The sequence below is a fragment of the Schistocerca americana genome, chromosome 7, assembly GCF_021461395.2.
Source record: "Schistocerca americana isolate TAMUIC-IGC-003095 chromosome 7, iqSchAmer2.1, whole genome shotgun sequence".
NCBI classification, from domain to species: Eukaryota; Metazoa; Arthropoda; class Insecta; order Orthoptera; family Acrididae; genus Schistocerca; species Schistocerca americana.
Genome location: NC_060125.1, coordinates 443,823,336 through 443,967,514, shown reverse-complemented (window position 1 = coordinate 443,967,514; position 144,179 = coordinate 443,823,336). Strand labels below are relative to the sequence as shown.

The 144,179-nt window shown below is 43.4% G+C and overlaps 1 protein-coding gene across 1 annotated transcript; it reads right to left on the bottom strand.

The window, feature by feature from the left end:
- Positions 1–31,246: 31,246 nt before the first annotated feature.
- Positions 31,247–116,984, bottom strand: LOC124622411 (endochitinase). The gene is made up of 11 exons (XM_047148099.1): positions 116,927–116,984; positions 87,666–87,748; positions 81,668–81,837; positions 70,050–70,215; positions 66,147–66,369; positions 62,698–62,821; positions 54,949–55,146; positions 43,416–43,494; positions 40,160–40,371; positions 34,773–35,066; positions 31,247–31,481 (listed from the first exon to the last, which is right to left on the bottom strand). Exons 2-11 carry the CDS (start codon positions 87,742–87,744, stop codon positions 31,344–31,346), a joined length of 1,683 nt encoding a protein of 560 aa, XP_047004055.1. The 5' UTR covers positions 87,745–87,748; positions 116,927–116,984; the 3' UTR covers positions 31,247–31,343.
- Positions 116,985–144,179: the final 27,195 nt, after the last annotated feature.

Below are 144,179 nucleotides of genomic sequence, written 5' to 3'. Positions count from 1 at the left end.
ACTTTCTGTCATAAATATAAATTATCCTTAATATATTATGAATAAGGACGTTTTTGTTCCAAATTTAGTTTTTAGTAGATAACTTGAAAACTGATAGAGGTAGCTGCATGTAGTCACATAGTTAATGTTCTTATGCCAAACTAAGACCATATATGAATTTTCATCTTTCTGAGCCTAATATTTAGCGCATTTAATTTTTCGTAAGAACGCCGATTTGGACCAAAATACTGTTCCGATCAAGTTGAGACTTGTAAGTTTTCATTGTGACATACGTTTGCACATTCTGAACAATTTTTAGCTTTCTAGCTGCATTCTTTAGCGCCACTTATTTTTTTCTTAAAATAATGTATTTAGCAAAGCTTATTCATTTGATCATTCGGCTGGTCCCGGCGGAGGTTAGAGTCCTCCCTCGGGCATGGGTGTGTGTGTTTGTCTTTAGGATAATTTGAGTTAGGTAGTGTGTAAGCTTAGGGACTGATGACCTTAGCAGTTAAGTCCCATAAGATTTCACACACATTTGAAAATTTGATCATTCTGAGATCGAACAATTTTAACATTGATGTACTGAAACATACACTGGCAAAGTTTGGAAAAGCTATTTCCGGTTTTTAATTTCACTCTTTGATTACGGTGCAATACTTTGTATGCTATGCACAGGCACATTATGATGACGTGGCGCTGGTAGTAGTGAACTGGGGCAAGTCCCGACACCCTCGCTCGCATCTGTGCCTCTCACAATGATACAGCGCTTCCTTCGCCACAACCGTACCCTTACAGGTATCACTGAAGGCACAGCAGAAGGGAAGAATACAAAATGCAGATCGAGAACAGAATACACCAACCAGATCTTGGAGGATACTCGCTTTACCACCTATACCGCTCTCAAGAGGAAGGGCAAGGAAAGAAATGCATGGGGAACTGCTGCTAACCAACCTGATGATTGAAGATATAAGAAGAAGAAGAAAATCAAATGGTTGAAACGGCTCTGAGCACTATGGGACTTAACATCTGTCATCAGTCCCCTAGAACTTAGAACTACTCAAACCTAACTAACCTAACAAACCTAACTATCCATGTCCGAGGCAGGCTTCGAACCTGCGACCGTAGCGGTCGCGCGGTTCCAGACTGAAGCGCCTAGAACCGCTCGGCTACACCGGCCGGCGAAGAAGAATAAGATCAGAATGCACAGCAGATATATCTAAAGTTTTTAATCACTTTACAAGTAGTCAGTGTGCACACCATTTGTGACGTTGCGAACATCAGTATGTGTGTGCAGTTAATGGCGTCTGGAAAGGTGCCAAAGCAGCCTGCTTTGGAAACTGTTCATTGGTTAGCCAATCTGCGGACACGGAATATGCATTCAGTCACAATATGTGACCACCTGCCAAAAGCATGAATGACCACCCTTTGCGATGCGGACCTCTGCAAGAGGTGCGGGAAGGGAGTCAGTGAGGTCCTCGAAAGTGGCAACAGGGATGTGGAGCCACGCTGATTGCACTATCGCGGTCAGCTCTGCTAGGTTTCGCTGCGGAGTATACGTGGCGCGAACGGTCCGCACAACGTGGTCTCACAGATTCTAGGTTGGGTTATATCTGGAGACTCTGGTGGCCACGGCAACTGGAGTGCGGTAAATTCGTGCTGGTGCTCTTCTAACCACACACACACACACACACACACACACACACACACACACACAACCACACTGCATTCTCCTACTGGTAGATGCCATTGTGTTGAGAAAAAATGAAGAGCATCTATTGGTGGACATGGTCCCCAAGGTTACACGCATACTTGCGTTGATCCGTTCTGCTTTTCAGAACGACTAAATCACCCAGGGAATGTCCTCCACGCTGGACCCTTGTTGCTGGCTGTTTCCTTTCATACACTTCTGGCCATTAAAATTGCTACACCACGAAGATGACGTGCTACAGACGCGAAATATAACCGACAGGAATAAGGTACTGTGATATGCAAATGAGTAGCTTTTCAGAGCGTTCACACTAGGTTGACGCCGGTGGCGACACCTACAACGTGCTGACATGAGAAAAGTTTCCAACGGATTTCTCGTACACAAACAACAGTTGACAGGCGTTGCCTGGTGAAACGTTGTTGTGATGCCTCGTGTAAGGAGGAGAAATGCGTACCACCACGTTTCCGACTTTGATAAAGGTCGGATTGTAGCTTATCGCGATTGCGGTTTATCGTATCGCGACAGTGCTGCTCGCGTTGGTCGAGATCCAATTACTGTTAGCAGAATATGGAATCGGTGGGTTCAGGATGGTAATACGGAACGCAGTGCTGGATCCCAACGGCCTCGTATCACTAGCAGTCGAGATGACAGGCATCTTATCCGCATGGCTGTAACGGATCGTGCAGCCACGTCTCGATCCCCGAGTCAACAGATGGGGGCGTTTGCAAGACAACAACCATCTGCACGAACACTTCGACGACGTTTGCAGCGGCATGGACTGTCAGCTCAGAGACCATGGCTGCGGTTACCCTTGACGCTGCATTACAGACATGAGCACCTGCGGTGGTGTACTCCATGACGAACTTGAGTGCACGAATGGCAAAAGGTAATTTTTTCGGATGAATGCAGGTTCTGTTTATAGCATCATGATGGTCGCATCCGTGTTTGGCGACATCGCGGTGAACGCACATTGAAAGCGTGTATTCGTCATCGCCATACTGGCGTATCACCCGCCGTGATGGCATGGGGTGCCATTGGTTACACGTCTCGGTCACCTCTTGTTCGCATTGACGGCACTTTGAACAGTGGACGTTACATTTCAGATGTGTTACGACCCGTGGCTCTACCCTTCATTCGATCCCTGCGAAACCCCACATTTCAGCAGGATAATGCTCGACTGCCTGTACGGGCCTTTCTGGATACAGAAAATGTTCGACTGCTGCCCTGGCCACCACATTCTCCAGATCTCTCACCAACTGAAAACTTCTGGTCAATGGTAGCCGAGCAACTGGCTCGTCACAATACGCCAGTCACTACTCTTGATGAAGTCTGGTATCGTGTTGAAGCTGCATGGGCAGCTGTACCTGTACACGCCATCCAAGCTCTGTTTGACTCAATGCCCAGGCTTATCAAGGCCGTTATTACGGCCAGCTGTGGTTGTTCTGGGTACTGATTTCTCAGGATCTATGCACCCAAATTGCGTGAAAATGTAATCACATGTCAGTTCTAGTATAATATATCTGTCCAATGAATACCCGTTTATAATATGCATTTCTTCTTGGTGTAGCAATTTTAATGGCCAGTAGTGTACAGTTCACGCAGCACACGCCAACGCCTGTCTGTTCGATGGAGCATAAAACACGATTCATCTGAAAAGACGACCTGTCGCCGATCTGTACTGGCGTTCACATTCCACCCTTAATTGGTGAACAGCGGCCAGCATGGATGTATGAACCAGGCGCCTGCTGTGGATGCCCACACGCAGCAACGTTCGCTGAACGGTGATGAGGAGACACCGTTGGTAGCCCCTTGGTTCATCTGGGCGGTCACCTGCTCAACAGTTGCACGTTCATTCGCCAGTGCGCATCTTCACAGCTATCGTTCAGCCCTATCATATATGGCCCGTGGTGCACCACAGTTGACTCGATGCCTGTTTCGGACAGCACCATTTTGTCATACACGTTATATTTTGGTGAAAGGGCTCTAAGCACTATGGGACTTAACGTCTGAGGTCATCAGTCCCCTGGACTTAGAACTACTTAAACCTAACTAACCTAAGGACATCACACACATCCATGCCCGAAACAGGATTCGAAACTGCGACTGTAGCAGCAGCGCGGTTCCGGATTGATGCGGTTAGAACCGCTCGGCCACAGCGGCCGGCACCGTATATTTTAACCACCGTGGCACGTGAGCAGTTTACAAACTTAGTCGTTTCGGAAATGATTACACCCATTGCCTTAAAGCCATGGACGTCAGATAAATCGCTCCGTTTCCGTACCACGACAACGACTGTACTTGTTTTCCGTGTTCCCCCGGCTGCATCCTGCCGTCTGTGAGTGGTTATTGGGCGTTGACGTCGAACATAGCTGGCGGCCACATTAATGTGACTGTACCGCGTAATTCGATGCGACGGCAGAGAGCGGATGATGTAGCTACATGTTCTGACACATCTGCCCCCTAGTGCAACTACGCCACGGCACGTGTTACGAATTGAAACTTAGAGAGCTGATGTATATCATTTCTCTGTATGTCTCTATAGTTTTTGCGCAGTGGTCTTCCGAGGCCCCAGAGACATTTACGAAAAACCATGTGTATTGTTAGCAGCAGTAGTCCTATACCCCTTCATTACAGTACACCCGAAGCTTAGATTGGTACATAAGCTCGCAACATTTGCGTTTTGCATGTTGGTATTATGGTTGCTATTGGTTTATTTATCGACTGCTGTTTTTTATTTGTGGTTTACTGTTTCTATCTGAGTTTGCACGTTGTCACTGTCATTTGTAGATAGGGAGTGGAGCTGTGCACACTAGGAAATGGAGTGCCATATGGAGAAATCGGAGCTATTCCGGTTTATCCCTCTGTTTGATTTCATTGGAGTGGAGACAGTAGCGGAGGCAACCAGAAACATTTGCACCGTGTATGGGAAGAATAACATTGAACAAATCACGGCAAGAAAATGACTTTCTCGGTTTAAGAAGGACCGTTTTGACGTTAGTGACTCTCTGCGTTCAGGAAGATTTTCGGGAATTGACGAAGATCGTTTAAATGCATTTCATTATACTCAAGAACCGGCAAACTATGATCATTCCACCATAGTCCGATCTTTGCATGCAGTGGGGAAGATTCAGCAAGCAGCTTTATTGGTACCGTATGACCTACCTCAAGATCACAAAAATCAGCTGATGGCCACACGTGCATCTCTGCTTGTTCGTCATCAATTAGCTCGTGAATAACATCGACCATTACTGTCCTGCATCATTGATGGTGAAGAGAAATGGTGTATTTATGCTAACATATGGAAAAGAAAGGAATGGTTGTGCCAAAATAAAGCAGCAACTCGTTATACTAAGACCTACGCGCATCCACTAAAGATAATTTTATGCATCTAATGGAACAGTGACTGTGTGGTGTACTTCGAATTGCTTCCCCAAGATGTAACCATCACTGCTGGCACTTGTTGTCAACAACATCCTGCTGGACTGACAATAAACACTATACAGGAGCTGGGTTGGGATGTCATTCCCCACGCAACTTATTCAGATGACCTTGGGCCCTCAGATTTTCACCGTTTACGCTTGTAATAAAACTGGTTATGGTGAGATAAAACGCATTAACCGATCTTGAATAATATGAAATGACTGATTCCCAAGTTCAGACTCAAAACCCAGAAATTAACTACCAAATAACTATACGAAAATGTATAACATATATACTTTATGTAATTACAATGATTATTATGAACTTCTGAAAAAGATAGTCGATGATAAACAATTATTTGTACTTTGTTTTCGTAATGGGTGTTCCAAAGATTATTTTGCATGAATCGATCAAATGGTTCAAATGGCTCTGAGCACTATGGGACGTAACTGCTGAGGTCATCAGTCCCCTAGAACTTAGAACTACTTAAACCTAACTAACCTAAGGACATCACCCACATCCATGCCCGAGGCAGGATTCAAACGTGCGACCGTAGCGGTCGCGCTGTTCCAGACTGTAGTGCCTAGAACCGCTCGGCCACCCTGGCCGGCCTGAATGGATCTATATATTATAGTATTTTCTTAGCTATATATTGTCATATGTAAATCTTTGTTCTTGTTCAGTACGAATATGGCGTACGCATATGTGTGTTGAATTAGCATCGAGGTTGAACTTAATTGTATTGTGAAGTGAAACAACTAAAAATATATCTATTCGACAACAGAAACTCAACCAGTGTTCATATCTTTTAAGAAAATGGATCCGAGCATCCCCTAGACCTGTAAATGAAGTTGCATCTCAGAATTTAGAATGGACATGGATTATGAGCCTACAACTTTCGACAACAACGAAGAACAATAACAGATGAGTATTATGAAAACTGTTTCTTTAAATTCTACAGTTGCTACCTGTCTCAGTAGCGTGTCACTATCTCAGCGTGGCAATTGCTGTGAAATTATGACCAGCCGCTCAAATTTGAATTAATTTAAAAATAAAATTAATGAATCGACTGTGGGTTATAAGAGGATGGTGGAGGTTAGACGCCCTCTAACGAACAATCTTCAAGGAACTTCGTTTCCGTATGAATATACGCTCCGAACATACACTATGTGATCAAAAGTATCCGGAAATCCCCCAAAACATACGTTTTTTTATATTAGGTGCATTGTGCTGCCATCTACTGCCAGGTAATCCATATCAGCGACCTCAGTAGTCATTGGACAGCATGAGAGAGCAGAATGGGGCACTCTGCGCAACTCACGGACTTCGAACGAGGTCAGGTGATTGGGTGTCACTTGTGTCATACGTCTGTACGCGAGATTTCCACACTACTAGACATCCATAACTCCACTGTTTCCGATGTTATAGTAAAGTGGAAACGGAAAGGGACACGTACAGCACAAAAGCATACAGGCCAACCTCGTCTGTTGACTGACAGAGACCGCCGACAGTTGAGGAGGGTCATAATGTGTAATAGGCAGACATCTATCCAGGCCATCACACAGGAATTCCAAAGTGCATAACGATCCACTGCAAGTACTATGACAGTTGGGGAGAAGGTGAGAGAACTTGGATTTCATGCTCGAGCTGCTGCTCATAAACCAACACATCACGCCGGTAAATGCCAAACGACGCCTCGCTTGGTGCAAGGAGTGTAAACATTGGACAATTAGACAGTGGAAAAACGTTGTGTGGAGTGACGAATCACGGTACACAATGTGGCGATCCCATGGCAGGCTGTGGGTATGCGAATGCCCGGTGAACGTCATCTACCAGAGTGTGTAGTGCCAACAGTAAAATTTGGAGGCGGTGGTGTTATGGTGTGCTCGTGATTTCATGTAGGGGGCTTGCACCCATTGTTGTTTTGTGTGACACTATCACAGAATAGGCCTACATTGATGTTTTAAGCACCTTCTTGCTTCCTACTGTTGATGAGCAATTCGGGGATGGCGATTGCATCTTTCAACACGATCGAGCACCTGTTCATAATGCACGGCCTGTGGCGGAGTGGTTACACGCCAATAACATCTCTATAATGGACTGGCCTGCACCGAGTCCTGACCTGAATCCTACAGAAAACTTTTGAGATGTTTTGGAACTCCAACTTCGTGCCAGCCAGGCCTCACCGACCGACATCTATACCTCTCGTCAATGCAGCACTCCGTGAAGAATGGGCTGCCATTCCCCAAGACGGAGGAGATAGAGAAGATCCAAAGAAGAGCGGCGCGTTTCGTCACTGGGTTATTTGGTAACCGTGATAGCGTTACGGAGATGTTTAATAAACTCAAGTGGCAGACTCTGCAAGAGAGGCGCTCTGCATCGCGGTGTAGCTTGCTCGCCAGGTTTCGAGAGGGTGCGTTTCTGGATGAGGTATCGAATATATTGCTTCCCCCTACTTATACTTCCCGAGGAGATCACGAATGTAAAATTAGAGAGATTAGAGCGCGCACGGAGGCTTTCAGACAGTCGTTCTTCCCGCGAACCATACGCGACTGGAACAGGAAAGGGAGGTAATGACAGTGGCACGTAAAGTGCCCTCCGCCACACACCGTTGGGTGGCTTGCGGAGTATCAATGTAGATGTAGATGTAGATGTAGAAGAAACCTTCCAGCACCTGACTGAACCGTATGCCTGCGAGAGTGGAAGCTGTCATCAAGGCCAACACCACATTGAATTCCAGCATTATCGATGGAGCGCGCCACGAACTTGTAAGTCATTTTCAGCCAGGTGTCCGGATACTTTTGATCTCATAGTATAGGTCGGCGAGTTCTTCACTTCAAAACCACGTGATTTCTGCAGTCGTGGATGGAAAAGTTACCCCAGCGCTGGCAGACTTTTTTAAATAGTGAAGGGGAATATATTATTGATGACTTAAGTCTCAGTTATGTGTATCTGTTGTGTTTATTAAACGTAAGGAATGACGCTGCGAACTTATGGACAAACCCAATACTTCTAGGTCTAAAGATTTCTCGTTATTAAGATCGACCTGATATGTTCCTTTTGCTAGAAGCACTCCAGTTCAATCGCAAATCTGTTTAGATTTACAGTGCACCCTTTATTTTTTAATGGAGCAACAGTGGCTAAGCTACACCTAACGCCTCCCAGTAACCAAGGGACACGATACCAACTAGGGCACCGGTATCTGCTATCTTCTGGATTTGGCGAAAACACTGAGCAAGGTGAGTTTCACAAAGTCGTTGTTTGCGGGTTCGACGGAGATTTCTAAAGAGGAGAAATACACGAAATTTAAAAAGAGATTGACGTCAGCGATGTAAGCCTGTTCCTTTCGACAACCCTACTTGAAAACGAGAGTGACCTGTCATTTTTCCAGAAATTTTCGTCTTCCAACATACAATAACCTGCTGCTAGAAGAGAAACAAATTCGTTACCAAACTCTGTACAGAATCGTTTACGTATCACATCATGTCCAGTAGCTTCTTCTTTATTGAGATTTTTTAGCGGATTTTCTATACAGCTGTCACTTTCATGTTTGTAAGAGTGTTGAGTGAAGAAATCGTAGTGCAATCTTTCTCATTGTATCAACCGCTGAAAACTTAATTTAGTATCGTGACCTTGTCACTCTCCTCTTAGATTTCGGGACCAACAGGATCACTGAGTGATTGGATAAATGGTTTCATTGGTATACTAACAAAACGTAAACTACTTTTTGTCAGATCAGTAGGTACAACTTTATTTTCAAATTCGTAGAACGCTTTACTCACAGCTCTTCTTATTCCCATTTTACCTTTGTTAAATTTTCGATCCTCAACAAAGCTTTGCCTACGTTTTAATGTATAGTATACTTTTCGTTGCTTTCGGGGGACCTTTCTAACAGAGCTATTGAACCAGGGCGGGCCCTTCTCATCCTTCAGAACTTTATTTGACACATGCAAAAGTCCTGAATTTTATTAGTGATCTTCAGGTGTGCCTTAGAAGACTAAACGAGGCTTTCCGTACTGCAATGTTTGTCAGTGTGCTGTACGCATTTTGGACATATCTCTCAAAATCGGCAGTAACGAGATTGTAACTCTACCCGGTAAGCGCCTTTGATGGTGAAACTGCGGAACTCAGCTGTCGGATGGGTTGCCGTTCGTAGTGTCTTTAGGCGCATTATGCCGGCCTCGCTGAGAGTGGAAATGACGGTATTTCAAGCGTTATCTAACTGTTAGCCGTTACCGCGGTTAACGAAGTTTTTCGCCGTACATACCATAACATATTCTATAATAATAGAACCCCACAAAGGTGTTGCTGTTGCTGTCTTATACCATTCTCTACTGAATGCCCCTTGGTGCTATATTTCTCGGCAATAGTTATTTTGGTGGTTGCATACAGTGACTGCGACAAAGTTATGGATTTTGCCGGCATACTTCTCTCCCCCTCCACCCCCCTCCCTTCCCCATTGGCTAGCTACTGACTTCCGCTGACAGTTGTCTGTTATTCTCTCGAGTAAAATATTGGTTTTCCCTGAACACAGATTTTAGGTGGACGAGATCCATGAGCAAACTATCCACTTATGCCTTTACTTCAGTTACAGACCACACAATTAAAGGGGCATTTTTTCGCTGTCAGTTATCTGTTACTCTCTCGAGTAAAATATTGGTTTTCCCTGAACACAGATTTTACGTGGAAGAGATCCATGAGCAAACTATCCAGTTGTGCCTTTACTTCAGTTACAGACCACACAATTAAAGGGTCATATTTCGAAATGACGCAGTTGTCTCCCATTGCAATGCAGAAGTTTGAAATTTGGCTCGAAGTGCCTACAACCTTCCAGTGTGGCGCCCAGTTCGGCAAAGCCCTCTTTACCACCTACACGTCTTTGTTGGCCATTTTAAAAGTGTACATGTGCCCGCGCGACATGCATCCTTTCCGACACCCCTTAGATTTCGCATGCAGCCAACAGGCGCTAGTTCAGCGACTTGGGACCACTAAGACCAGGGGCATCGAAATGGTTGCCTGTCGCATCGGCGCCTAGGAATCAATAAAGTAATCATGTAACAGACGTACGGGTGGTAGCGAGGGTGTTGCCGAACGGGGGGATCGTAGAGGAACCCTTTGCCGTTTTAGTCACGCACCTGTCAATGTCACCATCATTGCTCCACTTACGCAGAACGTCAGGGTATGGCAAGCAACCATCGTTTCTTGTTACCAAAGCGAAATGGATATTCTTATCTACATCTACATCTACACGGATACTCTGAAAATCACACTTAAGTGCCTGACAGAGAGTTCATCGAACCACCCTCACAATAATTCTCTGTTATTGCACTCTCGAACAGCGCACGGACAAAACGAACACCTATATGTTCGCTTTCGAGCTCTGATTTCACTTATTTGATTATGATGATAGTTTCCCCATACGTAGGTCGGTGCCAACAAAATTTGGAGGAGAAAGTTGATGACTGAAATTTCGCAAGAAGATTCCGCCGCAACGAAAAACGCCGTTATTTTAGTGGTGTCCATCCCAAATTCTGTAACATGATATCATGTCAGTGACACTCTCTTCTCTATTTCGTGATAACACAAAACGTGCTGCTCTTCTTTGAACTTTCTCGTTGTACTTCGTCAAGGATCCCAGACCGCGCAGCCGTACTCCAAAAGAAGACGAACAAGCGTAGCGTAGGTAGTCTCTTTAGTAGATCTGTTACATTTTCCAACTGTTCTGCCAATAAAACAATGTCTTTGGTTTACCTTCCACAGAACATTTTCTACGTGTTTCTTCCAATTTAAGTTGTTCGTAATTGTAATTCCTAGGTATTTAGTTGAATTTACGGCTTTTAGATTAGACTGATTCATCGTGTAACGGGAGTTTAACGGGATCCTTTTACCACTCTTGTGGATAACATCACACTTTTTATTATTTAGAGTCAATTTCCAATTTTCGCACCATTCAGATATCTTTTCTAAATCGTTTTAAAATTTGTTCTCAAGTTCTGATGAGTTTACTAGACGATAAACGGCAGCATCATCAGCAAACAACCTAAGACGGCTACTTAGATTGTCTCCTAACTCGTTGCCGGCAGCAGTGGCCGAGCGGTTCTAGGCGCTTCAGTCCGGAAATGCGCAACTGTTACGGTCGCAGGTTCGAATACTGCCTCGGGCATCGATGTGTGTGATGTCCTTAGGTTAGTTAGGTTTAGGTAGTTCCAAGTTCTAGGGGACTGATGACCTCAGATGTTAAGTCCCATAGTGCTGAGAGCCAACCTAACTCGTTTATATAGATATGGAACAACGAGGGCCAATAAATACGTTGAGAAACGCCAGAAATCACTTCTGTTTTGCTCGATGACTTTCCGTCAATTACCATGAACTGTGACCTCTCTCGCAGGAAATCACAAATCCAGACACATAAATGAGACGATATCCCATAAGTACGCAATTTCACTGCAAGCCGCTTGTAAGAGAGTGTCAAAAGCCTTTTGGAAATCTGGAAATACAGAATCAATTGGAGATCCCTTGTCAATAGCACTCAACACTTCGTTTGTGTAAAGAGCTAGTTGCGTTTGACAAGAACGATGTTTTCTAAATCCGTGTTGACTGTGTGTCAATAGACCGTTCTCTTCGAGGTAATTCAGGATGTTCAAACACAATCTACGTTCCAACATCCTGCTGCATATCGACGTTTATGAAACGAGCCAGTAGTTTATTGGTTTTCTCCTACTACCTTTCTTAAATGCTGGCGTGACCTGTACAATTTTTGAGTCTTTGGGTACGGATCTTTCGTCGAGCGATCGGTTGTATATGATTGTTAAGTACGAATCTATTGCATCAGCATACTCTGAAATGAACCAAATTGCTATACAGTCTGGGCCAGAAGACTTGCTTTTGTTAAGTGATTTAAGTTGCTTCACTACACCGAGGTTATGAGTGAAGCTGAAATGTTGCTACAGTTATTTTAATTTATATTCACTGTGAGGCTACACATTCGAAGTATCGTCAATTTACCAAACAGTAGAGGACTTTTGGGTTGCTGTTTTCGAGGCTCTCTTCTCAAAGTCCTCCATTAAAATTGTTGACCGCCGACGTAGAGACAGGGTTTCATATGGCGACCGCTTCACTCTGTTCGGAATATTTGTGGTTAAACAAAAGGAAAGTATAGGAAAGTCCATGTCAGAGTGCCAGTTGAGTTCACGCGAAATACCAAAAGGTAGGGTTTGGCAAGTACGAAGAGAAACAGTAGAAACTCTCGTAGGGTGCAGGCGGGCATTATCTTGCTAAAATGTAAGCCTAGGATGGCTTGTCATGAAGGGCAACAAAACAGTGTGTAGAAAATCGTCGACGAACCGTTCTGCTGTAAAGGTGCCACGAATTCCAGCCAAATAGGTCCTGATACGAAAAGAAACGGTGCCCAAGACCATTGCTCTTGGTACTCGGGCAGTATGCGCGGCGACAGTCAAGTTGGTATCCCACTGCTGTCTGGGGCTTCTCCAGACACGTCATCGCTGGTCATCGGGGTTCAGTACCAAGCGGGACTCATCAGTGAAGACAATTCTAGTTAATGAGATTCCAGGCCGAATGTGCGCGACGCCATGCAGATCGGCTTAGTATAGACGTGAGTGATAGTCAGCGTAAGGGGCGCCATGAGCTCAGCCCACTATCTGTAAGCCGCCTATAAATTATCCTTGTGGTCACTGAAACAGCACTTGCAAGTCAGATCGATAACAGTGATGAACCAGGTCTCTTAGTGTCTGTCTGATGATTACTGGGTATTCACTTTCTGTTGTCTCTCTAGATCTACCGCTTCCTTCTTGACGCAGTATTCGGTCATGGTTCACCCAACATCGTCGAATAATGTAATGGCATCGCATCTATTCAAATGTCGAGCGACTCGCTGATTACTGCAACCAGCTTATTTGAGCCCAACTACACGTCCACTCTCAAATGCTGACATTTGAGTAAATATATACAAAAAACACCTCCTCATCTTACATGAAAACTACCACATTCAAAAAAGCACAACAGAAAGGGAACAACTCATAAATGATCAGACCAACTTGGTAAAGCATACACTCTTTAAACTGATTGCCCACTTAATATCACATTAAATTTACACCTATAACCACAGGCTTCGTTTAGCACAACCACCTCTTCCTCTCAGATTCTGTCCTACAATCACCTTGCAGGCCCATCCCCCCCCCCCCCCCCTCCTAAAAAAAATTTGCAATTGAAGCCCCCTCCCCGTCTCCTCTCACAAATCTACCAAACATATAAGAAAATTTCACTAATTTGCACTAACCCACACGCACACACACACACACACACACACACACAGAAAAGTAGTTTCACAGGTTGGCAACACTCGTAACGTGAACGAAAACAACGAACAGAAATATACACTGTTACTGTGCAGAGTTAGAAACACAGGTAACTTCAGTTCAGTTTACACAAGTGAAGTGTAAATAGTGCAGCGCAAGAAAACCTGCCAAGTACATACGTGAATCGAAGTCTTTCGACGTCAACTGCTGCTAGCAAAGAGGCAAACGGCAGAATATGTAAATAAACACTGTAAGTAATTTGCACACCAACTTCATAAACAAAACGCTGTTTTTAGCCTAAAACAACCAAAAATTAGCAACGTATGTATCTAATTTGCAGAATAACGACGGACAATTAACTTGCAGTAAGCCCAAGACGGATAATCAATAGCATCTGATTCTAACAGCTGCTGCAGGAAATGGCCATGCAAATAAACGTATTAATAATTCGGGACTGCGCGTCTAAATGCATGCAAGCTCTTGATAAGATCTTCAATGGGTACCTTTTCAGTTGAATAATGCTTTCTCGTGGGCCTTGCACAGAGCTGAGCGTTCGCGAAATGTGGCGGACAAGCCGGCTAATGTGACGTCACAAGTTCTTTACGAAGCACGTATTTCTCGTGGGGCCCGATTTTCGTAAAGAAACTGTGTGGTTTGCGACCCAGATAAAACCGACAACGACCGCTGGAGAGCGCTGAGAGTGCAAATCGCGTTAACCATTTCGTCCTGTGTGTCGACGGTGCTACACTATGTGATCAAAAGTATCCGGACACCCCAAAAACATACGTTTTTGATATTAGGTGCATTTTGCTGCCATCTACTGCCAGGTACTCTACATCAGCGACCTCATTAGTCGTTAGAAATCGTGAGAAAGCAGAATGGGGCGCTCTGTGCAACTCACGGACATCGAAAGTGCTCAGGTGATTGGGTGTTACTTGTGTCATACGTCTGTACGCGAGATTTAGATACTCCTAAACATACCTAGGTCCACTGTTTCCGATGTAATAGTGAAGTGGAAACGTGAAGGAACATGTACAGCACAAAAGCGTACAGGCCGACCTCGTCTGTTGACTGACAGAGACTGCCGACAGTTGAAGAGGGTCGTAATGTGTAATAGGCAGACATCTATCCAGACCAGCACACAGGAATTCCACACTGCACCGGGATCCACTGCAAGTACTGTGATAGTTAGGCGGGAGGCGACAAAACTTGGATTTCATGGTCGAGCGGCTGCTCATAAGCCATACATCACGTCGGTAAATGGCAAACGACGCCTCGATTGGTGTAAGGAGCGTAAACATTGGACGATTGAACAGTGGAAAAACGTTGTGTGGAGTGACAAATCACGGTACACAATGTGGCGATCCGATGGCAGGATGTGGATGTGGCGAATGCCCGGTGAACGTCATCTGACAGCGTGTCTAGTGCCAACAGTAAAATTCGGAGGCGGTGGTGTTACGGTGTGGTCGTGTTTGTCATGGAGGGGGCTTGCACCCCTTGTTGTTTTGCGTGGCACAGCATAGGCCTATATTGATATTTTAAGCTTCTTCCTACCCACTGTCGAAGAGCATTTCGGGGCTGACATGTTTCAACACGATCGAGCACCTGTTTATAATGCACGGCCTATGGCGGAGTGGTTACAAAATAACGTTCCTGTAATGGACTAGCCTGCACAGAGTCCTGACCTGAATCCTATAGAAAACTTTTGGGATGTTTGGAACGCTGACTTCGTGCCAGGCCTCACCGACCGACATCGATACCTCTCCTCAGTGCAGCACTCCGTGAAGAATGGGCTACCATTCCCCAAGAAACCTTCCAGCACCTGATTGAACGTATGCCTGCGAGAGTGGAAGCTGTCATCAAGGCTAAGGGTGGGCCTACTCCATACTGAATTCCAGCATTACCGATGGAGGGCGCCACGAACTTGTAAGTCATATTCAGCCTGGTGTCCGGATTCTTTTGACCACATAGTGTACCTCGTGAGATGTCGCATTTCCTTTCCGCGTAGATGTCGACGTTAGCTGCCTTGTCCAATGCGAGGACGGCTTAAAGGAAGAAACGAGACTGAGGCGGGTAGGGTCAATTGATGGCAGACTTTCAGCTCGTGCTGCGACGCGAGCAGGCGGTCAGAACGTGTTGCCGCGGCGCCGGCCGACCAGAGCGCGGAGGTTGGTGACCGCCGACCGTCGACCGCCGAATGCCCGCGACCGTCGCCAGGGTCAGTGCCGGACAACTAGTTCTGCGGGAGCAGGTCAGCGGCCTCGGCCCGCATACCGGCTACCGGTTTCTCTCGTGGCTGGCCGCGCGTCTTCTGCGCTGCAGCATCTGCATCTACTTGAAGTCTCCTCATTCCATCCTACACTGACTTAGCAAATGCCATGGGATAGTGGGGCACAGATGGCGCAGGTGTTATTGTGTCGCACCACACTCCCCCTGTGCCAGCTGCAGTTTTATGGGAAATATTCTGAGAAGTGGCTGTGCAAGTGATTTGTGTAACATGAAAAGTCGTCGTGAGCTGAAGCCGTTCGAACGGGATATGTCGGTCGTTCCCCGACGGGTGGGAATTTCGGTTTCGGCAGTGGTGCAGGAATTTGGCTTCACACGTTCAGCAGTGTTCAGGGCGTATCGTGGATAGTTGAATGAGAGCGTCACAGTCCACAACAGACGAACTACCGGCCGTCCACCCACCCTCGATGACCGTGGCTGATGACATTTTAGATAGACCGTCAGTAGCACCAACGGCTTTCATTTGTCGCCAATAACCAGGAATGGACATTGGAACAATGACGTAACGTGATATGGTAGGACGAGCCACGATTTCAACTGCACCATTCCAATGGGAGGAACATGAATCGATGGATCCCGCCTGCCAAGAAGGTCAAGGCAGTGCTGTCTCTGCTACGGTCTGGGATGCATTTTCCTGGTACAGATTGGGCCCCCTAGATGTTCTGGAAGGGACTTTGAATAGTTCACGGCGGGACCATCTGTATCCTTTTTTGTCTTTCCAACATTCTGACTGTACTGCCGAGATTCAAGATGATGACGCGCCACCACACCGCTCCCACGTCGCCCGGGAATAGTTCCAGGAACATGCAAGGGAGGTACATAGACTGAAATGACCACCCCAGAGCCCAGATTTGAACAGACGATAATTGCCTACTACACTGCAAACGAATTGATGTCAGCTGCTTCCAGAGGAGTACCAGGGACTTGTAGACTCACTTCCATGGCGAATCACTGCAGTTTGCAGGACCAGATATTCCAAGCGATATTATGTCTATATCCCAGTGAGTAACGGAGGGTACATCGCACCAATATTTTCGATTGTCTTTCCTATTCCATTCGCGTACTGATCGACGGAAAAGTGAGCGTCTGAATACCTGTGTAGACACGTTAATGTCCCTTATTTTTCTCATAATCCCACACTGCCTGATAAAAGTATCCAGACACCTATAAGCCATTTCGCTGCTACATATGTGCTCTCTGCATTCGCCGGCCGCTGTGACCGAGCGGTTCTAGGCGCTTCAGTCCGGAAGCGCGCGGCTGGTACGGTCGCAGGTTCGAATCCTGCCTCGGGAATGGCTGTCTGTGATGTCCTTAGGTTAGTTAGGTTTAAGCAGTTCTAAGTCTAGGGCGCTGATGACCTCAGATGTTAAGTCCCATAGTGCTCAGAGCAATTTGAACCATTTTCTCTGCATTCCGTGCGGAGGGCGGCTTTTATTATGATTGTACTGCTCGCCAAATGCTGGTGCCTGTGTTGAGAGACGGGGCTCTGGCTGCTATGAAATACTTATGATCTGACTTTAAGAAAACAATTTGCTGAAAAAATTAGATTTCTCCACGTCTGACAGTCTCATATCTTCGCTCGATAACACACTGAATTTGTTTTCGTTATTCATCGTAGTTACTGTTCTGCATAAAATTAAGTAAATCATCGCACAAGAATTTTAAAAGACTTTGGAGAGGTAAAAACGCGTTGCGTAAACATTGCAAATTTTGGAAATTGGTGGTAAGATCTTATGGGACCAAACTGCTGAGGTCATCGGTCCCTAAGCTTACACACTACCTAATCTAAACCTAAGTTACGCTAAGTACAACACACATACCCATGCACGAGGGAGGACTCGAACCATCGACGGAAGGAGCCGCGCGAATCGTGACGGGACCCCGCGCGGCTAAACTTTGCGTATGATTGATTTTATCTGATACATTGCAGTGAATAAAATGTAAATAAGATATCGAAATTTTATTCAAAATTAAGAGCAGGACATTATCTCATTTTTTTCTCGAGTTATTGGGTTATACATCCAACGGACGACCCAGTGCGACGTGCCCAGTTCCGTTCAAATGGTTCAAATGGCTCTGAGCACTATGGGACTTAACTTCTAAGATCATCACTCCCCTAGAACTTAGAACTACCTAAACCTAACTAACCTAAGGTCATCACACACATCCATGCCCGAGGCAGGATTAGAACCTGCACCGTAGCGGTCACGCGGTTCCAGACTGTAGCGCCTAGAACCGCTCGGCCACCCCAGCTCCGTCCATGCAGACTTACTAACTGCTATGAAATACTTACCATCCGATTTTAACAAAACTATTGGGCGAAAAAAATTTGAGTTTTACACATCTGACAGTCTGTTATATTTACAAGATAAAGAATTGAATTTCTTTTCGTTATCCATCATACTTTCTGCGCTGCATCAAATTAAGTAAGATACTGCATGACATTTTAAAGAGTTTACAGAGGTGAAAACGCATTGCGAAAACTTTGTGTGTATTTCATTTAACTTATACACTGCAGTGAATGAAATGTGGATCAGATGTCGGAATTTTATTTAAAATTTGCAGCAGAACGCTATCTCATTTCGTTCTCGAGTTATTGTGTTTTACTTCCGACAGACCGTCGCGAGCTACGTACCCATTCACACGCTTGCACATCGCGAATCATATGGTCAAAACAGTCGTCATATCTCATAAACGACTGAAGATTCGAAACGAGTTTTTTGAAAATGATAGCACGCAGTGAGGCACATATGTTGTATGAAAATTACTGGAAACATTTTTATTCATCGAGATATTGGAGTAACTAGTACGCAGCAGTGAGAAGTCGCCAGCTCACGATGCATACAGACGTCCAGAACAATGTAGGCAAACCCAGTGGCTCCCTCAGCACCCGGGGAACGGCATAAAAGGACGTGTATACACGTCCACAGCATCAAAGGGTTAAAGTAGTTACTAGGCAGTAGCACGGGGCGTATCAACCCTTCACCTTTATTACAGCTTGAACTCTGCTCGGGACACTTTCAGTAGTGTGTCTCAATTTTTGTGGAGGAACAGAAGCACATTCTTCAACCAGAACCGATACCAGAAAAGATAGTAATGTTGGACGGTAGAGTATGGAGCGAAGCTGATGTTCTACCTGATGTCAAAGGTCTTCCAGTGGCTTCTGGCCTGGGCTCTGTGTAGCCCAGCCCATTTCAGGAATGTCACTGTCCAGAAAGCATTGCCTCACAGATGCTGCTTTACTACAGAGATCATTGTCCTGCTGATACCATCACTGTCTCCGAACTATTCCTCTATTGTACGCAGTACAGAACGCTGAAAATGTGTTCATTTGGCGTTTTTATAAGCGCAGTAATGGGACCATGCCCTAGCCACTGAAGACACTCTCATACCACAACACCATCACATTTATGCTTCACTATTGGCACAGCACACAATGGCAGGTAACATTCACCAGGCTTTCGTCAGACTCAAACCCTTCCATCGGATAGCCGAATCAGTCATTTCCAGTCATTCACTATCTGGTGACGTGGCTCTTTGTACCACGTCAAGCGCCGCTTAGCACAAGGATGTGTGGTTTACTGTTGCTGCTCGCCCATTGTACCCCTTCCTTTTAACTCCCTACACACAGTCATTGTGCTAGCTTGACTGCTGATAGCACTTTGGAACTCACTACTAATTTCTTCAGCTGGTTACACGCCACTTTCTACAACCACACTCCACAATGCTTGACGGGACATGTCCGTCATCACATGAGGTCTTCCTGATCTTGAAACCAAGATCAGGTTCCTTCACGTTTCCATTACACAACCAACCTACCAACAGTCGACTTTGGCAACTTTAGAAGGGCTGAAGGGTCGCTGATGTATTTGTCACTGAGGTGAAGTCTGATGACAAGTCCATGTTCGAAGTCACTTCTATCTCCTAACGGATCTGTTCTGCTATTACTGCTTCACTTCTGACAACACAATACTCCCCAGCTCATTTTATACTGGCGGATCTGCCTCTTGTGACATCTAGTGGTCAATTCCGCACTGAATGTGGGTGTCCGATACTTTTGGTTGCATAGTGTACTTAAATTATTCGCAAGCCGCTACACAGTGGACGGTGGAGAGTACACTGTAGATTTTCTGACTTATTCCGTTTGCATATGTAGCCAGACAAAAATGAGTAGGTGTCCTAATCTCGTGAGCGCTACGCAATATGTAAGGTGTATTGTGTATTAAACTGGGGACCTAGAAACGATGGAGAGGCTTCGTCCCGCCGTAGCCCTCAGTGGTTCACAACCCCACAACAGGCCACAGCAGTCAACCCAGCACACCGAACCCAGGGTTATTGTGCAGTTCGGCACCCAGTGGACCTTCCCCCCCCCCCCCCCCCCCCCCCTCCCACTCCGGGAACGTCTCATAGCAGACGAATGCAACCCCAAATGATTGCGTGGTGGAGTAATTATGTGTACATGTACGTGGAACCGGTGTTTGTGCAGAAATCGCCGACATAATGTAACTGAGGCGAAATAAGGGGAACCAGTCTGTATTCGCCGAGGTAGACGAAAAACCGCCTTAAAAACCATCCACAGGCTGGCCGGCACACCAGACCTCGACACTAATCCGCAGGGCGGAGTCGTGCCGGGGACCGGCAAGCCTTCCCGCTCGGGAAGTAGCGCGTTATGCTCGGTTTACACAAGCAAGTTATTGCAACAATTTACTTGCGTGGATGAACTTGCCGCACGATTTGCGAGTGTAAACATATCGCCAAGTCGACTTGCGACCGTAGCAATTTATTGCGGAAGTGACTTGCTGCACGTTTTCCGCTTCCAGAGTGAACACCACGCAAGAAGTATCTCAAGTAACTTGCAGCTTTAAGGATTTATTTCTATTTCCTGCAAGTAGGAAGCGCAAGTTATAGTAAATATGTCGTCTGCATAACACTCATGTTGAACATTTTACTTAATGTGGTGACTTAATTTTATACAACCATCTTACTATTATATGCAAACAAATTTCAGAAATGGAGGAGAAACGGGAATGGATGAAGCAGGATACAGAACATTTTATTGAAGCCGTGGAGAGTTACCCCGAAATATGGGACGTGCAAACCCGGGACTTAAAGGATGGAGTGAAGAAGATGAGTGCATTAAATAAAATCTCGTCGATATTCGACACATCTGTGAAAGAAGTACACAGAAAAAGTAGCATAACTTGAAGACACAACCCCTTTGCCACCTGCGTCCACTCGCTTGTAGTTTTAGGAGTCTAGAAAAAGAAGATGTGTAATTATTACATGTTCTATTTAATTAGCTTGTCACTTTCTATTTTATGAGAATCAGAAAAAAAAACATTTTTATAAGCATTTCGTTCTGTAAAATACAGTTTATTTCAATAAAAATTTAATTTCATTGTCGTGTTTTCACATACCTTCAAATAATTTTCCCTTTTCAAGACGTCAAAAATGGCTCTACATACATGGGGTACGATCAGAGAAATCGTGCTGACGGTAATATGAAACAAGTACGTTAGGGACTTGTATGAGTCTCCTACAAAGAAAAGATTACAGAATTCAAACTTTTTTTGGTTGTATGTTTCGCATAAATAAATGAAATGCCTATTTTATTCGTAGCTCACCTGCAGCTATAAATCGTAGAGTGACTAGCAAACGTTCCTTTGCTGAAATAGCAGTACGGAAATTTGTGTCTCGTTTTGACATGACGGGCGCTATTAACGTCAACAAACACTCCAGATGATTTGAGAACATTCTGCAGAAGTTTTCAAAAGTATCCATGCTCTCGATACTAAGTTCTTGCAAAAGGTTATTAGAGGCATCATTCTGCGATCTTCTCATTATCCACTGTCTAACCCAAATACTTTTGTTTTTCTTTTTCACGTTTTTCATTACAATTACAAGAGCTGCAGCGTATCCCACCCGCCTACTTGTCATTTTATACTTCGGCTGACACTCGTAGTACTACTGAAAGCATATGTATTATGTAAACAGTATCAGCAAGTCGTTGACGCAAGTTTCTTGCCAAAGAACTTGCGGAAGAATCTTGCCTAATTCTTGCGCTGCTGTGTAAACAAAGCTGCAAGCCGCTCGCAGTAACTTGCAGCAATAACTTCTGCAAGCGATTTGCTAGTGTAAACCCAGCTTTAGACCGCGCGGCTAGCCCGCCGGGCAAATGTAGGGTAGTGGCAGCAGAATGTGGTACGCAATCTGGTGCGAACACAGGTCCTCTAAATAATGCAAAATGGTTTCCCAAGAACCACGTCGTCTTTGTTCCGAGCGTTCTGTATATGTTCTCCTAGAACTTCTATTACACTTATTTACATCCTATACGATCCTGTCAGCGCATCTCTGACTTCGATGTTTCTTGGCAAGCATGTATGTAGCAAGAGTCTACATGGTAAGACTTCCAAACTCTGGAACAATGTTCTAGAACTGGTTCCACCTTTATCTTGTATACGATTTTTTAGAGGTGCGTCGTGCTTTCGCAGAACCCTTCTCGCAATTCTTTGTCTTCCATGCGCCTTCTCTAGTACTGATTATATGTGATCATCCCATTTTATCCTTTCGCTGCTACAGATGTGCTCTCTGCATTATGTGCCGAGCGCGGCTTTGTCGTGGCAGTGAGTGAATTGCTCTGAGCACTATGGGACTTAACAGCTGAGGTCATCAGTCCCCTAGAACTTAGGACTACTTAAACCTAACTAAGCTAAGGACATCACACACATCCATGCCCGAGGCAGGATTCGAACCTGCGACTGTAGCGGTCACGCGGTTCCAGACTGAAGCGCCTAGAACCGCTCGGCCACAACGGCCGGCTGTCGTGGCAATATCGCTCTCCAAATTCTGATACCAGTGCTCAGGGAATACTTATCATACGATTTTAAAAGAACTATTCGCTGAAAAAAAAAATGATTTTTGCACATCCTCCAGTCTAATATCCTTGCACATTTTCGATCGATGAAGGACTCAATTTAGTTTCGTTATTCGTCATAGTTACTGCGCTGGGTTAAATTAAGTAAAACATTGCCCACTATTTTAAAGAGTTTGCACAGGTAAAAATATATTCCGTAAACTTTGCGTATGGCCGATTTTAGTTCATACATTGCAGTGTATGAAATGTAGATAAGATATAAATATTTTATTTAAAATTAAGAGCAGAACAATATCTCATTTCGTTCTCGAGTTATTTATTTTTATAAACAACTGACAGTGGCGTGCAGTGTGCCCAGTTCTGTCCATGAAGAATTGCTGGTTGCTATGAAATACTTAGCATTCGATTTCAAGAAAACTATTCCCTCAAAGATTTTGGTTTTTGCACATCTTACAGTCTAATATCTTTGCTCAATAAAGGACTGAATTTCTTATCGTTATACGTCATAATTACTGCACGGCATCAAATGAAGAAGAACACTGCACGACGCGCTGAATTCCGTCACTGCGAATCTGGGGAATTTTATGGTGATGATGATGTTGGTTTGTGGGGCGCTCAACATTGTGGTCATCAGCGCCCGTCTAAGTTCCAAATTTTTCCATTTCCAGTCTCGGCACTTCCCGAATGATGATGAGGTAATAAGGACAACACAAACACCTACAGCCTAGGCAGAGAAAATCCCCGACCGGACCGGAATCGAATGCGGGACCCCATAATCCAGACAGCAACGCTAGCTACTAGACCACGAGACGGACGGGCGGAATTGTATTGTCTTAACAATCGTCATATTTCATGAGCGGTTCAAGATATCAACACTTCTTTTTTTTCTTTCTTTTTTTCAAATGACAGACCGCAAAGAGGGCATATGTTGTTCGATAAATACTCGAAACTCTTTTATTCCCCGAGATAATGAAGTAACTCGTCCAGAGCAGTGAGAATTCGGCGGGCCAGGCCGCATACAGACGTCATTAGGCACTGTAGGAAAACGCAAGCGCCTTACACTGTAGCTGTCATGCCTGAAACTTGTGTATCTATATTTTGTTTATTGACTTATTATGTTTTTATATATTTTTCGTTATACAAACGTTTTTCAGAACGTTGTATCCTCCACAATAACAAAGCAACTGAATGCAGCATGGATACCTCATATATATAGTTATTTAATGAATATTTTACTATTTTGCCAGTAACTTCATATATGATTACTATCGATATTAAAAAACTGTGGTAATTTAAGAAGTGGTCAGTTGCAAGCATTAGCTGACACCACTATTGAAAAGAGTGCCAGAAGACGGTGCCATCAAGCAGACATAAATAGTTATTTAAATAATATGTAATATTTTATTCTCATTTAATCTGAGTGCACTTGTGTAAGAATGTTAAATTATTTATTAATGAACAGACATTTTTTTATATTTATTGTAAGTCGTCTGAGTGTGACCGAATGTTAATTTCTTTCTTTCAAAATGGTTCTGAGCACTTTGGGACTTAACTTCTAAGGTCATCAGTCCCTTAGAACTACTTAAACCTAACTAACCTAAGGACATCACACACATCCATGCCCGAGGCAGGATTCGAACCTGCGACCGTAGCGGTCGCGCGGTTCCAGACTGTAGCGCCTAGAACCGCTCGGCCACCCCGGCCGGCTATTTCTTTCTTTGAATATTGTTATAATATATTAGGTCAGTCCATAAAGGGAGAAAGCTGAGTCAAAATCATCTCTGTAGATCCTCTGAACGAAGTGTTTTTGGTGCGGATGATGTTCAGCCAATGAGAATTAGACAGTGGCGGAACACTGCTGGAGACAAGTGGAGACAGGTAATTTTTGAATGGTCCACTCAGAGGAAAAATTCTGGACACTTTTACGTTTAATCTTGAAGAAGGCAGACCCGTCTTTGGTAACGTGTGTTATTTGGTCGAAGGGCAATGAAGATCCGCTACAGTATTTTAACTCGTGAGATCCGAATGTACATTAGTGCAGAGGTTTCTTTCCGCTTGCGTTACGCAACTAACAATAGACAGAGTATGAATTCTTGTTCGGTATCTCTCGTATGTTAACGTGTAAATTTGAATTATTTTGAGATGGTGAATATCTCCTTTCTGCCCCCATTCTTTCAACGTGCTTCTTCCATTTTGTTATCCCGTATTCTATTCTTTCATTCATTGACAACGTATTTAATTTTTGATTGAAAACAGTCTCAATTCCAAAATTGTTTTTATTAATAACATTCACGGGTGTTGCCCTTGTGAGTCATCATTAGATTACGTAAAAATATTGTAGGATAAGCTTTATCCGTCAATTGCCGTTGAAGGGCATTAAATAAGAAAAAGAATAAGAAGCGTGTGTATACAACACGCGATCGTCAAATGTCTTATCAGACTCGTGAAAGAGCTTTACATGTACTAAAGCAGGTTCAGCAACCGCGTCGGTTTTCATTCAAAAATATTCATAACCGGTTGCTGCATTAAGTAGCTAAAATGGGGTACAACCGATATGCATTTAATTCGTTCCTTATTTCTGAATCCTTTACTTGATCTCTCAGAGAACATTCCTTTACTTTTCTTAAAAATTTCATTTCAGCTGACCGCATCTTTTTTTTTGGTATTTCTTATTTACTGTCCTGTTCTCACTTAGGTATGTGAACATAAATCTTTCCATTACTTTATAGAATTTTATCTCTGTTTCTTTTCTGATTTTATTGGCTAATGTTCTATGTATCATTTGAAACTTGTTTCGCTGGTTGGAGATGTCATTATCATATTGATCAAATGGATTCCAATCCATCTAAAATACTATTAACTTATATAACATGTTAATCGCTGAGAGTGAGATAGCTGTTTAACTGATTTACCTCTCAACATTATTTTAGAATGTACTGTATATTTTCCTTTAAAGGACATAACTTTCGTTTTATTTTCTGCTACTTTGGAGTTAAAAACTTTGCCTATTAAGTCTGAGTGATGTGGAGCAAATTTAGATCATTCTCTTCCTTTTGTAAAATTGTTTGGTCATCAGCAAAGAGGAGTATTTACACGTGTGGTTCTTGGAATTAATTTTATTCCTAGCCGAACTTCTTGTTTCCAGTGTCTAACAATGTCATTAAATAAACTGCGTGAGGGACTGGACCCTTGTCACCCTCCTCTGTCAAATGCTATTGGTCCTGTTCTCTTTTTGCCTGTATTAATCAAAATTTCGTAATACAAATACATATTTCTTATCAGCTGTATTAAATGTTTAGGATAACCCCGTCGTTCCATTACATTCCACAGCATATACTTTTTCACTCTATCGATGGCTTTCTCATAATTTGCAAATGCAATGTAAGTCTCCAGATTACGATCTCGTCGCTTTTCAGTTATCTGCCGCACTAGTGTAATATTGCGACAGCGTGATCATCCTATCTGAACCCACTTTGTTCCTTCAGTAAGAAAGCACCAGCTATTCTTTTCAGTTTGTTATTGATTATTCTATAGAGTAGCACGAAAATATTAAGCCACGTTTACGCTAGTGAATGAACACTCACAGAATAATTCACTAGTGTTCAACACCATTTGTTTATGCTTGCGTAGACTGGTGGAAACGGTAGACAATACGAGAGAATGAGCATCTCAGCACACTATGAAGGGTATATTAGATTTTTTTGGGGGGGGTGGGGGTGGGGGTGGGGGCGACTACAGTCGTCAGTCAGTGCAACACTAACTATAGTCGCGATGCACAACGGTGATATTCAAAAAGGACTTCTCTGCATGGTGAGCGCATTGTTGATAATGATGCCAGCAAATTAGCGTGTCCAAATTTTTACGCGACCGTGAAATTCGTGGTGGTTGTGAACTTACCACTGAGTTGCCAGTCTACCCTTCCTTAACGTTGCTCCAAAACTTTACATCTGTTTCTATGGGCGGTTTTTGGTGGCTGCTCCCAGCAGTTGTGGTAAAATTGCTCTTTTTGACCCAACAAGCAGTTGTGATGTCCATGTCCTTCCATTAGCAGCTTTCAGGCAGAAGACAGCCGAGCCATGCAATAGATTGAGGTACATCAATATTCACTTGTACACCAAATCAAGAAGAACGCATTCTGCAGGCTGTCAAAGCTATATCGGTGTAGTATATGATACGTCGTGCAGGACCACATGGGAAGTAATGCATAAGCTGATCCTGTAAGTATGTCACCAGCGCTTGGAATGCCTTTTGCCACCAGTCACAATCACAGAAGAATTTTTACTCTATTTTACAAGCTGCAAATCCTTGTTTGTATATTCACTTCTGTTTACTCACAATGCACCATTTGGAAGACATGAAATAGCAAGTATTTGCAAACTGCGTGTCTAGAGCCATTAACATTTTCATTGCACAGTTTTGTATAACAGAAAATTATTCAGAATACTCTCGTGGATTTCTTACAATTTCTACCTCTGCAATTAAGAGAAGACGAATAGTTTATGCATGATACGATCGACGTTCGCCAGATCTCAATCATTTCGATCGCTGTCGTATGGATATGCTAATACAACTGGTTAATGCAGTGGATATTCTTCATGCAGAGTGCTTCGTCAACCTGACATGGGTATCTCCGAAGCTGTTTAATAACGTCGGTGGTTGTTTGAAAGTGTGTGGTAGTCCATACTCCGTCGACATCATGCGAAGTAGGAGACAAGTTTCCAGTTTCACTGTAAGTCAATCGAAAATAGTGTGCACCAGTCGTCTAAGAAGTCTGCTGTGTCTATTCTTAACATTACACTAGATTCTGAGTTGTTTAAGTAGTGCAACATTTATCTAATTGTTTGTATACATTCTCCTAAAAACAATTTGAATATATTAAGTAACTGATAGAGGTATATCAGAAGATATTTTCTGCCTTAAACAATTCTCAGACCATCATTTATCCACAACAAAATTATATTGACAGTTCATTAGTCATAACGTAAAATACAGATAGAACTATATTATTGATGCTAATATTTGTGTAGATTTCAACAAATGCAGACTGCACTGAGGAATGACATCTATGAAGAATGATTCGTTACTGTAATAATGTTATTATACAGGGTGGTTCAGCTGCCCCTACCACAGGGTTTTATGCAACTCGCAACACTTCCAAATACCAGGTGCAATGTTGTCATATTCACTCACTTGCTATATGCAAACTATTAGTCCTACAGAAAAAATGTACAGTACCTTTATCTAGGAAATTTAATGTAGTTAAATTTTGCACTGAGACATGTTTTTAGTAGAGGCCGTAGTTTTCCAATTATTCAAGGAAAACTCACAAAAATGACCTGCAAACTCGCTTTTGTACTCAAACTTTATTATTACGGTATGTTTTTTAATGTTTAAGTACCTCTACCTACATTTTCTTTCTTTTACAAGAGTTTACCAGCAGTTTTGTAGGTTTGTGGCTAATAAAAGGGCAAAATGAAGTACATCTGCATTTATTTATCACATTTCCTTAAAATACTATCGTAAAAGGTGGATATATATTGTGATTTACGCCTTGCATATGTAAGATGCAACGACAGAAATGACGCAAATTTTTTGAAGATAGCACTCGAGTGTCAAATGTCTATGTGAGATGTTCTCGGGGATGGTACTCCATCGTGTGTGAAGCACATCTCCAGCCGTTGTTGGAATGGTACCTCCTCTAGCAGGACAGACATCTCGTTTGATAGGACCTGACAAATCCTTTCACCAGTCGACTTGTTTGGAAGCATGTAATCTTGTGTTAGTCTGTCGCCAATAATTCCTGCCCATACATTAACTGAAAATCGGCTCTGACGCCTTGATTCTTCATTGCCTGTGGTTTTACATCAACCCACACTTTTTGGTCATGAGAAGTGACACTCCCATCTCGCTTGAAACCATGAAAAGTGACACTCCCACTCGCGTGAAACCAGCCTCGTCTATGAGTAGTATCCTCGTTGTGAAAAGTGGATCTTGACCACATCTTTGGAACAGCCATTGGCATAACTCTATTCCGGCATGCTGATATTGTGGCTCGCACGTTGTACATGATATGGATGTAGCAACTGTTCAAGCACGATTTCCCATACTAGAGGATGAGTAACCTCGATAGACGCCGAAATTCTACGCACACAAGCTCCATAATCTTGTCTCACTCGTTTCAACACTCCTGCCTCGACAACAGGAGTACAGATGGTGCGAGGTCTGCCACGATCCGCCGCTGTTGGAGCTATGGAACCGAGTCTGCTAGTCGCTAGAAAAGATGGCTGAATAATTATGCAGATGGTACCCTACATTCTGGGTATTTTTCAGCGTAATTAACACGGGCTCGACGGTTGCTTCCAATCGCCAGAACATCACAGAAGAATATCGCTGCCATTTCCCTCGTGGAATAATAGGTTTCCACTATCCTGGTAAGCGCAAAGATAAAACTACAACGTAAAAGCTTTTCAAAAACGTATCAAAACACAGACTGGTTCGATTAGAGCTAATGTGCGCGCTGTACTTATCCAGAACTATGAATATGGGTTGCAGTAACAACACCAACAGATGTTTACTGCATGCTGTATCCACGGACAATAAAAGAACTGCACTACTGGCCATTAAAATTGCTACATCACGAAGATGACGTGCTACAGACGCGAAATTTAACCGACAGGAAGAAGATGTTGTGATATGCAAATGATTAGCTTCTCAGAGCATTCATACAAGGTTGGCGCCGGTGGCGACACCTACAACGTGCTGACACGAAAAAAGTTTCCAACCGATTTCTCGTACACAAACAGCAGTTGACCGGCGTTGCCTGGTGAAACGTTGTTGTGATGCCTCGTGTAAGGAGGAGAAATGCGTACCATCACGTTTCCGACTTTGATAAAGGTCGGATTGCATTCTATCGCGATTGCGGTTTATCGTATCGCGACATTACTGCTCGCGATGGTCGACATCCAATGACTGTTAGCAGAATGTGGAATCGGTGGGTTCGGGAGGGTAATACGGAAAGCCGTTCTGCATCCCAACGGCCTCGTATCACTAGCAGTCGAGATGACAGGGATTTTATCCGCATGGCTGTAACGGATCGTGCAGCCACGTCTCGATCCCTGAGTCAACAGATGGGGACGTTTGCAAGACAACAACCATCTGCACGAACAGTTCGACGACGTTTGCAGCAGCATAGCCTATCAGCTCGGAGACCATGGCTGCGGTTACGCTTGACGCTGCATCACAGACAGGAGCACATGCGATGGTAAACTCAACGACGAACCTGGGTGCACGAATGGCAAAACGTCATTTTTTCGTATGAATCCAGGTTCTGTTTACAGCATCATGATGGTCGCTTCCGAGTTTGGCGACATCGCGGTGAACGCACATTGGAAGCGTGTATTCGTCATCGCCATACTGGCGTATCACCAGGCGTGATGGTATGGGGTGCCATTGGTTACACGTCTCGGTCAGCTCTTGTTCGCATTGACGGCACCTTGAACAGTGGACGTTACAGTTCAGATTTGTTACGACCCGTGGCTCTACCCTTCATTCGATCCCTGCGAAACCCTACATTTCAGCAGGATAATGCACGACCGCATGTTGCAGGCCCTGTACGTGCCTTTCTGGATACAGATAATGTTCGACTGCTGCCCTGGCCAGCACATTGTTCAGATCTCTCACCAATTGAAAACGTCTGGTCAATGGTGGCCGAACAACTGGCTCGTCTCAATACGCCAGTCGCTACTCTTGATGAACTGTGGTATCGTGGTGAAGCTGCATGGGCAGCTGTACCTGTACACGCTATCCAAGCTCTGTTTGACTCAATGCCCAGGCGTATCGAGGGCGTTATTACGGCCAGAGGTGGTTGTTCTGGGTACTGATTTCTCAGGATCTATGCACCCAAATTGCGTGAAAATGTAATCACATGTCAGTTCTAGTATAATATATTTGTGCAATGACTACCCGTTTATCATCTGCATTTCTTCTTGGTGTAGCAATTTTAATTGCCAGTAGTGTATTTGTCCTTATTTGTTTACTCCATTCTGTAAGTCTTTTGCAAACACCAAAGAGCTTGCAGTGGAAGAGATGTGTCTCACAGTAATAAAGTTGAACAAATGCTCATAGCTCTTACGGTATGCATTTTAGAGCCCACGTTTACTAGACTTCCTGTCTTGTTTCCGGTGTGTACTACCACTCCCCAAAATATAGAATCATTTATCTAACACTGAGTGTAAAGTGAACCAGAAGTAGTTGCCTATCATATTAATACTACTCATTATTTACTGTTAGTACACTTTACAAAGGAAGGCTACAGGGGCTACTTCCACACGTTAATCTATATCCTGATTCGTTACACACACAGCAAGGCTCTCTTTCACCATGAGCTTTGTGGAATAGGATGTGGGACTCGACTGAATTAATGAGTAAGCGCTCACAAAAAAGGAAGAAGAAAAAGAGTGCCAGCACATTGCCTAGCGGTCAGAATTCAGCCTCCTTCCGTCCGCAACGTTCATCACGCCACTCTTAAATCCTGGCTACAGTGTCTTCTCTCAGTTCGCACCACATACCTCTGAAAGCGACACAGAAACCTCGGTGTTAGTTACCTTTCTTGCCTTTGAGATGGCTGTTCTGGAAGTCTGATTAATAGAAAAAAACAAGGCATTTGAAAAAGAAATGGTTTATTTGAGAGTGGTTTGGATGTGATACAGAAACTAGGGAGTAATAAGTTAGAGGTGAAGCTGTGACAGGTGCTGGTGAACTAGGAGTGCAGTTTGGCCATGGAGCAGTCTGTCCGGTGGACATCGTTGGGCCGGTCGCAGACGCGCAGCTGCGGGTTCCAGACGGTGCCCTCGTAGCAGCTGAACTCCACCGGCTTCCCGTACACGCACCGGTAGTACTGCAACACACACACACATACAGTGTCACACATACCAACGAAGTAAGCGGACAATTTACTAGCGTTCACGCAGAGTTCTCTGAGCGCTCAGAATTGAGGACCGAGGTACGAAAGAGAGTTTTTCCCATAAACAACCAAAAAATGAGTTTTTTTTATTGAACAGCTCATGCCGTTTACAGTTGTTAAAAATCTCTGTTAATTAATATCTCACACCTAGCATCTTCGGCCATTATATTAAACCCCTAATGTTGAATTGCCGACACTCCAGTGCCAGATGAAGCCGTCCCACATCGAAAGATGGGTGGACTAGACACACTAGGCGATACATGGAAATGTGTCCTATCTCCATGTCACAATGAATCGATCTTCGCTGTCCAACACCATTCTCTCAGAATGAACATGTAAACTTCTACATGCCACATCGGAAGATGAGCCTGAAATGGCTCTATAAGCAGTTCATGAAAAAGAAGTAACTCGTCGCAGCTAGCTATAGATAAATTTCATTTATTATACAGTCATCGCAATTTACAGAATCCATGATGGATAAGATTAATTAGATACAAAAATCAGAAGGAGAATTTGAAAACTGCAATAATTCTTCGGCTTATGATCCATAGAAGGAAGCATAAGCGGCCAAAGCCTCTATTAGATAGGACATAACCACCTGTGGCTAGCTAACGTACACCCACAAGCGACAACATCGACAAGCCCCTGCAAATCAACAATATTGACTGGATATACAAGCTGCTATTAAAGCCGATCAACAAGCTACAGCAGGGAAGTCTACAAGCTCGCACACTAACGCATAAACAAACCATCAACACTACCCTACACGGTGAATCCGATATATGACCTGTCGGACACAAGATGATGATGAACCTAAATTTTACAGGTATGCTGACGCCGACCGAGAAATCGACACCGGCACCCAGTATCACCCGCTGAGCAACACCAGCCCACAACATCAAATGTATCAACCTGCATGATACCCACTACTAACTAAGCCTACTCTTGCATGACCTGTCGCAAGCAGTAAGAAAACCGCTTCTGCTCTTACGACCCGACCCAACTATCGAAGAGGTTTTTTTCCCTTGGCACTTTTTTTCCGTGTCCGTAACAGACTGGAAGCGTGTATTTCCGCTCCCGATGGTCATCTTGAACACAACCTGTGATGATCAGTTGTCTCGTCACTGGTCAGCAATCCACATAACTAGTGTATGTACTTATGTTTTTGTCGAATGTGCGCTACCACAAGTATTGTGCAAGTGTTGGTGTAGGAATTTTTCAAAAATGATATCTCGTAAACGTCTCGCACTAGCATCCTGCAAGAAACACCACTGATATTCTAATTAATCCTACGTTTAGTTTGTTAATGTCAATAGGCAATTTTCATTTAAACAGTGTATGTTTGCGCAAAAACACATTTTATAAGTGTTATTACAATCTGTTGATTGGCTAACAGTACGTGCCCCTGACTACCAGTCCGTTCTGTGAAAACCGCATATCAGCAGCACTTTCCATTTCCGAAATGTTTGCGGGGCAAGTTTTAGGTGATTCACCCTGTATAGGTTGAATTTGGTAAATGGGGACAAACTGCAGGAAACGGTCGCTGAAGGAATAAAAAGCAAAAAGGTCATACGGACATCTGGCAGGAAATTCCTTCCAATGGAGATACACCCTCTTGTAGGTTCAGGTAAAGGATCTGTGACAGTGACTTCGATATCAGCACCTGACAGGTGACCCGTCAGATGACCGTGTGGAACATTCTTCGTGACAACTGCCACTATCCGTATCACAAAAAATTAGTCATTCCCTTAAAGGAGCACCGGCAATGACCGGTCGTGTTTGTTCGAGGCGCTGACCGCACCGTGAAATGAGTTTCGCAGTTTGTTCGGTGTATACGACATCTCTACAAGGAAAGGTGTCCACTCGCATGCACGTAACATGGCACAAGATCAGGGGTCGTATAAAGGTCCCAAATGAGAAGGGCCGAGCACAAGTGTCACGCTTTGCAATGGCAGTCGGTTTTAATTTCTGACATCGGTGAATGGAGGTCCATCTCAAACAGTTTCCGAGCAAACGTTGCAAAGAGAACTAAGTTAAATGTACATATGGAGTACGGGTACCTCGCAAAGCGCCAGTTTTCACAGCCGCGCGTGTAGGTCTTAAACTTGACTCTACGGCGACGGCGTTGTCGCTGATTCGTCGCATAGGCCATGGGATTTCTGTCATCCATGGTGTTCACAGATGATGCTACATTCATGAGCGGCGGGACCGTCATCCTTCGCAGCACTCATCTGCGCCTGTGGAGAATCCCCATGGTACAGTGGCAGCGAACCATCAGCACCAGTTCAGCCTATTTATTGGGCGGGGATTATTGGCGACTTCCTCGTAGGGCCAGTCATCCGTCCACAGCGCATTACGGACGAGGCATAACTGCACTTCCTGCGGCTGATCCTGCCTCCCCTGATAGAAGGTGTATTCTTCCTGGTACGAAGAGTAATATGGCTAGTACTCGATAGTGCTCCAACTTATTGCTCTCTTGAGTGGGGGCTAAAACACTAACACATACGCAGCGCTCCCACTTGTATGGTGTGTTCTCATGTGTGGTTTCAATCACCGAAACCTATGCCGTCAAAGATCTTATCTACACCTTCAGGTGAGTGTAACTGCCTTGGAACACATTTCCAGCCATATGGCAATATGATCTTTTTCGATCCCTGCCCTCTCAGGGACGGTTTCCTTCAGTTTGTACCCACTGAGCAAATTCACCCTGTAGAAAACTAGAGGCCAGTTGGCGTAGTACAGTTGATTCTGGCCATCTTGCCTTTCAAATTTAGCACATTTATCAGATGAACTTCCGAAAAGTTTCTACGCCAAAAATAACAAGCGTTATACCATGGCACTCATCTTATCAAGATCTTTTGAATGCCGTAACGAAGCTGTATCGTTCATTTAGAAAGCCATATTTGCTTCAATTACTCGTTGATGCGTGAGCTAAGAGGATTAAACATTCAACAAAATCTCGTGCTCCCATACATACTATCGCTCGCCAAAGAGCGCGTTTCGATACCTTGAATCCATCATGAGGTAAAACTGTTATTCCATCTTATTTGACTCATTCTCCATACAACCACTGTCAGAGGACGTTGGGTGCAGGTTCTACTTTGAAATGAAGAGACTGGTACAGGAACAGAAATTTGGCTGGCTGCTCCGTGCCAGGCAGAACACCGATGACGGAAGCAAGTGTAAGAAGACAAGACAGCTGGTGGAGGGAATGGGATGACGCACCTTGCTGCAATCGTGGTGCGGCACGAAGTCGCCGTCGCTGCAGTCGATGGCGGCCGGCGGCAGCTCATTGTCGTCGGGGGCAGCCGGAGGCGGCTGCGTGGACGGTCGGGAGGCGGTAGTGGTTCTCCTCGTCGTGGTCGTGCTGCTCGAGGAGGAGGGGGCGGCGGTGGTGGTCGGCGCGGGTCGGCGTGTGGTGCTCTGCGTGGAGGCGGCGGTCGGGCGGCGCGTCGTGGTGCTAGCGGGGGCGGCACCGGGCTTCTTGCCGTCGCAGGGGGGCGGCCGGTCCCAGTCGGGCTGCAAAAGGGGACTCGCTTAGAAGCGCGGAACGTGAGTTTCGCAACAACGATCCGTCGGCAGACTACAAATTCATGTGCCTTCAGCTACCGCAACGATAACACAGCTCGACATGGGTTCTGTCGTTTGGAAAGTAAGTCGTGTTCTTCACTAACTTGCCAATCCTGAAAATGAAAATGATTTCAATTTTTTTCCCACCATCCTCAGTTGTCTCTGCACAGATACCCCTCCTTACAACTTACTACTGGCTTCGAACTCTACGTTATGCAGTGTAATTTAAATTCCAATCACATACTTGCAAGGTATAAGCGGCTCAGAGCTTTTAGCAGTGATCCGCTACTGCTTCTCCAATATCACACAAATCTGAAGTCTTTAAATTCAACTAAATACTTAGGGATTACTATTACAATTAACCTAAATTGGAACGGTCACTCAGATAATGTTGTGGGTAGAGCAAACCAAAGACTGCGATTCATTGGCAGAACACTTAGAAGGTGCAACAGGTCTCCTAAAGAGACTGCTTACACCACTCTTGTCCGCCCTATTCTGCAGTATTGCTGTGCGTTGTGGGATCCGCATCAGGTGGAACTGACGGATGACATCAAAAAAGTTCAAAGAAGGGCGGCTCGTTTTGTATTATCGCAAAATAGGGGAGATAGTGCCACAGGCATGATACGTGAATTGGAATGGCAATCATTAAAACAAAGGAATTTTTCTTTGCGACGGGATATTCTTATGAAATTTAAATCACCAGTTTTCTCCTCCGATTGCGGTAAAATTCTGTTGTTACCCAACTACATAGAGAGAAATGATCATCACGATAAAATAAGAGAAATCAAGGCTCGGAAAGAAAAATTTAAGTGCTCTTTTTTCCCGCGCGCCCTTTGAGAATGAAACGGTAGAGACACAGCATGAAGGTGGTTCATTGAATCCTCTGCCAGGCATAGTAGAGTAATCACGTAGATGTAGACGTAGATCTGGTTCCGCCTGAAGCCACACTAATTTTCATATAGCTTATCCTCAACCACTACTCGCACCCTACTTTCAGTAACACCTGGGAAGATTTTGTCCAGAACTACAGAAATGTGGCAACATTACGTTGTCTGTAGGTCAGTGAAATAGAGGGGGATAGTGAGATTCTAGGCTGACGTTCCGTTATCCCAGCAGAAATCGTCTAGTTAGTGTTACAGCTGGAAGAAGGTGCTTACATGCATTGTTGTGAGTGGTTTTATTTCATTGAAGCCATGTTAAGAATATCAGGAAGGCAGCGTGTGAACAGCCCAGATACGTTTCGTTGTATCTATGGAACCTACATGATAAATACAAGACGTCCACAAATAACACAGTTTGTGCAGGAATCATATTTTGCTTATTTCGGCATGGATCTCGGAGATCAGAACAAGCCATTTGTTTGTCGATGATTTTTATTTCTTTATGACAAAACTGACGGGAAAACAAGAAGAAAAATGAACAAAATCTTGTATCCGAACTTAGATTCGGCTATTAGACCTGTCCCTCATGGTCCAGGTCTGCCAATCTCTCTCCACCAACACCAACGATACTTTTGAATTCTCTGAACCAGAGGTCAGTCAAGAAAGTAGTGAATATGATTATTCCGAGTGTGGTACCGATAGCAACCCATAACCTCTTACTCAGACAGAGCTTAACAATTTGGTGAAAGACTTGGGACTCTCAAAAGAGGGACCTCAACCCCTCGGATCACGTCTCAGTGAAAATAATTTACTTGCGCACGGTACATCACATTCAATGTACAGAAATGGTGATAAAGAGTTTAGGGAATTTTTTTGATGAAGGTGATTTAATGCTGTTTTCCAAAGACGCCGCCGGCTTAGTGACGAAAGTGGGATCTCAGAAGTATGAGAGTAAGCAATAGAGATTATTTATAGAGTCTTCAAAGCGAAGTCTGAAAGCAGTATTGTTACCTATTGGAGATGAGCTAGGATCCATTCCAATAGCGTACCACGAAAGTACTCCTTCAAAATGTAAAGTATGAAGAACCTCAATATCTTGTTGGGTCATTAGCATTGGAGTAGGAGAGAGTGTTTAGGCAAAACCTATCGGGCGATCAAAGAACATTGTGAATGAACATTTGGTTGATCCAGAACGCATTTTCCTGCCTCCACTGTGCATCAAATGAGGACTGATGAAGCATCCTGTGAAAGCTCTGGACAGCACAGGAAACTGTTAGCCAATTCCCAAATATTTCGGCTGCAAAATTGAGGGAAGGGATATTTATTGGACCAGGTGTACGTGAGTTGATGTCTGATAAGCACTTTGAAAATAAGAGACAGAAACAAAATAACAAGCTTGGAGAAGTTTAAAAAATGTTGTGCGTCGTTTCCTTGACCAGAATAACAGCATGATTACAAGGAAATAGTGGAATATATGCTACAGTCATTTTCTAATGTCAGAACATTTGGCTGACACACCAGAGGAACATGGTGAACGTTTCCATCAGGAACTTAAAACTCTGGAACATCGCTATCAAGGTCATTGGAGAATAAAAATGATGTCTGGCTACGCTTGTGTATGATACGTGAAGATGAACTGACACACAAAAGGAAGGATATCGAGCGTTCATTCGTGGGCAAACGTCCAACATAATGTATGCTTCTTCTAATTCATATGCCTTTCAAGAGTATGTAGTTGCATTCCAATTTCATTTGGTACAGACTTCGACGACGACGTTGATGAGGGTGGTGGTGCAAAGGCTGACGTACTGTGGAGAAACTGGCTTTAGATTCATGATGAACGGAGTCGATTTAGTCAGAAGTTCATATTTTCGTGGAAACCACACACAATAAGTCAACACTTGTCGACCTAGGTAATTAACTGCGCTATAGTTGCGAAGTCTAGAGACTGCGTGAAATAATTTTGACAGACTGCTACCAGTTGCATTTACATTTATTTCGTGTTTAATTTAACATAACGTTAAAAGTTTATAGTATGATCTGCTCATCTTCAGACGTGTATACGTACATACACACGCACACACACACACACACACACACACACACACACACACACACACACACACACACATACATAAGTTTCACTTCTCATTTTGTTTTTACATGAGGTTTACTACACTGTACTAGTACCTAACATCTCAATGTATATGTGATTCTTATAGAAGGTTTGTGCATGATACTCGCACAAAAATTATAACGAGCTCGTTATCTTGTATTTATATAGTGATGTTTGTATCCGCAATAATTTATCAATCACCGAAAGAAGAATACTTTCCAAATGCTCTAAGGTAATTTGAAGTAAAACTCTTCCCAATCACAACAATTGTGTTTGATAAATTGTTGCAATTCAGATTCAGAATTTCACACAGAAATACAAAATGATCACAATAAAATTGCAGATAATAGCACGATATGCACTGTCACTAAATTTGTAGAAAATAACTAATTTAACCATGGACAGGTCCCCGAAGGACACGAGGGTTTTCTGTGATTGGACGTAGCACTTCCTTCTGCTCTGTGATTGGAAAGATAGGAAATCAGAGGTAATGTATTTATGTAGCTCATACAAAAAAAGGGAGAGTGAGAAAGCAAAGGCCAGTGTAACATCAGATACAGGTTATTATTTCTTAGACTAAAGAATAATTTTGTAGCGAACCCCAATGTTGGCATTATTTTATGTAAATAATTTATCCCCAAAAATAAATTTGTACTCATCTTTGTTTTCAGATGCCACATCTGAAACCACACATGAAACAACAGAACAAATTATTTAAAGTATCAGACATGTGCCACACAATGTAGAATGTTCGTCTGATTCAAACTGATTGAAATTAAACGCGACAAAGATTCAACTAACGCGGTGTGTGAAATTCTGAAGTCGTATTCAAATAAATTAGAAATTACTTGTAAAATTTAGACTCTTCACGAAAGTAATTCTGTCAGACTTTTGGGATTACGTTTGGGAAGTAAATATCTATCATGGTCCACATACATTCACACTCCCTGGCAAATAAATCAGATAAGGTTGCATCTGCAGTGACAATACTGTATTTGGTTACTGACAGGGATACTTTCAGTGCACTACCACAGATATTTTGTATCTATTGTAGGGCATAGAATTATTGTTTGGAGGTAGCAGGCAGTCTAAATAGAATTCTGTCACTACAAAAAAGCTGTGAAAAATATGTGTTGTGACCACTGTATGGAAAGCTAAATATTTCGCATACTTGTATTCCATTATTAATTGTTTCTCTTCATAAAAAAAGCATATTTCGTTGCAGGAAACAATTTTCAATATTTGCAACATATTTACAAAGAGAGACTCTTGTCACTTCCACACAAACAGGTAGTCAGACTTCACATTACTTCCCCATGAAAATCTATAAAGAACTAAAAGGCAAAATATTTCGTAGTATGAAATTAGTAGTTCCAAATGTCAAAGTTATTCTCAATCCTTTTGTAGAAATGTTATTATTCTGTGAAATGTTTTAGTTCTTCGTTGAAAAATGTAGAAAATTTTCGCTGGGGGCTGTAATCAATTAGTAATTTATGGTTTTAAGATTATACATAATTTGTTTCAGTTGTATTTCTGGTCTTTAAGAAAATTTTGATGAGTCTCCTGTACATTAGTTCACTGATTTAAATTTGTGTGGAAATATGATAGCAAAACTGACTTTGGTGCTGAAGTCTCTGAAGTGTTTTACTCCTTCAGGTTTTTTTTTTCTTTTTACTGTCCAGTACTATTGCTGCTACGATATTATCAGGCATAGCTGTAGAGAAAAATATAATTAATTTAAAATAAAATCTTCTGGGTAATCAAGCCTCTTTAAGCAACCTCTTGAAACAACCTCTTTAATATTAGACGTTTCCAACCCTCTGCTGGGATATTGTTCAGGAGCGTTTCGCTGTCCCCAGTTGATTCAACAAGCTGGGAACATCAGAAGACTCCTTACGAATATCCCAATAGTGGGATCAAGACGCCTAGTACTGAAGAAGAACTTTGACGCAGAAAATGACGCTTCGTGGTCACCCGCAAGATTCTACCTTCAATGACAACGCCTTGTAAGCCTGCAGTTACATGTAAAAATCTGAACGACTTACCCGCTTGGTGGTGGAGTACTGAATGTCCGGCACGATGTAGTCCTTCATGTTGTTGTACATGAGGGAGATGAGGGCGTCCTTTGGGCCACATACTCCACGGAAGTCGTCCATATCGATAGCCCACGTCATGGCGCCACCGTAGCCCTTCGCCTTGATGAAGTCCATCTTGATCTGTACACTCTTTGGATTCTCGAAGCCCACCCACTGAGTACCTGTGGCCAGGATACAGGTATAAAATCAGTGTCTCATAGTCCATCCAGATCGTTATAAACCTCTACTACCTATACAGTGGTGGATGCACCACTCACGCATTTATTTGCTTATTCTCTTTCTCCCTCACATATACACACACGCGCGCACACACATGCACACACTAACAGACACACACACACACACACACACACACACACACACACACACACACACAGTCACTTTAGAAGTGAATGAGCCGAGTGAGTAGCATTACAAAGTAACAATATCTTGTAAGTTTTTTTCTCATTGCAAGTGTGATGTGTTGTTCCATGAATGGTCGCTAGATGATATCATAATCAAGATGGAGCTGAGAAGGCTTTCTATGTGCTAGAATTTGTCAAAAGAAAGAGTGCAACGAATGTCCAACGAAAATTTGGGATGAAGTGCGGGAAAGCAGCACCAACCAGAAAGGCAATCTACAGTTGGCCTGTAATGTCGTTGAAACTGGTTTTTTCTGTGACAAGAAGAGAAGCAGTCGGCCAGATGTGAATTCAAATGACATTAAACGAGTGAGAGAAGCTTTCACAAGGAACCCGGCATAATCTCTACGTAGAGCTTCACGCGTGTTGGAAATGTCAACAACGACTGTGTGGTGTGTTACGCGTAAAAAATTAAACAGGAAACCATTTAGACTACAGCTAGTGCAGAAGTTATACCCTAAAGACAAGGACCAGAAATTCAAATTTTGCTGTATATTGAAGGTTGAACACGATGGTTTTGTGACATCGATAATTTTTTCGGACGAGGCAACATTTCATACAAATGGGAAAGTAAACGGACACAATTGTAGGATTTGGGGATTAGAAAAACCGCATAACATTGTTGAGCACGAGTCGGATCCTCCGAATATCAATGTTTTTGCACCATGTCTCACAAGAAACTTTATGGGTCTTTCTTCTTTGAAGAATTGTTACTGGAGAGTGCTTCCTTCAGATGTTGCAGAACTGATTAACGCCATTGTTGCAAACAGAATCAGAGAACTTTGTGCTTCAGTTAGATGGTGCACCCGCATATTTTCACTGTGATGTTAGGGCATATCTGAACACAGTGCTACCCAATCGTTGGCTTGCTCGTTGTGGGAACAACAGATGTATGCTAAAATGGCCTCCTACGTCCCGGGTATTACCCCTTGTGATTTCTTTTTATTAGGTTATGTAAAGGACCTTGTTTATGTCACTCCTCTTCCAGATGATGTTGCGGAATTGAAATGGAGAACTGGACAAGCAACAGCCACAGTCTCAAAATACATATTGGCCCCGTGTGTGGCAAGAGTTAGATTATCGCATCGACGTTTGTAGGAGCATACATGGTTCCCACATGGAGTGCATGTGAAGCGAATGTTGTCAAAAGCCGCCCGGAGTGGCCGAGCGCTTCTAGGCGCTTCAGTCCGGAACCGCGCAACCGCTACGGTCGCAGGTTCGAATCCTGCTTCGGGCATGGATGCGTGTGATGTCCTTAGGTTAGTTAGGTTTAAGTAGTTCTAAGTTCTAGGGGACTGATGACCTCAGAACTTAAGTCCCATAGTGCTCAGAGCCATTTTGTTGTTGTCAAAAACAACTTACAAGTTTACTCTTTCAAATTATGTGTAATATTACTTTGTAATGCTATTCATTCGGATACAATAAAGTTTTTAAAATGTTCCTGGATTTTTGAAAAACACACACACACACACAAAATCATACATTCACTTTTAGAAAAAATAAAGCAGTACGCCTTGAACAACTAGAGATAGCACGTTCATATTCACAGGGCATGTACGTTAATATGTTCTGCAGAAATGATCAGCATGTATCCTGTTGCCATAGACTCTGATAATTTGTTCCATGCGTCATGTTATCGACGCGAATAAGGCGCGAATGGCGAAGAGGACGCAGATCTGTCCTGCAATGCCATTCGCACGAGGTGTCGATCTTCTCAGGGGGTGTCTGGGTGATGCGACCTGACCCACCTCGTCGTGTTCTACGGCCTTCAGAGAACCATTCTGTACACACACCCCTTGCACTGCCGAAACACTTCGCCCCAGGCGTGCAGCAATTTCCCGAATGGATGCACCATAATCTCTCATGCCAATAATGCACCTTCTTTCAAATTCACTGATTTGATGGTATGACTCGCGCATAAGTGTGCGGGGCATCCTGCACTTCTGCACAAGTCACACTGACCCATTGCCTTCGGTTTGTAGCGACATCGAGAACCGCAGGCGGCACATTCTACCGATAGGTGGACTTATGCAGCGATATCGATGTTGACCTTGAACCCTCAGCTCGACATGATACAAATACTAACAATTTCTGCAGAACACACTAGATACACTTCCTGTGAATATGAATGTCCTACTCTAGTCGTTCAAGATGTTCTGTTTCTTCTAAACATGAGCGTATTTTCATTACAGTAATAATAATTGGTAATAATTGTTTGTGTTCAACAGTAATTTTTGTCCTACACACAATTGCGACTGAATGCCATCAAATATTACTATAAAAACATAACAACCGCCTACCTTACGTGCATAATGGATAATATTAAATTTAATATTTTCTGGGCGAGCTGTTCTGGGCGCTACAGTCTGGAACCGAGCGACCGCTACGGTCGCAGGTTCGAATCCTCCCTCGGGCATGGATGTGTGTGATGTCCTTAGGGTAGTTATGTTTAATTAGTGCTAAGTTCTAGGGGACTGATGACCTCAGAAGTTAAGTCCCATAGTGCTCAGAGCCATTTGAACCATTTTTTAATATTTTCATTAGTTTAAAGACATTAATTCTGTTATGAATCGTGAGCACATTGCCTTCTCCCCTGCGTCAATTAATCAACTTGTGGTTTCCCAGGTGTAGGTAAACTATTCTGCGTGATTTCGAACCGGACATTTCGAAGCACCATTTTTCGGTGAGCGCTGAAGTGATACTGAATTTTGACGCAAACATACAACTGGTAAACGCGTAATTCGTGATTAATGTTTGAATAAGACTTAAGCATTCCACTTGGTTGGTATGGAATCTATACTTACCTTTGTATGCGTATGGAACTTTCCCCGCTTCATCCCATTTCTCCGTCCATCCACCCACTTCTTGGATCTCGAGACATATCTGCAAGTCGCAAATCAGTCATTGAATTAACAACCGAGTTCCTCCCCTCCAGTAAAGTAAAAATTATTATTAAATGCATAAAACAAAAAACTTCCTTTTCTTTACTCTGAGGCCTCTAAGCCAGGATGTAGTTTTCCCAATTACATTGGTTATACTCCTACATAAACTAATCATTTTCAGATCCGTCATTTAGTATAGATCGTGAAGCTAGAATGTGTCATTAAATTTCATCCCGAGAAAGTTAAGCTGTTAGTTCATATGCAAGTCTTCCTTCTGTCTGAATGTTCCTCGGCACTCCCCATGCGCCTCAAGCGCCATGCCTGCTACTCCTGCGCCTTAGTATCTCCCGGTATCCTTAGTGGCGTCCCACTATACTCCATAGCACTACCGCTCTTTCTTTACTTATTGTTGTGTCCTCACTAACCATAATAGCATTCGCTATGAAAACATTCCCATTATTCTTAATATGTGGGAGGAATTTCGAAGGTAACACCGTCCTAAGAAACATTCGCTACTGCTAAAAATGGGTAACATCTTCTGGTCAGCTATGTGTAAATGGAGCAAAATAAATGTGAACAGCCATCTGAAGATGAACCAATAAGTGCTCTGTTTTCTAAAAAATGAAACAATTAACGTTGGCTGGTTGTTACCTTCACTTTTGGAAAGAAACGGCCTTTATTTAAATCGTTATTATTGCTACTACTGTGCTTATTGTAGCCAGTTTTTGGATTTAACAAAAAAAATATTGGAGATATTGACTAAAAGCAGTGGAGATTGTTCTATTGCCCAACAAATATTCCGATGAGTCACAGCAAGGTAGCAAAATTATAAAGTAAGTGTTTAATTTTACATGGATACTATTTTTCTACAAGGTCCATGAGTAACATTTATTTCTTCAGTTCAGTTGGATAACAACGACAGTGACAATTCCAATCTAAATCTGTCTTCCTTCCAATCTAAATTTTACACTGCAACACCAGTTACGAGTTTCATACAATAAGGTTAAAAGTGTCTAGTGCTAATAAAAGCAAATGAAAATACTCGTAGACGCATATAGAGGTTATTTTGTAACACATTCGGTCTAAGAAAAACTCCAGAGGGCATAAGTAGAATCATTTATCTTTAATATCATTTACAGTATGTATTCGGATATGTGTTTTTTGTTATAAAAAGTTTATTCATTCTACTAGCACCTATGATTACAAAACGCCCCTAATCGTTTTACTCTATTCTCCTCTACCTCTACGTAAATCTGCAGGAATATTCTTCTTCTATGTCATTGATGGACATATCCCATGCGTTCAAATATTGTGGTGCCCCACATTTTTATTCATCTGGTATGTGTTTTGGAAGTATTTCTTAACGAATGCTCTTAACATACCTATACCATTATATGGGCTTAAGAATGTTGAAAATCGTTTCTGTCGCGTATCGTTTCGTTTCTTTTTTTTCTGATATTGATATTCTTGCCGAAAGTCTACATAAATCTATCTCCATTTTACGGTACAAACTCCCAAACCATTTGTGATAATGGTTCTAAAACTGTGTTAATTCTTATGCGTTTATCAGAGACAAATCCCGTTGATAAATAAGTATTCTTCTTTCCAAAATTTACAATTTGATCTATTTTCTTGGTGTTACGTCCTATAATTTGCAATTTTCAGCTCTTTGATTACATAGCTTCAGTAGCTGCTACTGTTCCTATCCATCTTCCAAGGTATCTTCGCTTTTTGCACCAATTACCACATCATTATTTCGTTATGATCTTGTTTGCATTTACCTCACAATTTCTATATTTCTGGAGCAAAGATTTATCTTCAACGAATTGGTCAGTAGCGCACTGTAACGAGTAAGTTACTGTATTACCATTTATTTTCAATTTTTACACTTTTACTATCCTATAGCGTTTTTTGTGAATCTTGCATATAGAGTGAAATGATTTAAATAAATTTGTAAATTAAGTTCAGATTTTAGTATACAGTTTTAATTTAGTGTTTGAATTACCATTATTAATGCTGGAATGATTTCCAGCGACTTTAAAGCTGCTCATAGCTTGCCTGAACGTGTACTTCAATCGGAATTTACCGTATATAAATACACACAGTGGTATATTCAAAAAGTGGTATATTGTCTACAGTTATTTCTTATTGGCAAAAAGTGTGATGTATTGTTGATCCACCAACTCTAAGGCCTGCTGATATTTCAGCATGTGTATCTTGGTATTTTTGCGATAACGCATGTATAATAATTTCTTCCATAAAGTACAGGGGTGGACAAAAATATGAAAACATAAAAAACACGACACAATGTCATGCCTAATACGACTTAGGAAACCCGCTGGCAGTAACCCAGAGTAAACATGGGGACCATGAATACCACGATTTGGCTGCCGAAATCATCACGAAATCCGCACCATATTTCACTCTTGGGACGTAAGTTAGACCAGAAGTTGGAAACAGTATGAAACAGTCTGCTCCATAATCCAGGTTTTACGGCCTCAGCACCACGTTTTCCTGTTGTGGGCGTTTGTATCACTGATGAGTGGTTTTGAAATTGCAGGTCGGCTCGCAGTTTTCAGTTTATGGAGTCACTTCATGTTGTTTTGGTGCTGACAGAATTCGCGAGTGCGACATTCAGTTCTGCAGTGACTTCCGCAGCGGTAGCCCTCTTATATTTCGCCACATTCTCTTCAATAACTTTTTGCCACCATGGCTCAATACGCACAATTGTCGGCGTTGATGGATGATATTTTTCGGCTTTCCTTGCATGTGCATAAACTTCCGAAATGGTACCATTAGAAGTATTTTGCGTACCTTGGTTATGGAAGTACCCACCATACGGCGTCAACAGTTTGCCTACGTTCAAGTATATTTAGCTTCCCCATAGTGCACTCACAGCTACACAGAATACTGTTCTGACCACTTCTGCCACTTACAACGCATTTAAGACGTTTCACAGATGCAACATGCAGACTTGGCTAGGACCTTCATTTATGTTCAAGCATTCATTTCTTGCGGTGTTTATATATTTTTATCCAGCCCCTGTATGTTCACGGTGGTTACTAAGCTGTGTGCGTGGTTATATCGATTCCTGTGCTTGACAAAACTCGTTTCCTAGTGTTGCCTAGATAAGGCTCTCTTGATCCGAGCTTAGCCTGTCATGCATTTCAGCAAGCGCGCTGATCAGACGTGGTCGGCTGAGCTTTGGCGGTTCTAATGGAACGTCACGTGGTATCAAGCCTTGTACCTCGGATCCGCGTTTGTTCCTCATCGTGTCTGCACGTACGATGTTTACTTCGCGGGTGAGCCTTCGCCTACTGGGGACTTGCTACTTCATTCTGGCTATGCGGTGACGGGTTGTGTTCTGGAGTTGGGCTTCGGGCGTATTACCGCTTCCTTGGTTGGCGGAAATGACCACATATACTGTCCATAATTTGCGTAGGGCTGGCCGCTGTGGCCGAGCGGTTCTAGGCGCTTCAGTCCGGACCCGCACTGCTGCTACGGTCGCAGGTTCGAATCCTGCCTAAGGCATGGATGTGTGTGATGTCCTCAGGTTAGTTAGGTTTACTTAGTTCTAAGTCTAGAGGACTGATGACCTCAGATGTTAAGTCCCACAGTGCTACCGAGCGAGGTGGCGCAGTGGTTAGCACACTGGACTCGCATTCGGGAGGACGACGGTTCAATCCCGTCGCCGGCCATCCTGATTTAGGTTTTCCGTGATTTCCCTAAATCGCTTCAGGCAAATGCCGGGATGGTTCCTTTGAAAGGGCACTGCCGATTTCCTTCCCCATCCTTCCCTCACCCGAGCTTGCGCTCCGTCTCTAATGACCTCGTTGTCGACGGGTCGTTAAACACTAATATCCTCCTCCTCCTCCTCCTCCGTCTAGGGGACTGATGGCCTCAGATGTTAGGTCCCACAGTGCTCAGAGCCAGCCAGCCCATAGTGCTCAGAGCCTTTTGCGTCGGCGTGATACAGGAACGATAGTTGCAACATTTTGTGACGTCGGTCAGGATTCGCGAAACCCCCTCCTTTTAAGGTCACCTCTGAGTGTCGTTTCTTTTTTTTTACGGTAAGCGGATTCGGATCGCTGTAATGGCCGTGTCTGGCCGATGCCTTTGTGTGGAGCAGTATTCCGGAGATAATAATCTGTCTAAAACAAGTATTCATTTCACTGTAAGAGGGTAACAGTTTCAGGAGGTGTAAGGGTTTTCTAAATTAAAGTTTCAGTTTCTGTTGTGTCCTCTGTTTAAGTGCCTTTTTTATATTTATTTCCTTATCAGATAGTAGTTGGCCAAATGGACTCAGTTTTATACTCTCATGTTTCTGTTGTGATTGAGGGGCGGGGAAGGGGGTGGGGGAGAGCTGCGTACCGACTGTCATTCGCTTGCTGTGTAAACTTACTTTTTACTGTGTGTGTATGTTTTCGAACTTGTCGAGCAACTGTCTGGGAGATCAGCCGCATTTCGAGCCGTTACTCTATTTGTCTAATTTATATGCTTGAGGCCGTAAGCTTGCTCGGCATTTCGTTCTCATAAAAGTGCTCGGTAAACCCCTCAGTCTGCTCCACAGGTGTGTACGTCATTCTCTGATTACGCACATTCTCGAAATAGGCTGTTTCACAGCCATGTACGTAGAGTTAAAAGTCAAAAGTCTGCGTCATAGACGAGTACATTGTTTTAAATTCATTGCCTCCCCTTGCCTGCTTCACAGCAATGAATGTAAAGTTACAAGGAATTTTGTCTGTATGATTGAAATTTGTTGAACCTTAAGTCTGCTTCTCAGACTTGAACATTTTTTTAAAATTCTGTATGTAGTTGATTGTGGTGTCACCGCCAGACACCACACTTGCTAGGTGGTAGTTTTAAATCGGCCGCGGTCCATTAGTACATGTCGGACCCGCGTGTCGCCACTGTGTGATCGCAGACCGAGCGCCACCACAAGGCAGGTCTCGAGATACGGAATAGCACTCGCCCCAGTTGTACGGACGACGTAGCTAGCGATGCACACTGTCGAAGCCTCGCTCATTTGCAGAGCAGATAGCTAGAATAGCCTTCAGCTAAGTCAATGGCTACGACCTAGCAAGGCGCCATTAGTAACATTGCATGTATCTACAGAGTCTCACTTGTATTGTCAAGAGCGATGTACCACAAGTATGGATTAAAGTTAAGTATTCCAGAAGCTACGTACTTTTCTTTATAGCATTCATTACGTATCCTGTTACAGACTTATCTCTTGCCTGCATGAACTAAACGCGTGCCTTTCGGCTACTTCCGTGGCGTGGCTGTCTAAATACGCCACAACATTGATGTTTATTGATGCAAAAGAATTCTCCACAAACGTGTACATTATTCTAAACTTTCTGGTTTCTATGAACATGGAATTTCTTTTAGTTGCTTCACAGCAGTATGTGTAAAGCTTTAAAATTTTAATAATTTTCTCACCTTTTGGTATCTAGTGGTGCAAAAATCTGCTTCACAGACGTGTACATTGTTTCACATTCCTGCTTTCCCTGATTTAGCAAACTAGTGAGGTAACGATTGCTTCTGTTTGCTTTTCGGCTCTCCAAATACTTTTTTAAAAACTTTTTGGAATTTACTGATGCTACTGTGTGTTCTGTACTCTGTCGGCTTCACAGATGTAAATACGTAATTTTTTGAGTCAGCTGTTTGCCGTTGTGCAGTACAGTATCTGTTTGAAAATTTTTTTATAATTTTTTTTTATTTCTCAGAACCTAAAGATTTGTATTAAGCCTTCCCCTGAGTGGAGAACAATTATTACTTTCTTTAAAATTTAAATATCTCTCTCTGGGCTTGCCGCGTTGGTCGAGTGGTTCTAAGCGCTTCAGTCCGCAACCGCGCTACTGCTACGGTCGCAGGTTCGAATCCTGCTTCGGGCATGGATGTGTATGATGTCCTTAGGTTAGTTAAGTTTAAGTAGTTCTAAGTTCTAAGGGAGTGATTACCCCAGATGTTAAGTCCCGTACTCATATGGTTCAAATGGCTCTGAGCACTATGCGACTTAACTTCTGAGGTCATCAGTCGCCTAGAACTTAGAGCCAATTAAACCTAACTAACCTAAGGACATCACACACATCCATGCCCGAGGCAGGATTCGAACCTGCGACCCTAGCGGTCGCTCGGCTCCAGACTGTAGCACCTAGAACCGCACGGCCACTCCGGCCGGCAGTCCCGTACTGGTCATGGCCATTTGAACCATTTCTTTCTGAGACAAACCAATAAATAATTTTAGTTCGAAAGATTTTTCTTTGCTTAGCACCTTACTAGACCCAGATCCTAGTTCACTTGCGGTTCAGTGGTTTTTAAATTAAAGGTCCGCGTTCTGCCCTAGACAGGCTAATCACGCCTTACCGACCACCGTGTTGTCGTCTGCCAATAGCGTCATCAGATATGGCTTAGAAAAGCATGTGGACAGCACAGTCCCGGACATTGTCGGATCTCTTGACGGTGGAACCGTTACTAATCGGTCGAGTGGGTCCTCTGTTGGCCTCACGAGGCTGAGTACGCCCCCTGTTAGTCCTCACACGAAAGAAAAACGACTGGCAGTACCAGGAATTGAAGCCGGGCGCCCCAGCATGGCAGTCGGCCACGCCACCCACTCCGCTACGGAGGCAGCCTGTGCGCTACTCGACTGATTGTTACTCCCGGAGCCACTCTCTGCTACCGTTGAACTTGTGGGGAGTGATGATCTGCGAGTAGTAAGGTTCTGAGGGAAAATAAAATGAAGTAAAATTGTTCATTGATTTGTCCCAGAGGGCGATTTTTAAATTTGAAAGCGAGTAATGAAATGAAATGAAATGAAATGTGGTGTCACGAGGGCCTCCCGTCGGGCAGACCGTTCGCCTGGTGCAAGTCTTTCGATTTGACGCCACTTCGGCGACTTGCGCGTCGATGGGGATGAAATGATGATGATTAAGACAACACAACACCCAGACCCTGAGCGGAGACAATCTCCGACCCAGCCAGGAATCGAACCCGGGCCCTTAGGATTGACAGTTTGTCGCGCTGATCACTCAGCTATCGGGGGCGAACAAAGCGAGTAATATTTGCTCGCCACATAGGCCAAGTTTTAAAACAAATCTTTAAGTTCTGAGAAATAGCTAAAAATTTATCACACATTTATTCAAAGAGATTCTGTAATACACATCAGCAAAATGCTGACATAAGAAATAATATATGTATGTCCGTGAAGCAGACAGAAGAGATAACAGACCGTAGCACTAGTAAATACCAAGAATTTGAAAAAAAAAATTAAATACGCAGCTGAAAAGGACGCAGAAGGAATTGTTATCTCACTAGTTTGTATAGACAGGGAAAGCAGAAATGTGAAATAATGTACACGTCACTGAAGCAGATTTTCGCACCACTATATCTCACAAGATGAGTCAATTTCTACAGTTTTAAAGCGTTCCGTATGTGGCTGTGAAGCAGCTAAATAGAACTGCATATTCACAGAAACCAGAATATTTAGAATAATGTATACGCCTGTGAAGCAGACCGAGGCGTTTAGCAAGCACTTTTATGAGTAACGAAATCCCAGGCAGTCTTAGCACCTCAAGCACGTAAATTAGGCGACTGCAGTAACGGCTGGAAGCGCGGCCGACGTTCCAGTCAGTTGTTTGACAAATTCTAAAACGTACACACAAAATACAAATTAAATTTAGACAACACGTGCATGAAATCATTAAGCAGTCCCCCAATCACAACTGAAGCACGAGGGTATACAGCTGAGTCCATTTGATCCAGTAGTATCTGGTAAGAGAATAAATATACAAGGTCATTTAAAGTGACGGGACAAGAAGACCGAAGCAACTGCGCAAACACCGATACTGCACACCAATAACTCTACATTCACGCCCAATACGTTTCCGCGAGAAAGTCAAATTCCTCGGTGTCTGGCTGGACCGGAAATTACTCTGGGGGGGGACCACATACAACACAGGACCAACCGAGCTAGCGCGAGGCTCAAACAGCTCTACCCTATGCTCAACAGGCGTAGCACACTGAACAGAAGGGTGTCGAGGTCCATGTACATGAAACTTATCCGACCCCTGATGACGTACGCAGCTCCTGTCTGGGGAAACGCTGCGCCTACACGCCTGCGCCGTCTGCAGCTCATACAAAACAAAGTACTCAAAATCATAAGCAATGCTCCACGATACACACGCATCGCGGACCTTCACCGGGAATACCGACTTGAGACTCTCACGGAGGTAATCCACAAACACACCACAAGACTATACAGAAACTCCAGACATTCGCTGAACCCGTTTATTCTGAATCTGGGGAACTACGACCACAACCATAGATGGAAACATAAAAGACATACGTGTAAGGACCTAACATCTATGGCCAAGCACACGCAAGCACAACGGCACAGGTGAGCCCCTGTTAATCAGACGCCATTACTGGATACCCAGCTGGAATACACTGCCGAATAACTGGCACCACGCAGGGAAGCCGTACCGTACACTGCATGCGGCGAAGCTCCACACATCCCCCACACAGTGAGATGATGTATGGCCGATCTCCCACTACTATATAACGATCTTGATTGTTCCAGGAATCTAGCGGCTGCAGCAACTGGGGATACATCGCCATCGCTTGCCACGGTAACGATGCATGATACCCATACTAACAAATCCAACCTCGCATGAACTATCGCAGATAGTAAGCCACTACTGCTCTTACTACCCATCCCACTGTTGCAGAGGTTTTTTTCCCACGGCACGAGCCTTGGCACTTTATTCCCTCTGCTCTTCAAATCGCTACCCTCACTCGCGTTTCGTCCATTATCTATCACCTGATGGACCGTGTTAATGCGTAGTCTTACCCAGACGCACGGATAACATCACAGCCCAGCATCCTGTGATCCACTTACTTGATAACTAACATGTTTGCGGTGGTGACAGCAGAACTTTTGGTTTGGTCACCACGTTGGTGCGGGCGTGGAGGGGCCCCATCTCTACACAACAGACAAAAAAGTTGAACTTAGGAAACACAAATGCTTTCTGAAACTGATACCCCATTACAATCAAATAAGTACTTGTTTTAGAGCAGTTCTTATCGACAGGCTGCTGATCCACAGAAAGGCATCGCCCATACATGGCCAGTACAACGATCGGAATCTGTTTAATATCAAAAAGCAAACGACTCTCAGAGACGACTGCACTGGGAGGGGCTATCGTCTCGTGAATCTCGCCCACAAAAATGTTTCTCACCTTCGTTTTTGCATCAGGCTGACGCAAATCATGGACAGCGTATGTGGCCACATCATCCAGTCAAGGCAGCAGGAACATGCCTGAAGTCCAATTCCAGAATATGCATAATATTACCCATCAGAGCATAGCTGGGGTGAAGTTGCAACTACCCAGTAGGCGAACGCTCGGCCCGCGAAATAAATATCAACCGTACAGATACAATGAGCAATCACTACGGTTCCGAGGTACAAACCTCGATACCACGAGCCCTCTGTTCAAAACCAATCATCCTTTTTATTTATTTTATATATTTATTTTTTCATTTATCTACCAATTTCCGTAAAAAGTTACTACACGATTTTTTGTTATCAATTGGGGGGGTACAAGTGCGACATATTAATTGTAAAATTACTACTGGATTTCACAGTCATATATATACAGTGTGGTCAGAAAATGTCTGAAACGCTTGTAGGGATGTTGCACGGCAAGTTGTACTGAGATATGAATGTTACAAAAAAAAAAGTCGATACGTTGCGCCGTTTCCGGGTTATTTAGCATTGAAGTTAGCCAATCAGATCGTCGCGCGCGTAAATTCAAGTTTCAGCTAACGAGAGAAACCACTCGCTGGGCAACGCCGCCCGTGGCAGGCCGCTTGAATGCGAGCGCGCGAAGCCCCGATTGGCTAAATTCTATGCTAAATAACTCGGAAACGGAGCAACGTATCGAATTTCTATCTTAACATTTATGTCTCAGTACAATCTGCCCTGTAACATCCCTACAAGCATTTCACACATTTTCTGACCACGTATGTGTGAGTGTGTGGGGCGGGGGGGAGGGGGGGTGTATGTGTAGTTGTGTGTATGGTATTTTCAAGGGTTACAGTGTTTTAAACACTCATATCCTTATACTTCATTATTATACATTTGTTATAGTCATTCTTATATTTTATTGCTCTTTTTTCTTCTGGAAGATTTTGTGCTCTCCCTTGTATGATACCGTTCGTAGAAACATTCGAACCGGAGAAATTCCGAACACCACGAGCGTCTCCAGAAAGCAGGTTTGCCACAGTGACATTTCTTTGCATGAATCTCATTTGGCAAAGATACGTCATTAACATTACTCAGGGTTTCATGCGCTGGCAATAATTTCGCGGCAAACCACGCATAACAGATCACTTTATCGAAAACTGGCGCTTACAAGTGATTATAAATCAAGATACACAAAAGAATTCCACCAAAAACAATTTGAAATAAATTCTCATTTATTTATTTTTAAATTCATTCGCCAGTCATACTATTAGTAGACGATTAAGGACAGCGTTATTTCAATAAACACTGGAAAAACATTCGTGTAGTAATCTTCTACGGTCATTCCTAGAAAAACGAAAAATAATGACAGTAATCAGGTTTCGAAAAGAGGGGGCAAAATTATGGAGCCGTGACGCTAGCTACTGTACCACTGCTTCTGTTAAACCAATCGCTCGCTAAAAGGCAGATAAAATACCCCAAAAACTTTGAACGGTCGTTTTCCCAGAAATTGGTGAGTATAAATGGCTAAGCCGAGACACGCATTCGGTTATTTGGATTCTTCTTTCACCGACCGAAGTTTCTGGGAAGTCCTGTTATGGCACTTGCCCTTTTTTCCTCGTAAGCAACACTACGCAAAGAGTTTCCTCAAACACAGTAATCGATATAACCACGCGCATGACTCAGTTACTCATAGATTCGTATAATTTTTATAGTCTGCCACACTTTCTTATGAATTACCGTAATGTATTTCCCATAATAATCTTAGGGTTGAAGCTCTTTTCTTCCGTGTTTGCATTAACAATACGCATGTTTGTGGATAGGGTGCGCCTTTAGCAAATCACAATTTTGTTTTTTAAAAACAAATTTATGTTTTGCTAAAGGCGGACCCTACCCAAAAACATACGTATTCTATTTTCCCATCACTCGCTACATCCTCTTTGTTGAGGCAAGGGTCCGCAGCTCGTGGACGTGCGGTAGCGTTCTCGCTTCCCACGCCCGTGTTCCCGGGTTCGATTCCCGGCGGGGTCAGGGATTTTCTCTGCCTTGTGATGACTGGGTGTTGTGTGCTGTCCTTAGGTTAGTTAGGTTTAAGTAGTTCTAAGTTCTAGGGGATTGATGACCATAGATGTTAAGTCCCATAGTGCTCAGAGCCGTTTGAACCCCATTTGAGACAAGGCGATGACCTGTGCGCCCATGTAGCATACGCACCTCGTAGTAGGCGAGGAAGCCCTTGGCCTGCGTGTAGTTGCCCGGCTTGCCGCCGCCCGCCTCCTTGTTGATGTACGTGCCGAGCTTGTAGTCCTTGTTGCCCGCGCTGAGCGTGAAGCTGCGACCGTAGAAGGGCACGCCCACCACCAACTTGTGCGCGGGGCAGCCCATGTCCTGCCACAGCTTCAGCCCGTCGTGCTGCAAAACACAAGCGGCTACGTCACGTCATTCCTGGACAGCTAACATAGTGTATTACAGACTAAGAAGGAAAGGCTGAAAGGTGGAAGGAATACACAGAGAGGCTATACGGAAGAGAGAAACTGGAAGACAACACTGTGTGAAGGAAAAGGAAGTTGACATATACCAAGGCGACACAAATCATGGGATATCTCCCAATATCGTGCCGATCCTCCTTTTGCCCAGCACAGTGAAGCAGCTGAACGTGGCATGGACTCAACAGGTCGCTGGAAGTCTCCTCCAGAAATATTGAGCGATGCTACATGTCATTGTTGTTGTGGTCTTCAGTCCTGAGACTGGTTTGATGCAGCTCTCCATGCTACTCTATCCTGTGCAAGCTTCTTCATCTCCCAGTACCTACAGCAACCTACATCCTTCTGAATCTGTTTAGTGTATTCCTCTCTTGGTCCCCTCTACGATTTTTACCCTCCACGCTGAATTCCAAGACTAAATTGGTGATCCCTTGATGCCCCAGAATATGCCCTACCAACCGATCCCTTCTTCTAGTCAAGTTGTGCCACAAACTCCTCTTCTCCCCAGTTTTGTTCAATACCTCCTCATTAGTTATGTGATCTACCCATATAATCTTCAGCATTCTTCTGTAGCACCACATTTCGAAAGCTTCTATTCTCTTCTTGTCCAAACTATTTATCGTCCATGTTTCACTTCCATACATGGCTACACTCCATACAAATACTTTCAGAAACGACTTCCTCACACTTAAATCTATACTCGATGTCAACAAATTTCACTTCTTCAGAAACGCTTTCCTTGTCATTGCCGGTCTACATTTTATATCCTCTCTACTTCGACCATCATCAGTTATTTTTCTCCCCAAATAGCAAAACTCATTTACTTCTTTAAGCGTCTCAATTCCTAATCTAATTCCCACAACATCACCTGATTTAATTCGACTACATTCCAATATTCTCGTTTTGCTTTTGTTGATGTTCATTTTATATCCTCCTTTCAAGACACTATCCATTCCGTTCAACTACTCTTCCAAGTCCTTTGCTGTCTCTGACAGAATTACAATGTCATCGGCGAACCTCAAAGTTTTTATTTCTGCTACCTCTATAGTCGTCCATAATTGCGAAGGTGTTGCCGGTGCAAGATTTTGTGCACAAACTGACCTCTCAATTAACTCCGTTAAATGTTCGACAAGATTCATGTCTTGCGATCTGGGTGGCCTAATCATTCGCTCGAATTGTCGAGAATATTCTGACATGGTGCTGTGTCATCCATTAAAATTTCTTAGTTGTTTGGCAACATGATGTCCATGAATAGCTGCAAATTGTCTCCAAGTAGCCGAATATAACCATTTCTAGCCAGTGAGTAGTTCAGTTGGACCAGAGCACGCAGTCAGCCCACACCATTATGGAGCCATCACAAGCCTCCACAGTGCCTTGTTGACAGCCTGGGTCCATGGCATTGTGGGGTCTTTGCTACACTCGAACTCTATCATCAGCTCTTACCGACTGAAATTGGTACTCATCTGATCAGGTCCCGGTTTTCCAGTCGTCTAGGGTCCAATCGACATGGTCACGAGCCCAGGAAAGGCGCTGCAACTATATCGCGCTTTTAACGAAACCGCTCGCATCGGTCGTCTGCTGCCAGAGCTCATTAACCCATAATTTCGCCTCAGTGTCCTAACGGATACGTTCGTCGTACGTCCCGCATTGATTTCTGCTATTATTTCAAGCAGTGTTGCTTGTCTATTAGCACTGATAACTCTAAGGAAATGCCGCTGCTCTTGGTCATTAAGTGAAGTCCGTCGGCCACTTTGTTGTCTGTGGTGGAAGGTAATGTTGACATTTGGTATTCTCGGTACGCTCTTAACACTACTGATCTTGGAATACTGAACTCCTGATGATTTCCGAAATGGAATGTCCCATGTGTCTAGTTCCAACTACCATTCCGCGTTTGAAGTACATTAATTTCCGTCGTGCTGCCATAATCACGTCGCAAACTTTTTCACATGAGTCGGCTGAGTACAAATGACATCTCCGCCCTTTGATACCTTGTGTACGTGATACTACGGCCATCAGTTTTATATATGTTCGTGTCGCTATCCCATCACTCTTGTCACGTCAGTGAAAAGGACAGAAACAAAGATAACATTTTGTGAAGGAAGAGAAAGGTGATATAAATATGTTCTAAAATCTTATAATATATCACGAGCTCAAACGCAATGACGTATCTCGAACAGAATGACCTCCAAGCAGCGTGGATTTCAGAAACATTCGTCATGCCAACTCAATCCATGCTTTTCTCACGTGACAGCAATGAAGTCAGTTGGACTCAATGTGTTTTGATATTTGAAAAGTATTCGATTCTGTATCACACCTCAACTTATTATCGAAAGTACGATCCCATGGGGTATCGAGCGAAACTTATGACTCGATTGAGGATTCGTTAGTAGGGAGAACGGAGCATGTTATGTTGGACGAAGAATCATCGACAGAAGTAGAAGGCACTTCAGGCATGCTCCAGAAAAGTGTGTTGGGTCTCTTGCTGTTCATGTTCTTCGTTAATAATCCGCTAAATAACAGTCTGTTATTACGAATGTATTTTTTAAATAGAGTTTGTTTTTTAATAACAATAAAAATACTGTTTTATACCATTAAAATATATTTTTGTTCATTTCTACCTACTTTTGCCTAGTTTTCTACATAATTTCCGTATCCGTTCAATCATTTGTCATACTGCTCAACAAGTATTTGAATTATGACATCAAAGGAATCTGCCGGCTGTAAAGAAACCCAATCAATGACTGCAGTTTTCACTTCTTCGTCGTCTTTCAAACGCAGACCACCAACGAACTCCTTCAAGTCCCGAAACAAGTTCACGGTCTGGACTGTAAGTTGGATGATCTAATTGTTCCCACCTTATGCTTGTACAGAAATATGTGGCCTTGCATTGTCGTGAAGCAACATAAGACTGGAAGACACTACACCATGCCGTCTGTTTTGTACGGTATGCTGGAGCTTTTTTCACTCGACAATCGAATTACAGATCGTATCTCACAATTGTCAGGTTACTTAGTTTTCTTAAACATTATAAGCTTCGACAACTCAGCACACAGACAGACAGTACAGCTGCAAATGGTGTCTAAACAGGCGCAAAGCATGCTGGGAGCCGTCGCGCGCACTGCACTCTTACTGTAATTCGCAAATGGGTCTTATCTAAGAAATACCCCTCGTAGTAACCCCACCATGTTTGCAGTTATCTGTAATTAAATTCTCTCTGAAAAAATCTGCACAAATATTACCAGACATTGACAAGATTTCAGTGTGGTGCAAAGATCGGTTACTTGCTTTAAACGTTCAGAATTGTAGAGTTGTGTCCTCCAGTAATCGAAAACAGGTATCTTTTGACTACAACATCAATGAGCCACAGTTAGAATCAGGAAACTAATGCACATAACAGGGGTAACAATTTGTAGGTGTACGAAATGGAGAGATCACATAGTCGCAGTGCTAAGTAAAACAGGGGCCACACTTCGGTTCATACTAGGAAAACGCAATCTGTCTAGAAATGAGACTGCTTGCAGAACACTTCTGCGAACCACCCTAGAGGACTTAGCAAGTTTATGGCAACCATACCAGAAAGGACTATCAGGAGATACTCATCGTATACAAAGGGCAGCACAAATGGTAACAGATTTGTTTGACCTATGACAGAACGTCACACAGATGCAAAAAAAAAAAAAAAAAAAAAAATCAGAACAGACGAACACTTGAAGACTACCGCACCGAAAACCTTGAGAACTTAAAGGAAAAATTTGACAGATTACCGAAAGACTCCAGTCAAAACGAGGCACGTAGAGTAAATGACAGTCACTCGGAAATGTACTTGGGGCAACCAACCACGACAAAGCTGTTAGCAGGCATGCAGAATGTATGAGACATATGAAATACCCTCAGACTTCAAGCACAAAATATCCACAAAATAGTGAATATTTTATAGAGGATATTGGACATGTGGGTTTCGGAGGAAGGCTTTGCTTTGGGAAGGTGCACTCGTGGTGTGGTCTGCGAGTCATTTTGTCGACAGAAGGCAGTCAGTGAATCTCATTAGGAGAGGATACAGGGAGTTTTCGCAGAAGTGGGGCTGTGGTCGGATCAGTGCTTTTGTGAGCAGAGCCAGTGATAAGCCTGGCTGAGGGTAGGAGAAGCCATCCCATCACTGCCATCCTCAGTGAATAATTGAGTACAACATTTTTGGTTTTTCTGCGCGAAGATCGAACGTTGATATAATGTGGTAGCACACGGCCAGTAAGAGGAAGACTGTTAGTTTAGCTTCAAAATTTTGGTCATCCAATCAAATTGTGTGCCCCACCACGGTGCTTGGAGTGAAGCGGTCAAATAATCGAGGAGACACTGCTCTAGGGCAGTACCAGCCTCGTGCCTGTTAATGTGTGTTTTGTACACCAAGAGTGGGAAGTTTCTGCTGCATAACCCTGCTTTTTCATAAAATAAGCGCTATTTTCAGCTGTCACATTGGCAATAGCGCTGAGTCATCCTCTCTCACGAGCATTGCACTCACTTATCTACTTTGATCATAAGCATTTTTATTGACTAAGGAGAGCTATGTCGATTTCCCTTAGATTACGTTTTGAATGTGTTATTTCATGGCTATTTTTCTAACGACCTTGCAGTATTCAGAGGTAACAAGCAACAACATTTTACACCATGTCACACCACGACACAGGTCCAAGGTCACTCCCCAAAGTAAGCTAACTGTATTTTCATGGTGCTGTGACATGTCTTAGTAGACAGGTCGAAAAAAGGTTAATCTACATCTGTAACATGTTTAGATAAGATTTAGACAGCGTTGAAATTTTGGAGTTATCAGGAACAAAGTACAGGGAGTGTGAGGTTACCTTCATTGAGCAACAGCATTAAAGGATCACTTTTTCAAAGTCCCGTAGTTCCCACCCACTTCGGCGCTTAAGTTTGAAATTTGGCGCAGAGGTGCGTGCAGTATTTGGATCGACGACGCTTCAAACACCAACATGTCGAGACATGCGAAGGAAAGTACAAAGCTCAGAAATTCACGAAATTCATGTGAGTCGAAAAACGGGTTAATGATGTCACATTGGCACCAAATTTCATCATAGTTCTACCCAACACCAACGTGTCATACTATGAGAAGATCATCACAGACCCTCTTATCAACATTTCAACCCTTCTTTCGACGTCTCTGTGATGGAGATCAGAATCGTGACGTCCAGCATTGAAATTGCGTGTTGTTCTCATAGGTGGGCGAGGAAGATATTTCAGACACACCGCCGCTCAAAACTGACACGAAAAGGACCTCAATGAAACCACCCCTGCCACAGGAGCGTTGATTCCCCACATATTTCGTGCCTGGAAACGACAGTTCGCAGTGCGACGAGCAACAGGAAGATGTTATTGACTACCTTTGACACTGCGGACAGCCTCAGATGTTTCAACCCTTCTCTAAGGACATTGCGGGGCTGCGTCCACTTTGAAAGTGATCGCTCCCCTTTGGAGTGCAGCGCGACAGCATTTGATTCTCTCTTGTACACGCTGGAACACTAGAGACTGTTCCAAACCATTTGACGAAATTTGAACGAAGCAGAAAAGGGTACTTATGCTTTTTCAGCCCTCCTATTTTCCTCCTCTTGTGGCGGTTCAAAATGGTTCAAATGACTCTGAGCACTATGGGACTTAACTTCTAAGGTCATCAGTCCCCTAGAACTTAGAACTACTTAAACCTAACTAACCTAAGGACATCACACACATCCATGCCCGAGGCAGGAGTCGAACCTGCGACCCTAGCGGCCGCGCGGTTCCAGACTGTAGCGCCTCTAACCGCTTGGCCACCACGGCCGGCTCTTGTAGCGGGATCATACGGGAGTGCAACATTAAAATGTGCGTAAATAAATGGCAAAGGGTCCCTCTAAGACGCTTCCTCTATTCGGCAACACCGTCGCTGCCACCCATGCAACTTTTTTGAGCACATTACAAATGTACCTGTCAGAAACTTCGGCACTAAATCGGCCTGGCGGCTGCTCTATTGCCTGAAGGTAGGGAAACCCAACCAAAGGGGTAAGAAGGGGTTGCCTAACCATCAGGCACTAGAGCACCCGCCAGGCTGATTTAGTGCCGAAATTTCTGAAGATACATTTCTAATGTGCTCAGGAAAGCTGCGTGGATGACACCGACGGTGTTGCCGAATTGAGGGAGGGTTTAGAGGGACTCTTTGCCGTTTGATTCGCGCACAACGGTATGTGTCACAGTTCCAACCTCCATCGCAGAGGTGTCCAAACAGGGGTGAAATGTGGGTTAGAGGGGCTGCAACGACCTTCCCATTGTGTGACACGTACGCGGTAGCGTTGGGCAGATATTGTGGTGACGTTTAGTGCCAATGTGTCATCATTAACCCACCTCACGGCTCGCATGAACTTCTGACCTATGGCATTACCCTCGCATGTGTCGACGCCTTGCTGTTAGAAGCATCATCAAGATCGAGGTTGACGTCGGAGGGCGGCACGCTTTTGTACTATTGCGGAGGAAGGTTATACGCACCTTTGAATCAAATTTCAAACCTAAACGTCGCAACGGGTGTAAGCTACGAGGTTTCGAAAAAGTGATACTTTAATTCTGTTGCGCAGTGTATAAAGTTTACAGGCAGTAGCTGTGAGTGTCAAAGGAGATGAAAGAGGAGAAGTTTTCGAGAAGGAAATGTAAGAGGCTTGTAGCTTATCCCTGCGTTTTTCTAGTCTGTCCCTGCATCTGCTACCTAACTCCACAGTGTCTTTTCTGATATCCGCGGATGGACAGCATCTTCGGAAAGTTGCAAAGTTTATTTTCTGTGTGGAATCGAGCCATCTTTTAAGACGCGAAGAGGCTGAAAATGAGGGAAGACATGAGCTATAACATGATCGAGATCATGGTTTGCACTGAAAGTAGCTGCCAATTAAGAGATTAAGGGAAAGCGTCTTGAGTAGCCCAGTTTTATTTTCTACATGCACCGCAGCCAGACTACGTATGGCAAAATAGCCGTAACCATCAGTAGACGTGGAAGCATCAACCTAACAGCGATAATGTAATAATGTGGCCTTTGTTATGCTCAAACGGAATTTTATAAAATTCTCAAAAATTATTTTACACCGCATGCATATTTGTGAACGTGTATGGGTTGATATTCAAGACGACCAGAAAATGAATAAACAAATTATGGAGACGTACTGGAAGAGGAAAGGTTGGTTTGGAAAAGGTGGAATCTCCTTCAGGCTCAAGGCACCATTTCAGGCTGTACAGAACTTTTTCAACTACTCGTACGATAGGATATCGGCATACGGGAATGGAAACTCTGTTGAGATTGCTAATTCTCTGCTCTGAACCAATAATGTTTCTACAAATTGCTTAATATTAAAGGCGTTAATGTTGCTTTTACTGATGTTCGCTGCACGTATTTAAGGTTGACGTGAATTATGTTGAGTGAGAAAGGTGACGGGACAAAGTGTGATGTAATACTCACGACGTTGAGCTTCTCGTAGGCCCACTGGTCGTGGGGTCGCTTGTAGAGCGGCGAGTGGGTGTCGGCGAAGCCGGCCCAGTTGCCTCGCAGGTCGTACGACATCACGTGGATCGCGTCCACCAGCCTGCAACACAGGGGGGCCGTAGGGCCGCTCTACAGCTTCTGTGTCCTGAGACTAGGCCCCCCAGTTGTCCCACATTCCAGTCGACTTTCGTACGCCGTTTGGGAATATCCAAACTTTTCCACTGTGAGCGAAATTCGCTCAGCAAAGAGGCCAAATATTTTATTTCCGAATTATGGCATCGTCGACAATAAATAAGAATTAAAATGACAGTTGCAGTTATAGAGGATGCTGTTCCAAAATGTATTCTGGAAAAAATACGTGGCCTAACCTGAATATTTTAGTAGAGCCTACAAACATCCATGGAAAATTTAAATTATAGATTGCAGCCATCAGTCGTCGTCCTTAAATTTTTTATTGTGCAGATCTAGATTTCGGCTAGAAGCTAGCCATTCTCAATGCTAAGAATACAAGAAGTACATAGTTAGATGATATCGTAAAAAAGTTACAAGTAATGGCTTAACTCGTATGGTTTGTATATTACATACCACTATTATTTTCGCTCAATGCATGTAATTCCCTTTGGTCGGGCTTCATCCGCAGTTCGTTGAAGACTACTGTTTGCGGAAGGTAGGCTGTATGCAGGGCACATCTGTTGGTTATAATCTAATAGTGGTATGTAATAGACAAACCACACGAGTTAAGCCATTACTTGTAGCTTTTTATAACATCATCTAAGTACGTACCTTTTGTATTCTTAGCATTGAGAATGGCTAGCTTCTAGCCGAAATCTAGATCTGCACAATAAAATTTAAAAAGGACGTGTGATCACTGCAATCTATAATTTACAACTCAATATAACAGTCGTTGAGTGCAACAGCTTTGTGAATGGAAGGTAACCTGATCCATGGAACGTCTTGTCGCAAATGAACGATAAGCCACAACTGCCAGTGGCATCGTTAAAATACTGGTACCTTTGCTCGACTGCTCAATGTAATGCTGAAATGGAATCTTACAAACTGGTCAATGAGTGTTTTTCGGCACACTCGTATCTGTGAACGTACATGAGGTAAAAGGAAAGAATAACGATTATACATCTAAACAAATGAATACAGTGAGATAAAAAAAGCAGTAATAAAAAAGGCAGTCTGTTCGAAGTACACGTGTATGAACTAAATTCTACTGCTGGGTGACATTCCTGGTAGGTTAAAATTGTGTGCCGGGCCTTTCATTTAGGCATACACTTTGCTGCAGAATGAAAAATTCATTGAGGGATTCAGTTTCTGTTGCTCTTTCCCACCCTATGTAACAAGCCTTGTTATTCATCGGCAATGACGGCGAACCCCCTGAAGCCATCCAATGTGTGAAGCGGGTTCTCGCGACGAGACTGCAAGTTTTTATTGCTGGCCTGGACATTTGCTTAGAGGATCCTGTCCCGTTACTACACTACTGGCCATTAAAATTGTTACACCACGAAGATGACGTACGACAGAAGCGGAATTTAACATACAGGAAGAAGATGCTGTGATATGCAAATGATTAGTTTTACAGAGCATTCACACAAGGTTGGCGCCGGTGGCGACACCTACAACGTGCTCACATGAGGAAAGTTTCCAACCGATTTCTCATACACAAACAGCAGTTGACCGGCGTTGCCTGGTGAAACGTTGTTGTGATGCCTCGTGTGGGGAGGAGAAATGCGTACCATCACGTCTCCGACTTTGATAAAGGTCGGATTGTAGCCTATCGCGATTGCGGTTTATCGTTTCGCGAATTCCTTGCTCGCGTTGGTCGAGATCCAATGACTGTTAGCAGAATATGGAATCGGTGAGTTCAGGAGGGTAATGCGGAACGGCTCGCTGGATCCAACGTCCTCGTATCACTAGCAGTCGAGATGACAGGCATCTTATCCACATGGCTGTAACGCATCGCGCAGCCACGTCTCGATCCCCGAGTCAACAGATGGGGACGTTTGCAAAACAACAACCATCTGCACGAACAGTTCGACGACGGTTGCAGCAGCATAGCATATCAGTTCGGAGACCATGGCTGCGGTTACCCTTGACGCTGCATCACAGACAGGAGCGCCTGCGATGGTGTACTCAACGATGAAACTGGGTGCGCGAATGGCAAAACGTCATTTTCTCGGATGAATCCAGGTTCTGTTTACAGCATCATGGTGGTCGCATCCGTGTTTGGCGACATCGCGGTGAACGCACGTTGGAAGTGTGTATTCGTCATCGCCATACTGACGTATCACTTGGCGTGATGATATGGGGTGCCATTGGTTACACATCTCGGTCACCTCTTGTTCGCATTGACGGCACTTTGAACAATGGACGTTACATTTCAGATGCGTTACGAACCGTGGCTCTTTCCTTCATTCGATCCCTGCAGCCGGCCGCAGTGGTCTCGCGGTTCTAGGCGCTCAGTCCGGAACGGCGCGACTGCTACGGTCGCAGGTTCGAATCCTGCCTCGGGGATGGATGTGTGTGATATCTGTAGGTTAGTTAGGTTTAAGTAGTTCTAAGTTCAAGGGGACTGATGACCACAGATGTTAAGTCCCATAGTGCTCAGAGCCATTTTTTCGATCCCTGCGAAACCCTACATTTCAGCAGGACAATGCACCACCGCATATTGCAGGACCTGTACGGGCCTTTGTGGATACAGAAAATGTTCAACTGCTGCCCTGGCCATCACATTCTCTAAATCTATCAGCCTCGTCACAATACGCCAGTCACTACTCTTGATGAACCGTGGTATCGTGTTGAAGCTGCATGGGCAGCTGTACCTGTACACGCCATCCAAGCTCTGTTTGACTAAATGCCCAGGCGTATCAAGGCCGTTAATACGGCCGGAGGTGGTTGTTCTGGGTACTGATTTCTCAGGATCTATGCACCAAAATTGCGTGAAAATGTGATCACATGTCAGTTCTAGTATAATATATTTGACCAATGAATACCTGTTTATCATTTGCAATTCTTCTTGGTGTAGCAATTTTAATGGCCAGTAGTGCACAAAGACTAAAAATTACTCCAGATAGGTAGGAGATGTGTTCGAAATCGGTTCATAATACTTGCCAGCCATTCATTCTCTCACTTCACAAACGAATGAAACGTACAAATGTTCAAATGTGTATGAATTCCTAAGGGACCAAACTGCTGAGGTCATCGGTCGTTAGGCTTATTCACTGATCAAACTAATTTATGCTAAGAACAACACACATACTCATGCGCGAGGGAGGACTCGAACCTCCGGTGGGAGCCGGCGTGCAATCCGTGACACGGCGCCTCAAACCGCGCGGCAACTCCGCTCGGCTAAATGAAACGTAAGCAAACCCTGATAAGCGATGCAGTGGGAAGCGGAAGAATGCGGGCGCGCTACTCACTCGCAGAGCTCGGGCACGTGGTAGCCCTCCTGCAGGCGGAACTTGGCGAGCGGCACGGCCATGGTGATCTCCCAGCCCTTGCCCTCCGCGTCGAACGCCTCGCGCAGCTCCTGCACGAAGCACTTGAAGTGGTTCTTGTCCGAGAAGCTGCCGCCGCGGTCCGCCGCGCCGGGGTACTCCCAGTCCAGGTCGAAGCCGTCGAAGCCGTAGCGCTTCATGTACTCTGAGGGCAGCCGAGACGCAACTTAACGTCCTTCTCCAAAGCTACATGCTTCTGCAAGTGTGTGCAGAACAAAAATATTTTTGTTCTTCGTACTATTTTCACGAATTAGTCACTGTACGAGCAAGAATTAACAAATCTGGCTTTTTTTTTATCGGCACCAAAGATACGAGTGTTAATACATGTTATGCGAGAGTGTGCAACATGCAATATCTCTAGCTAAATTCATAGTGTGTTTGTATGTATGTAGTAAGTATGCCCACTGCGCATGTTCTCAGCTTGAATATTACATGTATTCGCCTTATTTCATAAACGTTTCTGCGCACGTTTGAGTTTTAGTAACAGTTATGGAGTAATACTGTCGTTGTTGCGGATGTAAAGAGAAGTATGTGAAAGGAGGCTCAGATACTTTTCATAGGTATGTACAACAAATGTACAACTGTAAACATCATATTGTTGTGAGGCACTGTATATACTGAAAAAAATCTGGAGACAGGTATTATAAACTCTTTTATTACAGAGATAATATTTACGAGACAAGTGCTAGATGAATTTGAAAGTCTGTTTGAGTAAGCTACCAGTTACTGTTTACATATTGGTGCTATGTTCATATGCAGATAAAATTTATACATGACGATTTGATTAATTTCCCCCAATTAATGGAAACACTTGTGTGTAACTACGCATTTCTGCGTAAGACAATTTCCTGTACAGTGTCTTGTAACATAATTGATTAGAACAAATTCAACAATATCAATCAGTACAACAGAATAACTAAAAAAAGATATTGTTGGCGCCACTTCTTTTATTACCCCGAAATACGAGCACTGAAATTGTATTTTTATTTTCTTGCGCGCACCGTATGATTTTGCTTTTCTGAAGAGATGTCGAGAAAATGTTAATATTTTACTTGTCTATTAAAAAGGAGAAAGGCAAATAAAGAAAAATTGAAAATAATAGTGTACAAGCAAGTGGTGCAAATCGCATACCTCATTTACTGTAACAATTTCATAGGTCCAAATGCATTTTTTTTTCTTTTTTTTTTCTTTGTGACACTTCTCCGCAGTCACTTGCACAGGGTGAAAATTATTGAACTATACGAAAAAAAATCGTCATAACTTTTGAACGGTTTGCGTTAGGACGTTCAAACTGCACGGTTAGCCGCGGGATATGACGGGAATTAGTATGCGCATTATGGTTTCGTTTAGCGACGAAGCCCACTTGCATTGGGATGGGTTCGTCAATAAGCGAAACTGGCTCATCTGGGGAACTGAGAATCCGCATTTCGCAATCGAGAAGTCTCTTCACCCTGAACACATGACTGTTTGGTGTGCAGTGTCCAGTCACGGAACAATCGGTGCGATATTTCCTGATGGTACGGTGGCTACCGAACGGTACGTGAAGGTTTTGAAAGGTGGTTTCATCTCCATAATCCAAAGTGACACTGATTTCGACAAGATGTGATTCATGCAAGACGCTCGACCCCATCGAAGCGTGGGAGCGTCTGATGTCCTGGAGGAGCACTTTGGGGACCGCAGTCTGGGTCTGAGTACCCAGAGCTCACTGACATGGGCCTCGATTGACCGCCATATTCTCCGGGTCTGAACACACGCGACTCTTTTCTGTGAGGCTATATTAAAGACTAAGTGTGTATAAATAACCCCAAAATCATTTCTGAGCTGAAAACAGCTATTCAGGAGGTAATCGATATCATCGATGTTCCGACACTTCAGCGGTCATGCATAATTTCGCTATTCGTCGGCGCCACATCATCGCCAATGATGGCAGGCACATCGAACATGTCATAACCTATATCAGAATATCTGCAGTGTCGTTTACATGTTCAAAATATAATGTATGCGTGCCGCAGTTTGTAACTAATTTACGTTTTTCGAATATGGTTCGGTAATTGTCACCCCGTACGTAATGATTAGAACAAAGATTCTGAAATAGAAATAAGTGAAAGAGGAAACGTAAAAAAATGGCTCTCATTTTTTACTCCGTTATCGAAAAAACGCGAATTAAGTGGAATCTGAGCTATGACATTGTGGCGAAAAAGCACACTACCATTGCTCGTCATATCTTTAACGAAAATTCACTTTCTGGTGCAAAGCTGTTAAGATGTCTGTAAAACACGTATACAAACTTTCACGGTACTTCTCAAGGTCATCTATTTGTAGCAGTGGAGTAATAAAACTCAAAATACGCTAAGCGCTATACAGGTAAGATGCCTAAATTGGATGCTGAAGTACAGCTGTCAGTGTGTGCCAGTCAAAGATCCTCGTATTTCGTTTCGTGCTTAACCAGTTTTCACGAAATACTACGAACTCTGCTTGCTAATGCTATAGCTAATACTGCTTTCCACTTTCTCTGTTGCATTTGCTTCTAAGTGTTCTGCCTCACGTGGGGTGAGGTTAATAATTACTCTTGTTTCAGTGCTCTTTATTAAAGATCAGATATATTGGTATAAATCTGATAGGTTTTGTTAGGCAATTTTTATTCCAAATTAAACGTCCAAGCTACCTTTAATCTCTGCAGGGAGCATGTTCCACGACATGGCGTCACAGTCCACTACTGGAGACACTGAAGGCAATCATTCTACAACGACAGACTACGAGGGTCAACTAAGACGTATTTGGCCCTACATGTTTTCAGTCGCGACCATACACATACACTGTAACCAAAGTATAATAAGTGTTCCAAGTAGGTTCGACTATTTTCCACATAATCCCCGATGCAGGTCAATCATTTGCCCATTCTAAGTTAGAAACTTTGGCTTTAACATGCTTGCCTTTGGCTTGAGGCGCGAAATCTGGTTCGGCACAAATTCTCACTGTCGTCATTCCATTTCACACCAGTATTTCATGAGAATACTGGTGGTAAACATTCCACAAGGCTAGTATTCGTGATTGATGAAAATGAGTTGGCATTCCTAAAATGACTGGAAACTCAATCCCTTTCGACAAGCAGCCTTTTAATCATTTGCAGCGACCGCTGTCAATATACCTACGAAAGTGTGAAATCTTGTGCGTAAGGGGCACAGCTATTCAAGACGCAAGGAGAGACATTAGCGATGTGTGCCTATAGCGCGCATGCCCCCCGCAACGCCTGCGTGGAATGTCTGGCTGTTACAGCCAGTGGTGACGGTGGGTGTGTGATTGTGAGGTGGTCACACAGACTGGGTGAGCGCTCTCGTTTGTCCTCCGTACTCGGTACTCGCTGTACTCGTTACTGGTTTCTAGATACTAAGTTCTCGGTACTAGGTACTCAATATTCGTTACTAGGTACTCGTTGTACTTGGTACTCGTTACTAGGTACTAGGTATTCGATGGCCTGTACATGGTACTTGGTACTCGTTGCTGGGTACTAAATCCTCGGTACTAGGCACTATGGTACTCGTTACTAGGTAGTAGGCATTCGATGGTCTGTACCTTGTAATTGGTACTCGTTGCTAGGTACTAGATCCTCGGTACTAGGTACTGTGGTACTCGTTACTAGGTAGTAGGTATTCGATGGTCTGTACCTGGTACTTGGTGCTCGTTGCTGGGTACTAGATCCTCAGTACTAGGTACTGTGGTACTCGTTACTAGGTACTAGGTATCTGATGGTCTGTACCTGGTACTTGGTACTCGTTGCTGGGTACTAGATCCTCGGTACTAGGTACTGTGGTACTCGGTACTCACCGACGACGCTGGCGATGAGGCTGCGCCTGCGGGCCGGCACGGCGGCCATGGCCGAGTACTTGCGCCCGCCCTCGGCCCAGCCGCCGATAGCCAGCTGCGTCTTCAGCCCTGGATACTTGCTCTTCAGCGCCGTGAAGTTGGCGAAGCCGTGGTTCTCCACGTCGTTCTGCCGAAAAGCGTCACACACATACGTATATGTCTATGAATTTACCATTAGAACAGTATCTGAAATAAGTGACAGTTCAACACGTAAAGTAGTCTCGTATTTTCTGAGGTAACTCTTCTGATTCAAAAAGGGTATTTTTGGCTCAAAAACGGGCTGTTCGAGCTATATGTCGTGTAAGTTCGAGAACCTCTTGTCGACCCCTATTCAATAGTCTGGGAATTCTGACATTGCCCTCACAGTATATATTTTCTTTAATGTCGTTTGTTGCTAGCAATATTAGCTTATTCCCAAGATTTAGCAGCTTTCACTCAGTTAATACTAGGCAGAAATCAAATCTGCATGTGGAATGCACTTCCTTGACTCCTGTGCAGAAAGGAGTGCACTATTCTGCTGCATCCATTTTCAATAAGCTACCACAAGAACTCAAAAATCTTAGCAGTAGCCAAAACGCTTTTAAGTCTAAACTGAAGAGTTTCCTCATGGCTCAGTCCTTCTATTCTGTCGTGGAGCTCCTGGAAGAGCTGAAAAATTAAGCAAATTCTATGTATTGACTCGTTCCATGACCATGGAGACTTCTCCTTAATTTGGTCCCACGGAACAATAAATAAAAAAGAAATCTTCTTTGGATTGTGCTCAGCGCTTCGATTTGTTGCGTGAAAGACATTTTTAATGCAACCCAAAACCGCTATAAATAATCGTATGAATGCGACAGCATGCGTCCCTAAAACGTTCCACAACGCGTGGCATAAAACGGGATTTTCCGGTGTTCATACCTCGAGTTTTGTTGGTGGTAAAAAGGTAGCGTCAAGTGTTTTGGATAGCCGTTGGGCTAGGTACGGACCGTTTGTGTACCAATGGAAGGGTCGTCTGAGTGTCACAACCTACAGTACACGTCACACACTTTCTCCTGCTTAGGCAAATGGAGCAAATCGGTCAGCCTGATGTGACTTATGGAGTCATCATCAGTTCATCGGCGGTTCCTCGAAAGACCCCTGAAATAGCGTATTTTTACTATATTTTCGCCTTCACCAGCGGACCAAAACTCAGTCGAGGATTCCAAGACGGCTATGCTCAGCAAATGGCTGAAATTTTTACGATGTATTCCTAAGATCCCGATCTCAAACAATCTTGAAAATTTTCACCATACCTTTACCTGTTTTTGAGCTACAGATGTTCATTCTTACCCTAACCAAGTACGTAAAATACGTACGTAAAATCCGGTGTGCGGCAAAAACGTAGATTATAAACTGACGTAGTAAGGAGAAATACACAGCAAAGTGTCTCCTTCATCACCTGGGAACCCCTTGTTGTAGCACTGAAACGCACGCAATTATTTCACTTAAAATGCGGTTTTGTGTTATTTCAATTTCACATAAGGAAATTATCTAAGTTTTACTGACCAATACACTTGTTTTCATATGGGTTACATGCCCTTCCGTAACAGGGACAAGGAGGAAACCAGCGGAAAAATGCTCCTATCGGAGCATAAAAAATGCGGATATGTTCCTGCTTATTTATAAGACTGAAAAGTGGGGTATAAGCTCCTGCACCCTACCTTCCTTAGTACCTTTTAATTTTGAAAAAAAAATGGATAGGAACATATTCGCGCTTTTTTATGCCGGAGGAGAAGGCAATGGCAGTGGTAAAGATGCGGAAAAGTAATAAATACTGGTAGATACTAGACAGTGGTTGTGTTATATAAAGAGCGAAGCACACAATGGCAGTGTGAGGGGAAAAGAGAGAGACACAATGTCAGTGGAACAAAGTTAACAGTGACAGAACGGTTCTAGCAAAAGAGTGGAGGAGACAGTGCTATAGGGGAGGGGGAGGGATAAAGAGAAAGAGAAAGGAAAAGTGAGAGCCAGTGATAAGGAGAGACAGAGTATATGATAACTGCAACGAGGAAGAGCGACAGCGACAGTGAGAAGAGAAAACAGCAGTAGCAAGGAAGGAATGAGATATTAGCAGTAAGGAAGAGCAAGAGGGAGACAGAACGAAGGGGACTCTGGCCGTGACACAGGAGACAATGACAGAGAGACACAAAGGGATAATGACAATGAGTTGCGCTGAAAGAGTGATTGAAAATGGGCAACTGGGAGTGGATGGGTATAAGCGACTGGCAGTAATGGACTAGTGAGTATGAGTGACTTACTGTTTGGGGGGCTTGTGGGAGTATTCGGTGAGCTGCATGTTAAAGAGAGCGCGAATGTGTTGGAATGTCAAAATTTTTGGAAAATTTTTAAAGGTGTTGAGGAAGGTGGCATCTGGTACCCCACTTTTCACTCAGAGCATATACTTCCATGAGGTTTAGGGATTTAACCTAGATGACGTCCATATCTTGCCACGATATTCTGGCTGACAACGAGGAAGGTGTCCGACGTGATTATGGCAGTACGACGGGACTTAACAGACTTGAACGCTAAACGGTTGTTGGAGCTAGACGCAAAGAACATTCTGTTTCGCAAATCGTCAAGGAATTTAATATTTCGAGACCCACAGCATCAAGAGTATGCCGAGAATACCAAATTTCAGGCATTGTCTCTTACTATGGACTATGCAATGGCTGTCGCTATTCAATTAACAACCGAGAGAAGCGGCAGAGTTGTCAGTGCTAATAGACAGGCAACTCCGCGTGAAATAACTGCAGAAATCAACGTAGGACATGCGACCAACGTATAGTTAAGACAGTGCTGTGAAACTTTGCGTCAGTGGGCTATGGCAGCAGACGACCGACGCGCGTGCCTTTGTTACCAGCATGGTATCGCCTGCAGCCCATTCCCTGGGCTCGTGACCATATCGGTTGGACCCTAGACGAAAGGGTAGCCGTGGTCTGTTCAGATGAGTCCCGATTTTAGTTGGTAAGTGCTGATAATAGGGTTCGAGTGTGACTTATACTCCTCGACGCCATGGACCCTAGTTGTCAATAAGGCACTGCATAAGCTGGTGATGGCTACATAATGGTGTGGGCTGTGTTTACACGGAATAGACTTGATCCTCTGGATGTTTGGCTACTTGGAGACCATTGTCGATTGTATAGAATCAGCATAGTGAAATGAAATGATCGTAAGGCATTATTGGCCGGGAGTCCTTATCTGCTGCATAGTAAACTGCTTTTTATTTGACGTCAACTCGGCGACGTGCGCATCAATGATGATGAAATGACGAACAGGACATCACAACACGCAGCCCCGGACGGATAAAATCTCTGGCCCGGCTGGGAACTGAACTCGGGTCCTCCGCAAAGCACTCAGCCACACTGAAGGCCCACGAAGAGATCACGGTAAGTATCATAAAGCTGTTTCTCAGAAACTTTGTTCGGTAGAAGTTGGTTCAAAATAAGCGAACAGGTATCTTAGATTATCCGTAGATATCCGACGGTCTCTGAAAAAACAATGGTCAAAGTTACTTTATGGTCAAAGGTACTTTATGTGCCTTTTAGCGAGTTAGCATTTCAGTAAGAGTGGTTGTACAGTGGCTCGCGTCGCGGCTTTGCACTTTTGCGTCCCGTTTTCGAAACCCGAGTATTACTTTTGTTTCTATTTTTGACTCTCATTTATCCACCCATGTCCATAGAAGATTATTACACAAATGTTTTGCAGTGTGTGTTGGAATAACGTTGTCTTAATTCGTCTACTAATTGTATGTCTGGTGAATGCAGTTAGAAAAAAAAGGATAGAAAAATTATTTGAAATTGTTTTTGGTGAAATTCCAGTAGGGTATCTTGATTCATAGCCAAATTGCAAACGCTAGTTTTCGGAAAAGTGGTCCTTTATGTGTAGTTTGCCGACAAATTATTGCTAACGCGGAGAATCTTCAGCAATGTTCTTTTCTTTCCTGATTGAGATCCACACGAAGAAATCTCGCTGTGGCAAACCCGCCTTCACGCGATGCTCATGGCGTTGGAATTTTCTATGTTTCTAATGTTTCTAAGATCCGTATCATTCATGAGAATGCAACAGATCCTCCTGAAGAATAAACATATGAACAAAAAAGCAGAATAAATGTTCAAATGTGTGTGAAATCTTATGGGACTTAACTGCTACGGTCATCAGCCCCTAAGCTTACACACTACTTACCCTAAATTATCCTAAGGACAAACACACACACACACACACACACACACACACACACACACACACACACATGCCCGAGGGAGGACTCGAACCTCCGCAGGAACCAACCGCACAGTTCATGACTGCAGCGTCCGAGACCGCTCGGCTAATCCCGCGCGGTTAGGAGAATTAAAAACTGATATAAGAATATGAGGATTTTAGAAGATTTTAACCCCTGAAAGTACCATACACACACACACACATAATAAACTTATAACACTTATTGTGAAACTTGGTTGTTATGTTGGATCCACTATTTAAACTTTCGTGTAATGAGCATGTACTGACATCTGTAGATAAACGAAAAAAAAACAATGTAAATTAGATGAAAATAGTAATCGGGTTTCGAACACACACCTAAATTGCGTCGAAGACTTTGATGGTCATTTTCTCAGAAGCGGTCGAGTATCTACGGTTAAGCCGAGACTTGTGTTCTCTTATTTTGCCTCCTCTTCCACTGAGCGAAGAAAATTGGGTTATGGCACTTGCCGTGTTCTTCTCCTAAGAGGTGGATACCTGCGAAGTAAAATACGTAGACGTGGAGTCGTGACAGAAATGAGCCATTGCGTTTGGACGCGTCCATAACCACAGCATGAATGATGACCCTCATTTGCTCGTGTATCAACATGAACTGTCCAAGTTTCTACAAGAAATGGTGTACCACTGGCAGCCATGTTGTACCCCGAAAGAATAGTGGTCGTAGAAAGAACAGCGACCGGAGACGAGTGTCACATCTTGTCAGTTACAATCGCTTTCGAACCTGACAGAAATTTCTGCTGTTGGCGAATGCAGGTCTATCTCAACCAGTTTCAGAGCGAGCATTGCGATGGGTATTCCAACCATGGACACTTGGGTGTTTCGCAAAAGATCATTTCTCAAAGTGCCACATCAAGATGGCTGTCTTTAGTGGGCCAAACACAGAGACTGGACAACAGCTCACTTGAGGCGGCTCCGAAAAGTCGCCATTTTGTCTCTTTTCCAGTTATGCACAGCATCGAGTGCACTGACGGCTCACCAGGACTCGTAGCCCACACTGTGTGTACGTTTTATTTCAGGCCATAGATGGTTCTGTCATGTTTTGAAGTTCTTTTCCCAACATGAGTAGAACCCAACGATTCAAGTTCCGTGAACATAACCTGTATGTCTGTTTCAACATCCTCTGTGTACAGCTGTTGCCCAGTCTTCTACATTTTCATAGTGAGGAAGCTGCGGATACTCCCGTCTGCCACGATGACAACATCTATGTTCAAAGGCTTTGACGAACAGTCATGGACCCTATCCTATCTCGACTGGTGTGGTAAATCCACCGATTTGCAGCCAGTAGTAAATGTCTGAGACTCTTTGTTAGTTAGTTAGTTTCATGTTCATGTTCATGTTCCAGTGTCGTCCTAACCGCCGTCTGGTTCACGTCTGCTGTGCACACATCAAGGTGGCTGTCTTTAGTGGGCCAAACACAGAGACTGGACAACAGCTCACTTGAGGCGGCTCCGAAAAGTCGCCATTTTGTCTCTTTTCCAGTTATGCACAGCATCGAGTGCACTGACGGCTCACCAGGGCTCGTAGCCCACACTGTGCCTGTGAGTGGACATGTGGCTGCTCCTTCAGCAAGGTCCGAGCAGGCACACGGGGGGAGGGGTTTATTAGTTATTGGGAGCTCCAACGTTAGGCGGGTGATGGAGCCCCTTAGGGAAATAACGGAAAGGTCGGGGAAGAAGGCCAGTGTTCACTCTGTCTGCTTGCCGGGGGGTCTTATCCGAGATATGGAGGAGGCCCTACCGGCGGCGATAGAGAACACTGGGTGCACCCGACTGCAAATTGTTGCTCATGTCGGCACCAATGACTCTTGCCGTCTGGGTTCAGAGGTCATCGTCAGTTCGTACAGGCGGTTGGCGGAATTGGTGAAGGCGGAAAGCCTCGCTCGCGGGGTGGAATCAGAGCTAACTATTTGTACTATCGTTCTCAGAACCGATCGCGGTCCTCTGTGTGGTGTCACCGCCAGACACAACACTTGCTAGGTGGTAGCCTTTAAATCGGCCGCGGTCCGTTAGTATACGTCGGACCCGCGTGTCGCCACTGTCAGTGATTGCAGACCGAGCGCCGCCACACGGCAGGTCTAGAGAGACTTCCTAGCACTCGCCCCAGTTGTACAGCCGACTTTGCTAGCGATGGTTCACTGACAAGTTACGCTCTCATTTGCCGAGACGATAGTTAGCATAGCGTTCAGCTACGTCATTTGCTACGATCTAGCAAGGCGCCATTATCAATTGCTATTTATCCTGTGATGCATGTACCGTCAGACCGATGTTCACCAATTATGGATTAAAGTTAAGTATTCCAGAAGCTACGTACTATTTTTGGTACTATACAGACCTAGTCCTGTTCCAGACCTCACGCCATCCTGCGTGAGCTTAAACGCGTGCCTTTCGGCTTCACCTCATAGTGGCTTGGCTGTCTTGCCAAGTCACAACACTCTGGTTTGGAGCCGAGTGGAAGGCTTAAACCAGAGGCTCAGACGATTCTGCGGAGATCTGGGGTGCAAATTTCTCGACCTCCGCTATCGGGTGGAGAAATGTAGGGTCCCCCTGAATAGATCAGGCGTGCAGTACACGCCGGAAGCGACTACAAGGGTAGCGGAGTACGTGTGGAGTGCATATGGGGGTTTTTTAGGTTAGAGAATTCCCTCCCTAGGCCCGACAAGACGCCTCCTGAGACGCGGCAAGGTAGGAGTAGGCAAAATGCAACAGGGAATAACAATATTAATGTGCTAATAGTAAACTGCAGGAGCGTCTATAGAAAGGTCCCAGAACTGCTCTCATTAATAAACGGTCACAACGCCCATATAGTACTAGGGGCAGAAAGTTGGCTGAAACCAGACGTAAACAGTAATGAAATCCTAAACTCAGATTGGAATGTATACCGCAGAGACAGGCTGGACAGTGAAGGGGGAGGCGTGTTTATAGCGATAAGAAGTGCAATAGTATCGAAGGAAATTGACGGTGATCCGAAATGTGAAATGATTTGGGTGAAGGTCACGGTTAAAGCAGGCTCAGACATGGTAATTGGATGTCTCTATAGGCCCCCTGGCTCAGCAGCTGTTGTGGCTGAGCACCTGAAGGATAATTTGGAAAATATTTCGAGTAGATTTCCCCATCATGTTATAGTTCTGGGTGGAGATTTTAATTTGCCGCATATAGACTGGGACACTCAAACGTTCATAACGGGTGGCAGGGACAAAGAATCCAGTGAAATTTTTTAAGTGCTTTAACTGAAAACTACCTTGAGCAGTTAAACAGAGAACCGACTCGTGGCGATAACATATTAGACCTTCTGGTGACAAACAGTCCGGAACTATTTGAAACAGTTAACGCAGAACAGGGAATCAGCCATCATAAAGTGGTTACGGCCTCGATGATTTCAGCCGTAAATAGAAATATTAAAAAGGGTAGGAAGATTCTTCTGTTTAGCAAAAGTGACAAAAAGCAGATTTCAGAGTACCTGATGGCTCAACACAAAAGTTTTGTCTCAAGTGCAGATATTGTTGAGGATCGGTGGACAAAGTTCAAAACCATCGAACAATATGCGTTAGATGAGTATGTGCCAAGCAAGATCGTAAGAGATGGAAAAGAGCCACCGTGGTTCAACAACCGAGTTAGAAAACTGCTACGGAAGCAAAGGGAACTTTACAGCAAACATAAACATAGCCAAAGCCTTGCAGACAAACAAAAATTACGCGAAGCGAAATGTAGTGTGAGGAGGGCTATGCGAGAGCCGTTCAATGAATTCGAAAGTAAAGTTCTATGTACTGACTTGGCAGAAAATCCTAAGAAATTTTGGTCTTATGTCAAAGCGGTAGGGCCGGCCGAAGTGGCCGTACGGTTAAAGGCGCTGCAGTCTGGAACCGCAAGACCGCTACGGTCGCAGGTTCGAATCCTGCCTCGGGCATGGATGTTTGTGATGTCCTTAGGTTAGTTAGGTTTAACTAGTTCTAAGTTCTAGGGGACTAATGACTTCAGCAGTTGAGTCCCATAGTGCTCAGAGCCATTTGAACCATTTTTTTCAAAGCGGTAGGTGGATCAAAACAAAATGTCCAGACACTATGTGACCAAAATGGTACTGAAACAGAGGATGACAGACTAAAGGCCGAGATACTAAACGTCTTTTTCCAAAGTTGTTTCACAGAGGAAGACTGCACTGTAGTTCCTTCTCTAGATTGACGCACAGATGACAAAATGGTAGATATCGAAATAGACGACAGAGGGATAGAGAAACAATGAAAATCGCTCAAAAGAGGAAAGGCCTCTGGACCTGATGGGATACCAGTTCTATTTTACACAGAGTACCCGAAGGAACTTGCCCCCTTTCTTGCAGCGGTGTACCGTAGGTCTCTAGAAGAGCGTAGCGTTCCAAAGGATTCGAAAAGGGCACAGATGATCCCCGTTTTCAAGAAGGGACGTCGAACAGATGTGCAGAACTATAGACCTATATCTCTAACGTCGATCAGTTGTAGAATTTTGGAACACGTATTATGTTCGAGTATAATGACTTTTCTGGAGACTAGAAATCTACTCTGTAGGAATCAGCATGGGTTTCGAAAAAGATGGTCATGTGAAACCCAGCTCGCGCTATTCGTCCACGAGACTCAGAGGGCCATAGACACGGGTACACGTAGATGCCGTGTTTCTTGACTTCCGCAAGGCGTTCGATACAGTTCCCCACAGTCCTTTAATGAACAAAGTAAGAGCATATGGACTATCAGACCAATTGTGTGATTGGATTGAGGAGTTCCTAGATAACAGAACGCAGCATGTCATTCTCAATGGAGAGAAGTCTTCCGAAATAAGAGTGATTTCAGGTGTGCCGCAGGGGAGTGTCATAGGACCGTTGTTATTCACAATATACATAAATGACCTTGTGGATGACATCGGAAGTTCACTGAGGCTTTTTGCAGGTGATTCTGTGGTGTATCGAGAGATTGTAACAATGGAAAATTGTACTGAAATGCAGGAGGATCTGCAGCGAATTGACGCATGGTGCAGGGAATGGCAATTGAATCTCAATGTAGACAAGTGTAATGTGCTGCGAATACATAGAAAGATAGATCCCTTATCATTTAGCTACAAAATAGCAGGTCAGCAACTGAAAGCAGTTAATTCCATAAATTATCTGGGAGTACGCATTAGGAGTGATTTATAATGGAATGATCATATAAAGTTGATCGTCGGTAAAGCAGATGCCATACTGAGATTCATTGGAAGAACCCTAAGGAAATGCAATCCGAAAACAAAGGAAGTAGGTTACAGTACGCTTGTTCGCCCACTGCTTGAATACTGCTCAGCAGTGTGGGATCCGTACCAGATAGGGTTGATAGAAGAGATAGAGAAGATCCAACGGAGAGCAGCGCGCTTCGTTACAGGATCATTCAGTAATCGCGAAAGCGTTACGGAGATGATAGATAAACTCCAGTGGAAGACTCTGCAGGAGAGACGCTCAGTAGCTCGGTACGGGCTTTTGTTAAAGTTTCGAGAACATACCTTCACCGAAGAGTCAAGCAGTATATTGCTCCCTCCTACGTATATCTCGCAAAGAGACCATGAGGATAAAATCAGAGAGATTAGAGCCCACACAGATGCATACCGACAATCCTTCTTTCCACGAACAATACGAGACTGGAATAGAAGGGAGAACCGATAGAGGTCCTCAAGGTACCCTCCGCCACACACCGTCAGGTGGCTTGCGGGGTATGGATGTAGATGTAGATGTAGATCTCTGCACCATAAGACGTAATAATGTGGAAAGAGTCATTTTACATACATATGACAACTTAATTTTTAAATATGGGATCACGCTGTAATTCCTACCCTATACCTTTCGAACATTACAGTTTTAATTTTGTTTTTAAATTTTACCTTGCTGTCTGTCAAACATTTTATATACTGGGTAAGTTATCAAAACTTTTTGCTGCAGCATTGTGCACCCCTTTCTGTAATAGAGACAACCTTAATGTGGAATAATGAATGTCATTTTTCCTTCTGGTATTGTGATTATACACGTCATTGTTCCTTTTGAACTGCAGTGATTATTTACAACAAACTTCATGATGGAATAAATATACTGTGAACCAATAATCAGAATGGCAAACTCTTTAAACAATGTCTACAAGATGATCGCGGATGTGCACCACATACTACACTTACAGCATTTTTTTGAGCAATGAAGACATTCTTTCATAAATACGAGTTACCACAGAACTTTGTCCCGCGTGACACAAAAATATGCAAAATATGTCAACATACTGAGTTGTCTTACCCCAAGATTTGGAGTTATAAGTGCAAATGTGGCTGAACTAAGTTGTTTTAGGAGTTCCAAAATGTGCTCTTTCCAGTTTAAATTCTCATCATAAGAAAACCAAATAACTTTGACGTTTCCACTGTATTTATTATTTCCCCACTTTGTGCTACACTTACCATTTGTGTAGTACCCCTCCCTAGTTGTGTATTTTAAATTTGAGAATGAGACCTTTCGTAGAAAACCAGTCAATGATAGTTTTCAAAACATCTTTACTATTTTTTCTGTTCCTTTATTTTTACTTGGATTCATTACCACACTAATGTCCTCTACAAAAAGAACTAATTCTGCTTGCTGTGTATTAGCAAGAAGACCGTTTACACATACAAAGACTTAAGATTATGCCTTGGGGAACCCTATGTCTGATTTCTCCCCCAGCCAAAATAATGTCTCCGGATTATATTGGTTTAGTTACGAAGTAAATCTTTCTGCGTTCTTTTGTTTTTGCTATGATATTATCCACCGGTTGGCTATACCATCAGTCCCATAAAACTTGAATTTTTCTACGAGAATATTGTGATTCACACTGTCAAATGCCTTAGACAGGTCGCAGAAAATACCAACCGACGCTATTTTATTATTTAATGCTTGTGAAATTCGGTGAGTGAATATATAAATGGTATTCCTCAGTAGAATAACAGTCGATCAAATATGTAAGTCAGCATCTCGCAATTTGGAGTTTTTCTTTAACTGGCTATGGCGTACCTGGAGAAACGTGTGGGCTAACTTGTTGGCCGAATTGAGGCCATAATGAAGTCTAGAGGCGGTGGTACACGATATTAGTGCGCTGTCTCTCTAGGGTGATCATTGTTTTGTTGCTTGTATTTAACTAAGGGTCAAGAATTACCATGTTATGTGGATGTTGTGTCGCTTATTGTGTCGAACGGACATACATTAGGTAGATCAACTCTCACTGGCAGTTAAATTTTAAGAAATTTGTAATGATACTCTGCCGAGTGGTCGCTGAGCAATGTGTAGCGCTGCGCTGCAGTTACCTCCGGGTCAATGACGAGCACGCCCCAGGTGACGTTGCTGACGCCGATGAAGGAGTAGACGAGGTGGGTGCACATGCTGGCCGGGACGTCGTCGATGCCGTAGCGGCCGATGCCGGGCCGGTAGATGGCCCAGTTGCTGAAGTAGCAGACCACCCGACCGCGGTCGCCCACTGCACAGGCACACACAGGTACTGTAGCCGTCACGCACAGTAGCTCACAACTACAGCTGTGTCTCTTACCTCTCATATGTGTCACAGAGGGAACAGAATAAAGTTTTCTTACAGAGGAAACTAAAGGTCGAAAAGCTGCAGCCAACAAGCAGACAGTTTAACTGCAGTAACATTCATTGCTGTCGTAGTCCTCAGTCCAAAGACCGGTTCGGCGCGTCTCTCCATGTACAAGTCTCTCCAGTCCTGTATAGCTGCCGGCCGCGGTGGGCGAGTGGTTCTAGGCGCTTCAGTCCGGAACCGCGCTGCTGCTGCGGTCGCAGGTTCGAATCCTGCCTCGGGCATGGATGTGTGTGATGTCCTTAGGTTAGTTAGGTTTAAGTAGTTCTATGTCTAGGGGACTGATAACCTCAGATATTAAGTCGCATAGTGCTTAGAGCCATTTCAACCATTTTTGAACCTGTATAGCTAATACTTCTGTTTGAAGTTGCTGAAGCCTTGGTGTCCAACTACATCTTTTCCCATTCCCCTTCACCCGCGTACTTACTCCCATTACCAAATTAACAACCCCTTAGTGCTTCAGGTTTTGCCGTCTCAGCCTGTTACTTCTTTTACTCGAGGAGCGGTATAAAGCTTTTTTCCCCAAACTCGCTTTTTTGGTACACAAGCGGCTGTGTACAAAACTGAAAAGACGACAGGGTCAAGTTGAGATTGTTGAGGTCTCTGTGGTTGGAGAAAGACCATAAAGACTTGGATGTGAGGCTAAGGAGGTGATAGGCGAATGAGACTCTGGGTCGACTTGCTGGTCTGCTTTTTACTGCTTCTTCACATCTTTCCAAGGAACAACTGGAAGAGCACAGATTCAAATGGTTCAAATGGCTCTGAGCACTATGGGACTTAACTACTGAGGTCATTAGTCCCCTAGAACTCAGAACTACTTAAACATAACTAACCTAAGTACATCACACACATCCATACCCGAGGCAGGTTTCGAACCTGCGGCCGTAGCGGTCGCGCGGTTCTAGACTGTAGCGCCTAGAACCGCTCGGCTACTCCGGCCGGCAAGAGCACAGACGCTAGTTTATAAGTTCAGCAAGCGTAAGACATAGATGAGGCTTTCAAACAATTACCATAAGAAATGGCCACCCCAGTCTATAACTTCGTTAAGATTTGGGTACATACATTAATATATGGTACTTCAGACCACGAAGCATGGAAGTACCACATTCTATTTCTCTAATTGAACACTTAAGTTCCAGTACTCGTCTCAATAAATGTAAATGTCGTGTGACTAGGGCTTCCCGTCGGATAGACCGTTCGCCGGGTGCAAGTCTTTCTATTGGACACCACTTCGGCGACTTGCGCGTCGATGGGGATGAAATGATGATGATTAGGACAATACAACACCCAGTACCTGAGCGGAGAAAATCTCCAATCCAGCCGGGACTCGAACCTCGGCGCTTAGGACTGACATTCTGTCGCGCTGACTACTCAACTACGAGAGGACACTCGTCTCAATGATACTGACATACAGACAAATGTATGGTGGAAACCAGTAAGCTTAGTCCAGAGGCACTCACAGGCGAGCTTTTTGCAAGTTCTTCTTAGTATACAACATTAATAGAGTTTTATGCTCACTCATATCCACTGCCGGAAAAATAATTAGTACACTCATTTAGAGGTTCCCAATTCACTCAACGTTTATTGCTGCAACAGTACATATGGAGTACACGAAATGATTACAAAAATGGCTCTGAGCACTATGGGACTTAACTTCTGAGGTCATCAGTCCCCTAGAACTTAGAGCTACTTAAACCTAACTAACCGAAGGACATCACACACATCCATGCCCGAGGCAGGATTCGAACCTGCGACCGCAGCGGTCGCGCGGCTCCAGACTGCAGCGCGTAGAACCGCTCGGCCACTCCGGCCGGCGAAATGATTACATTTACGTATCAACAGCACTAGTGATTCTGAGGCACCAGGTATCGAAACATGCTGAAACACCCACATTAGTACGTGGTGTAGCCTCAATGGGCAGCAGTGCAGGAGCTGACTCTGGCAGTCAGTCGATCGTGCGGAAAGCGATTACTGTCCTGGGGTACGTTATTCCTCGCCTGCTGGACCTGCTCACTTAGTTCTGTAAGAGTTGTTGGTTGACGACTTGGACGAGTCATTTCTCTGCCATCACATCCCACACATGCTCGATTGGAGACAAGTCGGAGATCTAGCTGGCCAGGGAAGTTGCTGCACGTCTTGCAGAACATGTTGAGTTTCACGGGCAGTGGGTGGGCGAGCATTATTCTGTTGGAACAACATATCACCTTTCTATTGCACAACGACAAAAGAACGGATCCAACAACATTCTGCACGTACCAAGCGCTGGTTACGTCCCCTCCAGAAGGTGAACGAGAGTTTTAGGTTGGGGCCAGTGTGTCTTGAACGAATGCACTCTACGGCACAGCGTTCACCAGGTCTACGTACCAACGACCATTGCTTACCTGCAGGCAGAATCACTTCTAAACGGAAACAAAATGACATTTCGCTGAATGGTGCCACACCACCTCTTCACCCTCAGCCAGTAAAGTCACGGCAATGGTCTTCTGGGACTGTAAAGGGGTATTTTGTTTGGTGTCCTCCCTCATCGTGCAGCAGTCAACACTGAAATATATTATGGTACCCTCAGGTAATTGAAGAAATGACTTCAACGTATTCATTGCCAGAAAAATACAAACGAACTTCTCGTTCTCCGTGACAAAGCAAGGCTTCACACAAGTATGTACACCCGAGAGGAGCTCAGAAAACTTCTTTGGATTGCTCTTTCTCATCCACTCTACAGCCTCAATCTCGCACCTTCCTACATCCATCTGTTTGGCCCAATGAAGACACACTCCGCGGGAATCAGTACATAGATGATGGAGAGGTTTTTGATGCAGCAAGGTGTTGGGTCCGACGTCGAGCGGTAGAGTGGTACTACGCGGGCATACAGGCCTTTCCACCCAGGTGGCGCACGTCCGGTGCACTGAACAGAGATTACGTTGAAAAGTATGATGTTTTTAGCCAAAAGAGTGGGGAATAATATGTTACTGGAAACCTGAATAAAACCAACCTGCTTTCAGAAAAATGTGTTGCGTTATTTCTTGAACGCCCCTCGTACTTTATATTACGGTTTTTCTCTAAAAATAAAAAGTAAATAAATAAAGGTGTATGTTATGACTTCGCGTCACCTTTCAAGGACTTTTGCGTATGCCTGACCCCACAACACAACTATCAATCCAGTTGGTTGCTAACAGGATTTAATTAGCCGAATAAAGTATTATGATTCATGCCAGCCGGAAACTAGCGTTCTATGCTATTACGACATGTTACATGAAGCAAGCTCTCTTTTTGTCGCTTCTACGTACAGGTCTCCCTGTCGCTTTCGCTGCCAATGCTAATTCCATGCTTAAATGTTCAGATTTTGCACAAGGTTAATGAAATCATGTTATTATTTTGTTCATGATAGAAAAAGTACCTTCCCGTAGCTGAGTGGTAAGCGTGACAAAATGTCAATCCTAAGGGCCCGGGTTCGATTCCCGGCTGAGTCGGAGATTTTCTCCGCTCAGGGACTGGGTGTTGTGTTGTCCTAATCATCATCATTTCCTCCCCATCAACGCGCAAGTCGCCGAAGTGGCGTCAAATCGAAAGAACGGTCTACCCGACGGGAGGCCCTAGTCATACGACATTTATTTTATGATAGAAAAAAACCTTGAAAACCTGTGAAACCAGTTATAAAACTAAGCTTCACTGGTATTGTTTACGATGACAGCGAAGAATTCCTGTAAACATCAGGTACAATAAAAAGAAGAACTTTGGCTGTTTGCCGTACAATGTTAGCTGTGGCTCCCCGTAATCACGAGTAATTTTATTGTCAGATTTACGCTTCTCAACCTCCTGAAATAAAATGTTTATCCGTTTTCTGTACACGTTCGGTTGCGAGAAGAGAGGAAAACACACATACTACTGAACAGCTGTTGTTACTTTGACGAGTAACAACTGAATCTAAATCTGGTAGTTTCTCACAAGTACGCAGTTATCGACAATGTCAAAGCGCCCTTGAACTCCATGACATACAGCAGAAGTACGCAGTTTCGCAGTCTACCACAAACATGCCACGTGTTCAACAAGTATCTTCATTCTTTTTCCAGTCTTTAATTTCCGCACAGGCGTTTCATACAAGCAATTTCCTTAGAAGGTCGAAGCTAACGCAGCTAAGGAACAATTTCACAGCAGAACGAGCTGAGACACCAGGGTTGTCTCTCGGAAGTGGCTGTGCCTCGCATCCAGTACTGACTGACCTTCACAACACAACCTGCCTCGTAGTACGGTTACAACCTTCAGCATTTGGTCATCAAGCAAGAAGACAAGAGGCAACGATGTAAATCTGTTTCAGATTTGAAGATCACATTGGAAAAAGGGTACGTCGGCTTCTTGCGGAAGTCATTTTATGACCCAACCGGGTCGGTACAGTGCACAAATGCTTTACGGACGAAAGAGGTTGGTCAAAGAAATGTGGTTTTAATATAAAAATGCAGGAGAGAAAGGAGGCAAGTCCGCCTACTGCGAGGGAAAACGGGCACGTTCATAATCGTCGTACTTTGTTAGACTAACAGTAGAAATTTTTTACTAGTAATGTACGACAGAAGAATATAATAAGGGACTTGACATCATTTTTTAACACTAAGGTATGGGAAAATGTGTTCATTAAAAATGCGACCGACTTCACAGAAGCTTGTAAGGTGGGAGGTGAGGTACTGGAGGAAATAAAGTTGCCTGGACGAGTCGAGAGTCGCGCTTGGATAATCCAGTCGGTGGATCACTTGCCCGCAAAAATCCCGATCCGGCATTCAGTTTTAGTTTATTGGATACGTTTTCGCGAAAATACTCAGGGTACTTAGAACACATAAGATTACAGTGATCTTTCGTCCTCTATCAAAAATATCAACGCTTCTAGGGTCTGTTAAAGACGACACAGAGCTGCGAAAGGCCGGCATTTATCAGATTCTGGGTTTATCTTACACAGGGTAAAAGATACGTATTGTTCAGAAAGGTATATCGGAACATCAGCAGCATACTGGCATCCTCTCCTAAGTCAGCAAATTCCCTATTTCTACTGGTCATCCGATGATATACATTAAAACTGAAGTTGTGGGCCAGACTTCAAACTTTTGTTGGTACTAGATTATTGGATCTGCGACTGGGTTCCTAACTGTTGGGGATGGGACTTTGCCATTAGATAACGGATAGAATACAGTCGTAGGAAAAACTTCGTGCTCTGCGCAGCGTCGTTCTGCGATTACAGTCTGTGTAGACGACCGATCTGATATCGATGAGGCGCTCACCGCAGCGTGCAGACCTGCAGCAGAAGCGCATGCACTCAAACAACGCATGCTCAGTGACGACTCAGTACACTGCGCATGCGCCGGCGGGGTTTTAAATACAAGAAATCAGTGTACTTTCGCCAGTATACACCTGAAGATGGCCAGAAGACTCTGCGCCGAAACATCGTGCTACCAAGCTACTACGTCTGGCAGTTCTCCCGAAATTTCATGGAACCTCTAAAGTACTTCCAAAGTCCAAGACTGTTATCTGGAACAGCAAAGTATCGAGTCGTTAGCGCCTGAATAACGAAATGAGACGCTATGGTCGTTCAGAAGCTACCACCCAACTGAAAAGAACGAGTGATAAAGCAACTGCACATGTATTGAAGGAGGCAATCACTTCTTCCCGTTTTCGTACAGTAGCATATTTTTGCGTGCTGATGTTAATGAGTGAAGTACAACAGTGCTCACCATTTCCCGAAACTAGAGACGGGCAGAAGACGACACACAGGCCGGCGACGGCCAGGAACCACACAGCCGAAGACCTCATTGTCCTGCAACAAAACCAAAATACAGTGACCAACAGCTAGACAAAGTTGTGTACGAAACATGCTGGCCATCACCCTTAATATGTACGTGGTACGTTTCATCTTTCTTTCTTGCATTTCTTACTGTATTGTATCTTTTGATGGTCTTTAGAGAGACTAAAAAGTTTAATCAAAGATCGGGATGACCCACATTATTATAAATTGAGCTGTTAGTGTTAATTATAGCTATATTTACGTTGTTTTGGTTCCTAAATTTAAAAATTAACGCAAGAATGAAGATAAACGCCTGACATTTATCTGTCGTTACTTTCCTTGGCCATCACGCACCAAATCTTAAAAGATTTGGCAAATAAGACGCAACATGCTCCTTTTGTCAGCAGATGACATTTTCCAGATTCCGTAGTAAAACAGTAAAACAACAGCTGGCAACTATCAAATTTATGAACATGCCGTTAGCTGGTTATAAAATCTGCTTTTATAAGACGCTTCGTGTTTAAATGTAATTCATAACAAACACCTCAGTGTAAATTGTTCGCTCTCCCACCCACATTCGTCTTGTAGACGTGTTTCGTCCATCTGCTTTCGTCATCCTTTTTATATGTCCCTACCATCTCAGTGTACCCAGCATACCTTTCTCAATATTTTCACCCCACAATGCTTACTAAAAATAGCTTAAGTTAAGATTGAAGTCTTATTTAAACTTTAGGTACGTTGAATAAAAATTGATAACATACGTATTAACGATATTATTTATTGGTGAAATGAAATTGCAGGGTCTTGTAGGCGTGTTTCGTCTATCTGCTTTCGTCATCCTTTTTATATTCCCTACCATCTCAGTATATCCAACATACCTTTCTCAATATTTTCACTCCAGAATGCCTCCTAAAAATAGCTTAACAAACCTTAAGTTAAGATTGAATTCTTATTTAAACTTTGGGCACGTTGAATAAAAATTGATAAGATACATATTAACGATATTATTTATTGGTGAAATGAAATTGCAGTGTACCCGTAAAATTAAATCATTACAATGACTGACAAAAACTAATGTGAACAATAGCTTTATATCCCCTTGGGAAGTTTGGGTGAGTTAGGTTTGTATGTAGTAGTTTTTAAATTCTCCCATTGGCACTCGACATTAAGACCTAGTTCGTATACCTGTTTTCGCTCATTCTCTTTATATCTCCGGGTTCGTGCGTTGTACTTTTTAATTTTTGGCATGATGTCGCATTCTCACGGATAAGAATTCTTAATTTACTCCTGATGTTTGAAAATCACTGTTCGAATGCATTATGTAGACCCACATAAGAAACGAATAACTCTAGTTTTTTCAGCTGATTATGAATCGGGAATGCTATTCCAGGTGTTAAAAATCAACACATTCTCGCTTCAGTGCACTCGCCTAAAGATGACACATACATATCAACTAAGTATGCAAAAATAAAAATAAGAAAACCAGTTTAACTACAAGTATTTTTATTTGTTATTACGCAGGATTATATTTCTTCGTCACTTTCATTATCTTTATCACTTATCCCAGACTCAGGGATACAATTAAATTGCATTCGAGACGATCATTATTCATTATTAACATAATTATCTAATTTTTCGCCAGATAGCATGCTTTTTTCCACACTTCACGAGAAACTTCCACGTTCTTCAACTGAAAAGATATTCGTTTCACTGCTTCATTTTGTATGAAGTTCAGCACGTTAAAAATTATCTCGGGCGCCCGACCGAGGCATTATCCAATACACACTTTCGAAGACATTGTCAAACGCAACAAAAGCGGGGCGGGTGGCTGCCATAGAACGTGGTCTGACTCCCGAGAGAGAATGTCAGTTTCACCTAAACGCCCGTCTAGCGCCACTTATTCCAAATAGGCCAAAAACCGACTCTGCGTGTGGGCGTCACAGTTCAGAGCGCCCGCATATGATATTTTGTGGAAGAGCCACACACATGGGGACATAGAGCTGCACGTGGTTCGCAAGCCGCGCTTTACGGACCACAGTCCTAGAGCCTTCGAACTAGATTCACACCGGATTCGACTCGTTCCTGTAGCCGAACTAACACAGCTTGTTGTTGTTGTTGTGGTCTTCAGTCCTGAGACTGGTTTGATGCAGCTCTCCATGCTACTCTATCCTGTGCAAGCTTTTTCATCTCCCAGTACCTACTGCAACCTACATCCTTCTGAATCTGCTTATTCATCTCTTGGTCTCCCTCTACGATTTTTACCCTCCACGCTGCCCTCCAATACTAAATTGGTGATCCCTTGATGCCTCAGAACATGTCCTACCAACCGATCCCTTCTTCTGGTCAAGTTGTGCCACAAACTTCTCTTCTCCCCAATCCTATTCAATACTTCCTCATTAGTTATGTGATCTACCCATCTAATCTTCAGCATTCTTCTGTAGCACCACATTTCGAAAGCTTCTATTCTCTTCTTGTCCAAACTATTTATCGTCCACGCTTCACTTCCATACATGGCTACACTCCACACAAATACTTTCAGAAACGACGTCCTGACACTTAAATCTATACTCGATGTTAACAAATTTCTCTTCTTCAGAAACGCTTTCCTTGCCATTGCCAGCCTACATTTGATATCCTCTCTACTTCGACCATCATCAGTTATTTTGCTCCCCAAATAGCAAAACTCCTTTACCACTTTAAGTGCCTCATTTCCTAATCTAATTCCTTCAGCATCACCCGACTTAATTAGACTACATTCCATTATCCTGGTTTTGCTTTTGTTGATGTTCATCTTATATCCTCCTTTCAAGACACTGTCCATTCCATTCAACTGCTCTTCCAAGTCCTTTGCTGTCTCTGACAGAATTACAATGTCATCGGCGAACCTCAAAGTTTTTATTTCTTCTCCATGAATTTTAATACCTACTCCGAATTTTTCTTTTGTTTCCTTTACTGCTTGCTCAATATACAGATTGAACAACATCGGGGAGAGGCTACAACCCTGTCTTACTCCCTTCCCAACCACTGCTTCCCTTTCTTGTCCCTCGACTCTTATAACTGCCATCTGGTTTCTGTACAAATTGTAAATAGCCTTTCGCTCCCTGTATTTTACCACTGCCAGCTTATGTTCTCTTTTATTAAGGAGCAAACACACGTCAGGCCGTGCCGCTACACCGCCACGCTCTGGATTGCTGAACACAATCGCCGTGCACTTGCAAGTTACCGTTGGTCAGTCGAGCAGCGGGTGGGCTGACACCCAGGCAGGCTCGTGATACAGTTACTCGCACGCCACGGCGGTAACTGTTCCTCTGCGGTCGACTCTGCTCCGGACTTCCTACTTGGAAGGCAACAGTGACCAACAGTGGGATTCCGTTACGCAACAAAGACGCTACGAGGTGAACATCGGACGCCGCTAAACAAAGCTGGCCTCGACAAATAGTATTCGCAGAGGGACATCGAGAAATGAATTTGTTAAGGTGAAGGTTAGCCTTGGCACCGGACGCGCTCGGCGAGCTAAGCACGCGGGCCTGGTTTTTTTTCGTATTTTCGCTGGTGGCTTACTGCAATATGGCAAGACTCGAGTGAAACCTGTTGCTAGCTCCACAGCGAGGTTCGGAGAGCTTCGAGCTCCAGTGCTAACGGATGTCGCACGTTTCAAGGTTTCTTAAACGTCACCTCCACTCTTGCTAAACTTAGAACTCAACACTGCCATAAATACTAAAAGATGTATAGTCACTCGAAGTATACTTGATCGTTGCCACGATGTTATACATGATCAGGTTTTCTTTGAAAAAAAATCCTTTTTTAAATACGCTGTCCTTCATATTTTCTGCAGATAGCGATCATTTCATCATCTGAGTGTTAACAGACGTTTTACAGTGAGGGGACAAACGCCATGGGATAGCGTTGTGAGCACTACTGGCCATTAAAATTGCTACACCAAGAAGAAATGCAGATGATAAACGGGTATTCATTGGACAAATATATTATACTAGAATTTATATGTGATTACATTTTCACGCAATTTGGGTGCATAGATCCTGAGAAATCAGTACCCAGAACAACCACTTCCGTTCGTAATAACGGCCTTGATACGCCTGGGCATTGAGTCAAACAAAGCTTGGATGACGTGTACAGGTACAGCTACCCATGCAGCTTCAACACGAAACCACAGTTCAAGAGTGGTGACTCGCGTATTGTGACGAGCCAGTTTCTCGGCCACCATTGACCAGACGTTTTCAATTGGTGAGAGATCTGGAGAATGTGCTGGCCAGGGCAGCAGTCGAACATTTTCTGTATCCAGAAAGGCCCGTACAGGACCTGCATCATGCGGTCGTGCATTATCCTGTTGAAACGTAGAGTTTCGCAGGGATCGAATGAAGGGTAGATCCACACATCTGAAATGCAACGTCCACTGTTCAAAGTGCCGTCAATGCGAACAAGAGGTGACCGAGACGTGTAACCAATGCCACCCCCTTACATCACGCCGGGTGATACGCCCGTATGGCGATGACGAATACACGCTTCCAATGTGCGTTCACCGCGATGTCGCCAAACACGGACTCGACCATCATGATGCTGTAAACAGAACCTGGATTCATCTGAAAAAATGACGTTTTGCCATTCGTGCACCCAGGTTCGTCGTTGAGTACACCATCGCAGGCGCTCCTGTCTGTGATGCAGCGTCAAGGGTAACCGCAGCCATTGTCTCCGAGCTGACAGTCCGTGCTGCTGCAACCGTCGTCGAACTGTTGGTGCAGATGGTTGTTGTCTAGCAAACGTCCCCATCTATTGACTCAGGGATCGAGACGTGGCTGCACGATCCGTTACAGCCATGTGGATAAGATGCCTGTTATCTCGACTGAACCCACCGATTCCATATCCTGCTAACAGTCATTGGATCTCGACTAACGCGAGCAGCAATGTCGTGATACGATAAACCGCAATCGCGATAGGTTACAATCCGACCTTTATCAAAGTCGCAAACGTGATAGTAAGCATTTCTCCTCCTTACACGAGGCATCACAACAACGTTTCACCAGGCAACGCCGGTCAACTGCTGTTTGTGTATGAGAAATCGGTTGGAAACTTTCCTCATGTCAGCACATTGTAGGTGTCGCCATCGGCGCCAACCTTGTGTGAATGCTCTGAAAAGCTAATCTTTGCAAATCACAGCATCTTCTGCCTGTCGGTTAAATTTCGTGTCTGTAGCACGTCTTCTTCGAGGTGTAGCAATTTTAATGGCCAGTAGTGTAAATATACAGACGGCGATAGTATCGCATTCACAAGGTGTAAAAGCAGTGCATTGGCGGAGCTTTCATTGTACTCGGGTGATTCCTGTGAAAAGGTTTCCGACATGATTATGGGCGCACGATGTGAACAGGCTTTGAACGCAGAATGGAAGTTGGAGCTAGAAGCATAGAACATTTCATTTCGGAAATCGTTAGGGAATTCAGTATTCCGAGATCCACTGTGTCAAGAGATTGCCGACAGTACCAAATGTCAGACATTACCTCTGACACGGACAACTTAGTGGACGACGGCCTTGACTTAACGACCGAGCGCAGTGACAAAATTGGTTCAAATGGCTCTGAGCACAATGGGACTTCTGAGGACATCAGTCCCCTAGAACATAGAACTACTTAAACCTAACTAACCTAAGGACATCACACACATCCATGCCCGTGGTAGGATTCGAACCTGCGACCGCAACGGTCGCGCGGTTCCAGACTGTAGCGCCTAGAACCGCTCGGCCACTCTGGCCGGCAGCGCAGTGACATTTGCGTACAGTCGTCAGTGCTAACAGACAAGCAACACTGTGTAAAACAACAGCAGAAATCAAAGTGGGACGTACGACGAACGTATCCGTTGGACAGTGCTGTGTGAAACTTGGTGTCAATGCGCTATGGCAGCAGACGACCGAGACGAGCGCCTTTGCTAACAACAAGACATCACTTGCAGCGCCCCTCCTGGGCTCCTTACCTTATCGGTTGGATCCTAGACGACTGGAAATTCGTGGTCTGGTCAGAGCGCCCTCCAATGTGTGGTGCTTGTGGCGTACAGATCACAGTACGCCACATTTTACTACAAACGGAATGTGTTTTATTTTCAGACCAAAGGGCGACAGATTTGCTCTCTGTTCTAATTGACAATCAAACTACTGTGATACGACTTTTATGGTTTTGTAAATTGTCCGACGTTTTCCCTAAAATTTTAGAGCGACGTTTATAAAATGGTATCGTGGGTTGGCTCATTCGTGATTTTTTGTAAGTGACCAGCAAGCCAAACATTCCCGTGAATCTATTTTCGTTTTCCTTTTGTCTTACTAAGATATACTTAAGTTTTAGAACATTTGGATATCTTTAACGCTGCTTTCCATGATATGAGCTAGTGTGATTGTGCGGCTGATCATGGATGAGATTGGGGGACAGTGAGAGAGATTTTATCTCAGACTGGTTTTTATCGATTTTCTCGACTTTTCTCCTCTTTATTCCCTAAAATTTTAGGACGACGTTTATAATGTGTTATCGGAGGTCTGACTCATCCAGTTTACCTTGGGTCCTGATAACCTCGTCGTTGAACGTCCCTAAAACCCCCCCACCCACAGACACACACACAAAAGACTGATTGCTTTCACGTCTCCACATTTTCTTTACTGTCCCTATGGCACAACCTGGGGGGTTATAGTACATTCATAGATTCCTTACTTAATACTAGTTCCCAAAACATTTTAAGAAGTCCTTTGAGGAATAATGGAGCATGTTTATCAGCATGTTTGTGCCTCTCACTTATGGTTTAAACAAATCTTTGACCATGCGGACAATTCTTCTTTGTGCACGTTCAGTATCCCCTGTCGGACCTACTTAAGAGGTATTCTAGAACGATCCTCGCGAGTGTTTAGTAAGCAATCTCATTTGTAGACTGTTGCGTTTTCCCTGTATCCTACCAATGAAACTAAGTCTGACGTAAGTTTTTCCCACGACTGAGGAAACGTGATCATTCCACTTCATGTTCCTACAAATTTCTCACCTAGGTATTTGTATGGGTTGACAGATTTCATCTATGACTCACTGACACTGTAGTCACACGATACAACATTTTTACTTTTTACGAAGTGTAGAGTTTTAAATTTCTGAACACTTATGGGGAGTTGTCGTTCTGTGTTCCACTTTTAAATCTAATCGAGATCATCCTGCACGTTTGTTCGGCCTTTCACAGACTATGATTCGTTTCAGATAAATATATCATCTGAAAAAATTCTGAATGTATTATTAGTTCATGCGTGTTCGAAGGAACAGGGAGTGTGGTACTACAGCCGTTATGGAATACATGAAATGTATTCATAGTTGCGAACATGGACAACCATCAGGTGCATAATGGAATGACGACGAAGAAACTCCTGCTGGGCTGGAACTCGAACCCGGCTTTCCCGCTTATCGCGAATGGTATGTAATTTATAATGGCTCTAGTCAGCTGCGCGGGGTAGCCGCGCGATCGAAGAGCGTCTAGCCATAGTTCATGCGACTCCCGCTGTCGGAGGTTCGAGTCCTTCCTCGGGCTTGCGTGTGTGAGTTGTCCTAAGCGTAAGTTAGTTTAAGTTAGATTAAGTAGTGTGTAAATCTAGGAACCGATGACCTCAGCAGTTTAGTCCCATGCAACTGAGAATGTGAAAACAATACTTTCTTAAAAAATGTAGTTACAATGTCCGTAATTAGGCACAATAGCTCGTAAACGATATCTGTATTCGCAGTTGCGTCCTCGGTTTGTTTTGGAAAGCGCGTCTGCCTTCCGCAAATGTCACGTGCCTGGGTGCGGGGCTATATTTTGCGCGGTGTTGACTCAACGCACCTGTCAAGGAGCGCGCTTCCCACGTCGAAGTCATAAAATGAATATTTCACCCCAGTTCTGCGCAAGGTTCTTGTAGGGACTGTGGGAATTTTCCCAAATGTACGTCGTAACATTACCTAACGTTTGTCTGGCTCGTTTTTGCTACACTCCTCGCTTTCGCAGTTCTGACGCCTCTGGACACGAATGTCACAATGTGTTTCTCCAATATTTGCCGTTTCCTGCATTAACACCGTGACTGTTGAACGACTGTAGCGGTTATGAGAGTTCTGTAACAATGGGCTTCGCGAATAAACGTTGCTGTTGTTACCGTCAGGCCTAAGACTTGTTTGGTGCTGCTCCCCACGCTACTATGTCCTGTGTAGTGCTCTCCGTCTTCGAATTACTGTTGCATCCTACATCAATATGAGTGCATTTACTGTATTCAAGCCTTTGTCTCCCTCTGCCATTTTTAACCTCCCAACACTTCCTTCCACAACCAACCTGACGATACTTGCGACCTCAAAAGTGTACTATCATCCGATCACTTCATTTAATCAAGTTGTGCCCTAAATTTCTTTTGTCCCTTACTCGATTCCGTATTTTTTCATTAGTTATCGGAACTATTCCAGTAATCGCCTTCATTATTCTTTAGCCCCACATTTCAAAAGCTAGGATTCCCTTTTCGTCTGCTTCTCGACGAGTTTTCACTTCCGCACAAGGCATAACCCCCAGAAAAGCAGCTTCCTAAAAGACTTCCTAAGATTTAAATGTACTGTATACTTGACGTAAAAAAATTTCCCTTTTTCAGAAACGCTTTCCTTGCTGCTCCCAGTCTGCGACTTACATCCTCTGTACTTGTTGCATCATTAGTTACTTTGCTGCCAAACAACATAACCCATATGCTATTTTTACAGTCTCGTTTCGTAAGATAATGCCGTTAACGAAAGATAGTTACAGTAATTATAACACTCTAACGTAACGTATTACACCTCAGGTTATTGCAGAGCATTTCATGTAAAATTTCCGTTTTTTTTTAATTTTCTGGGCACGTCCAGAGATTTGGAAGAATAATTCACAGGCTGTTACACTTGCGGCAAATAGAAAATGTACAATCTAGAAGCGCAATGGGCCAGGCCTCATCCAAGTGTTACAGAGGTTGAACAATATATATTATTATTATTATAAAGAATGTAGCAACAAGTCGCGGAAAAATAATTTATTTATTTTGTTGCAAATCGGTTTCGACTGATATCAGTCACCATCGGTGCATTTTTCTAATTGATACGTGCCATAAGTAGAAGTACTGTCCTTGGCAGATTTCTATCATGATAGAAATCTGCGTGGATTGATTGTTCAAAATGGTTCAAATGGCTCTGAGCACTATGGGACTTAACATATGTGGTCATCAGTCCCCTAGAACTTAGAACTACTTAGACCTAACCAACCTAAGGACATCACACACATCCATGCCCGAGACAGGATTCGAGCCTGCGACTGTAGCAGTCGCGCGGTTCCGGACTGAGCGCCTGAACCGCTAGACCACCGCGGCCGGCCGTGGATTGATAAATAAACATTTAAACAACTTTTTATAACTGTCCTGAATATATTTCCACACACAACTTATATGCAATACATTCACAAGGTTAATTATACTTGGCATGCATACAGTTTTCACATGTGCGTCTAGTCTCTTTTAGATCTCAACACAGACAGACAGACAGAAATCTACTAAATAATTAATGCAGTGTTCATTAATGATTACCTGTGGCCTTGGTATCTCCTATCATTGTCACAGATATTATCCCACGAGGGGGCTCACCACTCTTTGGTGAGTCTGTACTAGACTGCCACAGACCCCCAGCTGCTGTATGTCTATCCTCCTGCTGTTCTTTTTTTTCCCTCCCTTGGGGAACATGTCTGGGATATTATTTGGAACGTGTTCTTAATTTTCAGTAGCCTGACATCAGAACAGTCCCTCCACTGTTTTTCCTTTCTTTGTTTCCCTTTTCCTATCCTTCCTCCATTTCGGCATTTGAGGTTCCTGTTTTACTACTTCCTCCTCCTTGTGCTCCCCTGAAGGCTGGCCCATGTGTCTGACACGTAGCAGGTGACTGGGTACCGCATAATTCCCATCTCCGTGTCTACTCGTAAGGTTTGCATGTACTACCTGGCATAGGCCAGGCCCAGGGAGGGGTGGTTGCCTTCCCAAGTTGACATGTGGTCCCTCTGTCAGGTACTGAGGAGGTGTGACCTGAGATGTGAACAATCACTGAAGGGTGCCCCCAGTTGGAAGGAGCGAGCCATCGGAGACACTGGCAATCATGGGGGATTTTCTTGGAATGAGCCAAACATCTTCTTCTCAGTCTATGTCTACAAAACATAAACGGAATGAGCCTAAGGATTCAAAGAAGGCTCTCCCAGCTGCACATCGGTTCCTCATAGTTCTGCATACTGAAGGTGGCCGGTCCTTTGGTATATTTAATCTGTTTATTATTCACAAAGGTGTTGATGCAATTGCTGGTCTTGTGAAATCCTGCTCTCGTTTATGCAGTGGCACTTTGCTTTTGGAGACTACTTGTGATTCTTAAGCAGAAAAACTGTTTCTGGCTTTGTTGCTCCACGGCTATCCTGTTCGTGTTGAGGTCCATTGAACATCAGTTCTTTGTGTGGTGTTATTTACACTAGGCTGCTCAGTGGTCTGACTGAGGCAGAAATCCAAACTTACCTCTCTGATTAGGACGCCGTTGCAGTCCATTGTGTGATGAAAAATATATTCAGGACAGTTATAAAAAGTTGTTTCAATATTCATTTATCAGTCCACGCAGATTTCTATCATGATAGAAATCTTGCAAGGACAGTACTTCTACTTATGGCATGTATCGGTTAGCATAATGCGCCGATGATGACTGATATCAGTCGAAATCGATTTGCAACAAGATAAATAAATTATGTTTCCGCGACTGGTTGCTACATTCTGTATAATGTTATATCCACGGTCACTGCACAGAAAGGGAGCATTATGGAGCCCAACATTCACAATATATATTATGTTAACATAAAAGTTTTCTGAGTATTGTACCAACTCATAATGTAAAAACATTTGCTGGAGAAACCAACGTTTTGATCACCGCTACAGTGCCATGTATCTGGGTGTACTGGCATGTGACACACCAGTATACCCAGAAGAAGGCCACACACCAGTAGACCCAGACGCAGATCACTGCAACCCTGGGCCGAAACGTGGGTTTCTCCATTATATTCTTTTACATGATGACGCGGTACCATAATTAGAAGCCTTTGATGTCAACTAGCCGAGGAGGACTACCAAATTACAAAATATGTTATCATTATTACAGGATCAGGGTACTGATAGTCTTTAAGGAAGAGTGTATTGTCCCAGCCTGTGTTAGTATACTGAAGAATGTACAAGTCATTAAATTCAAGACAAGAGAATCCAAACCATGAAAACTATTCTCATAAGTCCTAGAGGTAGTTTACAGATCTTTAAACAGGGAAAACGGAGAAAGGAGTGTTCGTTAACGGTACATACACCGTGCAGTCACGTTAATACGGCCACCTATCAAAAGCCTGAATAACCATCTTTCACAGCGCGGACCGCAGTGAGATGTGCAGCAAGAGAGTCAGTGAGGTTCTTGAAGGTACCAGAGTGCTGTGGAGCCATGCCGATTCCAGTGCGGTGGCAGCTGCGCTAGGTTTCTCAGTTGAGAATCGAATCGCTGGTGTGACGAGCCTGATCGAGTTTGTGCCAGAGATTCTCCATTGGGTTTAAATCGGAGACACTGATGGCCATGGTAAAATCTTCCAAATCCCCTTCGAGCCCCACACGTACACTGTGAGCTGTATTATAGATTGCACTGTCTTACTGATAGATGCCATCGCGGCGAGGACAAACAAACTGCTTTTAGAGGTGGACATGGTCCCCAAGGATAGATGCATACTTGTGTTGATCCATTGTGCTTTCCAGAATGACGAGTTCATCCAGGGAATGCCATTAAAATATTGTGCAGATCCTCACGCGCGTAGGGTGTTTGCATTCACATGTCACATGCTGTACATACTAACGGCCATCTGTCCAACGGAGCATAGAACGTGATCCATCTGAAAAGGCCATCTGTCGCCACTGAGTTGACTTCCACTTGCGGTATTGGCGTGCAGATTCCAGCCATTGTCGTCAATGAACAGCAGTCAGCATGGGTGCATGAACCAGGTGCCTAATGCAGTGGCCCTTACACAGCAATGTTCGTTGAAAAGTCATTGAGGAGTCACTGTTGATAGCCTCTTGGTTCATCTGGGCAGTCAGAAACTCAACAGCTGTCCATCTATTCACCTGTACAAACCTCTGCAGCCGTCAGTCACCCCTGTCATCTATGGCCTCTGTGCCAGTTTTGGATAGTGCAATATTGTCATCCACCATAAATGAGGGCAAATCAGAAAGTCTTTGCAACGATTTTTAGCCAAAGTAAAGTACACATGTTGTTGTTGTTGATGTTGTTGTTGTTGTTGTGGTCTTCAGTCCCGAGACTGGTTTGATGCAGCTCTCCATGCTACTCTACCCTGTGCAAGCTTCTTCACCTCCCAGTACCTACTGCAACCTACATCCTCCTGAATCTGCTTAGTTTATTCATCTCTTGGTCTCCCTCTACGATTTTTACTCTCCACGCTGCCCTCCAATACTAAATTGGTGATCCCTTGATGCCTCAGAATGTGTCCTAGCAAGCGATCCCTTTTTCTAGTCAAGTTGTGCCGCAAATTTCTCTTCTCCCCAATTCTATTCAGTTCCTCCTCATTAGTTATCTGATCTACCCATCTGATCTTCAGCATTCTTCTGTAGCACCACATTTCGAAAACTTCTATTCTCCGCTTGTCCAAACTATTTATCGTGCACGTTTCACTTCCACACATGGCCACACTCCATACAAATACTTTCAGAAACGACTTCCTGACGATTAAATCTATTTTCGATGTTAACAAATTTCTCTTCTTCAGTAAGCTTTCCTTTGCCGTTGCCAGTCTACATTTTATATCCTCTCTACTTCGATCATCATCAGTTATTTTGCTCCCCAAACAGCAAAACTCCTTTACTACTTTAAACGTCTCATTTCCTAATCTAATACCCTCAGCATCACCCGATTTAATTCGACTACATAGGTAATGAAAAATATAAAATTACATCCTATTCTACATACCTTACACTATTTTCCACATAGTCCCCACACCAGTTCACTCATTTGTCCCATCACAGAACTAGATCTGAGATGCCCCTGCGGTGAAATTCGTCCAGCTGACTATGGAATCACCGTCGGACTGTTGTTTTGGGCCGGCCGGTGTGGCCGTGCGGTTAAAGGCGCTTCAGTCTGGAACCGCGTGACCGCTACGGTCGCAGGTTCGAATCCTGCCTCGGGCATGGGTGTGTGTGATGTCCTTAGGTTAGTTAGGTTTAATTAGTTCTAAGTTCTAGGCGACTGATGACCTCAGAAGTTGAGTCGCATAGTGCTCAGAGCCATTTTGTTGTTTTGGCCTCATCATTACTTGTAAATCGCTGTCCTGCGAGGAACTTCTTCAGTGGTCTAAAAACGAGGAAATCACTTGGGGCGATGTCTGGCCTGTATGGTAGGTGGTCCAGAATCTCCCAGTGAAATGCTCAGAGCTTTCGGTATTTCTGATTGCCACAAGTGGTCTTGCATTGTCGTGGAGTTCACATCGAGAATCCCTCAGTGCATTCGCCTGATGGCAGCCCTCAGATGTCACACTGTGGAACAATAACTTTCAGCATTGATAGTTTTACCTTGTGGCATGAAATCCAGCAGGAGCAGTCCACAGCTATCCCAGAAGGTCATTAACATCACGTTCCCAAGAGATGGCACTGTACGGAATTTTTTTTGTCAGAGACAAACCCGGATGTTTCCACACTATGCTCTGCTGCTTGGATTCCAGCGTGAAATGCAGTATCCACGTCTCATCGCAAGTAACAATGCGGTCCAGGAAAACTTCATCCTCCTTGGAGTACCGCTCCAGATGATTCAGTGAAGACATCATTCACTTGCCTTTCATCATGTCTTCCAACTGCTTAGGCACCCGCCAAAAAGAATCTTTCCGGTACACTAAGGTCCCATGAATGAAGTCATAAGCACTCCCATACGATATGCCAACCTCGCGGTTAATGGCTGTGATGTGCAGTCGCCGATCTGCTTTATAATGGCCGTGATGTGCACTCACCGATCTGCTTGCACCATTACATCAAGGCGGGAAATGTCATCAGTCGGCGACGAACGCGGCCTCTCCGACCGTTCATTGTCATGCAAGACTTCACGGCCTTTGTCGAACTCACAACACCACCACCTCACAATTATCAAAACGAAACAATTTTCTCCATATGTGGGCCACATTTCCCTGTAGCTCTCGATGAACGTTCGTCCCTTGCTCCACAGAAAACGAATCACACTTCGTTGCTCTAACATCGTGGAGTTGTGAAGCACAACCGCCATCTTTAACAACTGACAGCAGCGCAGTGCGCCGGAGCTACCACCAAATAAGGCCGCCACGAACCAAAAAAGGCCCAAAGCTGAGAATGGATAGTATGAGTTCGCATTTACAGCCATAATTCGGCTAAGAAAAAATAGAGACAAAAACTTCCTGATTTGTCGTCGTATTTTAGCCACGGCAGCACGCGAACCGGTTACAGACTCAGCCGTTTCGGAGATGTTTCCACCCTTGGACGCAGAGGTGTAGAGCATACACAATACTGTGCTTTTCGTATGTAATTATGAAGGTATTCTACAAAGCCTCCGTAGCTGAGTGGTCTACACGGCTCACTGCCATGCGCAGAACCCAGGCGCGATTCCCGGCACTGTCAGGGATTTTTCCATGGTGGGAGGCCTGGAATGGAGGTCTGTCGCGTGAGGCCGCTTGAGTAAATACCTGATTGAGAAGTGGCGGCCATGCATCTTGAATGTGTCTTTATTTCAACATTCTTGTTGTCCAAGAACGGTCGTTTCTTCTGGTCTTAATGCTAGAGTATGCTGTGGACACGCTCGTCTTCTAATATCACCACAGACATGTTCACATAGCTGCACACTTGCGTTCCTGGTTTGATGAAACACACGGGCAACATATCGTACTTCGACCGACCCACCAAATCACTCGATCTTTATCCCGTAGAAAATGTCTGTGGGTACGTGGATAAAGATCGGGTGATTTGGTGGGTCGGTCGAAGTGCGATATGTTGACCGTGTGTTTCGTCAAAGAAGGAACGCTACGACAACATAGCTGTTGTAATATTATAAGACGAGCGTTCTAGATCCCTGTAATTTTGTGCCTCCTACCTCAACTAGATTTACTCGTTAAAGCGTGGCTTCAGCAAGATGTGGCATACTACAGATGGGAAAACCGACTGGTTAAAACCGTTGCCGGTATTTGAGTTCCAATAAGTGGTATTTTGCGGTATTTGTTTTGTCTCGGTCATAATATGGCTTCCTTTCATTTCTTATTAACAATCGGGTAAAAACGGGCATATCAGTTTGCCACAAAAGCAGTGTTAAATTTTTATTTTTTAAGCAAAATATTTTTTAATAACGAGCAATTATTATTCATAAAATTTTCATTGCTTTGAAATTGGCAAAAAATGGTTCAAATGGCTCTAAGCACTATGGGACTTAACATCAGAGGTCATCAGTCCGCTAGACTTAGAATTATTTAAACCTAACTAACCTAAGGACATCACACACATCCATGCCCGAGGCAGGATTCGAACCTGCGATCATAGCAGCAGCGCGGTTAGAAATTGGCAAGAGCGATCAGCACTATACAGGGTGTTTCACTAAATGTGTTTGCCTCATTGCGAAGTAATAGGCGACGGAAATATTTATTGCGGTAGGTCACCATAAGAAACGTTACACTGTCCGCGGAGCTATGAACATAGTTTATTGCATTATTATGCAAAGAGTTACCGCAAAAAGATACAATTTTTTTAATGGAACAATAGTTGTTTCTATCATGCAGTGGAATCAGTAACACCAGCTGTGTATACATCAATTTAAATTACATTCCCATCACTTTTAGTTTGGGAGCTACAACTCTTCAAAGTTTCAGGGGCAGATACCACACACGCTGCGAACTCAATGAGCCTTCTAAATGTTGAGCGGCCGATGCGCTTCTAAATGTTGAGCGGCCGATGCGCTGTTAGACTGTCGACTGTCGCCGCACACGGCCGTATACCCGACAGTTCGAGCCACACAGACAAACGGGGCTCAATATGCCACAGTTACTGACATCGGATGAAAATGGTAAACACGATCAACGATTGCGTTGACATGTTGCTGATACTTCGTAACTTACAGAGGCAAACACATTTAGTGAAACACCCCCGTATATTTATAACAGAATCGGTATCTCATTGCGGAGACAATAATGCACCTGTTGCCGTGTGGCGTAGCCTATTAGACGGTAGGTGCGTACGCACAGTGTGCAAGACTTTTATCACGCGTTCTGGGACGCCAGTGCCGTTCCCCGATAATTGCTAAGTGTTAATGCAAGGATATTGACAGGGACTAAGTTGTGTATGGCACAATCTCTAGGATTAAGTGGTTTTTAAGTAGAGTGTCCAAATGACGTGCAAAGTGCTCGTACACGCACGTCGGACACTATGGCCTGATTTCTAAGTTTTTAAAATTTTATTTCTTGACATTTTAAATTTAATTAATTTTAATTTAATTCTATTTCATTAATGGTATGTGGTTTTTGCATTAAGGTTACATATACTGAAGCGTCAAAGAAACTGTTATAGGCATGCGTATTCAGATACAGAGAAATAGGCTGAATACGAATATAAGACAACAAGTGTCTGACGCAGTTGTTACATCGGTTACTGCTTCTACAATAGCGGGTTATCAAGACTTAAGAGTGTTGTAACATGGTGTTATAGTCGGCGCACGAGCGATGGGACACGGTATCTCCGAGATAGCGATGAAGTGGGGATTTTCCCGTACGACAATTTCACGAGTGTACCGTGAATATCAGGAATCCGGTAAAGCATCAAATCTCCGACATCACTAAGGCCGGAAAAAGATCCTGCAAGAACGGGACCAACGACGACAGAAGAAAATAGTTCAACGTGACAGAAGTGCAATCCTTCCGCAAATTGCTGCCGATTTCAATGTTGGGCCATCAACAAGTGTCCGCGTGTGAACCATTCAACGAAAAATCATCGGTATGCCCTTTCAGAGCCGAAGGCCCACTCGTGTGCCCTTGATGACTGCACGACACTTTGCTTTACGCATCGCCTGGGCTTCTCAACACCGACATTGGACTGTTGATGACTGGAAACATTATGCCTGGTCGGGTGAGTCTCGTCTCAAATTGTATCGAGCGGATGGGCGTGTACAGATATGGAAAAAACCTCATGAATCCATGGACCATGCATGTTCAAGCTGGTGGAGGTTCTGTAAAGTGTGAGGTGTTTGCAGGTGGAGTGATATGGGGTCCCTGATACGTCTAGATATGACTCTGACATGTGACGCGTACGTAAGCATCCTGTATGATCACCTTCATCCATTCGTGTTCATTGTGCATTCCGACGGACTTGGGCAATTCCAGCAGGACAATGCGACACCGCACACGTCCAGAATTGCTACAGAATGGCTCCGGGAACACTGTTCTGAGTTTCAGTACTTCCGCCGGCCACCAAACTCCCCATATATGAACATTATTGAGCATATCTCGGATGCTTTGCAACGTGCTGTTCAGAAGAGATCTCCACTCGTTCGTACTCTTACGGATTTATGGACATCCCTGCAGCATTCATGGTGTCAATTCCCTTCAGCACTACTTCAGACATTAGTCAAGACCATCTCAAGTCGTGTTGCTGCACTTCTGCGTGTTCGCGGGGGTCCTACATGACATTAGGCAGGTGTACCAGTTTTTTGGGCTCTTCAGTGTATAGTGGCCCTTTCAATTTCAATTACTACATTAGGTGCCCGAAATAGGTATGATGTTCTCACAGCGAATAAATAGTATAGTACTGCGCACTGTATGATACGTAGCCCAATGTTTCACACGAGAGCGCTTTGTAGTGTATGTCACATCATTTGAGTGTAATCCAAAATTAGAGGTGCATATCAAGCCAGCAAACATGTTAAATCAGGATGTTTGAATTTGAAACAATGTTTCGTAGGAGAACGTTTCAAGTGCATCTGTAATTGGATTAGCTAGTCTGGTTAGAAGACTATGTCAGGTCATGGTGTGTATATCTGCAAGGTGGCGTAATCGTAGTGGCATTATATGAAACAGGCTCTTCATGCGGCATGCATGGCGAGTAACAGAAAATTGTTTGTAATTTTGTAAAATGCTTCAGCATGTGTATTTCAGTATTCGTCCTCTGTAATTCACAGCAGGACTCGCATCAACAGATACGCACTTTGAGTATTGGAGAAGGCGATTTCAAGGCGGTCGCGCATGACGTGATGTAGTAATGGTTCGCTTCTATGACGCGCTGTTTTAGTAGGACTACGTAACTGTTTTTTTACAGAACGTATTGGCGAAACAAACGATATGTATTGTATTTAAATGTTTTATGTATGCTAACTATATGTATGTAGGTATTTGAAAGACAACCATATATACGTACAATGCAAAATTTGTAATGGAGCAACAAATGTGATTTGTTCCATTGTACTTTGTATTCAGTGTCCCCTATTTTAATTCGATGTGTCCTTTGGCGGTGGACGCGCACTTGAACATGAAATCGTTGTCTTCTGTTCAAATATGTGACGGGTACACGTCACACTACATATGTTGCCATTCACTGCACTGATGTCAGGTTTAATAAAAGTGCTTAGACGCATCCCCATTTTAAAACGCGACACGACCATTGTCTGCGGACGTGCGCTTATAAGTGAGACGCGATGCTAGCGCCATCGAAAGTTTCCTGGTGTTGCTGGCTACATTAACCTCCAGTTTGATTTTGATTTGGTAATAGGCATGTTTGGATTGGGGCATTCATCCTGCAAACATTTATGGGGCATGTGTTGCCACTAAATGTTTATTAGCAAGATCGGGCACTGTCAGTGCAGGTATATTTGTATTCAAATAACTAATTCCAGTTTCCCGTTACATTTCAACTCTTTATAGTAATACTACTTTCGTATTCAGCGTTTACTGACAACTATGTGCTGTTTTTGTAGCCTCAGTAGACCAGGCCTGAACCGATAACGTTCGAAACTAGTTGCCCAATAAATACTACAACTGAAACTTCCTCTTAGAAAAATTAGTGAATTACTGTGCTGGTAAACCCCTTACGTTATTTGATTTTCAAACAGCTGAGCAAAACTGAACGTATTCAGACATTTCTCTCTTTACTTATTATGACCATCACTAAACTGACTCACAATATTTTTAGAACAACGCAATCTGACTTTTAATAATCCCTACAAAAGAATGGCCCTGACTAACAAGAACCTATACCTTTCATGAATCACTTACCTCACAAAAATCTTCATTACTCGAACTATTGCAATACAGCGAGCGCCAATACTGCCAGCTGAATAAAAGATTCTAGCTACTGAAGTCACTAACTACTGATAGGCATAGATAGAAAATGAAAGATTTTGATAAAGAACAAACAATGTATTTACCTTAATAGTGTTCAAAAGTCATAATATATATATATATATATATCAGTTCATGACATCCAGTCTTACAAATTTACTATCTCTGATGGGCAAACGTCCAGATCATCCGCTCTCAAAACTACGCCATCTCTCTCCCCACATCCACCACTGCTGGCGGCTCACCTCCAACTGCGCAATGCTACGCGCTGTTAACAGCCAACTGCCCAACACTACAATGGCGATTATTCCAACAATGCAAACAACCCTCAGACTGCACACAGCACAGTCAGTGATTTTCATATAGAGCGCTACGTGGCGTTACCAATATAAAAACCTAAACAGCCTACTTACACAACTATTGATAGAACGATTAATAAACGCTTTAAGGAATTTAAATAAAACTGCTGTTCCCTGTCAACGAAATGATGAAAGTTAAGAATAAACTATAGATGATAAGAAATGGTGTAACCGAAAACCGGTAGTTTCAGAGATAATCGCCATTTCTATGGCGTATCTGATGAAAGCTGGGTACTCTCTTTCCCGCTGGGTTGGGGGCACTATCAAGGGCAGGGACGGTATTATCTGGCATCAGCGTGTTGTCTGCTGCGGATGACTCACTTTCTGGTGGGTGTGGTTACTGTGGCACGGTAATGCCCTGCATTTGTAGCTACTTCAGTATCTTCACATTGCACTCCTGTGGGGTGAGATGGGTAGCCAAGCCTGAATATCTTCCCACGATGGAGCCACCGCCAAAGCACCTCCCTTCTCAAAATGTTCGTTACGCAACGAGGCTTCGTCCCTGTGTCCCGGCCGGCCTCGACACCTTACTTTATGTTTAGTATTTGCTCCTTTTTCCCGTATTCGGGACGCCAGTGCCATCTGCATCGGAGCAGGAGCGTCTCCAAACAACTTTCACCGCCGTTGCCTCACAGTTCGGTGACAGAAGAAGGACGCGCGGGGCCACGTGTTGTCGCCGGTGGGTGTTAACGATCCTTTGTGTCGCTGTCTAAGGAGCAGACGACACCCGCACGAGGCCCTCTGGAGAAAGTCCTTCCTGTCGGCTGCAAATGAAGCTGACGTCCCAAGTACAGGTAACTTAGGTCTTAACGTCTTTTAAAGGCTCCCCCCCACGCACACACACAGCAGCAATATATCGCTGGTAACTTCGTCAGCAGTTATCTTCTGCAGTCGGTCGATTCCTTTGTGCCCATCACATACAAGCCACTCACAAACCAGTATTTCGAACATGAGAGTGTCGTAAATTTCTGTTATGGAAGAATTGCAATGTTTAGCAGCGGTGGTAGTCCTCCAACGTAAGCTGACTTATACTCTTAAAAATGGCGTTATATTTTATTAAACTTGGTTTTGAACGTTGTTTTGGGAGCAGTAGAGCTGTTCGGACAGAAATTATCTGGTACTTAAGCCTACCGAAAAGATTACTGAAAGTGCCTGCAATTATGGGTCTATTTTAGATCAGTTCATTCTTTATATTTAATGAATTTTTTTCAGTTTTATGATTCCTTGTGTTTGTTGCTTATCAATTCTTGAAAATGCAAATTTTTGCGCTCTGATAACTTTGCATATAATTTCACAATATAATTTGTAATGTCACTTAATGTTAACTAAAGTTTTCCATTAGATTGAATCATATTCTGATTCTTTTTGTAAACCTGGAGCGTAGGGGCATTTAATCTACTTACGCATGTTAATTTCTTAGAACAACTGCTTTCAGAACAGTTTATGTTACAGAATGTATAACATTTTCCGTTAAAACCGGTCTATATATCGGAAATATATCTTGAAGTGCTCGATACCTTTTTCATTTATCCACTTTGTAATTTTACTACGGCATTACTATATCGCTGTGTCTTTAACAATCTTACTATCAGCAGTGCTACTAGGTCCCATAACTCCTGTTGTAAATTGTGTGAGAGGATAATTATGTTATATAGAATAGACAGCGACTGAAGTATAGCCTAGAAATGGTATGTTATAAAACACTGAAATTAAAATCTTCACCTAGTATTACCCATCCTACTAAAATAGTTCAATAATGCATTCAGTTGTTTCACGAATAACTTAATATCATCACCAGAATCCTATGTGTTGTGACTGTTACTATTAACTTTTCATTAATTTCAAGTTCTACAGCACAAGCCTCAAAATTCTGATCACTGCAAAATCTAATAGCATGGATGAATTTTGTATTTTGTCCGTCCTTAAGGCACGTGACAATTTTCTGGCTTCACTTTTCAGTGTGGTTCGTGCTCCCTGAATAGCTCTACAAATTTTAACGCAAAGACCATAGCGTAACGAAGCAAAACTGCAAAATAAGGCTTAATAGCCAGACAAACTCGTCGCAGGCGGACAGCAGTACTGCGATACACAGGTGATTCGCTGCGAGCGATTCTGCGGATTGCTTGGGATCTAAGAGCGGCCTGTGACCTGTCGCTGCTACCTACTATTTGCGCATTCAGATGCGATCTGCAGACTGATCTAGCGATCTAGCGACAAATTACTGCGTTCCGTCGCTATTGATGGGTCCCTTAACGCATACTAAATCCAAACTTGGATTTCCCTCGCCTCTTGGCTATACATTAGGTGTGGTTATCCTTATCTGTTGTACCAAGCAAAGGCTTGAAAGCTTTACTTATGAAAATATTCGTTGCGCAAGAACTGAAGGATATTAATTACACAGGAACATGTGTATCGACTCCATAGTCTACACACTGTAATGCCGGTCGCATACCTTCCAGCATTACACCGTGTGCCTTATCCCAAAAGTTATCCCTCCTAACCAAGACATAGGAACAAGAAACGAACTGTAACATTTGCGGATGACACTGTATTTCTGAAACAGACGGCGAGGAACGTGCAAGACCAGTTGAACTGAATGGTTAGTTATAAATATATAAATGAAAAGCACAATATCGTGTATGTTCTACAGATAAATTTATGTAGTTAACCGGTTTTCGGCTCGCAAGGCCATGCTCAGACCTTAACTATCGTCAAGAAAGGCGTTACAACATTTGGAGACAACGCTGGAAAAGATGTTCCTCATCTAGACTGAGGCAAGAACACATGGTGAATGCCGTCTTTGGCAGTACAGTGTAATGCAACTAAAAGGTAAAAAGTTGAACAGTAAATGGATATCAAAAATGCAATCCGGGAAAAACATTAACCTAACTCCGCAGCCACGAAAAACACCCTCATACCGCAACACCACCCCTCCGTACTTCAGTGTTGGCACTGCACATGATATTGGGCAACGTTCTTGACATTTGACAAACGCAGAACTTCCCATCGAACTGCCACAGGGTATAACGTGATTGATCACTCCAAATCACTTGTTTCCTGTCACTCACTGTACAGTGGGATCATTCTCTGTGCCACCTCAAGCATCGCCTAGCAGATATTGTGGGTGCTAAGTGGACTGCTGGTAGAAGTTTTGAATTTACGAATGATCCTTCCGCTAATATCATGCGATTTTTTTACAACGATCCTCTGCAGTGCTCGACTGGCCGTGTCCGTCAGTACATGATGTCTGCATGCCCTTCGGTTACCCGTGCTTGTTATTTCGAGGTTACAGTTGACAATCACCAACAGTCGACTTGGGCAACTTTAGAAGGGTTGAAATTTCGCTGACGCATTTCTTACTCAGGGTACGTGAAATGCTGGCCGGGGAGGCCAAGTGGTTCTGGGCGCTACAGTCTAGAACCGCGCGATCGCTACGGTCGCAGGTTCGAATCCTGCCTCGGGCATGGATGTGTGTGATGTCCTTAGGTTGGTTAGGTTTAAGTAGTTCTAAGTTCTAGGGGACTGATGATCTCAGCAGTTAAGTCCCATAGTGCTCAGAGCCATTTGAAACATTTTTTTGACGTGAAATGACTAGTCCATTTCCGAGTTCACTGAACTCGCCTGACCGACAAATTCCGGTATTACTGCTTCTCTAATGACGACGCATTGCTCCCTGCCGTCTTTTGTACTGGAGGGGCTGCCCCTCGTGATGTCTAGCACCGGATTTCGCGTTACATAGAAATGTCCCGATAATTTTGATCAGATAATATATATCTGCCAGAAAGTTTCGAAATGTGGCTATAGTAAACTATTTATAAGGGGGATATAAGATGAACATCAACAAAAGCAAAACGAGGATAATGGAATGTAATCGAATTAAATCAGATGCTGTTGAGGAAATTAGATTAGGAAATGAGACAGTTAAAGTACTACATGAGTTTTGCTATCTAGGCAGCACCTGTACAATTCTCGTGTCCGAAGTTTCGATGCTGAAGCTGAGAGCTTGTGTTCTTCATTTCGAGCTGCTTCCTCTTTTTTGTTGGTAGACCAATTTCCATGAAACCTCTGTTTCCGAATACAGTTCTTCCGTCACCCATTATTCATAAATCTTGACTTCCACGTAAAGATTTGCGAATTCAACCTCCCAACCACAAATATGTCTTAGTATTGTCCAAACGTAAATAAGCCACACGAAAGAAAGTTTTCAGGCAATGATATAGATGTCAGCCAGATATACAGATGTCAGCCAAAGATATAAAAAGAAAATAGCCTTCACACTGACAAAAATTCCGCTGAAGCAAGCAGTTTCCTAAATTTCGGGAAATGTGGGAGTGGCCACCAGTGCAGAGTTAGTTTAACAGTTTAAATGCATTTCTAAAGCTGCTATCACGATAAAATCCACATACAACATGGATTAAACAGTGTAGATCAAGGAAATAATATTTCTGAAAATCGATTTTGCGGACCAAAGTGAATTATATCCCCCCTTAAAGTAGTAGATGAGTTTTGCTATTTGGGGAGCAAAATAACTGATTATGGTCGAAGTGGAGAGGATATAAAATATAGACTGGCTATGGGAAGGAAAGCGTTTTTGAAGAACAGATATTTGCTAACATCGAGTATAGATTTAAGTGTCAGGAAGTCTTTTCTGAAATATTTGCATGTAGTGTAGCCATGTATGGAAGTGAAACATGGACCATCAACAGTGTAGACAAGAAGAGAATAGAAGCTTTCGAAATGTGGTGAAGAATGCTGAAGATTAGATGGGTAGATCACGCAACTGATGTGGAGGTACTGAATAGAATTGGGGAGAAGAGTAATTTGTGGCACAACTTGACTAGAAGAAGGGATCGATTGGTAGGACGCGTTCGAGGCATCAAGGGATCACCAATTTAGTATTGGAGGGAAGCGTGGAGGATAAAAACCGTAGAGGGAGACGAAGAGATGAATACAATAAGCAGATTCAGAAGGATGTAGGTTGCAGTAGTTATTCGGAGATGAAGAGGCTTGCACAGGATAGAGTAGCATGGAGAGCTGCATGAAACCAGTCTCTGGACAACAGCAACAGTATATATTAAATTCAGACAGGAACTACTACCTGTGATCTCCTTGAATGAAACCCGAAATAGCATCCAATTTTGAATGAACGACGCTGCTCGGTAGTATCAATGGTTTACTACTCCCATATTTTGAAACTTTCTATCAGATTACAACTGTGTGTAGGTCTGAGACACAAGCTCGGAACCCAGCCTTTCGCGAGCACCATGGGGCATCAAGGAACAGGTTAATTTGGTAATAGAGTGATGTATGTGAGTGTGTGTTTGGGAGAGTGCCATTAAAAATTGTAGAGGGAGAGCAAGGAGTGACTACAGTAAGAAGGCTCAGATTGATGCAGTGTGCATTAGTCATGCATAGGTAAAGAAACTTTCACAGGATAAGCTAGTATGAAGAGGTGCATCAAACCAATCTTCAGACTGAAGACTATAACAGCAACAGTAACAACGAGATCAACAACAGGTTACGGTATAAGCTCGTGTAAGCCATTTGAGATCAACGTAAAATCAGGAATGGATTGAATTTTAACTCGCGTTCTGTAATACAATGTAACCTTGACGCACAGCAAATTATTAACCACAGGTTCCCTTTGCAAAAAAAAAAAAAAAAAAAAAAAATATATATATATATATATATATATATATATATATATATATATATATCTTTGTTCATTTGTTGTTGGTCGGAAACATTGTTAGTGTTAGTCTGTGTCAAAATGGAATACTGTTCCCGTGTTCCCGTACAGGCGACTATCAATCAAATAGTTCGCCACTCGTTTAGTAGCTAAACAAATGGATTATGTTACTTAAACAAGAGTACGGATAGCTCTGTCGGTAACAGCATCCGCTGTTAATCTTATTTGGTACGTGTCCTGCACACTTGATCAATATTATGGAAAGGATCGCACGAATGTTTTCTAAGTAATTTCCTTTGTAGAGTGTATTTTCCGAGTACCCTACCAATGAACAGAACCCTACGACCTACGTTTCATACGATTGAGGCTATGTGATTATTTCATATCCCCACGTACTGATACACCAAGATATTTGTAATAATCTTGTGTTCGTATTAATACCGTAGTCGTAAGATACGACGTTTTTGCGTTTGTATGATTTTACATTTCTGAACGTTGAAGGGAATGAAGCTCTCTGATGTTTTCATTAATGAATTAAGATGAATACTGGATGATTATTAATCTTTTTACTTTAATGAGAGTGTCGCTATCATTTCCCTGATTCCTATAGCATTCGTGATCTATTTTCTTAGAGACATGCTCTGATACATCCGCTCTTAGTATGAATTGTAATTACACCAAGTTGTTAAAATAACCAAACCAAGATAAATTCAAAGCTGTGAATAGGATGCTTTGGGATTCAAATTTTATTATTGTGTAGGTGTGTAGAAAGCCGCTAAGTGAACAGTAGAACGTTCTGAATCCTTGTTACCCAGATCTATGCAATAAGGCCACTCCAGAGTGACTTGATGGAAACGCACAAGATATCGACTTCTTTCAGTGGTTTCCTCTCATAGGTTTTGACAAATTAAGCGCCATCACTCACATCCGATCGTTCCCGCTTTCTTCGAAACACGATTTGTAATCCAGTGTCACTTTCATCTTCGCTTAGTAAAACAACATTTCTTCGTTTTTGGATGAAGTTAATGTGTTACATAACTGTACTTTTACACATACGTTTTCAACACACAGGCTCAATCGTAATGAAAGCAGGTGGCTGACCGTCCATTGGAAGGACACAAGAAAACGCAAGTCAGCTTACAAACCACTCCTGCCACCGATCCTAGAACACTGCTCAAGTGTGTGATGTTACCCTTAGCAAATAGGATTATAATTAACATAAACAGAAGTGGGACAGCAAGAATGGTCACAAGTTTATTTGTCTCACTAGAGAGATTTAGGGGAATGTTGGAATACCTTTACTTGCAGACTCTTGAAAATAGTTCTCAGCTACCCCATAAGAACTAGTATTAGTAGGTACTTTCGCGAGAAACCCAAAGAGGATTCGTGAAACGGACGGCACCCAAGTCTTGCTCGTGCCGTTCGTCAAACTTCCTAGCTCCCTTTACGCTTTCTTACCTCTCTCGGTAAGCACGTAGACTGCATGATGAAGGATTCCTGGTAGCATTTTGATCTATCTGTATTCGAAAATAGCGCCTCGTGTTTTGCTATTCTGAGTTGAGTGGATAAATCAGACCGAATGATTCCTTGTTATCCTTTCAAGACACCTCAGTTCAGACGTCGAGAGATTCTTTCTTCTCCAATTCCTGGACTGGGCAGAGTAGGTGAGAGACATTTTGCGAAAACATACCACCTTCTGAGAAAAAATCTCGCTCAAAAAGTCTACAAAGTGCGCACCTATGTCAGTAAGAGACAAAAGGAAAAAACCTGCGGAAAAGAAACGTTCTGATGATGTCCAAATGGTAATATAGCTATTTTAATGTCTGAGTGTTTCGAAATGTACCACACTCTGGCAAAATACGTGTACGAACAGAATGTACAAGGATTTTACATTTTTCAGTAAAACTGTTTGTATATCTGCCAATTTTACTATTTCATAATCCACTTTTTACGAATAGTCAAAGCAGGTTTCATCCTTTCGAATGAACATCACGCTAATTTATTGCGTTTGTAGTTAAACTGCAATGAGCGTCGGAATATATGTGAAAAGGAGGCGCCCAGTTGCCCCAAACACGGTGACCAAAGCGTTAAGGAGGGATTTTAGGCATATATAACAGCCCCCCTCCCCAAGTTTCGCTGCCGTACGTAACGTAAAGATAAGGTTGAAGTGTTAAAATCAGTTTGGGTGTACTGTCGTATTATCTACTAAAACACTTAAAATGGTACAATTACTAAAAATAACCGACGTTTCGGACGTGTTGCAGACGCTTTCCTCAGGGCGTATTCCTGCATGGTTAGTATTTTAAGTATCTTAAAAGGTGGCGAGGTGGTACAACCAGAAGCATTTGAATGAGATTGATTCTGGCCACAAAGGCCTACGTATTTATGTGAGTTTAGTGTAATTACAGAGACCAGCATTACAGCATTTAAGTAGTCACCCTTTTAGCGTTCCATACTTTCTACTATATGATACATTCACTTCATTGTGATGTGCTGAGAATTGATGTAAATGTATGTTTATTAAAAATATATTCCATTGCTGATATGCCATCGTCATACGTTGTAATGTTATCGATACGAGGGTGTTAGTTCAAATAGCTCTGAACACTATGGGACTTTTTAACTTCTGAGGTCATCAGTCCCCTAGAATTTAGAACTACTTTAACCAAACTAACCTAAGGACATCACACACATCCATCCACGCCCGAGGCAGGATTCGAACCTGCGACCGTAGCGGTCACGCGGTTCCAGACTGTAGCGCCTAGAATCGCTCGGCTACTGCGGCCGGCTAAGGGTGTTAGTACTCAGTATAATATTAGTTTGCATCATGCGATAGATTGCATGTGTGTGTGTGTGTGTGTGGGTGTGTGTGAGAGAGTGAGTGAATGAGAGAGAGAGAGAGAGAGAGAGAGGGAGGGAGACAGATAGCATTCGTAAGCTCTTTCTCCTGCTAAGGTATAAGTTATGGATATACCATTGACATGTATCACATTTTATTTCATAAACCGCTTTGAAATTAGTATAATGATAATTTATACTAATACGTGCTTATCGTCTGTTTCAGAATTGAATTTGCCATATGACAACTGATCTTCAACAAATTCAATCTTCAAGTTACAAGCCGGCCGGAGTGGCCGAGCGGTTCTAGGCGCTACAGTCAGGAACCGCGCGACCGCTACGGTCGCAGGTTCGAATCCTGCCTCGGGCATGGATGTGTGTGATGTCTTTAGGTTAGTTCGGTTTAAGTAGTTCTTAGTTCTAGGGGACTGATGACCTCAGAAGTTAAGTCCCATAGTGCTCAGAGCCATTTGAACCATTCAAGTTACAGATGTCGTAGTGGCTGGTAGAAGTAAAACGAATAAACAGATACAACTTGCAGCTATTAGTTACAATCTCCTTTGTACGAAATATGACAAAACCTCTCAAGATCTTCGCATCAAGTTATAATTATCGTCTTCTATCTCCTAACTTCTCGCTCTAAGACTGCTTTAATTATTTGATTTGGTCATTTCATGACTAAAATCAGATGAACATGGAAGTAAGTCCTTTGATGCATTCGCTTCACAACAGCAGCTTTCGATTGGCCCTTTTCAATTGGTGTCAGTAAATTTTAAGAAATATGCGCCTGACTTTACGAAATCGTGTCGTAACTGTCGCAGTAGGATGTGATACCCTGTACTGACGATGGGGCTCTTGTCCACCTAACACTAAAACCGTAACGTCGTGGAAGTGGCGTTTCGGACTCGGCGCGCGGTGCGTCTTCAGGACACTCACCTGCGTGTGCCGGTTGCGCGCTGGGCCGCGTCCGCTGTCCGCGCCGCGACTGCGCCGACCTGCGTCAACCCGCCGCTACTCACTGCCGCCGCCTCTGGTCACGTGACGACGCCGGGGGAGGGAGGCTCGGCGCACAGTGTGCTGGCCCAGTTTCAGCATTCAAATCCTCCCTACTTTCGGAGTACTAAGCGGGTACCATTCCCAAAACCAGTTTGTGTACTGCATTTTTGTGATAGGTGGCCTAGTGAAATTGTTCGCTATACAGGGTGTTACAAAAAGGTACGGCCAAACTTTCAGGAAACATTCCTCACACACAAATAAAGAAAATATGTTATGTGGACATGTGTCCGGAAACGCTTAATTTCCATGTTAGAGCTCATTCTAGTTTCGTCAGTACGTACTGTACTTCCTCTATTCACCGCCAGTTGGCCCAATAGAAGGAATGTAATGTTGACTTCGGTGCTTGTGTTGACACGCGACTCATTGCTCTACAGTACTAGCATCAAGCACATCAGTACGTAACATCAACAGGTTAGTGTTCATCACGAACGTGGTTTTGCAGTCAGTGGAATGTTTACAAATGCGGAGTTGGCAGATGCCCATATGATGTATGGATTAGCACGGGGCAATAGCCGTGGCGCGGTACGTTTGTATCGAGACAGATTTCCACAACGAAGGTGTCCCGACAGGAAGACGTTCGAAGCAATTGATCGGCGTCTTAGGGAGCACGGAACATTCCAGCCTATGACTCGCGACTGGGGAAGACCTAGAACGACGAGGACACCTGCAATGGAAGAGGCAATTCTTCGTGCAGTTGACGATAACCCTCATGTCAGCGTCAGAGAAGTTGCTGCTGTACAAAGTAACGTTGACCACGTCACTGTATGGGGAGTGCTACGGGAGAACCAGTTGTTTCCGTACCATGTACAGCGTGTGCAGGCACTATCAGCAGCTGATTGGCCTCCACGGGTACACTTCTGCGAATGGTTCATTCAACAATGTGTCAATCCTCATTTCAGTGCAAATGTTCTCTTTACGGATGAGCCTTCATTCCAACGTGATCAAATTGTAAATTTTCACAATCAACATGTGTGGGCTGACGAGAATCCGCACGCAATTGTGCAATCACGTCATCAACACAGATTTTCCGTGAACGTTTGGGCAGGCATTGTTGGTGATGTCTTGCTTGGGCCCCGCGTTCTTCCACCTACTCTCAATGGAGCACGTTATCATGATTTCATACGGGATACTCTACCTGTCCTGCTAGAACATGTACCTTCACACGTACGACACAACACGCGGTTCATGCACGATGGAGCTCCTGCACATTTCAGTCCAAGTGTTCGTACGCTTCTCGACAACAGATTCGGTGACCGATGGGTTGGTAGAGGCGGACCAATATCACGGCCTCCACGCTCTCCTGACCTCAACCCTCTTGACTTTCATTTATGGGGGCATTTGAAAGCTCTTGTCTACGCAACCCCGGTACCAAATGTAGAGACTCTTCGTGCTCGTATTGTGGACGGCTGTGACACAATACGCTATTCTCCAGGGCTGCATCAGCGCATCAGGGATTCCATGCGACGGAGGGAGGATGCATGTATCCTCGCTAACGGAGGACATTTTGAACATTTCCTGTAACAAAGTGTTTGAAGTCACGCTGGTACGTTCTGTTGCTGTGTGTTTCCATTCCATGATTAATGTGATTTGAAGAGAAGTAATAAACTTGAGCTCTAACATGGAAAGTAAGCGTTTCCGGACACATGTCCACATAACATATTTTCTTTCTTTGCGTGTGAGGAATGTTTCCTGAAAGTTTGACCGTACCTTTTTGTAACACCCTGTATAGTTTCTGAATGAGTGAAATAAACAGTCACAAACCCAAAATGATCGTTTATATTTTAATTTTGTGGCAAGAATTTCAATAACAATTTGCAAATCTCTATACACATTGTTGTCAAGAGTGTCAACAAATGCAAGTAAATTCCTTTCTGCGTCGAGGGTAGCCAAAGACTCGTGGTATTCGTCTTGGATCGATCCACAGTGGCAGTATGGTGATGGTATGACGTATTCCAGGTAGCAGTCGTGATAGAATTTCAATTTGTCAGTACCGATTCTTGTTCCCTTTGCCAGTGTAGTTACGTCATGTAACACTTTTGTTCTAATGTTGACGAAGATTGGTACAGAATTTAGATGTACCTGCAGTTTACTCTGAAACACTTAATTTATTCCAATTTATGCAAGAACTGGTAACGAAACGTATTTAGTACTTAAAGAATCGATGTTCTGGACGATTCTTGATCACAGTAATTCCATATTGAAATATTACACTTGGAAATGGTGATTTTCCTGTATAAATGTCGGCCACATTCAGTAATTCTTCTTTTAGTCATATTTTCGTGCACACACATCATTAAAAACAAACCTTTCCACCTCTGCTTGTTCAACTCCAACATTTTGCAATGCCTCGCCAACCTGGCCAGTCAGCAACAGCAATGAATACTGATTACATCTCTATCAAATAGTTCAAATGGCTCTAAGCACTATGGAAGTCAACATCTGAAGTCATCAGTCCCCTAGACTTAGAACTACTTGAACCTAACTAACCTAACGACATCACACACATGCCCGAGGCAGGATTTGAACCTGCGACCATAGCAGCAGTGCGGTTCCAGACTGAAGCGCTTAGAATATCTCATCAGTTTAGCATTTTAGTGACCCTTGTGCGTACACTTTAACAATTGTTATGAATTATTTTTATATTAGGCTTTTCCATGCGGTTTCGCTTGCATACATATTCGACACATATATTGCACACATCTCCCCTCGTCCCTCTCTGTGTCCACATCTTCTTCCCCTCATCTCTCTGCCCACCCCATCTTCTCACCTCCATCTGTCCATCTCCTCCTCCGACTATCTCTGTTTCACCTTCTCCTCTCCTACTCTCTCTGTCCATCTCATCTACATCATACTCCTTAAACCACTTAATGGTGTGTGGCGGAGGGTACTTTCGGTTCCACTATCTGATCCCCCCAACCTTGTTCCACTCGCGAATAGTGCGTGGGAAGAATCATTGTCGGTAAGCCTCTGTCTTGGCTCTAACTGCTTGAATTTTCTCCTTGTTGTCCATATGCGAGGTATATGTGGGGGAAGTAATATGTTTTCCGACTCCTCTTGAAAAGTGCTGTCCTGAAATTTCAATAGTAATTCTCTCTGTGATGCACAACGCCTTTCTTGTAACGTCTGCCACCTCCGTAACGCCCTTCGCCAGCTAAACGACCCCGTCACGAAACGCGCCGCTCTTGGTTGGATATTCTCTATCTCCTCTATCAGTCCTACCTGATAGGGATCTCAGATCGATGGACAATACTCAAGAATTGGGCGAATAAGCGTCTTATAAGCCACTAATTTCGTGGATCACTTAAACTTCCTTAAGATTCTTCCGATAAATCTGAGTCTGGTATCTGTTTTATATGGCCATTCCACTTAAGGTCGCTCTGGATATTTACGCCTAGACATTTTGCGGCAGACGCTGTCCCCAGCTTTTTTTCATGAATAGTATAGCTGTGCAGTTGTGGATTTCTTTTCCTGTATATGCATAATAAGTTACATTTATTTACGTTCAGGGTCAACTGCCAGATCATCAATTACCAACTCTCTGCAGGTCGTTCTGCAGATTCTCACTATTTTCTGGCGTTGCTACTCTGGTATACACAACTGCCTCATCTGCGAATAGCCTTGAAGAGCATCCGACGTTTTCTACCAGATCATTTGTATATATTGTAAACAGTAACGGCTCTATCACACTTCCCTGTGGTACTCCGGATATTACCTTTACATCTGTCGATTTTGTTCCGTTAAGAGCGACATATTGAGTTCCGTCATTAAACGGCTTTGCGGGACGGTGTCAAATGCCTTACAGAAGTCAAGGAATACGGCATCAATCTGAGCGCCGTTGTCCACTGCACTGTGGACCTCATGAAGGAACACAGCGAGCTGAGTTTCGCAGGATCCCTGTTTGCGGAATCCATGTTGATTTTTATAGAGGAGATGTTCATTTTCCAAAAACGTCATAATTCTTGAGCATAAAACACGTTCCATAATTTTCCTCCTGCCACTCTCTTACTCTCCATTTTCGCCTGATCCAATCCCTCTTTTCATCTTCTCATGCTCCCTCTGACTATACATCTCCTCCTTCCCATCTTCCCTTATTCATAGTCTCCTGCCCCTCTCTCTCCATCCATTTCCTCCTTCACCATCTCTCTTGCCATCTCCTCATCTCCTTCTCTCCCTATCCATATCCTCTTTCCCATCTTTCCTTATTCATAGTCTCCTGCCCCTTCTCTCCATCCATTTCCTCCTTCACACATCTCTCTTGCCATCTCCTCATGTCCCTCTCTCCCTATCCATCTCCTCCTTCCCATCTTCCCTTATTCATAGTCTCCTGCCTCTCTCTCTCTCCATCCATTTCCTCCTTCACCATCTCTCTTGCCATCTCCTCATCTCCCTCTCTCCCTATCCACTTCCTCCTCCCCACATTCCCCTGTTCATATCGTCCTACCCCCATGTCCTTATATATTTCCTTATGCCCAAGGTAAAATGTCCATGAAGTCATAGTGACAAGCTCACCTAACATGGGAACTCAACGTAATCAAGCACCCCAATGGTGAGAGCCAAGGGGAATCATGGATATAAAACATTCTGTTGGGAACGGAAAACTATTATTTTCACATTGCTGTTCCTGGATCATAGTTTCAGAGCATAAACTGAAATAGATAATCTTGTAGACTAAGAAGAATCCCTTTATGTTGTTAGAATTTTAATTTATCTTGGTTTACAATGAGAAAGGAACGCTTATGAAGTATTAAGTAAGAAAACATATTCTATGTAAACAAATAACAAAGTTGTAATACATATGTTTTTTAAATACTGAACTTTCGCGCAATAAATTTTCTAAAATGTTAAATTTTCATAATTGTTTCTAAAATACCCAAATTTCAGTAATACAGGGAATTTCAGTATTCCTATTACAAGCTCCTAAGGGGTGTAGAACGAGCCTTAGTGGAATAAATTTTAAATAAGAGATGCACATCCGGAAATATACCATATGGATATAAAATAAGTTTGAAGTTTGGATCACTTTCAAATCTCCCACTTCGTGGTACAAACACATACTGAAAAGAGGCGCCGTTGTCAGTCTCTGACACAGTGTCTGCCCAGAAAGTGGTGTCTGATGGGCAGTGACGATTTTACATCTATAGGGCTGGGTGAGTTCACTCGTTTCTTTACAAGGGGAGCCCGATATGTTTGTCCGCTATTGGCTGGTTAGCGACACACTGCGGTGACAGACTCACCCTGCAGTCTTTTTCTAGCGATTTTATAGAAACAATTCGGTAAAAAAATTCATTTTTGCCTTACTTGTAGCTTTACATATCAGCTCCTTCATGACATGCCCATGATTTCGTTACTGATCATAGTTCTTGTGATATTTTCATTTATGTAAGACACTGCGTGAAATTCGAAAAAAGTTAGCAATGAAAAATAGGTGTCGCTATGATTTTGCGTTTGGTACATATTATATAATAATTCGCTGCTAATGAAGTTTAACTAAAATACTGAATTTTTCTTCAGGCTTAGGTGGAGGTCTCTGTCACCAATCTCGAGAAAATTTATGTACCACACTCATTTTCAGTAGAGAGCGTCAGCAATAAAGCCAGAATGAAGTATCTGCAACAACTCTGATATTGCATAAACGGTTTGAGATATCGAATTGTGATTTTGGCAAATTATAGCATGCAAAGACGAGAGTATTTTGCAATATGGCTATATGCAAAACTCCATTTCTGCCATGTTATTCCACTAACTACAGACTTTTTCGATGAAAGAATGTTATTATTAAGGGCCATTGATAGCTGCTGAAACGAGAAATGCAGTGGGTTTTGGAACAACATAAATGAAGACATTACACGTTTATTTTTGTAATGCGGATGTGCTTTTTCATAATCTATTGACCTTTCTTTTTCTCAATGCCTCACTTAATGAATTTAATAAGCCACTGCTTCAGAATTCTCTCGCAATGCGTCTGCACACCTTTTACTGAGGTGACATTATGTAAACTCCACTGTTTTGGCAAAAGAACCAAATTTTAACATGGCAGCAAGACCAGTGTAGGTTTTACTCAAAATGCGCCTCTCATGACGCGTCTCTGAAAGCCATGCGAAAATAAATTGCTGCTTTTGTTACATTTGCAGCGGAATTCTTTTTAGATACTAACCAAAGTAGAGGTGACAGTAGATCTTTCTGAATGGTCACCAGTCACCACGCAAGTGTGGGGATGGAGGGGCTCCACTTACTATTTACAAAAAATGTAAGCCGGGACTGCAGTTTAGAACGGCACTTCCCCTCCAGCACTCGGCATTTACCCCACAATGACTGCCCACAACCATCACCATGCGTGCCCTGCCAATTACGCATCTACTGACCACGTTTTTCTGCCCACATTCTAATTTTGACATCAGGTATCATTTAGTCCGGTCTTGACAACTTCTGAGAGATACTCTTACGTCCACAACTCAGAGGGGTGACTGTCGTGCTTCACAGATGCGCTGCACTCTCGACTTCGAAGAGGACATCCTTCGTCATTTAGAAGAGAATCCGACGACAAAGTCTCGAAAAATTGCTCATAGCCAGCCGGGGTGGTTGAGCGGTTCTAGGCGCTACAGTCTGGAACCGCGCCACTGCTACGGTCGCAGGTTCTAATCGTGCCTCGGGCATGGATGTGTGTGATGTCCTTAGGTTAGTTAAGTTTAAGCAGTTCTAAGTTCTAAGGGACTGATGACCTCAGATGTTAAGTCCCATGCTCAGAGCCATTTGAACCATTTTTTGAATTGCTCATACCGTGAGGTTCTGTACAGCAAGCAACTCTGAACCATTTGACTCTTCTGTGTGCGTAATGTGAAGTTGTAGATTTGAATGTGATCTGATATTCAAACTTATTTTGCATCCAGACGACACACTTTCAGAGAAGGATTCCCTATCAAACCTTTTCAAATGGCTCTGAGCATTATGGGACTTAACATCTGGGGTCATCAGTCCCCTAGCCTTAGAACTGCTTAAACCTAACTAACCTAAGGACATCACGCACATCCATGCCCGAGGCAGGATTCGAACCTGCGACCGTAGTGGTCGCGCGGTTCCAGACTGAAGCGCCTAGAACCGCTTGGCCACACCGGCCGGCAAACCTTTTCACTGAGGTGACACAAGTCGTGGGATACCTACTAATATCATGTAGGAGATTCGTTTGGTCGGTGTAGTGCAGCAGTTCGAATTGTCATGGACTCAATAAGCCGTTGTAAGTCCCCTGCACAAGTACTGAGCCATGCTGCCTCTATAGGCGTCCATAATAGCGAAAGTTTTGCCGGCGCAGGGTTTTGTGCACGAACTGACCTCTCGATTATGTCCCATAAATTTTCGATGGTATTCATGTCGGGAGATCTGATTGGCCAGATCATTTTCTTTAACTGTCTTGAAGCTAAATCCGAACAATTGTGGCCTGGTGACTTGGAGCACTATCATCCATAAAAATTCCATGGTTGATTGGGAACATGAAGTCCATGAATGTCTGCAGATTGTCTCCAAGTAGCCAAACATAAGCGTTGCCGGTGAAGGATCCGTTCAGTTGGACCACAGGCCCAGTCCATTTCATGTAAACACAGTCCACACGATTGTGGAGCCACCACCAGCTTGCCCAATGCCTTATTGCTAACTTGGCTCTTACCAGCTGACCAGTCGCCTAGGGTCCAACCGATATGGTCACGAGCCCAGGAGAGGAGCTGCAGTTGATATCATGCTGTTAGCTAAGGCACCCGCGTTATTAGCCTGCTGCCATAACCCTCTGACGCCAAATTCCGCGGCTCCTAATGGAAACGTTCGTCGTACACCCCACATTGACATTTGCGGCTAATTCACACACTACTGCTTGTCTGTTAGCACTGACAATTCACACAACCGCTGCTGCTCTCAGTCGTTCAGTGAAGGTCGTCGGCCACTGCGTTGTTTGTGATGAGGGGTAATGCCTGAAATTGGCAAACTCTTGACACTGTGGATCTCGGAATACTGAATTTTCTATATCAGAAATGGAATGTCCCAAACACCTAGCTCCAAGTATCACTCCGTGTTCGAAGTCTGTTAGTTCCCGTCGTGCGGCCATAATCACGCCGTAAGCCTTTTCACATGAATCGCCTGGGTACGAATGACAGCCCTGTCAATGCACTGCCATTTATACCTTGTGTACACGACACTACCACCATCTGTATATGTGCATATCGCTGCCCCATGACTTTCGTCGCCTCAGTGTATATGCCCTCTACACTCAGTAGAAGTCTTTAACACCAATTCGGAAACACGTTGTATAAATTATTATAGTTGTCTTTAATTGCGGAGCTTCCAATGCAAAACTTTATTATTGTTCACGAAGAACTGACTTTACAATGGGGCTGGAAGTTGTTAATGTTCTAAACGTTTACATTTTGAACATCTGACTAAGTCGTTTTATAATGTTTTCCAGAAACTTGCATTACACTGTTCTACATTTTTTATACAAAAATTTCATTACGTGAACAAATTTCTGTCTTCCAGGATTTAAAAGCTATGGAAACATGTATACAAAAAGTTTCAGTTTCTACAGAATCATAACGTTCCTTAGGAAATGAGATGCTGAACCATTATACTGCAAGTCATTAAATTACTTTAAATGATATTAAACATTGATTAGTAGACAGAAACGTTAAACTGCTGTATGAGAATCTAGGGCTATTACATAGCAGTTTCACATCCCACTTTTCAGCATACCGTATCACTGCGGCCTCGGTATAAGTGAGTGGACTCAATTGTACATTTCTCCCACTCCTTGTCCCATTCGCTTCTGACTATTTTTATGACTACAGCCATTTGATCCCAACTGGAATCCATTATATTCCATTCTTATCAACGGTTCTTGACACTTGGCCAGTATTTTAACTCCTCAGAATCCCGAATGGTTCTTAGTCAATACAAATCGCATATTTGTACCGTTTTCTTCATAGGTTGTATGCATTAGCAGCTATTTGAGATGACAAATTGCAGTTCTATTTGCCCTTACCTATTTGCAACATAGCGAGCGAGTCCATTATTTATTACGGTATGGTCCTCTTGGATCGATACAAAACTAGTTCACTTTCAATCGCTAAAGTTTCCACCGTGCAAACTCACGACTTTTTCGGCAGGTGGAATAGTCCACTCTTTTCATTTTTGATATCTTCAGAGACCCAGCCAACGACGTCATCTTATTTGATCTCATTTTTATACAAGTGCACAGCACTAGGCCACTATTGGAGGAGGCTTTCTAAACTGCTTCAGTAGGCATGTTTCTGCTTTTTTATTCCTTACTCAGCCACGAGTCGGCCTACACGGAACTGCAAAAAATACGACGGGTCGCGGAAATTTGCTCCCTACGAAGTATTGCCGAAACTGAACGAAGTGATTGAAACTTCCCCAGATGTAAATGCGGAGGACACTATGAGAAACATTGCATTTAAGTTTGATTGGCGGTGTAGCAAGTAGAAAAGGAATTAAGTATCATGGAGAAAAAATAAAATCTTTAAAGTTTGCCGATGACACGGTAAATCTGTCATAGACGGCAATGGACTTACAAAATCAGTTGAGCAGAGTGGACAACATGTTGCAAGCAAGCTACACTATGAGCGAAATAAAAATAAAACAAGGCTAATTGATCTCTCTTTCATAGCGTTTATCCCCAGATACGTGATCCGCTGTTTTTATCTTTTGGAAAATTTATTTTATTCTAAAAATGTAGTCGAACGTCCTTTCTGTCGCCACAGCCAGAGGTTAATCTGAGGGAGGTGAGTCGTGGTTGTCGGCAGCCTGGGAATCGTAAACTTTGTTCTACATACATTGTCAGATCAAAAGTATCCGGAGAGTCCCAAGTAATGCGAAACTGACCACCAGAAGACACGAGAGGCAGCAGTGAAGCAGTAACAGCTGGCTGGGGCGGCCAGGAGAGCTCAGTAGCTTCGAACGTACACTAGTCACTGAACGTCGCCTGAGTGACAAATCAATCACGGTTATTCCAACCCTTCTACGGAAAGCAGGTAACAAGACTGTGACAACTAAGGTCTTTGATACTACCGGTGTGTCTAATGCGGAAACAGTCTGATGCAAGTAGTGCAAATGAAGCGTTCAAATTCAAAGCACGATCTTTTACTTTTGCACAAATTTTTCAGGAAATACGAGAAACATTTTATTTGGAAACGTTACACTTCTTGCTATCCACTCTTTTGTCACATGATCTCAGTGTGATAAGCTGCTTAATTTTATATCAGGCGGGCAAGACAAACACACAATTTTCAAAATAAAAGAATTTATATTTTGGAAAGTCTGGGTTTTGTGTCGAAATTGATACTCATGGCAGTATTCCAGTGATTAGACTTGACAAGCTGGTTAAATTGATTTACTGTATTTGAATGCCTGAACCAAAATACAGACGTGAAGGGTGTTTTAAATTATTGTATTTAAATAAACTGCACATGTAGTATAATTTTTATTAAATCACCAACACGCATTTATGACAATTTTTGGACATTCGTGGAACATAAGTCACAACTTCTCTCAAAAGAATGTGCATTTTTCCTGCATAAACCTGTTTTGAAATACGCAGGTTCTCCTTCGATTCGCAGAGATGTTCTTCATCTTTCTCCCTGTACTGCAACTATCAAACAATAACACTCGACGACATTATGTTATTTCCACTCGGCACCGTAATAATTTTGTAAGAAATGTTTTAATGCCAGATATCTTTGTATTCTTCAGATATATACTTAACAGCGGAACATAGGCTAGATAGAAAATACATTATTTTCATTCCTAAATACAAGCAAAGCCCCTTATCTTCATAGTTCTACCACTGTGCTGTACGTTTCAGGTGCGTAGCCTGACTTCTCCAGCTGTAAACCGTGAAATCCTTCCAATTTTGTGCTGTCCCAAATGCTGCATAAATTTCTATGTATATAAACTGTTATGCGTCACAGACCTTTAACCTATATTTATTGGCACGACGCTTTTTGGCGGCATGCTGCCACTATGAGGTGCTTTACAATAAATTAAACGTTAATTTTTAATTGTCGATTCCTTTGGAGAAGTTGAATTCTATATTCTGTGTGCACAAACAAATAGACATCATCACTTTCCAAAGGAATCTATAACTAAAAATTAATGTAACTGTAACACGCCTGGTGATTGCAGCACGCTGCCGAAACGTGTCGTGCCAGCAAACAGTGGAAAAATGTGACTGAAGTAGAGAAAATATCTCATAAATTTTTATACGATCGCTGATCTCAACAAGTTATTCCATTCGATGTGGATAAATTTTAGTTAATTTTCTATGTACTCACTACGACTGAGTATCATTCTTTTCCTTTTCTACGACTTTTTCAGTGTTGCCGAAACACGATCTCATGATAAATAACTATGGCATATAAAATTAATTCTAGTCTTTTAAAGTACTGGGGAGCTGGATAATTTAAAGCACATACAGTACACAACATAGAGATGTTTTTTTTTCTCCACAGCCGTTTAAGATCGGTTCCACTGGAGGAGAATTAGTCGTTAGGCTCTTATGACACACTTTCTTAAATTTCTTAACTTGAAGTCAGCTCTTTTTGTGGCAGTTTCACCTCTATTTCTTTCTTTCCCTTACTGGAGCAGAAGAACGTGCTGCAATAACCAAGGAACCTCTTCCACGCAACAACAGACACGAATGTAAAGCAGCAGATTGTGGAGACCCAAACGGAATGCCTGAAAAAGAGCTGGCCCAGATATGTGTCACGTGATCTAATTGGCTGGAGCTTATTGGATGACTTCATTTTATTCTTGCTTTCGTGTCCGTAATTGATATTCCGACGGAGCTGAGTGGTCAGCGCGACGGACTGTCAATCCTAAGGGCCCGGGTTCGATTCCCGGCTGGGTCGGAGATTTTCTCCGCTCAGGGACTGGGTGTTGTGTTGTCCTAATCATCATCATTTCATCCTCATCGACGCGCAAGTCGCCGAAGTGGCGTCAAATCGAAAGACTTGCACCAGGCGAGCGGCCTACCCGACGGGAGGCCCTCGTCACACGACATTTCATTTTCTTTACGTGGTATTTGGAAATTTTTGGTAAGTTCCTATGGGACCAAACTGCTGAGGTTATCGGTCCCTAGGCTTACACACTACTTAATCTAACTTAAACTGACTTACGCTAAGGACAACACACACCCATGCCTGAGGGAGGACTCGAACCCCCGATGGGGGGAGCCGCGCGAACCGTGGCAAGGCGCCTGAGACTATGCGGCTGCCGCGCGCGGCTATAAATTACGTATATAATAAAGGTTAGACGTCCGTAGACAAGCCAGTGAAATAAGAATGTGTAAAGAGAATAAAATACTGGCTTTGCATTCAGTTTTTGATGGTGGGTTCACTTTTATCATACAAGGCGCCTAAACAATTTATGTATTTTAAGACTCTCTCGTTCATAGTCGAGGCCAAAGCTGCTGTATCTAACTTGGATCTAAAATATTGTAAATATTGACACTGTAATAAAGTAAATACTTTGCTATGCAAGTTATTATTAAATGAAATGCTTTAAATTACTTTGTCGCTGCTGCTGTAGGAAAAGACATGAAATGTTTTGCAGTATTTGAAATTGCCGCAGAATGGCGGCTAATTGTTGCCCACCAGCGCTGTTCTGTTACCTGGCCGCACAGCAGCAATAAATTGCTAGAAATTATTTAAATGTTCAAAACACTGACATGATGGGTCGGAAAGATACTTTCAAAAATAACGAGGCTAACATTTCATAGATATATTAACTATTATAACACACACATCCTCAACGTAAATGACTCTTTCTCCAAGAACAGCGAAAACAAAAGTAAGACAAACAGAAGGCGTAGCGGCTATTACGACCACTTTTTTACACAACAGAAAATATATTATTATCTGTAATAGCAGTTGTCAGAAATGGTAGCTATATTGTTCAGAGTATGTCTCCGATGAAAAGTAGTTACTGTACAATTCAAACATTTTAGTAATAGGTTACAAACATCACACAGTCTTTAATGTCCAAATCTGGAGAGGTTATGGGCAGATGGAAGTGTCTGTGTTTGACTCTAACGGGCTGGAGGAATTGTCGGGGTTTGTATTGAACCTGTGATTTTCACAAAACAAGAGTACAAGAAATTTTCAACGTTGAATATTACGGTCTACAGAGGTATTTCAGTATAAAGAATTCAGGAAACTTAAAAATGGTTTTTCATGAAGATAGAAAATGACGCATTTGAGCACTTCCGACTTGTTACGAAAATAAGCTGAGATCAAATGCCGTGTCTACCTCTCAGACAGCGCGCCTGGAACAATCCGCTGCTGTCCGTAGACACGGCGGCCGACGTAAGCTTTTTCCCACAGAAGGAAGGAAGGCAGGACGAGTAGGGGGTTAACGTCCCGTCAACGACAGGGTCATTAGAGACGGAGCGTAAACTCGGCTAGAAGAAGGCCGGGAAGGGAAATCAGCCGACCGCTTTTCAATGAATCCATCCGTTTCATACACAGTCCAGCACGAAACCATTTTCGTTAGTAACATGTTCCGATCCTCCTGTTCACGACAAAGATAGCAATAAGACGCCTGGCGTTGTTGTTAGAATATACGGCTCCAATTACAAATACACGATTACCACTTTTTTATAAATTTCGAATATTATGTAGGATGATTTACCTTTAAAGATATTACTGCTGTGTATTAACTCCTAGTTTCCTTACACAGTTTATCGAAAAATATTAAGGTAAGATACACCACTCCTATAAGAGCCCAAATTTCAGTACAAGATAATGGCGAGTAAGTAGTGGGTGACAGTGTTAATGTCTAGAATATGTATGACTGGCAACGCAAATGTAACGTTAAATTTTTCTGTTGTGGAAATAAAATATTTGTTCATCATCATCATTTCATCATCATCATCATCATTTAAGACTGATTATGCCTTTCAGCGTTCAGTCTGGAGCATAGTCCCCCTTATAAAATTCCTCCAAGATCCCCTATTCAGTGCTAACATTGGTGACTCTTCTGATGTTAAGCCTATTACTTCAAAATCATTCTTAACCGAATCCAGGTACCTTCTCCTTGGTCTACCTCGACTCCTCCTACCCTCTACTGCTGAACCCATGAGTCTCTTGGGTAACCTTGCTTCTCCCATGCGTGTAACATGACCCCACCATCTAAGCCTGTTCGCCCTGACTGCTACATCTATAGAGTTCATTCCCAGTTTTTCTTTGATTTCCCCATTGTGGACACCCTCCTGCCATTGTTCCCATCTACTAGTACCTGCAATCATCCTAGCTACTTTCATATCCGTAACCTCAACCTTATTGGTAAGGTAACCTGAATCGACCCAGCTTTCGCTTCCATACAACAAAGTTGGTCGAAAGATTGAACGGTGCACAGATAACTTAGTCTTGGTACTGACTTCCTTCTTGCAGAAGAGAGTAGATCGTAGCTGAGCGCTCACTTCATTAGCTTTGCTACACCTCGCTTCCAGTTCTTCCACTATGTTGCCATCCTGTGAGAATATGCATCCTAAGTACCTGAAACCGTCCACCTGTTCTAACTTTGTTCCTCCTATTTGGCACTCAATCCGTTTATATCTCTTTCCCACTGAAATTACTTTCGTTTTGGAGATGCTAATCTTCATACCATAGTCCTTACATTTCTGATCTAGCTCTGAAATATTACTTTGCAAACTTTCAATCGAATCTGCCATCACAACTAAGTCATCCGCATATGCGAGACTGCTTATTTTGTGTTCACATATCTTAATCTCACCCAACCATTCTACTGCTTCCAACATATGATCCATAAATGATATGAACAACAGTGGAGACAGGTTGCAGCCTTGTCTTACCCCTGAAACTATTTGTTAATACGCAAAAATAATGAGCTCAAAATACAGTCCCTTGCGGTATCGATAAATGAAAATGTGCAGTAAGATTTCTTCAGTGACATATTTATGTGCCACCAAAGTTGGTATTATGCTATTAGATTAAGTGTGGTCACCCACAATGCGCGGTTGATCACCAAATGTCACCAGAGTCGCATTCGCCAACATAAAAGGAGGCGGAAAGTATTGCGTTGTCACCAGCTGTGTGCAGTAACAGCGGAATGCGTCGCTCAGCAGGGCTCATTGATTTCGAAAGTGGAATAATAATCGGATGATGCCGCGCGGGGTAGCCGCGCGGTCTCGGGCGCCTTGTCACGGTCGGTGCGGCTCTCCCCGTTGGAGGTTCGAGTCCTCCCTCGTGCTTGGGTGTGTTTGTTGTCCTTAGCGTAAGTTAGTTTAAGTTAGATTAAGTAGTGTGTAAGCTTAGGGACCGATGACCACAGCAGTTTGGTACCATAACACCTTGCCACAAATTTTTCAATAATCGGATGTTATCTGAGACACAGATCCATCAGGAACATTTTGACCCCGCTAACGCTTCACGAGTCGACTTTCGGTGATGTGACCGTCAAGTAGGAATGCGAAGGAGCAATCGCAACTAAACCGAGACCAGGCAGGAGTCGTGTGTTGACGGACACGGAACGTCGTGCACTGCGGAGGGTAGTTGCAGAAAAACACGTGAAATCAGCGGAAGGAATCACTATTGAGCACTTGCCCGCGAAAGAGAAAGGTCCCGAGTTCGAGTCTCGGTCCGGCACACAGTTTTAATCTGCCAGGAAGTTTCAATCACTATTGAGTTTCAAAGCGCTACCAGAAAGCCAACTAGGACAACGACTGTCAGTAGGAAGTGAGAAAGAATGTGGTAAAATGGTCCAGCAGCTTCTCGTGAGTTACACGTTTCTGTGGTCAGTGCTAACAGATGGTTCGATGTGGCGTAAAGAGCAGCGCCATTGGACGCTGGATGTCTGGAATCGAGTGATTTGGCGACTCTGTGGATGGTTTTGGTTTGGCGAATGTCTGGAGAGCGTTATCTGCCACTATTCGTAGAGTACACAGTGAAGTACGGAGAGCCGGCCCGAGTGGCCGAGCGCTTCTAGGCGCTATAGTCTGGAACCGCGCGACCGCTACGGTCGCAGGTTCGAATCCTACCTCGGGCATACACGTGTGTGATGTCCTTAGGTTAGTTAGGTTTAAGTAGTTCTAAGTTCTAGGGGACTGATGACCTCAGATGTTAAGTCCCATAGTGCTCAGAGCCATTTGAACCATTTTTGGATAAAAATCCACCGAGGAGACCACAACTGTGGTGAAACATGTTTGGATGACAAAATAAAACAATAATTTGTGTACTTGCAAGAAGACCTACCCATCCTTAAATCAATATTATTTCTTGAAAATTATGTACCAAGAAGTAAATTATAAAATATGATTCTCAGCCATATGTAACACTCACCCATTCACACAGAAGACCACAAGACGTAAGTTTCAAGTCATTTTAGTGTTGAAATACAGACTGTAGCTGCACAACAGCAAAAAAGGGAACAGTGCTTGGTTGATGAGTTGGAAAATAATGGATGAACCAGTCACCCTGGAAACATGTTAAAATCTTCTTTATAAGAAACTATGTAGAGGATCAGACGTTACACAGGATCTTAAAACACGAATCACATTCGATTCATCGTCTGCTAAAATAGAACGCAGGTTATCTGTAAGTCGGTTGCGGCTGTCATATCTTGGTACAAAACGCATTCTGTTAAAATGTGGTGCGAACTACGTTCTGGTGAATCCTCCTGCCGGAGGAGGAATCTAAGCGTCAGTGGACAATGCCCCATCCGGACGAGCGTTAAGAGTGCTTCCTCTGCCGCAGCAGCTGGAACGAGGAACAGCACGGCCGTGTCGTTGTTTTCAAAGGCGGCGGTTAGTTGCTCCTCAACCCTAACCAATCCTCCCAGAGTGGCACGCTCCTGGGCCTCAAACAGCGACGTAAATGCATGTACGGGGCAGCACATTCGGTTAGCAAAAGTCATGGAATAAAGGCCCACAGATGGCACAGGCGTGGTGTATGCGCATGTATGATGTATGTGTGTGATGTCCTTAGGTTAGTTGGGTTTAAGTAGTTCTAAGTTCTACGGGACTGATGACCTCAGAAGTTGAGTCCCATAGTGCTCAGAGCCATTTGAACCATTTTTTTTTAAGTACGGAGGAAGTGGTGTTTCAGTGTACGGGGGGGGGGGGGGGGGGGGGGGGAGTGTGCCTCGCGGTTACGTTGGGCAACCCTTATTGTATGTCTGTAAGTCTGCAGGCTTTCGTGGCCATTGTGTCACTGAAGTTAAAATCTTCTGGGTTATTAGACCGCGTCGTGTTTCTTCTAAAATGATCGACGTTTCGTTCCCTCTGCTGCGATCTTCCTCAGGATCTTCTGGTGTCCACTACTGCTAGAACACTGTCAGAGACGAGTGTCGTGTCCTCTTATAAAGGGGGAGTTTTCACGCGTTCGTGATGGAGAGGTGATAGTATTGGTTAAAATTCACATGGCTACCATTGGTGGGCCATAGTCATAGGCTAATATTCCCTCTCTGATGCAGAAGAAGGGGCGTTGTTAGCTATTCTGCTGTGGATACCATTGGCGGCTCATCTTCATTGGATAGAAAGGCACTATTCCACACTTACGCTGGGAGAGGGTTATTGGTTGAAATTCCTGCTACGGCTTTTTGTTGGTCGTCATCATTGGCTAGATTCGAAACGGACAGAGCAAGAGAGGGGGAATGTTTACCCAAAATATTATTGTCCGCCGAGGTGACGTGCAGCGCGTTGTTTATGCCGCTCACACACTGCGGCCGCTTACTTACTTCCTTGATGGCAGGGAGCCACGATGCTGGAAGCCTATAGTCGTCCTCTCTACTGAAATTAGATACATTCTTAGAAATTTCAACCGCTTCTCGGACCTTTCTTCTATAAATGTTGCCGGCCGAAGTGGCCGTGCGGTTAAAGGCGCTGCGGTCTGGAACCGCAAGACCGCTACGGTCGCAGGTTCGAATCCTGCTTCGGGCATGGATGTTTGTGATGTCCTTAGGTTAGTTAGGTTTAACTAGTTCTAAGTTCTAGGGGACTAATGACCTCAGCAGTTGAGTCCCATAGTGCTCAGAGCCATTTGAACCATTTGAACTATAAATGTTTGTTTCCTTAGCCAGTACAGGTACGCTATTAAAATCGATGTCAGAGCCACATTTCTCGTGATGTTCCGCTACTGCCGATTTTGCAGTTTGTTTTAGCCGCATGTACCGTTCGTGTTCCTCAATGCGTTCTTTAACAGTTCTTCTCGTTTCGCCTATATACACTTCGCTGCAGCCACATGTCACTTGATAGACTCCTGCATTGTGGAAGCAATCAGGTGCATCCGCCTTCCGTCGGAAAAATCTTTTATTTTGTTTTGACTAAAGAAAGATTTCTGAATACCATTTTTCTTTAAAATTCTGCTTATGTGGTCAGTGACCCCAGAAACGAACGGTAACCTGACGGGGTGAGAAGGCGGTTCCTCGTCATTCTTATTAGCGATATAAATATTCAGCCTAAAACCCCTGTCGATTGAATAATTATCATACCCATTTGCCTTCAATGCCCTCTTTAAAAATTCTAAAGTTTGCAACGTAACAGAGAAGCGAAAAAGTCTCACGCTAAAACTTGCAGCTGGTGTGGTCCTTTTAGCGTTATCGTAAGATCTATACTGTTCTTCTGGAGGGCTCTATCTTTTAACATGGGCTGGCGGGTGGTCCTAACGTAACAGAGACGCGAGAAAGTCTCACGCTAAAAACTTGCGGGTGGTGTAGTCGTAGCGGTTGGCTGGCGACGTGGGTGTCCGTCCCATCTCGTAGGGCCTTCTCGCTTAACACGGTTCTGCTCTCGGCTTCTGTTCTCGTTTCTCCCCTCGGAACTGCGTCTGTCTCACGCATTGACATGCATTTAGGCATTCTTGTGTTAGTCTGTGGTATTCCATTTGCTCACTCGTTACTCGTATTACTTTGGTTAATTTAATGTCACGATTTATTCGGAGCTATGTGACATACTACTGGATTTGCTTATCATGTCAAGGTTTTCATGGAAGGTGTTGGATTTGCCTGACACCTTACAAAATTCAACTCCGATTCCAAGTTGTCGTCATCGCTGATACGGAAGGCACGTGAAGACAGAGTGTTGAGTATTGCTTGATTTTGGGCTGGGTGGTGGTGCGAAGTGGCATCTAAATACCTGTTTGTGTTAGTCGGCTTTCTGTACACTCTGTGACCTAGAGTGTCATCAGATCTTCTGTATACCAACACATCTAGGAACGGGAGACCGACCTCACTCTAAGCCTCCAAGGTAAATTTGATTTTGGGGTGAATTCCATTTAAGAAATTGTGGAACACATGAACTTCTTCGCAGTGTGGCCATATAACCAATACGATCACTTCTCCAGCACGAACGCGTAAAAACTCCCCCATTATAAGAGGACGCGACACTCGTCTCTGACAATGTTTTAGCATTAGTGGACACCAGAAGATCCTGAGGAAGATCCCAGCAGAGGGGTCGAAACGTCGATCATTTTAGAAGAAACATGACGCGGCCTAATAACCCAAAAGATTTTAACTTCAACCCATATTGTACTTAACAAATACTAAATGAGAAAGGATATGAACACAATTTATAGCACTGTGTATTGCATACAGTTGCAGAGAAACAGTTCGTAGTGGATGATTGCTTGTATCACCGTGTCACACATCCTGATATAAAACGGCAACTCTGAAGCAGTTATTTGTGGATGATAACATTCTTTAAATGGACTGGCCAAGCCAGACATGAACATTATTCGCTTCAGACCCCACCGTCCAACATCACCACTTTCCCTGGTTGTGAGTCCTGAGGAAGAACGAGCTGCCATTCCTCCAAAGACAGTCAGATATCTCACTGAAAGTGTGTCCAGAAGACTTTTCGCCGTCATTAAGGCGAAGGGTGGACATACACCATTTAAGGGGGGCAGGATGTTAAACGGGCCGACTTGGAGCAGGAGAAGCACCACAGGACATTTTAATTTCCACTGTCTATACTTTTACAAATAAATCCATAAAACTTTGTCAGCATGACCAGGAAGGATTCAGGATTCATACTCATAGCAGTGGAAATTCATAAACGTAACAAAATAAATTTTTTTAGATGTGAAATTTCGTCATTTTTTGACTTACTATTGGCTGCATTTGTTGCTATAGGTACACTTTTTTCATAAGTAAGAGAGATTCTTCGATGAATTTTACACTGCATACAAACCATACTTACAGGTGTATGAAACTCTACAATTTATTTAATTTATGAAAAAATGAATGAGCTGTTACATTTTAAATTTATTGTTTAGAAAAAACTCAAATTTTATAGTTAATTATCTCAATTTTCACCACAATTTTTAATAAATTTGGAAAATTCTAGAGTTTTGCATTAAGGAGTTTGTGTTTAATAATCATACCAAGTTTGAAAGTAATAGGATGTTTATTTTGGATGTTACATGTACCTAACTACAGAAATTTGTGTTCCGCGGAAAATGCCGTTGAAGTTTCTGCTTATATTTGGCATTTTTTAGAACTGTTCAGCACCATAAGCAGGTTCTTTTTCATTTTATAAATTAGTTTTCTTTCCTTTCACGTTACTTCTTGATTTTATCAACTCCAAAAATGGTTTATCTGCTTTCACTTCACGTTCTCTGTTTATCACATACAAAGCTTTGATGCAGTTCAATCCGGGCTTAATTCCCATTTTCACTAAGACATATTTCCTGCTTTGCACACCATCATTACAACATGAAACTTCATCATAAACACCAACAGCTAGTACATTTATTTCCACAAAAATGATTTTTGGCAATCTTTCCCACACACATCAGTTAAAACTTTCATTTGGGTTTGGGGTGCCGCCACGAAGACATTTCTTCAATAAGTTTTCATTTGCAAGGTCCCTGAATATAGGTTTGATGGCTTCCATTACGGTGGTTGGTAGAAAATTCCTGTGGTGATATTCTTCACCACCAGCAATTGACCTTTGGTAGCCACACTATGATTCACTTCCTTTTGGGCACAAGTTGTGGATAGGGTTACTGTCAGTGGACATTTTCTGGAAGTATAACGCCCAAACTGCTTGCTTCATATTTTTCAAATCCCCTATATTCTTCTTATTGCCAAGCCATAATAAGTCTGTAGCTTGTGAATTTCTGCATCTGTCAGCCGCCCTCTCCCTTTTATTCCCTTCTCATCATATAATTTTTTTCCTGACAAATCTTGTCTCAGCCTTCTAATTCTATGCACATCGATAGCAGCAGGGAAAGTATGGATATCAATAGTCCTTTATTTCACGTATGACAGTCTCTGGCGCAAATATAAGCATTAGAATTCTACAGAGCGAAATACACATACGTATGACAGAAGAATGCTGTGAAAAGGGGTGTGCCGCTGTAGCTTGGTACACTTAAGACCAAATAACGTGCCTTATAATCTCTAATATATATGGTTTATGTATAAAACTATTCAGGAAGATGTGTGCTACAAAATAAGCATATTTTGAAAACTCAATTTTTTTTTAAATTTTAGACGTCCTACCCCTATCCAGTAATAGTTTTCCGGATTCTTTTGCTGAGATAGGGTATTTTAGGGTGACTCCAGTAAATGTAGGAAAGGTATTTGTATTTAGATTGCATACTCATCGACTGAACCTAATTGACAAAAGACGAAAATATACAACAAATGAAGCAGACAAAAAGGAATACAGACGTCTAAAAATGAATTGTCTGAAACTGCCAAATGTGAGACCAGGAGTGGTTAGACGAGAAATGCAAGGTTGTAGAAGGATGCACAATTAGAAAAAAAAGCAGATTATAGAAAAATTAAAGAGCTCTTTGAGGAAAAGAAAAGCAGCTGAACGACTATCAAGAACTCAGATGTCAAGGCAGTGCTAAGCAAAGAAGGGAAAGCTGAAAGGTGGGAGAAATATAACACACAGAAAAAACAATTTACAAGGGAAATGTACTTGAAGGCAATATTACGTACGGAAAGGCAAGAGAAAGTAGATGAAAATGATATTGGATATCAGTAATGCGAGCATTATTTTACAGGACACTGAAAGATCTGAGTAGACGACATTTCCTCAGAATTAGTGAGATCCTTGGAAGAGACAAATATGACATAACGGTTCCACCTGACGTGGAATGTACATAAGACTGCTGAAATGCCCTCTGTAACAGTTCTAATTCCAAAGAAGGCAGGTGATGACACGTGTAAGCTACTGACACAAATTTGAAACGCCCGCTAAACCTGCTGGGTAGAACAGGTAATTAGGATTGTGGAAAGGGGCAAATAAGGTTGGGGTCTGTTTCACCTTCTAATTGTAATTTATTGTAATTTAGCGACACATTTACAACCAAAGCGGCACATAGCCGAACCTTTACCAAGTGCAACTCTTTCACGGCTGAAGGCCTCCAAACAAGAAATCTTAAAAATCAACAAGATAAAAATGCAGTTAAAATAGCAAATAAAATAATTTAAAAAACATATATCACAGCTAGGTGGAAAGCCTCGAGGCAAAGTAGATAGAAAAAACATATGCAAGGTGCAATACAAATGGCTGAAGGCCACAATAAGCTTCAAAATTTTAAAATATATTACTATAATCTTTTAAAGGCAGAAGGCCGCAATGTTTAAGCTTGAAAGATAATTTTAAAAAATATAACCATAAACCTTAAATTTTAAGTAGCTGGAAACAGACAGTTAAACACCGGTGGGAAAGACAATAAAGATAGCGACACTCAGAAGCCTCCATGGAAGTCGGTCTGTCCTCGTTCACTTAGGTGAGACAGGCGGTGAGACCAACTACACTTGATCCGTCGGAACCCAACCAGGGTACATACAGCCATGCACCGACCGACACAACGACTTGCTTGCCATCAGTCAGTACATGAGGACTCAAACACAAAAGGCTACGAACGTGATAATCCACAATGAAGTAGGTATTTTCTGTCAAAATCACACACCATGTTGGACAGCGACAACAGTTGAGGAAAGGGAGCAAACAGCGCTATAGTGGCCTGCAGCTTTTGGCAGTTGCATAAATATCCTGCTTTTATGTAGAGAAGCATAACAGTGGCAAATTCCAAAAGGCTCGCAAGATAATCCAAATCAATAATTTATCGTGTATGACTGACAAAATTATATATGAAAGTCTCACAAATTTTAGTATCCTTTGAGACCCCATGTTCAGTTTTATTCGCGACGAAGTAGATAATGTTCTTTCTTTTTCTGAAACGATGTGGGAGAAAGGTACGTGCTACCTAATTTTTCCAAGAGGTGTTCTTCAATACACGTACCTGTTTTTGTCAATAACTACGTCGAGATTTATCTTCCACATGTTTCCTTACGTTATGTGCTGGAGGGTCCTTTGTGTGTACTATTATTCCCTGCTTCTTTCAAGAATAGTATGCGGAAAGAGTGTTATTCTTTGTAAGCTTCCTAGTGACCTCGAATTTTTCTTATTTCATCGTCATGAATATTTCGTGAGATACACGTAGGAAGAATTAATATGTTGCCTGACGTTTGTTGGGAGGCAAGCTCTCGGAATTTCAGAAGTAAACCTTTCCTTAATGCATAATGTATCTCTCGTAGCGTCTTCCACCAGACTTGAATAAGCATTTCTGTGACGCAGCTCTTCTCTGAATCTTCTCTGTATGCTCTATAAAGTACATTTGGAAAGGGACCCACACTGACGACCTATGTCGCATTTTTAGCCAACTTCAAAACCCATCTACTGAAAGAGTCTTCTTCTTCTTCTTCTTCTTCTTTATCGTCGCCTTGTCCCACGTCACGTAGGGTCGGCGTTGCTCTTCTGGACCCTTCTCCTCCATAGCACTCTATCCATTGCCTCTTCCTTCTTCCATCCTTTCTCCCTTAGGTCCCCGGAAAGAGTCTGCTGCACATTAACTGTTAAGTAGGATTATATCCTTTCCTTTAATATAAATACTGCCATACTTTATACATGTCCTCCCTTCTCATTTTAAGATTCTCTTGTTCTATGATGCAGTTACAGGTGGTGGATCGCTAAATTCGTTCCGCAGCAGTATTGTTCGTTTTGTAGAGGAAGAGACTCCACAAAATAGCTACATTTTTTTTTATGCAAAGCACATCTAGAAATTTGATGGTAACAAGAAAAGCGAGTACAGGGTAATGTTTTCCCCACTGAAACACTTCAGGGTCGTTGATATTCATAGGCAATATGAACCATCTGCCAAGCAAACTAAACAAGTCTCTCCTGTGTTCGACGATGAAGACGATGACATCCAGGGCTATGTGAAAAGTTCTCCACTTAATGTAGTGACTGCCAGAGTACGCTAAATCGAAGTAAATGCGAGACAATTCGTACAAAAGGTGTGCCAATGCAAAATGCCAATAAGACAGTCACAGGGATCGACTGGTTAGTTAGTTGGGTAGCTAGTTAATTACATACGCGGTAAACGCTGTTACGCGAAAGACGCAATTCCAGAAATAGTTACGTACATTTATTAAGTGTATGTCTTACGTGTCTATTACATACTAAACTAAGGTCCGTCGGAACCGACCACCGAGTCATCCTCAGCCGAGAGGCGTCACTGGATGCGGGTATTGCTGGGCAGGTGGTCAGCATACCGCTCTCATGGCCGTTGTCAGCTTTCGTAATCGGAGACGCTATTTCTCAGTCAAGTAGCTCCTCAGCTGGACTCACGAGGGCTGAGTGCACCCCGCTTGCCAACAGTGCCTGCAAGATCCGGACGGTCACCCATACAAGTACTAGCCACGCCCGACGGCGCAGAACTTCGGTGATCCGACGGGAACCGGTTACCACTGCAGCAAGGCCGTTGCCCTGTTTACATACACATGAGTAAAAAGTAAGCTGTTCTCAATATGCAGTGCTTTTCTTGGCGTGGTCTCATTAGAAGTGATGTTCCCTTACTTGCCTTCAAACTTCCAACTGACTTTGCCTACTAGTTACGAGTGTGGAGGGGCGGAACAGTTAAAGTGCATCAAACCGCAGTGAAATTTAGAATGTTCACAGCAACAAATTATTGTCAGAAGTGAAAGAAGCGATAAATGCCAGTCAAACTATTACGACTAACTGAGGACTGAACCGCAGACCTTTCTACTTGCAATCTAGCGTTTTTCCCAGTCACCTATCGACTTGCATATACAGACTGACTGCTTATTTTTATGCAAGAATTCATCAACATTTTTAGCTCTTCTAAACAAGTAAAAAAAAGACAAGTAGTCTTTGTGGGACATTTCATTTTTGTAGATAGTTTATTGAGAGTTTTAAAATTGTATTTTTCACTCACTATAATTAATTTCGCTGGAAGTTAGTGTAGATCATTGGACTTCTAATAGTTTATTTGTAGAGAGCAATACTATTCCCAAATTTGATTGAAAGTTTAACAACAAAATTTCATCATTGAATAAATTTACTGGAAGGATTGCATTAATATTTACTTAATAAGAGTCTGCAATGTTGTGCATGTTATAGTAATTACTTTCTTTTGTGCTGTGAAGAATTTGTGGCTAATTGAAAAACTGCTATAAAATTTTATCTAGACAACAGTGGTAGATACTAAATGTATCGCCCACTGTTTTCTGTCACCGAAAATTATGGACAGGAAAAACTTGAAATTTACACATTTACATATACCCGGCGATCACAAGCCAAGGATCATTTGTGTGCGGATGCACACAAGCTCGAACTCATGAGGAATAGGCCTTGCCATGACTTTTGAGATTAATGGGCAGGGAGCACTACTTTCGTAGTGTGTGGAGTAATCTGAGAATGCGGGTTTTGAGGGGAGGGGGCGTAGGGGGGGGGGGGGGCGTGCTTGGGGTAAGTACGCGCAGCCGCGCTAATTTCCGTGGCGTCGGTGGCTTAGGGGATAGAGCGGCTACCTAGTAAGCAGTAGATCTCGGTTTCAAATTCCGGTCGGGCACACATTTTCAGGTCTCCGTCGATGTCCGAAAGAGCAGACACCATACACATACAATAACTAACGCTTTTCTTATCTTAACAGACTGGTTTAGAAAATGCAGGGCTAAACTGTAGACTTCTAGAGGTATGAATGGGTTGTTTCTTATCGAAATCACTTCGTAAAACCCACGACATTAAGGCAAGAAAAGTTGAGGAGGTGTGATGCATTGCTTCTGCATACGCCTGGAAATAATTTTAACAAAATCACTCTTCAGTAACATTGAATAGTTCCATGAAGACGTGGAGTATGAATAAAAATGCCGGCCACACATTACCGAGAAATATGGTGCAATGCTTACAAACTGGGCTCTCATTCGCTGTGGAGGGGGGGGGGGGGGAGGGGGGGAGGGATGCAGGGGCGGAGAAGAGGACGGGGTGTATGATTTTTCAAACCCCCGAGGAGCAACAAACGATTGAGTCACCCAAGATTTCTTCACATTGGTGGTGAATACCTCCATGGGACTTCCAAAAACTCCAACGCCAACTTCCATCTCCGTGCTTGTCCAACAAAGTTCAGTCTTCAATGACTCTGACGTCGACAATTCTATCGTCCTTTCCTTGTGTCCTAGCTCGGCTTTAGTAAAATCTAGACCTGACGACGTAGCTGGACGATACCGTGTAGCTGATGCAAAACAACTTGCTCCACTTCTAGCAGCAGCTGATCGTTCGTGTCGCTGGACCTTGGGTGGGTACAAAGAGACTGCAGAAAAAAAAAGAAAAAGAAAAGCGCACGGCACTCCCTTTTACAAGAAAGGTCGTAGGATCGATGCTCTTAATTATTGCCCGTATAGCTGACACAAAACTGTTTTAGGACCCTGGAACATTTTAAGGCTCATGTATTACGACTGTTTTGCAGGACGAATATCTCCTGTATAGGAGGTACAACGGATTCCGTAAACAGAGATTTTGTGAAAGTCAAGCCGCTCTGTTTGCCTGTGAGAATCAGAGCGCCGTAGACAATGGTGCCCGAGTTGACGCCCTGTTTCTTGTCTTCCGGAAGGTTTTCGTTACAGTTCCGCACTGTCGCTCAGGGAACACAACACGAACTTATCGAGTAAGAAACTAACTGTCTGACGAGATCAGGATTCGTAGAAGATGGGATTTCCATTTATTATTTATCGTATGGCACACATCGCTATTCTTACACACTTTATATACAATTTAATTACAAATTGACGTAAAGACATTGAA

Excerpts from the sequence above, each read along its gene's own strand:
- LOC124622411 (XM_047148099.1), bottom strand. The coding sequence starts at position 87,744 with ATGAGGTCTTCGGCTGTGTGGTTCCTGGCCGTCGCCGGCCTGTGTGTC. Across the intron at positions 62,822-66,146 it reads CACGTGCCCGAGCTCTGCGA|GCTGGTGGACGCGATCCACG; the intron begins GTGAGTAGCGCG and ends CCTGTGTTGCAG. Across the intron at positions 31,482-34,772 it reads CGCACCACGATTGCAGCAAG|TACTACCGGTGCGTGTACGG; the intron begins GTGCGTCATCCC and ends TGTGTGTTGCAG.